General features: G+C 43.6%; 1 protein-coding gene across 1 annotated transcript; it reads left to right on the top strand.

Moving 5' to 3' along the window:
- Positions 1 to 6,655: 6,655 nt before the first annotated feature.
- Positions 6,656 to 90,739, top strand: PDK3 (pyruvate dehydrogenase kinase 3). Its single transcript, XM_039518846.1, has 11 exons — positions 6,656 to 6,925; positions 37,750 to 37,891; positions 54,114 to 54,185; positions 59,677 to 59,861; positions 62,083 to 62,172; positions 70,139 to 70,216; positions 70,788 to 70,864; positions 72,890 to 72,991; positions 73,246 to 73,356; positions 80,483 to 80,596; positions 89,145 to 90,739. The coding sequence occupies exons 1-11, from the start codon at positions 6,820 to 6,822 to the stop codon at positions 89,286 to 89,288; spliced, it is 1,221 nt and encodes a 406-aa protein (XP_039374780.1). The 5' UTR covers positions 6,656 to 6,819; the 3' UTR covers positions 89,289 to 90,739.
- The last annotated feature ends 26,223 nt before the right edge of the window (positions 90,740 to 116,962 follow it).

The following is a 116,962-nucleotide window of genomic DNA, read 5'->3' on the forward strand; positions in this document are numbered from 1 at the left end:
CAGAGCTAGAGGCACGAATTTCTAGTTTAGAGGCAAACTGTAAAACCTAGTAGAGCCAAGAAAGATACAGCAAGAATGTATAGAATAAATAATAATGAATATTTGACTAAAAAAACCAACAGGTTGATATTTACATTGTTGTAATCCTTCCTGAAGGAGGCAGCATGGTCTGGAGGACAGAGCATGTAACTGCATCAAACTGCCTTAGTTCTAATCATATCTATGACACTGAATCATTGTTGGCCCATGGCAACTCACAAATTCTCTGAGTGGATTCTGCTGTGGGGTGGATAGTTCATTATCTCAGCCATTTATACATGTGCAAAGGGGATGTAAAAACGACCAAATTAGAACAGTACCATTTTATAACTACTATGACTACATGTGACGAAAGACTGGAGAGAATGAGGCTCTCTGTTTCCAATGAATAAAATGGGGTAATACTATTTCCCTTATTATAAGCATTAATGAATAATGATTTGAAGATGTAAACTATGTATTGGTGTAAATAATAAAGTATTAAGAAACACTGGAAGAAAATTATATCAACCCCTGGGCCTCGCAACACACAAAGTTAACTTTTCTTTCTGTTCTAAATATATAAATAAACATGTTATAAAATACTAAATGCAGGTGTGATTTTCTCCAAGGGTAAGACAACTGAGGGTTATATTATAAAATAAAGAAAAAAGTTTATGGAATTCTTCAGAAAAATCTGTGCTATTTATGTTAGTGAGACACAGTCTGCCTAAAGAACACGTTTAGAATCATAGAATCATAGAATCTCAGGGTTGGAAGGGACCTCAGGAGGTCATCTAGTCCAACCCCCTGCTCAAAGCAGGACCAAACCCAACTAAATCATCCCAGCCAGGGCTTTGTCAAGCCTGACCTTAAAAACCTCTAAGGAAGGAGATTCCACCACCTCCCTAGGTAACCCATTCCAGTGCTTCACCACCCTACTAGTGAAAAAGTTTTTCCTAATGTCCAACCTAAACCTCCCCCTCTGCAACTTGAGACCATTACTCCTTGTTCTGTCATCTTCTACCACTGAGAACAGTCTAGATCCATCCTCTTTGGAACCCCCTTTCAGGTAGTTGAAAGCAGCTATCAAATCCCCCCTCATTCTTCTCTTCTGCAGGCTAAACAGTCTCAGTTCCCTCAGCCTCTCCTCGTAAGTCATGTGCTCCAGCCCCCTAATCATTTTTGTTTCCCTCCGCTGGACTCTCTCCAATTTATCCACATCCTTCTTGTAGTGTGGGGCCCAAAACTGGACACAGTACTCCAAATGAGGCCTCACCAGTGCTGAATAGAGGGGAATGATCACATCCCTCGATCTGCTGGAAATGCCCCTACTTATACAACCCAAAATGCCATTAGCCTTCTTGGCAACAAGGGCACACTATTGACTCATATTCAGCTTTTCGTCCACTGTAACCCCTAGGTCCCTTTCTGCAGAACTGCTGCCCAGCCATTCGGTCCCTAGTCTATAGCAGTGCATGGGATTCTTCCGTCCTAAGTGCAGGACTCTGCACTTGTCGTTGTTGAACCTCATCATATTTCTTTTGGCCCAATCCTCTAATTTGTCTAGGTCCCTCTGTATCCTATCCCTACCCTCCAGCGTATCAACCACTCCTCCCAGTTTAGTTTAATCACTTAGAGTTGGAAAAATAATACTTTTTATGACTTCCAGAGTGAGGTTCAAAACTGCTAGTTTAGTACTGCAGAATCTTTAGAAAATGATTGCAGAATTCTGACTTAAACCACTGCAGAATTCTGGCCCCCGATTCAGGAAGGCCTCTCCGCTCAGAAAAACACATGCATTTGTGTTTAAGGCTGATTGAAGTCAATAGGATTTAAGTATATACTTAAGTGCTTTCCTGAATTGGAACTTTGAATTCCTGACCTTTTAAGTTCTTAAAGTGAAACAAAAAGCAAACACGTTCTTGGACTATACATGGACTTGTATTTTCCCTGTGAGGTAGACAGAGAAGGTAACATTTTAGAAATTTGAAGACCCACTAACATGCAATTAATTTGTTTTTGAGTAGTGGCAAAATTATAATTACCTCATCTGGAGCAGTATCAAGACCCCTTTTTCTGCAAGACTATTTATCTGGTATACCCAGGTGTGCAATATGGCCTTGATTCTGCAAACATGCATATGCGTATAGTCAATCATGTGTGTTTACAGAATTGGAGTCCAAGTTCAGCGCACAAGACATACCTGGTCTGAGCAGAAGCTTGTCCCTTTCTTACATCTGTTATTATGACATCTCCCCATCACTAACTATATGGATTGCCATTTAGGATGCTTAGTGACACCCGCCAATTTTCCTTGCCTTTTTGTTCTCCTGTCAGTCCCACAATCTAAGTCTCTCTCAATATTGCTCTCAGACACGAAAATTCAAATACCTCCAAGAAAAGAGACATAAATATCTTTCTTGGAATTAAAATTATTTCATTATTTTATTATAGTATATTAAGGAAATAACCAACCACTGGCAAAGGCTAGAAAAAGAATGAGCAATTCTGAAGTCTAGGCAGAAATAACACAAAATGCAAAGTAGTGAAATGGTTAAAGAAGAAAATTACCTTTGAAACAAACATTTCTTAGAAAATTATTGTAGGCACAGTAGGGGGTAAATTTTGAGTCTGTTGAAGTCAATCAAAGCTTTGGGATTTGGCTTTTCAAAAAGAAAAAGAAAAAAATACAAAAACTTTAAAAAATATTTGGATGGCCTCAGGCATTACTACACAGGCAACTTAGTTCAGTGGATGTTACACTACCCAGGACACCTGGGTTCTATCTCAACTCTGCCATTGATGTGCTTTGTGACCATGGACAAATCATTTCGCCTTTCTTTCCCTTCCCATCCTCTGCCTGTCTTACCTATTTAGATGGAGGGTTTTTGCAGCTGGAATTTTCTCTTATGATGTGTTTGTACAGTGCCTAGCATGATGGGCCCCTGGTTACTGGTGAAGCATCCAAGTGCTACTGTGACATAATGACATAGATACAGGCAAGTCTTATCTTACGCGGGGGTTCCATTCCGTGGTTAGCGCGTAAAGCGAAAACCGTGTATACTCAAAATTACATCCCCAAGCCCTTTAAATGCCGCCCTGGCCCAGCCGCCGGAGCTGCGGGCAGGATTTAAAGGGCTCCACCGCAATTTAAAGTTGCGACAGACCTGTAATGCTTCATTTGTGTTAGCATACACTGACAATAGTCTACATATGAGGGCTCTAAAGAGTGTAAAGATTACATCTGATACACTAGCTATGGAGCAGCCCTCTCCCTGCATATCAATAAATTATGCTTTATTGTGAAGGACCAGATTGCACCATAATTCCAGGTACAGGTTCCAACATTTCATTTAATAAATGAGTACTGTATGCTGGTGTGTTCAACTTCCTCTCTCTGTATAGCATCAGCTGGCCCAAATCCTTTCTTTCTCTCTCACTCTCTTTTGCACTACATCTGGCTGTTCCCTTTCCTCCCCATAACATTGCCTCAAACTTTTTGCTCCCTCACTTCCCGCCCTGAAGTTAATGCTTACTTTGATACTAAATTTAGCCCCTAATTGCTCTGTCCAGACTAATATACCCACCTACATTAATAATTTCCCACCCCTACAAAAGAGCAGTGCTCCTTCCTGCCCAACTCATTGCTACTACCCACTGAGATAAAATGACCTCCAACTATCTAACACCTAATTCATCAGCTCCCACTCTTACCTATGCAGTTGCTATTAATAGTGTCACTCTAGGCTAGGTCACCTGCCAGTACTCAGAAGTCTTTTTGCTATGTATGGCTAATAAAGACAGTAACATTTGTCACCTTTCTACACTTGATAATCCTAACCTTTTATGCATGTGGAGAGATTGCCTTACCATGGACAAATGTTAGAGCTGCATGTGTGCTCCTCACTTTGTCCCTCAGATTAGAAGATTTTGCTGTATATTCTCTCAGGTGGATATTGTAGTAAGAGGAGGCCCTAAGATATAAACCTTGGTATCAGAGGCCCAGTATGAGGCCTGAGGCCTGAACTAAAGTAATGGTCAAGACTTTGCTAACATAAAGCAAAGTTAAGCTGTGAGCCAGAGGCAGGCCCTGCTCACAGAAGCTGGCAAGGAAAGGGCTGCTGCTGCAAGAAGATACGTACCTAAAAGGTACTGAACACCAGATATCAGAACATTCACATACTTGCACATTCCACACAGATAATAAAGAACAGGCTGGCCCATCTCAATGACAGAGGCAAAAGGGTAGTATGATGGATAGAGTTGTTTTGTTCAAACCAACATGTACAAGGTGAGAGGTGGCACCTTACTACGTAGAGGGGTTGTACCTTGCTACATAGAGGGGTTGGACCTCATACGTCAGGAGTGATGTGTAACTTGTTTGTACCTGTGTATAAGAATGCATCCCTGGGGCGGTGTCTTTGTCCAGCCGAGGGGGCAGTGGAAAGTCCCGCCACTGACTGAGCTGAGTCCATTGCCAAGAGGCACGTTCTCATAGTATGCCCTAAATTAGGCTAAGAAACCTACAGGGAACTGCAATTGTGTCCAAGGTCACAATAAACCTAGTCGACGTGACTTTGCATCTTACTAGACTCTGTGGTTATTGGGGGTTCTCGTCGGGTCTGCTGTGTCAGCTATCTTCGAAGAGCTGGGACAGCACACAGAGGGAACACATGCACGCAGCTGAGTGATATCAACATTGGAGAAAGCAGAGCACCACACCAGTAGCACTCTGACACACTCTGTACAAGGTGAGAGGTGGCACCTTACTACGTAGAGGGGTTGTACCTTGCTACGTAGAGGGGTTGCACCGCATACGTCAGGAGTGATGTGTAACTTGTTTGTACCTGTGTATAAGAATGCATCCCTGGGGCGGTGTCTTTGTCCAGCCGAGGGGGCAGTGGAAAGTCCAGCCACTGACTGAGCTGAGTCCATTGCCAAGAGGCACGTTCTCGTAGTATGCCCTAAATTAGGCTAAGAAACCTACAGGGAACTGCAATTGTGTCCAAGGTCGCAATAAACCTAGTCGACGTGACTTTGCATCTTACTAGACTCTGTGGTTATTGGGGGTTCTCGTTGGGTCTGCTGTGTCAGCTATCTTCGAAGAGCTGGGGCAGCACACAGAGGGAACATACGCACGCAGCTGAGTGATATCAACATTGGAGAAAGCAGAGCACCACACCGGTAGCACTCTGACAACACTTCTGACAACAGATATTACTGTATGTGTTAGTGTCCCCACCTATGTGGAGATGGGCAATATTACTGGGTGAGTTAGGCTGTGACTTCACTAGGAAAAAAGGTATTTAAGCCATGTTAAAATCCTAATGAAGCAGTTATAGTTTTAACCTATCTACGCTGGTCCAGGGGGGCATGCCTAGTGGGGGGATGTGAAGGTTTTCTTTGACCAGGTAATATGGGTTGAAACTACAACTTGCCTTATCTATATTAGAATTCTAACAGGAGTTACCTTAACATGGGTTAAAAATACACCATTACTCCGAGATCACAAGATCTTACAGTCTCTGGTTTTTTCACTGCAAAAGAGGTTCATTTTACATTGAGATACCTAACTCTAGAAACAAGATCAATGGAGATAAATCACAAGTAGTTTTTAACCTAGATGTAGCTAGTTGAGGTCAACCTACACTGACACCAGGTTACATTAGGTGAAACTATCAATGCTTTGTCTCCACTGGGATTTTACACCATTAAACATCTTTATGTAAAAACACGTTTTTTTTTGGCAGTGAACATGGTTACTTAGTTCCTTGTGTGGAGGTGAAGGGTGTGCTACAGGCTGTTCTCCTGTGTGGTGGAGGGAGGGAGAGAAGAGAGTTTTGCTGGGTGTATTTTCATTCAGTGGTTCCCCTGCTGTGGATGTGAGAGTGGTTGCTGGGCCTGTAACAGTGTTTTCTCTTCTGTGGGGGAGGCAAGGAAGGGGGTGTCTGACAGTCTCTCCCCCTGTGAAACTCGAGGAGAGATATGCAGGGTGTTGCTGTGAGTGTGTGACAGTCTCTCCCTGTGACAGGAGGGGCATGCAGGGTGTTGCTCTGTGTGTGTGACAGTCTCTCCCTGTGCCAGGAGGGACATGCAGGGTGTTGCTGTGTGTGTGACAGTCTCTCCCCTGTGACAGGAGGGGCATGCAGGGTGTTGCTGTGAGTGTGTGACAGTCTCTCCCTGTGACAGGAGGGGCATGCAGGGTGTTGCTGTGAGTGTGTGACAGTCTCTCCCTGTGACAGGAGGGACATGCAGGGTGTTGCTGTGAGTGTGACAGTCTCTCCCTGTGACAGGAGGGGCATGCAGGGTGTTGCTGTGTGTGTGACAGTCTCTCCCCTGTGCCAGGAGGGGCATGCAGGGTGTTGCTGTGTGTGTGTGACAGTCTCTCCCCTGTGCCAGGAGGGACATGCAGGGTGTTGCTGTGTGTGGTGTGACAGTCCCGCCCCCTGTCTGAGGCCGGCGGTCCCACTTACACCGCTCTCCTCTGAACCTCAACCCCCGCCCTCCGAATCCCCACCAGCCCGGGCCCGCTGCCGGGCAGTTAGCGCATGCGCCCGGGTGATGGGGGGCGGGGCCCGGCGGTTGCCGGCTGCGCAGTGCCCAGGCCGCGGGCGGGGGAGGAGTGCGCGTGCGCGCCAGGTGCTGTCGCCGGGCTCCGTCCCAGCAGTCGGCCCCGTTGGCTGCCGGTGACAGGCGGAGCCGGCCCCGCTGCTGCCCGGCATGAGGGGGGGCGGCTGCGCCGCGGCCCCCGCTCACTAGCCCGGCCGAGCCGCGCAGGCGGGCCCGGGGAGCGGCACCATGCGGCTGTGCGGGGCGCTGCTGAAGAGCCCCATCCCCAAGCAGCTCGAGCACTACTCGCGCTTCTCCCCCTCGCCGCTCTCCATCAAGCAGTTCCTGGACTTCGGTGAGTGGCGCCGCCCCCCGGCGGGGGTGTCGGCCCCGGCTGCCCTCGCAGCAGCAGCAGCCCCCCCCCCGGCTGCTGTCTCTGGTGGGGAGGGGAAATGCGCAGTTGGGGGCACCGGCACCCCGGCGGGGTGGCGGGGGAGGGGGATACTTGTCAGGCACATGCCGCACCGCGGGGTGGTGACGCGCCCGGCCCCGCCGTCGCTCAGGAGGCCGCTCCGCCTCTCCCCTTCGCTGGGCCGGGGGCTCAGCCCGCCCAGGTTGGAGGGGCCGCCGCCGCCGCCGTGGGAGGCCGAGCAGGCTCCCGCGTCTCCTGTGGCTACGGCAGCGTTCATGTGTCTCCTCCCGCTGGAAAACTTCTGCTCCCGGGAAGCTGCCCAGAGAGCTGCACGCCCTGGCTTGCCCTCTGCGCGGCGCCTCTTGGGGTAACCCTGCTGGCGGCGAACAGGCTGGAGCTAGGAGTAGCCGAAGGACTCAGTGAAGGGCTGCAGAGGCCTGGCTCAGGATTATTGCTGTTACTACAGCTGAGGAACCTTGGGAGCTGGAGGGGGCCAGGCTGAGACACCGGCTGTGAGGAGATGGCATGCATGAGACAGGGAAGAGAGGGAGGCTACTTTTTCTGTGACTGTATATGGGCTGTCCTCACTGCAGTGCTCTCTGGAGTTAGCTACGCTCCAGTTCACTTCTGTAGAGTTAGCCTAGTTCAAGTGAGAGCAATCACACTGCAAGCTGTACAGAGTGACTGCATTATCTGCACAGAGTGCTGCATCCTCATTACATTACTAACTCAAGCATCAGCAGCACTCCCTGGGTGGCCAGCTAGCTTGGATTTAAAGCAACACTTAATTTGAGCTAGAGATTTTTGTGTGTGAGGCCTTATGTCAATGCAGGTGGTTGGTAGCAAATACCCTCTTCTCTTCAGTCCCTTCAGACCTGTGAGTGGAGTTGTGCTTTTGACTCCTCTAACTCAGGGTGTAGGCTAAGGGGATTTCATTCCTCTTGGTTCTCTTTTTAAAAAGATATGTGTGTGTATGATTAATTTAAAAATAATCTGCAAAGAATTTTTTAAAATTGGTCTTGTGCTCTCAAACTTCTTCATTTTGTACAATAAAGATCATGTGAAAGGATTTTTTTCTGTTTGCTTTTTGTATTAGAAGTATGAGGAATGTTGAGTTTGGTCTTCCTTGCTTTTGGTGGTGGACTTCTAGGGCCTTCAGTACGTTCAGTGAAGGTATTTGAATCCTTAGCAAAGCCTTCCTTTTTCCAAAATATTTATTCATGATTGAAGTTACATACAAAAAGACAGTTTTAAATAGTCTAATTTAAAATTCCTTCCCCTCTTAGACAACTTTCACTCCCTTGGCTCTTCTGATGTTCTCCAGGTAATTAATCTTTCAGATATTTTATAGGCTTGATTTCCAATATTAAAAAATAAGGGGAGGATGAGGAAGAACGTTTTAGTCCTTCTTTATACACAATAAAGAAGTAAAATAAAGCACACAATTTTTCTTTTGCTAATTATCTTTAAAATAGCCCTTGCTGTATCTCTATTAGCAGTTGAAATTTCCTGTGACAGAAATATTAATTATTTGAAAGGAAACTGTCAGATATCCATATTAACCCCAGAATTAGATCTGTGTAAAGGGGGTTTGTTTCATTCTGTTCCCATCTAAAATCAATAATGTTTTGTTGGGACTTAAATATTTCTATGTTGTGTGTTTGCAACCCAAACAATCAGGTATTGTTCCAATACAATGGTTCTTTAGCTACTACTTTTAGACCTTTCTCTGATTCCCCTCTGCAGACAACCCAGAAAGTCAACCTGACCAGTCAGTTTTCATTGTTAGCATGTGTGAGTGAAAAAATAATGAAAGAAGGTGGGTGAGATAATATCTTTTATTGGACCAGCTTCTGTTTGGTGAGAGAAAAAAGCTTTCCAGCTTATGCAGAGCTCTTCTTCAGGTCTGGGAAACTAACTCAGGCTATGTCTACACTACAAATTACTTTGGTATAACATGTGTTGCTCAGGGTGGGGTTTGAATAATCCACACCCCTGACTGACATAAGTTATATTGACCTAAGCGCCAGTGTGGACAGCACTATGTCGGTGGGAGAACTTCTCCTGCCAACATAACTCCTACTTCCACAAGATGCACTAGCTATTAAGCCGAAGGGAGAGCTCTTTTCCATCAGCTTTGGCCATGTCTACAGTAGTGATCTTACAGCAACACAGCTGTACCGATGCAGCTGTGCTGCTATAAGATCGCTTGTGTAGCTGCTCTATGCCAGTGGGAGAGTCCTTCTGTTGAGCGGTGGTAGCTATATAGGCAGGAGAGCATCTGCTGTCAACATAGTGCTGTCCACACCGGCGCTTCTGTGGGTGTAACTTATGTCGCTCAGAGGGGTGTTTTTTCACACCCCTGAGTGACATAAAGTTATGCTGACAAAAGGGCTAATGTAGACATAGCCGTAGGGCGTCTTCACCAGAAGTGCTACAGTGGTGCAGCTGCTGTTGTGTAGACATAGGGTATGGCTACGCTTGCAACTTCAAAGCGCTGCCGTGGGAGTGCTCCCGCGGCAGCACTTTGAAGTGCGAGTGTGGTCGCAGCGCCAGCACTGGGAGAGAGCTCTCCCAGCACTGCACGTACTCCACCTCCCCCTGGGGATTAGCTTACAGCGCTGGGAGCAATGCTCACACTGGCGCTTTACAGAGCTGTAACTTGCTGCGCTCAGGGGTGTGTTTTTTCACACCCCTGAGCGAGAAAGTTGCAGCGCTGTAAAGCACCAGTGTAGCCAAGGCCATAGTCTGAGTGTTGCTGCTAAATAAAAGGTGACCTGAAGAAGAGCTCTGTGTAAGGGCTTGGCTACACTTGCAAGTTAGAGCACATTAAAGCAGCCCCGGGCGCACTAACTCCTGATGTGTCCACACTGGCAAGGCACATAGAGTGCCTGGATTCTGCAGCTGGAGTGCTCCTGGTAATCCACCTCCATGAAAAGCATAAAGCTTGCTGTGCCCTGGCTGAAATGCCCGGGCATCAGTGTGAATGAGCTGTTGCATTACTGCACTTTGATTGGCCTCTGGAAACATCCCATAATCCCCTCAAGTCAAGTGGCCACTCTTCTCATTGTTTTGAAATCGGCTACAGGAATGTGGGTATGCCCTTTTAAAGCTCCGTTTCTGACAGCCGGCATGCTTATCAGCGCCCGGACAAAGCAACCATTACCGTTGAATGCTGCTTGCTTGTGTGTGAGAGAGAGGCTGCGGGGAGGGGGGGTCTGCAGCTATCTGAACTTACAAGACAGCATACTGACACACATTCAGCCCCTGAAAACACCTACACACAACACACTCCCTGTTACACTCTGCCGCCCCCCCATTTGAAAAGCACATTGCAGCCACTTGCACACTGGGATAGCTACAACAATGCACTGCTCTTTGTGGCATTGCAAGAGCTGATAATGTGTCCACGCCAGTGTGCTTGTAGCTGACAGGGCAGCGTTTTCCCTGCTGTGGTCTCCAAAGGCTGGTTTAACTCACAGCGCTGTACATCTGCAAGTGTAGCCATGCCCTAAGGGCTTGGCTACACTTACAAGTTGCAGCGCTGGGAGTTACAGCGCTGGTCATGCAGCTGTGTAGGGCCAGCGCTGGAGTGTGGCCACACTTGCAGCACTTTCCAGCGCTGTATTGAGAGGTGCATTGTGGGCAGCTATCCCACAGAGCACCTCGTCCCATTTTGGCGCTGAGTATTGTGGGAAGGGGAAGGAAGTGTGCGGGTCATTCCGCTTCCTGTTTGCCAGCGCCCCGTGGTGCATCGCTTCACATCCCAGCATTCACTCTTTCCGGCAGCGTTTGGCGCCATTGTGAGTGTCTTTCTGTTTTACTCTCTGTGTGAATCGCGATTTCTGTGGCAAATGGAGCCCGAGCTGCTGAGGACTGTGCTGATGAGTGTCGCCAGCACAACATGTTTGGCAGTCGAGCTATTCCTTCAGCTCCAAAGTGACAGTGAGGAGTCTGACGATGATATCGATATCGATTCTCCTGCCGCGTGTGACACCAAAGTGCTTGTGGCATTCACAGAAATGCTCAGCACCGTTGAACTCCGCTTTTGGGCTCGGGAAACAAGCACTGAGTGGTGGGATCACATCGTCATGGAAGTCTGGGATGACGAGCAGTGGCTGCAGAACTTTCGTATGAGAAAAGCCACTTTCATGGGACTGTGTGCTGAGCTCGCCCCCACTCTGCGGCGCAAGGACACAAGATTGAGAGCTGCCCTGACGGTGGAAAAGTGGGTGGCTATTGCAATCTGGAAGCTGGCAACTCCAGACAGCTACCGGTCGGTCGGGAACCAGTTTGGTGTGGGAAAGTCGACCGTGGGAATCGTTTTGATGCAAGTTTGCAAGGCAATTAATCGCATCCTGCTAAGAAAGACCGTGACTCTGGGGAGCGTGCAGGACATTGTGGATGGCTTTGCACAAATGGGTTTCCCTAACTGTGGAGGGGCGATAGATGGGACGCATATTCCTATTCTGGCCCCCCCCCACCTGGCATCAGAGTACGTTAATCGTAAGGGGTATTTCTCTATGGTTCTCCAGGCGCTTGTGGATCAATGTTTCATTGACATTTACACAGGCTGGCCTGGAAAGGTGCATGATGCACGCATCTTTCGGAACAGTGGCCTGTTCAGGAAGATGCAGGCAGGGACTTTTTTCCCAGACAGGAAGATCACAGTAGGGGATGTCGAAATGCCCACTTTGATCCTTGGAGACCACGCGTACCCGTTACTGCCTTGGCTCATGTAACCCTATACAGGAAGCTTGACAGGAGCAAGGACCGGTTCAACTACAGGCTGAGCCGGTGCAGAATGACTGTGGAGTGTGCTTTTGGGCGTTTAAAAGCCCGCTGGAGATGTCTGTATGGGAAGCTAGACTTGGGGGAAAGCAGCATCCCCGCGGTTATATGCGCTTGCTGTACCCTCCATAATATTTGTGAAGGGAAGGGTGAAACATTCAGTGAGGCATGGACCACCGAGGTTCAAGTCCTGGAGGCTGAATATGCACAGCCAGAGAGCAGGGCTAATAGAGAGGCCCAGCACAGGGCTACAAGGATTAGGGATGCCTTGAGGGAAGAATTTGAGGCTGAAAGCCAACAGTAATGTTTGCTGCCTTGCATAGGAGTGAATTGCACTGCTTACGCTGTTATTCTATTATCCATAATAATAATATGATTTGCAGTGCCTCTTTCTTTACTGGGCTAAGGTATCTTTCACTATCTGCTATAATAAAGACTGTTTTCAAAGCCAAGAATTGTTTTATTGAAAAGAAAAAAACTTCCTTGACAGACAGACAGACACACAACATTTCATGAACACGAGGGCAGGGGTGTGGGTTGGTGAACTGTACAGTCACAAGTTTGCATATGTCCTGTCTGGATTGCTGTTTAATGAATCCTGCACTTCAGGGTGCATGGGGGTTGAATGCAGAGGGTAAGGGTGGTAGGTATCAGGGCTGGTTGGTGAACGTACAGGTGTTGGAGGCAGCTGGTGGTGGTAAGAACCTGGATGCTGGGGAAAGGTGGTTTGAGCTGACATTGGGGCACAAGGCAAAAAGCTTTGGGACGGGGGGGGGGGGCTGTGGGGCAGCACGGGACTGCTCTGCCTGCATGGCTACGATAGCCTGGAGAGAGTCCGCTTGGCGCGACAGGATCTCTAGCAGCTGGTTTGTGCTTTTCCTCTTTGCCACAGCGTTTCTACGCCAATGTCTCTGGCGGATCATGCTTTCCTTCTCTCTCCACTCTTTCAATTCTTTTCTCTCTGTAGCAGAGTGATGAAGAACAGTTTTCAGCATGTCCTCTTTGCTCTTTCGGGGATTTTTTCTCAAATTTTGAAGCCTCTGTGATGTTGAACATCTGGGCAGTCCAGTAGTCAAGGTCACTGTAGAAACACAGAAATGACAACATTTAACACGGGCAGCATTGTATCCACTATCTCCAGACATGAATTGTTACACTGAGGGAGTTCTCACTTTAGCATTCTTTTCCCTACACGCATAACACAACAGAAGCCACGAAATGGTGAGTGAGGGGTGCTTATATAGGGAGAAGTGGGGCTTGAGTGATAGAGGGGAGCTGGTTGCTTCGGGTAATCTGGAGTGCTAGAGGGGTTGAGTGAAGATGCAGCTGCAGGGGTGATCTTATCTCCCTATCTCTTCACTAAAGAGTCTCCCAACATTTTTCACAGGAGTTAATCCTGGAAGATGTCTCCCTGCTGCGAGTCACTAGGGAACAGCTCTTTTAGAGCAATGTGGATTCTGCCCGGGACCCTATGCGGCTTGCCTGTGTTCAGAAATGGTCCCCCCACCACTGGCAGCAGAGTGGCGCGGACGCGTCACCGTCACTGGGACAAGGGACACAGTGGCTCTGCCTATAAACCTGCGCAGGCATATTGCCCACGCTCTGGATGAAACTTTTGCTGAGATAACTGAAGCAGATTACCGCGACGTGATAGACCACATCAACGGGCTATTCCACATCTAGAGGCTGGCATGCATGCAGCCATAACCCCCCTTCCTCTCCAGAAACATTTCCACCCAGAAAATAAAAGCCGCTTACCGGTAACCCGCTCCTCTGCTTGTCCTTCTGCAACTGCTGGCTGCTGCGATTGGGTACTTTCCTCCTGGCTTGAGAAGAGCTCCTGGCTGCATGCCTCCAGGGACTCTGGGGTGTCTTCCCCCATCCCAGGAGCTTCACTCGCGGTTTCCTCTCCCCCCCCCCCCGCCGCCTCCTCCGCCTCCTCCTCCTGTCCCCCAGCCTGCTCAGAAGTGTCCATCGTTATCCTGGGATTGGCAGTGGGGTCACCCCCAAGTATCTCGTCCATCTCCCTGTAAAAACGGCAGGTCGTGGGGGCGGATCGTCGATTCCCCTCTCGGGCTTTGTAATAGGCACTCCGCAGCTCTTTAACTTTCACCCTGCATTGTAGTGCGTCCCGATCATGGCCCCTATCCAGCATGGCCCTTGATATCTGCTCAAAGATATCGTAATTCCTACGGCCGGAGCGCAGCTGTGCCTGCACAGATTCCTCACCCCAAACACTGATGAGGTCCATCAGCTCGCCATTGCTCCATGCTGGGGCTCGTTTGCCACGTGGAGGCATGGTCACCTGGAAAGATTAACTGATTGCACTCCACACCTGGCTGCAGCAAACAGGAAGGAGATTTTTAAAATTCCCAGGGCATTTAAAGGGCGGGTCACCTGAGGCAAGAGCAGTAGAGTGCAAACTGATGAGCAGAGTGGCTGAACAGGAATTCTGGGATACCTCCTTATTCCCTGGAGGACAATTAAAGCGCTGGTGAGTGTCCACACCTGCTGAGCAGCGCTGGATCACCAGCGCTGCACTCCTTATACCCCTGCCGGGATGGGTTTTCAGCCAGCGCTGCAACCAGGGAGTTGCAGCGCTGGTTGTGCCCTGCAAGTGTGGACGGGGTGTAATTGCAGCGCTGGAAAGCCTCCACCAGCGCTGCAACTTGTAAGTGTAGCCAAGCCCTTAGATTGGAAAGCTTGTCTCTCTCACCAACAGTAGTTGGTCCTATAAAAAGATATTACCTTACCCACAGGGGTGAAAACATTATCTAAGTAAAAGCATTGTGGCATAAAGTACAGCACAAAAGTTGTGCAGCAGCCTTTCGCACGTGAATACTCACTTTTCAGATGCACTTACAGAGCACTTCTACTTGCTCTGAAGAAGTGTATTCACCATGGTCTTCTCATGCTGCAGAACGTCTGTTAGTCTATAAGGTGCCACAGGATTCTTTGTTGCTTTTACAGATCCAGACTAACACGGCTACCCCTCTGATATTATCTAAGTAGTTCACCTTGAATGGTCCTTTGAAAGGTGTGGTAAGTGGCCCATTAACACCTATCCAGTCACAGGGAGGAAAGGGTGGGGGAAAGGTTGTGAGTGGGTTACAGATTGTAATAAGCCATAAATCCACTGTTTCACCAGTCCATAATTTTTAGTATCTAGCAAAGTGTATGAATTTAAGCTCCCAGTCATGTCTTTTGAAAGTGTTGTGCAGATTTCCTTTGAGGATGAGGCCTTATAGGTCAGATGCAGAGTCATTGCTTTGTGAAAAGTGTTTACACACCACTGATGTGGTGTTTTTATCTTTTATCTTTTTCCTGTGAGAGTTCACTTGTACTCACCCACCTTGTCTCTCTAAGGCCCTGTCTACACTGCCACTTTACAGAACTGCAACTTTCTTGCTCAGGGGTGTGAAAAAACACCCCCCTGAGTGCTGCAAGTTTCAGCACTGTGAAGTGGCAGTGTGTAGACAGTGCTACAGTGCTGGGAGCTACTCCCCTTGTGGGGGTGATTTTTTTTTTTTTTTTTTTTTACAGCATTGGGAGAGCTCTCTCCCAGCACTGGTGCTGTGACTACACAGCCACATTAAAGCTAAAATCCTGGGACCAACACAGCTACAACACTGCATGCAAAAATAGTGAAAGTTAGACTTTGAAAGTACTACCCTTTCTAATGTATAACATTAACTTTTTGGTTAAAATAACAGTTTTTAACCTGATGGTGTCCTGTGTCCCTTTGTGAATTTTGTGTTAAATGTATTTTCACCTATGGTTTTTTAAAATGTTGTTCTTCGAGTGTTTGTCTTTGCCCAGATCTACTCTATAAACTTATGTTGGTATAACTGTGTTATACCAACGCAGTTATATCAACCTAACTCCTGGCGTAGACAACTACGTCGATGGGAGGGCTTCTCTTGTTGACTTAGCTACTGCCTCTGAGGGAGGCGGAGTATCTACGATGAAGCTTAAGGATAGAAGCTGTTGTCAGTGTAGGTAGCATCCTCACTAAGTGCCACTGCAGCTCTGTAAGTGTAGACAAGTCAGTTATGTGTTTCACTTCTGGTGTGCATGAACCTAGTGTGCTGGAGATCAGAACACTTTAGCCAGCAGTATCTACCTGTTCTCTTCATGCCCTTGAGGGGGGCCCCTCAACTGAAGGTTTAAAGGGGACTGAGCAACCGACCGACCAACCCTCAGTTTCTCCTTGTCTCCTGTGGAGCCAGCTAGCTGTCACTTGCACTTGTGCTCCTCTTTACTCTTTTAGTAACTTTTATTGTAAATAGTTAATAGCGTGGTGTGCAGCTATTAGTATTCAAGAGTATACCGTGTTCTCTCACCCTTCAGTGATGAAGTTTTTTAAAGGATTTAGTAGGGCATTCCTTCTAGCATTGTAAATCTCCCCTCACCCAGCATGGGGCCTTAGTGTGATACTTACTTGGATGGGTCCTCCATTTAAACCAGTGTTTCCCAAACTTGGGATGCTGCTTGTGTAGGGAAAGCCCCTGGTGGGCTGGGCCAGTTTCTTTACCTGCCGCATCCGCAGGTCTGGCCGATTGCGGCTCCCAGTGGCTACGGTTTGCTGCTCCAGGCCAATGGGAGCTGCTGGAAGTGCGGCCAATACAATCATGGCTATTATAGAGCTCAGTCAAGAAAAATAAGTTGAGTTATCAAAAACCCATAATTAAGTAATTTGGAGCTATTAGGCTAGAACTTGGCTTGGCCAGTTACCCTAATATTTCCTTGGTTAGGGCTATAGTTCAGCATTAACACATTTGTGAGATGGATTCTGCAGCTATAAGATTAAATTTAAATGTAGCTTAAAAAGTAGGGATCAGACTTTCCACTCCTATTTAAAATGACAATATATAAAAATTCAAATATCAAATAGCCACTACTTGGCTGGCAGGGGAGGGGTGGGGAACGAACTCATCCAAATAATTAATGTCTTGTGGCTAAAGGCTATGGCTACACTGCAGCTTAAGTTGACATAAGTTATGTCACTCAGGGGTATGAATTAGCCACCCCCCAAGAGACATAATTTATGGTGACTTAAGCGCTGGTGTGGACTGTGCTATGTCGGTGGAAGAGCTACCGCCACTCACGGGGGCGGGAGTAATTAAGCTCACGGGAGAGCTCTCTCCTCTGGTGGCTACACTAGAGAGCTTACAGTGGCCCAGCTGCAGCGATGCTCAATTATTTTATTTTGGTGTTAGCAATATGTGCAGTATTGGGGTTCCAGGTGCATGGCATCCGTGAATCAGGACTTATGTTTGTAATGTGCAAAAGACCTAGCAATGAATGGGAAATCAGACTGTAGATTTGTATCAGTCCGTTAAGATATAACACCTTGTGGGTTGGATTCTCAGACTTCTTCAAATGTCTTAATAGATGAGATTTCTATGTCTTAATATGGGAGGGTCTCATGGCCCTCCTTCCCTTTCCATTTCTGTGGCAATTACAGCAGTTGTCACAGAAAAGTAATATTCATAAGAAGGGATCATTGTGATCATCTAGCCCAGTGGTTCTCAGACTTTAACAACTTGTAAACACCTTTAACTAAAATGTCAAGTCTTGCAACCCCCCCCCCCCCCGAAAATGAATATTTCCAGGGATTTTCTCCTTTACTTGATTATAAATTATAAAAAGCAGTGATCTTGGAAATATAAAATTTGTTTTTATGACATGCTTATTACACACTATTATTATTTGTCATTATAATACTTTTATTACATTATGTAAACAGCAAGACTCTTCCAAGATCTCACTTTTGTAGCTTGTATCACTTTGAATAAGTCTGTTATAAGGCAAGGCTCTTACGTTTCATCAAGGAGTATCAGATGTGAAACTGCATGAAGGTATTTAAGAAGCCAACTCAAATTGTTCCTCCTACATAAGCTTTCAGGTCTTGAGCAGTGCAGGCAAACAACACACATTACAACAAAGCTTAAACTTGTTCTTCATAATAATTTAAAAAACAACAAAAAATATCCACCTCCCTTCCCATTTCTTATAACGAGTCATGAAGTTTAAATCTCCTCAGTGTGATAGATATGCTTGCTTTGATCTGCTTAGCTCTTGGAAGTCCAAGGGGTCCGGCCTGCTGGCCCCATGTTGCCCAGGGTTCCTAGGGACAGCTCTGTCCACCATTAGGGAATTTTTTCCCAAGAATCCCCTGTAACATTTCACGAACCCCAGTTTGGGAACCACTGATCTACTCTGCCCTCCTATATAACACAAGCCACAGAACCTCCCCAAAACAATACAGAGAACATCTTTTAGAAAAACATCCATTCTTTATTTAAAAATGGTCAATTATAGATAAGGCTACTTTTTAGTCACGGGTATTTTTAGTAAAAGTCAGTCATGGCCCTGTGACCTGTTCATTACTTTTACTAAAAATACCTGTGATTAAATCTTACCTACCGGGAGGGGACTGCTCCTGAGGGCTGCTGCTCCTGGAAGGGAAGGGGGGGAAGGAGGGGCAGAGCAGGGCCCCCTGGCACTGCTGGAGGGCCAGCCCAGGGCCCAGGATGCTGCTGTTGGTCCTGGATCGCTGCTCCAGGGCAGTGCTGGGGACCAGTTGCCTGGGACTACCAGAGCAGCGGCCGGTGCGGTTGGCTCCGGGGCCTCCCCACTGCTGGGATGGCCCTGGGGTCAGCCGCAACTGCGACTGCAAAATTCATGGAGGTCATGGAAAGTCACAGAAGCTGTGACTTCTGTGATCTCCGTGAATGACTCGCGGCCTTAGTTATAGAGAATCCACCACTACCCTTGGTAAATTGTTCCAGTGGTTAATTACTCTGTTAAAAATGTATGCCTTATTTCCTGTTTGAATTTGTTTAGCTTCAACTTCCAGCCATTGGATCATGTTATACCTTTGTCTGCTAGATTGAAGAGCCCATTATTAAATATGTGTTCCCCATATAGGTACTTAGAGTATAATTAAACCCCTTCACTCTCTGTAGTACATTCAATAGACTGAGCTCCCTGAGTCTGTTACTACAAGGTAGGTTTTCCTCTCTGAACCCTGTCCAATTTTTCAACATATTTCTTGAATTGTGGATACTGGAACTGGACACAGTGTTCCAGCTGTGGTCGCAGAAATGCCAAATATAGAGGTACGGTACCCTCTCCACTCCTACTTGAGATTTGTACATCCAAGGATTGCATTAGCCCTTTTGGCTACAGCATTATACTGGGAGCTCATGTTCAGCTGCTTATCCACTACAACCCCCAAATCTTTTTAGAATCACCGCTTCAAAGTATAGAGTCCCTCATACTGTAAGTATAGCCTATGTTCTTTGTTCCTAGATGTATATACATTTACATTTATTCATATCAAAACATGAATTGTTTGCTTGTGCCCAGTTTACAAAATGATCCAGATTGCTCTATATCAATACCTCTTCCTTTCATTATTTATCACTCCTCCCAATTTTTGTGTCATCTGCAGACTTTATCAGTGATTCCAGGTCATAGATAAAAATGCTAAATAGCTTAGGGCAAAGAACTAATCCCTGTGGGACCCTACTAGAAATACACCAGTTTCATGATGATTCTTGTTTACAGTTACATTTTGAGACCTATCAATTAGCCAGTTCTTAAGCCATTTAATGTGTGCCCTGTTAACTTTATATTCTAGTTTTTTAATCAGTGTCATGCTGTACTAAGTCAAATGCCCTACAGAAGTTTAAGTATATTACATCAACACTATTACCTTTATCAACCAAATTTATAATCTCATAAAAAAGTTTGGCAGGATCTGTTTTCCATAAACCCATGTTGATCGGCATTAATTTTATTATTAATCAAGTCCTGTATTAGCCGTTCCATTATCTTGCCTGAGATTGATATCAGACTGACACGCCTATAATTACCTGGGTCATCCCATTTACCCTTTTTTTTTAAATATTGTAACAACATAGCTTTCTTCTAGTCTGTTGGAACTTCCCCAGTGTGCCGAGACTTACTGAAAATCGTCATTAATGGTCTTCATTAGCCAGCTCTTTTAGAACTCTTGGGTGCAAGTTATCTGGACCTGCTTATTTAAAAATGTCTAACCTTAATAGCTGATATTTAACATCCTCCTGAGATACCAGTGGAATGGGAAGAGTGTTATATGATATGATTACATCTACTTTTTTCCAAAATATAGAACATAAATGTTTATTGAACACTTTTGCCTTTTCTGCATTACTATTGATAATTCTTCCATTTCATTCTAGTAGTGGACCAATACCATTGTTAAGATTCTTTTTTATATCTAATATACATTTAAAAACTCCTTCATATTGTCCTTAACTCTGCTGGCCATAGTCTTTCCCTTTTGTCCCTTTGCTTCTGTTATCAATTTTCCACATTTCCTAGCTTCTGACTTATCTTTATTACTGTCAGCTTCCCCTCTTTTCCATTTGTTAATTTTTTTTATGTTTTATAGCTGCCTTCACTTCCCCTCTAAACCAGATCTGTTTTTTTGTTTGTTTGTTTGTTTTTTGACCAATAAAGCCGCTGCCTTCAGTTGTGGCTTTTTGGGTATCTAATAAAGTATTCTTAAACATTCCTAATTATCTTTCACATTTCTCTAACTAAATTCTTCCTTCCAGCTGAAAGGTCATAATTGTTTTCAGCTATATGAAATTGGCCCTTTGAAAGCACCAAGTATGTTGGAACTAATTTTCCTAATAAGTTTTTAAGGTATATCATGACTCAGTTTCCACACAAGCATTCCTTTATTAGTCCAAATGCCACTTGTTGCTTACAGTCAAACCACAGATCTAAGCATATACATGCCTATATTCCATATCCTAGCAACATTACAGTTATAAGCATTGGCCAAAATATTTACAACAGGATCAGGTGTGGGAGGTAGGTTCCTATTGTAGTCTGACTCAAGGAGGGAGGGGAAGTTGAGGAAAGTTCTGACAAAAAAACATAGGAAACCTTGGCTTTTTTTCTTCACTGTAACAAACAACTGATGTCATTGCTGGTAATTGAACCTTAGCTAAGGCCAGATGAAATCCTGTTCTTTGCCCTGATCAAGACAAGATTAATGACTGGGCCTCTTTCTCCAAGGCTTTCTTATCTTATTTTACCATATTTCTTCCTAACTAGAGAACTAAGCATTTCTTTATAATAAACTAAACAAACCAAATATTTACTGCACCTGTTACCTAATAAACCAGGGATTGGCAACCTTTGGCACGCGGCCCATCAGGGAAATCCACTGGCAGGCCGGGCTGGCTTGTTTACCTGCAGCGTCCGCAGGTTTGGCCAATTGCTGCTCCCACTGGCTGTGGTTCGCTGTTCCAGGCCAATAGGGGCTGCCTAAAATGGCGCAGGCCGAGGGATGTGCTGGCCATCACTTCCTGCATCTCTCAGTGGCCTGGATTGGAGAACCGCGACCAGTGGGAGCTGCAATCAGCCGAACCTGCGAGCACTACAGGTAAACAAACCGTCCTGGCTCACCAGCGGATTTCCTTGATGGGCCGCATGCAAAAGGCTGCTGATCCCTGTAATAAACCATATTTCCTGTAGTTCTATGACTTCATCCCTAACCTTAAATAATATAATACTGGTATTTCAAGAGTCTCTACAAGTTTAACACAAACAATCCTCCAAAAAGAAGGAAATAGTAAGAAAGGTCACATGCTTTTTGGCCTATTACTCATGCTAATATCTAAACTCAATTTAAAACCATCGTCTACTCAGGAGCAGCAGATGAGAAACTTCTGTGTTTGTGATGAGAGGAGAAAAATTGTAAGAGGGAAAGGGAAGAGGGATCATGTTGTATTTTGTCAATTTTCTCTTGGAGGAAACTGCCAAGAGACCCTGTGTAGAGAGAAAGGAAGAGGGCAGGGGTTGAGGAGTGAGCTAAAGCTGGCAAAAAGGCAGCTGGGATTGTGGACATGGGATTCAATAAATTGGAAACGCAGAATTGGTTAGCTAGAAAGATGGCAAAAGTGGAGAAGAGGAGAATAAATTCATTGTGGAGGAAGTCAAGTTGGTCGTGGGATTTCTGCTAGAGATGTTCCACAACACAAGCGGAGGATGAGAGGAGGCAAATGTTGGGAGTAAGACCCAATCTTTCCTACTCCCAGAGCACCATCTTTGATTCTTAAAATCTTATAGAGCAAGGGTCGGCAACCTATGGCATGTGTGCCAAAGACGGCACATGAACCGATTTTTAATGGCACGCTGCTGCCTGCCGGAGTCCCGCGAACACACAGCCAGTGAGGGGCAGAGCCCGTGCTCCCTGAGAGAGGAGCCGCCTCAGCGGCCTGCCCATGGGCTCCCGCATCCCCTCACCCGGCGAGGAGCCCTGCCTGGGGGCGCGGAGGGGCCCACTCACCTTGGCTGCCTTGGTATAGCTGGCCATCGTGGATTGGCGGTGTGCCAGGGGAGCAGGTTCGCTGCCGGACCTGGTCCCGACTCCCGGTGGCAGGAAGTGGGAGCGGTGGAGGTGGGAGAGGCCGGCGGTGGCAGCAGCGCCGGCTGCTGAGCGTCCCCAGGAGGAGGTGCCTGGCCGCGGCCATGAATCGGTACCTGCTGTTTGTGAGCTAGGAGGAGCGGAGAGCCCCGCGGCCTGGCACCGCTGAGCACATAGCAGGTGCAGGCGAGCGGGAATCAGTGGTGGCCAGAGAGCCCTGGGGCGAGGCGCTCGCATATTGCGGGATCATGCGCCGCCCGCATGACACAGCCAGAGGGGACTCTCTCGCTGGGGGATGATAGTTGCGCTCGTGCGGTGCAGGGCCCTGAGTGGGTGAGCTGGCTGGGGGCCGCAGGAATGGGGGAGCCCTCTGCTCTGACCCCCCCTCACACACATCCAGCCCTCTGCCCTGAGCCCTGCAGCCCTGCACACCCCCCAGGCCCGTGCGCAGAGCCCTGTACCCCCCTCATACACACCCAGCCCTCTGCTTGGCTCCTTCACCCACCCCCCCCACAATCCCAGCCCTGACTCTGGCACCCCCACACATACCCCACCCCACCCTAGCACCAAACAGGAGCTCCTGCACCCCCCCCCCCATTCCTACCTGCACCCCTCGCACCAAATGGGAGCTGCCCAGGTAAGTGCCCCACACCCAAACCTCCTGCCCCAACCCTGAGCCCCCTCCCTTATTCTAGCTCCTGGCCAGACCCTTCACCCCCAGCCCTGTGCTCAATGCACTCCCACCCTCAGCTCAGTGCAGAGAGAGGAAGAGAATGGGCCAGAACCAGGGAGAAGGTAGGTACCCACTCTCTGTGGGCAGGGCCGGGATCCCAGACCGGCAGCTGGCTGGCCGGAGCCGGCGGATGGAGCCCCTGAGCAGCAGCGGGCTGAGCCGCTCAGCCCACTGCCGGTCTGGGGTCCCAGCTGCTGGCCCCGCACAGCCTGCTGCTGGTCTGGGGTTCTGGCTGCCGGACCCTTGCCAGCTGGGGTCCCGGCTGCAGGCCTCGCTCAGCCCACTGCCGGCCTAGGTGAACAGAACCCCAGACCAGCAGCGGGCTGAGCGGGCCGGTGGCATAAGATCAACATTTTAATTTAATTTTAAATGAAGCTTCTTAAACATTTTGAAAACCTTATTTATTTTACAATACAACACTAGTTTAGTTATATAATATATAGACTTATAGAGAGACCTTCTAAAAAACATTAAAATGTATTACCGGCACACGAAACCTTAAATTAAAGTGAATAAATGAAGACTCAGCACAGCACTGCTGAAAGGTTGCCGATCCCTGTTATAGAGCAAGGCTAAGCTTCAGTCCAGGTTTCATTCTGCTTTCTTATGGCTGTTTTATTCCACTCAGAAAGAGTGCCCCATCACAGGATAATACTTCATTAGTTATGGGTAAGGCTATGCCGAGACCTCTGCCTATCCTGCTGACTGGTATTACCTCACTGTTTCCTTGTACTCCCCTGTCAATCTGTCTGTATCCATCTATTGTCTCATTTTATACTTAGATTGTAATCTCTCTTGGGCAGAGACCATCCTTTTGGTCTATATTTGTACAGTGCCTAGCTCATTGGGGTCCAGGTCTAAGACTGGGGATTCTAGGTGCTAGGGCAATACAAATAATTAACAATGATAATATATTAATCCCCAACTCCTAGATAGGAAGTGTGTTCTTAATTCACACTGATGTTTTCTCTATAATCAAACTGTAACACTTTCACTGAACTTGGTTTAAAAGGTAGCTTTTTGCTTGGTGGCTGGATAATATACGTGCAGAAGAAATAAATATTTGTGCACACAAATAGCTAGCGTGAATAAGGCATTCCCTGTTGCATTTTTTTTATCATCCTTGGCATATGTGGCACTGGAAAATAAAAAGGCAAGCCTCTTTGTCCTGAAGATTGGATATTCTAATCCTATTATGGGGTCTGACTTTTCTCTTTACCCTCCCACCTTCTTCATCCATTTGGGGAGATTCATACATCCTTTTATTGGATACAATACAATCTCCAATTTTTTTGTGTGAACTAAGACACTCTTGAAACCTGGTATTTTTCCCTTTGTGATGTTGTCTGCAATGGAGATAGTAACTAATTTTAAGCTAATTTCATTGTGATCTAAATAAAGTGATGTATTTTGAATGCCTGTAGTGTCTAGTGGAATTAGTAGTATGAGAGGAGGGATAGCTCAGTGGTTTGAGCATTGGCCTGCTAAACCGAGGGTTGTGAGTTCAATCCTTGAGGGGGCCATCTAGGGATTTGGAGATTGGTCCTGCTTTGAGCAGGGGGTTGGACTAGATGATCTCCTGAGGTCCCTTCCAATCCTGATATTCTATGAGCAGGGCTCAAAAACCTGCCAAGCCAGCTGAGTTATTTTGGGATGAGGAGCCGCTGCATTTCTCAGGGTAAAGGGCGAGCTGGCAATCAATGGAACTGGTGCTATGACCAGCCAAAACCACTTCTCTTTTTACTGGAGGAGTAGGGCAGTGAGGATCAGAACCAGGTGCAGTAGAATAGCTAGAGAGTAGGTAGAGAGTCCCTTAATGTTTTGGAGCTTGCAGTAGTAACTGTCACACACCTCCTTCCTCTCTCCCTGCCTCAAAGCAGGCTGGGAAGAGGAATGAGATTGAAGGGAGGGGTGTGTAAGCATAGGCGCCGACTGCATGGGTGCTCTGGATAAAGTACTATTTGGTCTTATTGTTCTTTCTTTCAAATGGAATTAAACAAAACTTTGTTGCTTCATGAAGAGCACTTGGAAGTAATCAGAGAAGATGAATGTATATAATTAGGACATCAGCACATTCGATTTACCTGCAACTCCAACTAACACTTGAATTTTGTTATGGCGCCATAGATTTGCTCAGGAAATAATACTCTTGGAGGGTAAAATGTTTCTGTAAACATTGTATGTAGGTGGTACCTTGACCACTTGAGAAAACTTAATCATTAGCTAGTGAAGGGCTAAGAAGATCTGCCATTTGGAAGTAAATTATGCAGGTTCCAGTGAAACTGGTATACACCCAAGTTCTCAGGTTTCCAATTCAGAAAAAAGTTAGAAAACACAACCAGAAAGTGTTTTTAAATAATTTTTAATTACTATTGTAAATGTCATTTTAGCTAGAAGTGAGCAGGCTGAAGGCAGTTCTATGACATAGATGCCAGTGGATTTCACACGGATGCCAGTGGAGTTGTACCTTTTTACACTAGAACTGAATTTGTTACAGAAAGTTTATAGCTATTACATTTTGTAGCTAGCTAGTATTAATCTTTGTTTTGCTTTCAGTTGTTCCCCACACATCTAATAAAGTGTATAATCTTGTATAAAAATCCAGACTCTTTTGGGGAACCGCAGCCAGTGGGAGCCGCAATCGGCCAAACCTGGGCACATGGCAGGTAAACAAACTGGCCCAGACCGCTAGGGGCTTTCCCTGAACAAGCGGCGGCCCTAGTTTGAGAACCACTGTTCTAAAAGAAATGCATTGTGTTTTGTTGCCAAGTCTGATGAAGAGAATCCAGAACGTAGCCAAAACAAGCTGCCCTGCTTATCTTGTGCATGTATAAAATCTAGATTTCCCCCCCCCCCCCAATCTCTCTTTCAAATCCCCTCTGTGCAGCAAATGTGTTTATCAAGTTGCTCAGTAGGAATTTTGATTGAGACACTATAAGTACCTGGAATGAGGGGACATTTTAAGAACGGAAGTGCTGAATTAACAACACTGTTATCTCACCACTCTACATTCTCCTACAGGAGCTGCAACAGTCATGCAAACCATTTACTAATTCCTCATTAAGGATCTCTGCACAGTGTTTTACGCAGGGATCTGTAAAAACACATTTAATATGTTTCAGAGTAGCAGCCGTGTAGTCTTGAAACTTTTTTTTCTAAAGCAGATTCTTGAATATGTTAGGTTGACTACATCTGCAATGGTATTTAAAATCTTTATAAAACTGACACTTCTGGACTAAAAAGCTGCTGAAAGAATGTTCTCCCTCCAAAAAAAATTCGTTTTTTTTAGTGGGCTCTTAAAATTTTTGTCTGGTATACATAAAATCTGGCCTTTTATTAAGAGTGTTGAGGATAACTCACTTGTATTCACTTGCATACCAACTAGTTACGCCCTTATAAAATAGACATAGATGGAAAAAGGTTAAAGCTAAAAATAATTTAAAAAAAATAGTTGAAATGTCTAACTGAATAATGTCCTGGCCTCTGACTGGGTCAGAAGACTTAGGACTTCCATACTGAGTTATAGCTGGTGAAGTGAGGCACAGATGCTGACTGGGGAGCAAATGTGGTTTAATACCACTTACCTGAGCTTCAGATTTTGGGCGGCTTAATGGGCCAAAATGTGCCCGGTGTAAGTTAAAGTAGCCAACGGGGTTCAGTGTTTTTAAAGAGTGAGTAACTTTAAAAGAGAAGTCTTGAACCAACAACTTTAGATGTTACAGTTCCATTGTGCTTAATCAGTAGGCATGTGACTAAAACTTGAGGGGTTCTCAGTACTTAACTATTTGTCACCAAAAAAACCCACCACCAAGATGGAAGAGTGTTATCACCATGGGGAACCAGAATCAGTCAGTATGAGAAAGGTGTATGCTTCCTCAGCAGACTGCATTCTACTGAAGAGGAGGAGATTGATTAATACAAATACATTATTCAGTACATTGGAATCTATTTGTTGTTCTGTGGAAAAACGTCAGGTTTCACTTTACTTGTGCTTGTTAAGTTAGAAATATGTATATATGTAAATATAACGTAACTCAGCTTATGACTAAAAATCTTGCTCATTAAGGAACACGTTTAATAATATTTCAAAGAAGGTACATCCATCACTTAGAGAAAATAAAATCCGATTAAGAGTTTGAGGTTAACTCACTTGTATTCACTTGAATACAAACTAGTTAAGCTTCTAAGAGATGAAAAGGTGAAAGCTAAAAATAAATTTTAAAATACAGACAAGTATTAAAAATAAAAAGGGAAGAGTTTAAATTTATAAATCAAAAAAATAAAGTAAAAATAAAATATCTAAAGAATGAAAAAGCCAGGGTTAAAATACCAAACAAGAAATGTGAGGCTAGGATTAATAACCTACAGTTGAGGTAATGGTGGCTAGGTATGGATTTAATACCAAAGTAAGAATTTGGTACAGATCATGGTATTACTTCTTTAACTTATTTTGGTAAAAAGCATTAACAAGCCATGTACCAGCTGTCATAACTCCCTACTTGAATATTTTTGTACTCTTTTCCTCCCTTAGTATCAGATTCAGCACTTGTCTGTGCACAAGCACAAGACTGTATGGATCCCATAGCTTTTGAGCTCCTAAATCTGAGGCTTTTTTCCTTTTAGGTCCCATTTCTGCAAACAGTTAAGCTCTTTACTCATCTGAGTTAGAGCTCGATGGGAAACGGTTCTTCTGTCCTGCAAAACTTGGAGATTTCAAAAATCTTTCCCATTCTGCATTGGGAGATTGGGGTGAGGGGGAGAGAGAGAGAATCTACCCATCCAATAGGCTTGTGGTCAGGATACTCACCGGGGATGTGGGAATCCCAGGTTCAAGTCCATGCTCTCACATCCCAGGTATGTGCCCTAACCACCAGGCTATAGAGTCATTCTCTCTTTTGCCCAGTGAATGACCCCATTCCAGATAGCCAGTAACCTGGTAGTTCAGGTATTCATCTGGGATAAGGTAGAATGGCAGAGCTGGGACTTGAACCTGGGCCTGTTGGCTATTCTAGAGACTCTCTCACCACAATTTCCCTCTTCGACCTCAGAAACTTTCTGCAAAAGGTTTGTGTTGATGAATTGGTATTGTCCAATGCAAAAACTGGTTTGAAAAATTCCCAACCACTCTGTCAGTAGTTCTACTTACGTTGTGGGAACTACTCAAGTGAATAAAGTTACTCACTAATTTTTTTTAGGATGCAGCCCTTCTTTTATCCGTAATAGTGACTTTCAGATTCTGTTCTTTTTTTTCTTCAAACCGATTTCTACTTATCACACTTCAGCAAAATTTGATATCTTGTAATTTAGCATATTTGGGGCAGGAATTCATGACTCCTCATTGCTATACATGCTTTTTAATTTCATATAATTTAACAAGACAACATAAAGCTGTATTTGTGATGTATTACTTGAAGTAGAAAAACAGCAGGCTGTTGAGTAGTAATTTTTATAACAAGAGCTATGTTTATGGTACCATGTGGCTTACCTTTCTATACCATTGTAATTTGTTACCGCTTGAAATCTGCCAAGTCTTCAACTCTTTTACAAAATTTAATTAAAAAATGTTAAAAAAAACCCCACATTTTGGGAAAATATAAAGTATGATCACTGTTGTCCCTCATGTTTAAAATATTTCCTCCCAATGCCTGGCTTTTTCTTTGTTGGACATCCCTTTCCTCTGCTATTTATTCCTTTCATGCAGAATCTTAAGAGCATGGTAGTATGTCTTTATTATATTTTATACATCTATATTATAGTGTAGTGCCTTGGAAGAGGCTGCTTTATAAATGCTTTATAAATTTAGGGTCAGATTCCAATCTCAACCACACCAATGTAATTTCAAAGTTAGTTTGTTGGTGCTCATAGAGTTAATCCATATTTACACCAGAATAACTGGTACTAAAATCTAACCTGAAGTATGTGTATTGACTAAACTGTAGTGATAAAAATAAAACCATAAAAACACTTCAGACTTGTAGGAGACAGGACATATGATACTTTTTTATAAGAAAAAATTGATCAGTATAACAAAAAGTTTGAAGACACTACAATAAGTTCAGAAATTTCATTTTCAAAGGTTGGTTTTAGTTTGAACATGTTAAAAAGGTTGTGAAATTTAATAAATGATGGTTCCTGGGAAGCACCTTGGGCAATCTTAGTTGTGAAAAGTGTTTAATATCTGTATGAAGAAGTAATTCCCTAAAATAATGGACCATATCCTACCCTCTCCTTCACAGAATTGAAGGTAACAAAATATGCTCTAAATTAGGAGCTAGATCCATGGTGAGGAAAGATTAATGGCTCAGCTGTGTTCTTCCATTGCCCCCAGACTTAGGGCAGGTCTATACTACAGCCGGAATTGACACTCTGGGATTGATCCACCGGCGGTTGGTTTAGTGGGTCTAGTGAAGACCTGCCAGATTGACAGCAGATCGCTCTCCAGTCAACCCTTGTACTCTACCCCCGACGAAAACAGTAAGGTAAGTTGACGGGAGATTTTCTCCTGTTGACCCCCCCCTCAGTAACTCGACCTAAAGTACATCGACTCCAGCTACGTTATTCATGTAGCTGGAGTTGCATAATGTAGATCGACTTACTGCAGTAGTGTAGACATAGCCCAAGTGGGATGTCCTTTTGCAGCTCCTGATGGGAAAAGGAACTGCTAAGGAGCAACCCCTGGACATGGCATGCTTCCTGCATGTGTGTGTGGATTTCAGTCTGGAAAAACACCCACAGTTGGTGCTGGTCAGATGAGCAGTAATTCCTCTTTTCTCTTTCCCTACCTTCCCATTCCTTTTTGAGGATGGGTTTTGATGTATGGCAGCCCAACTGCTGAGACTGTAGGTGGGAGTCAAGGAAACTCTGCAGAGGTCCTGGGACTACATGAAAATCATTCTGTCCCTTGAGGATGACCAGAAATCTATGGGTTGAGGGCCAAATCTGCCACTTCATTGACAAATAAGACTCCTGTCCCTTACCTGAGTTTCCTTCCAATTTTCTTCAGGAATTTTTCGAAGTAGCTACACAAAGAAAACCATTACCAGGTGGTTACATGGGGGTCCAAAATGCTAAGATTTTTTAAATCTAATGAAGTACATGACAAAATAGGACTCCTATTGTATATCCTCATAAGGCTATGGTTTAATCATGGGTATTTTTCATAAAAGTCATGGACAGATCACTGGGCCATGACTTTTTGGTTATTGCCCGTGACCTGTCCATGACTTTGACTAAAAATACCCCTAGCTAAATCTCAGGTGCTGCGGGGGAGGGGCGTTCCACGCATGCGCTCTGGGACCCCAGGGATGCTGCTGCTCGGAGGCGGGTGTGCTCCGGGGCTCCACCACTGCCAAGGAGCGGGGGGTCGGCCCGGGATGCCACTGCTGATACTGGGAGGCGCTCTGCGCCCCCCCCCCCCCCGCTGCCGCCGCCCCTGCTGGGGACGGGGGAGTGGCAGCGCCGACTGCTGCTACTCCAGGTGAGAGGGTGGTTCGGGGTGCCACTGCTGCTCCCAAACTACTGTTCCGGGGCAACGCCCGGGACCAGCTGCTCTGGGGCAATGGCCAAGCAGCAGCCAGTGTGGCTGGCCGCAGAGCTGCCCCAGGGTCAGCTGCACCGGTCACTGAAGAAGTCGCACAGGTACCAGAAAGTCATGGAACCTGTGACTTCCATGACCGACATGCAGCCTTTATTATCAGTGTATTTTATTGAAAGCAACTATACAGTTTTATAATTAGTTCCTTTAGTGGCTAGCACTTGCTGACTAATACAACATTTTCAGAATTTACTTATGTGTAACTGAAGGGGTACATCCTGTAAAAACACATGTGAGTAAAATTAATATTAAGTATTTGCAGGATTGGGCCTTAAAACAATAATTACTGATGTCCATAGAACATAACAGTCCATTGATTGACATGCCTTAAATGAGCACACAAAAAAAGCTTCAAATGCTTGTTTTAAACCTGATTGGGCACTGTCTTACCAATGTATGTTATCTGTGAACAGATGTTGAATGCTGTGCTGTTCAACTGATTATAATGGGACTGCCTTAAAGTGTGACCTTGATTGTGCCAGTTGCAATGTGCTTGAGGGGTTTTCAAATTGCAAATCTTAGTTATTATATGCATAGCAATGCTTTTAACCTTTCTTGGGCTGCCTGAACATATCTTAATCAGTACCTTGTATTTTTTGTTCATTTTTTAAGCAGTTGTGTTGGTCATAGTCACAAAAGACACTTTCAATTTCTCTTTTGCCTATAGTGAAATACTTATAGCCCATGACAAGTAAAACACAGGTCTCTGAGCCTACCTAGTTTGTTTGGATATTGCCATAGAATTTTCTACTCCTGGGTAAAGGACTAATCACTCAGTTAAGCTCTGCAGTGAAGGATAGTGTCCGTAAGCATCACTAATGCTTTCAAATACCTGTGTATATATTTTGACACAGATGTCTCCAATGAATACTTTTGTTTATTCACACACTGGGAATCCAGTAAAATGATACATTTTAAGATTAAAGTGGAAACTCAAAGGAATTTTTGATAAAGGAAATTTCAATTTTCTTAGGCCATGTTTACACTAGAAAGCTTACAGTGGTACAGCTGTACTGATGCAGCTGGGCTGCTGTAAGATCGCTCGTGTTGCCATTCTATGCTGACAGGAGAGAACTCTCCTGTCGGCATAATAAAACTGCCTCCATGAGTGGTAGCTCTCCCGCTGACATAGCACCGTCCACATCAGCATTTCTGTTGGTGTAACTTATGTCACTCAAGGGTGTGGGTTTTTTTTCTCACACCCCTGAGAGACATAAGTCATACCGACAAAAGCATAGGCGCTGACTTCCACTGTTCCTGGTGGATGCTTGACTCCGCCCCACCTCTTCTCTGCCTCCTCCCCTGTGGGCCACATGCAAGACGGTTTGTTTACATTGACCGTCCACAGGCACGGTCGCCCGCAGCTCCCACTGGCCGTGATTTGCTGTTCCCGGCCAATGGAAGCTGCGGGAAGCAGAGCGGGCTGCAGGGACATGCTGGCCGCCACTTCCCGCAGCTCCCTTTGGCTGGGAACGGCGAACCACGGCCACTGGGAGCTATGAGTGGCCATGCCTGTGGACGATCAATGTAAACAAATTGTTTCGCAGCCCGCCAGCGGATTACCCTGATAGGCCGCATGTGGACCGTGGACCGCAGGTTGCCCACCACTGCCTTAGAGAATACAGCTGACAAAGCACAAGCTGAATTTTAGTGAAAGATAAATAGTAAAGTGGGATGACATTTTTTGATAAATTTTTGCAGCAAAAAATGTAGATTAATTTGACCAAAATATTTTGTGAAGGTGTGTCACTTTCACCAAATGGTTTAAAAAAACTAACCCCCACCAAAACTGCAGAAAAATTATAAAAACGTTATATCCCAGTGCTCGGAGCTAATCCCCTCGTGGAGGTGGATTACCAGGAGTGCTGGGAGAGCTCTCTCCCAGTGCTCGTGTGCGACCACACTCGCACTTCAAAGCGCTGCCGCGGGAGCATTCCCACAGCAGCGCTTGAAGTTGCCCGTGTAGACATACCCGCAGCATTGTCCTCTTCATAGCTTAGCCCTTGGGCCAAGTCCCATTTAAATTCTTCCCCCTTCCAGGGTATCACAGGCCCTTAGAGGCAAACTGTCCCAGGCTGTTGTCTCCCCACTACCTGGTCTGTGCTGCTCCCCCAGTGGCTAGTAGGGGAACCAGAGCCCACCCTTTACACCAGGTTCCTGTCCAGGGACCCTTAATCCAGCAGCTCTGGACTTTTACTCTCCTAGCCCTTACTGCTCCTTCCCTGGACTGCTTCCTACTCTGTCCTTGCAGCTTCTTGCTCTTCCCCCTTGTATCAGGGAGTGCAGCTGCAGGGTTCCTCCTGCAGCCTGCCAACTTCCTCTCTTTATAGACCCTGCCCAGCTCCTCTCTCCAGTTGGATTTCATCTGCAATTAGGCCGTAGCACTCCCTAGGTTTCCTCCAGGTGCAGCCTAAGATTAACTGGCATAATTTACACCTTTAGGCCTCAAGTGAGGTGGACACCCCATCACACCCTATTCCAGGGGTGGGCAAACTTTTTGGCCCAAGGGCCACATTGGGGTTGCAAAACAGTATGGAGGGCCAGGTAGGGAAGACTGTGCCCCCTCCCAAACAGCCTGCCCCCCACCCCTTATCCACCCCCTCCCACTTCCTGCCCCCTTACTGCCCCCCTAAGAACCTCCAAACCCATCCAACCCCTCTGCTCCTTGTCCCCAACCGACCCCCCTCCATCCACCCCCCCCCAACCACCCCCTTCCAGGACCCCCTGCCCCTGACCGCCCCCTTCCAGAACCCTACCCCTTATCCATCTTCCCCCAGCCCCTTTCGGAATGTGGCCCCGCAAACATGGGCGGAGGACTCAACAGGAGCAGGAGCAGCCGCACAGCCAGAGAGAAGCGGCGGTTTCCCCTTCAAAGGGCCGCTTCTCTCTGGCCGGCTGCGTGGCCTCCCAGTGCTCCCCCTGAGTCCTCCGCCTGCGTTCCCTGCGCTCCCACCATCTGCACCGCCCGCCTGCATATGATTTCAGTGCAGCCAGTGTTGAGTTGCCCGAGTGCCCGGCCCTGGGTCCCCCTGTTGTTGGGGGGCCTTTGCCAGGGCACCCTGTGTTCACTTGTAAATCTGCCCCTGCACCGCGCCGCCCAGCCCCGGAGCCAGCCAGGATGCCGCGCTGCCAGCACAGCAAGCTGAGGCTGCGGGGGAGGAAGGACAGCCGGGGAGGGGCCGGGGCCAGCTGGGAGCTCAGGGGCTGGGCAGGATGGCCCCGCAGGCCAGATGTGGCTCGCGGTCCGTAATTTGCCCACCTCTGCCCTATCCACACCCCCGCCCTCTGACCACCACCCCGAACTCCTCTGCCCTCTATCCAATCTCCCCTGCCCCCTTACCACACTGCCTGGAGCACCGCTGGCTGGCGGCGCTACAGCCACACAGCCGCCGCCACCGTGCAGCACAGAGTCTGGGTCAGGCCAGGCTCCGCAGCTCGCTGCCCCAGGAGCTCGCAGCCCCGCCGCCCAGAGCATTGCGCCAGCGGCGGAGCGAGCGAGCTGAGGCTGCGGGGGATGGGGGATAGCAAGGGAGGGGCCAAGGGTGAGCCTCCTGGATCAGGAGCTCGGGGGCCGGGCAGGACAGTCCCGCGGGCCGGTTGTGGCCCGCGGGCCGTAGTTTGCCCACCCCTACCCTATTCTTACTTTTAATCACTAATGAAGTGGTAAATCAACTTTAGTTAACTCTAGCAAAATGGCAGAATAACATTGTCCAATTCTTGGAAAATGTCTTGTCCTGAAATGAATTAGCTGTGCCAGTCACTCTTTTTCAGTCAATCCTCTTCACAATTGCCTGCTCCCCATGCTCAACAAAATCTATTCAGAGGGGCGGGGATTGAAAGCTTCTTGACAAGACTTGTTGGTTTCATCTGACTACTGGAGAATTTTTTTTTCTTCTCCTCCCCTTAAATACTTGAGCCCTGTTGTCCTTTGCTTGCTCTTTTATAGTTAACTAGATGAACAGAAATGACAGCTAGAAAGAACATGTTAGCTCACTCCCCTTTCCAACTTCTTTACAAGTTAACAAGCTATGTTGACTATGCCTCCTCTTTGGATGGCTGCTGAATATTCTTGGAAAAGCCCTCTCTGAAGCCAAGTTGCCATATACTGTTATGACAGTCTGGCTGTTCACAACTGCCATTGTAGGTATGGGGGAAAGCATGCACAGAATGCTGCCATTCACAAATAATGTGCTCATAGGTTTCTCCAGTTATGGCACAAAGATTTGGTAGACCAGTAGCTACAGAGTCAACTTTTTTGGTGGACGAGGGCCTAATTTTATTTTGCTTTCCCTATTTAGTAATGCTATTAGAATGCAAAAGGCAGTTTTTATAGCAATGTTAACTAAACTTTGACTTTGGAAGCACAGAATATAAATAGTTTGCAAAGCAATGTTTTGAAGAATGACAGTTTTAAAAATTCACCTTAGAAATGAAGAGAGATTAGGGTGACCAGATGTCCCGATTTTATAGGGACAGTCCTGATGTTTGCTTCTTTTTCTTATATAGGTTCCTATTACCCCCCACCTCTGTCCCGATTTTTCACATTTGCTGTCTGGTCACCCTAAGAGAGATTCAAAGGAATATTTTTAAGCTATGGAGCTAAACCAGGAAACTTGTTGCCACAGATTCACTGCTGTGAAATTAGTTTTCCTTCTGCATCTTTTACCCTGGGTATTGCAAATATTAACAGTCATAAAGTTGCTGTATTTACAGTACTATTCCAACTGAGCTTGCCAGAATTTTTCAATATTTCTGCTAATACTAAATATAATTGACTTTACAGGACTGTAGAGGTTCAAGAATTTAACTGGACAAAGGCAGACTCAGTCTCATAATGTACAGTTTAAAGAGTGCTTATAGTCTAAAAAGGATTATAAAAATGGCATTGTGCGATTCTACTCAATGAAATTTGCTAGATGATGATACAATTTAAGATTTTTTTTTTCTAACCACCTCTCTGGAAACACCCTGTATATGTGAATTCACAAAATTAGGGTTGGTAAAAAGGAGCCCAGTTCTGCTTTCATGACTGCAACTGATATTGACCTTCACTTGTGTAGCTGAGGGAAGAAGGGGGCCTCATGTTTGTATTGATTGTATATATGTGTTCGTTTTAGGTTTTGAAATGTTTAATTGGACTCTGATTATGGGCAACATTTTTATGTATAATGGCAACCAAAACTTTCCAGCTTGCATAAAATATGAGAAGTGTAAAAGTAAAGCTAGCATATAAATTGGTTAGGTTACTGGAGCCACTAGTTAGCTATAGAACTTATATTTTATGTTAGAGAAAATATAGGAGATGGTATGCAGGTAGATAAAGGTATTAGTTGAGAATTAAAAAAAGGTTTTGTTTTAAGAGGTTCTGTTATGTACTGACAAAATGTCAAGCAGTGGAACAAACCTACACAGAAGATAGCCCTGGATCTGCCAAGTCATCAGTGTGAGACTTGGCAAAGGAAACTTATGGAATATATATACAAAAATTATGTTGTACGTCTCAACTTTGATACATAAGAAAATAAGAACGGCCATGCTGGGTCAGACCAAAGATCCATCTAGCCCAGTATCCTGTCTTCTGACAGTGGCCAATGCCAGGTGCCCCAGAGGGAATGAAGAGAACGGGTGATCACCAAGTGATCCCTTCCCTGTAGCTCATTCCCAGCTTCTAGCAAACAGAGGCTGGGGACACCATCTCTGCCCATCCTGGCTAATAGCCATTGATGGACCTGTCCTCCATGCATTTATCGAGTTCTTTTTTGAACCCTGTTACAGTTTTGGGTTTCACAACATCCTCTGGGAAAGAGTGCCACAGGTTGACTGTGCATCATGTGAAGAAATACTTCCTTTTTGTTTGTTTTTTAAACCTGCTGCTTACTAATTTCATTTGGTGATCCCTAGTTCTTGTGTTATGAGGAGTAAATAGCACTTCCTTATTTACTTTCTCCAGAACAGTCATGATTTTATAGACCTCAATCATATCCCCCCTTAGTCGTCTCTTTTCCAAGCTGAAAAGTCCAATCTTATTAATCTCTCTTCATACGGAAGCCGTTCCATATCTCTAATAATTTTTGTTTCCCTTTTCTGAACTTTTTCCAATTCCAATACATCTTTTTTGAGATGCGGTGACCACATCTACACGCAGTATTCAAGGTGTACCATGGATTTATATAGAGACAATATGATATTTTCTGTCTTATTATCTATCCCTTTCTTAATGATTCCCAGCATTCTGTTTGCTTTTTTGACTGGTGCTGCACATTGAGTGGGTGTTTTCAGAGAACTATCCACAATGACTCCAAAATCTCTTTCTTGAGTGGTAACAGCTAATTTAGACCCCATCATTTTATATGTATAGCTGGGATTATGTTTTCCAATGTGCATTACTTTGAATTTATCAGCACTGAGTTTCTTCTGCCATTTTGTTGCCCAGTCACCCAGTTTTGAGAGATCCTTTTGTAGTTCTTCGCAGTCTGCCTGGGACTTAACTATCTTGAGTAGTTTTGTATACAGAGTCTCCACAATCCCAAATGTGGGATTATAACTCTTGATAAAGTAGTAATAGTGCTGAAAAGAGTTAGTAGGTATTTTATCCTGCATAGGCAAGTTTATTTAATACTGATTTTAAAAGGGAATCTAAGTAATCCTTGTATCAAAAATGATTCTACAACATTAGTAGCTTTTCTAGAACAGAAGTGCTAGCATTGTAGACAAGAGCATTGTAGAAGTACAATTATTATGGAATTGCTTCTACAACAAAAGCAATAGGGGAAAAAAAAGCCTCCTGGTATTGGAGAAAATGACTGTAAATTATTTTTCTTTTGTAGTAAGTTTTTTTTTCTCTCCTGTCGCGTGCGTGTGTGTGTGTGTGGCTGGGGTAGAGGTTTTGAGCACTAGAGACAAACTGCGATTGGGTAGAGCTTGGAGGAATGAATTGGGGGCAGGACCTTTTAAGGCAGGTGCAACCTGAAGATATGAAATGAAGGAAAGGGGTTTGAAAGGGGTACTGACAGATGGACATGGGGAAGGAGCTAGAGAGGTAAAGATAAATGTAGTGTCCTGAAGAGTGAGAAGGGAACTGGAGGGATCAAAGGGGGACCAGACTTAGGGGTACTTTAATTGGTCTTTGTTTTCTAACAGCAACATTTATTTCATTCTAGAGCTGCAAATTCTAAACCATAATCTATTTCAATAGAATTTTTTATTTTTTCTAACAGGACGTGATAATGCATGTGAGAAAACATCATATATGTTCCTACGGAAAGAACTTCCTGTGCGGCTAGCTAATACCATGAGAGAAGTCAATTTGCTGCCTGATAACTTGCTAAACAGGCCTTCAGTTGCGCTAGTTCAGAGTTGGTAAGTATGGAGAATGGATTAAGAAATCAGTATATTTCTGCCACTGTAAATGTATTTAAAAGTTTTACATGTGAAAATGAATATTATCCAGTTCTCTAATTTGAATAATTTATTTTTATAACATTTTTTCCCGTTGAACTATTATACATATACAAATGAGGCCTCATTTTCTGCTGTCTGATACTAAACAAATACTCTGATACAATTTTCAGAGATAGAATGGGGACTCCATCAGTTGTTTTTTTGAGTAGGAGCCCAGAAATTCTGTGCATGAGTGATTTCAGTTGAAGATTTTAGAGTTCTAAATCAGTAGCTGCTAGAAGGCCTGCTTCTTTTTAAAGGGAAGACTAAACATCAACCTGATTTAATTGTAGCTATCATGGATTCTCTCATCAGAATAGGTCCCTGCACATTTAAAATGTTTCTTCTTTCTCCAGCTATCCCCTCATCAAAAAATTTGAAAACTGATTTAAGCTTTTCCTGTTCTCATAGCTTGTGTTTTTAAAGCTTTAATTCAGTTGGTCTCTTGGAACTCCAAAACTCTGTAGTTTGTCCAGTTGGCCTGAGACAAACTATTCATCCTATCTTCTCAGCTGATTTGAATTAGTGTTAATACCAAATTCTGGCATCTACTCAATGCCATTTATCTCTACTTTACTTGTAAGTTGAGCAAAGGTCTGTAAACTTCTTCCTTGGTTACATTCATTGGGCTCTGAACAAGTTCTGCCACGAGGCACAGCTCTTCATGCTGTTCATGTTTGAGAAGAATAAATCCACAAAATTTATGTAAAAATACCTTTGTATACTCTGTAGAATTTCTTGAGTGAATTTGGCCACAATTTTTGTATTCATAAGTTGCATCTTAACTTGATGGGAATTCAATAACATTAATCTTTTCAGGTGGCAAAGTAATAGGTTAATTATTTAATGTTTGGTCGTATCTCAAACTTCAGACCTAAAAAATATAAATTAGTGTTAGATTTTGTGCAATATCTGGTTTAAACTTGTCTTATTCATGTAAAGACATCATGCAATCCCAGCTGTTTTCTTACAGACCATTTCAAACTTCATTACCTACAAATCAGTAAGTCTATATGCCAAATACATGAAATGTGCAAGTGAATTCATGTGTGAAAAATACAGTAGAGCTATGGAAGTTAGGAATATTTGCATCTCAAGTTAAGATCTTGCTTTAAACTGAGCTATCAGTGCCTCTCTATATTGTGAGCTGCAAATGTGTATAAAGAACAGGAATACTTGTGGCACCTTGGAGACTAACAAAGTACTCCTGTTCTTTTTGCAGATAGACTAACACGGCTGTTACTCTGAAATGTGTATAGTTAGTTCTTCTTGGAGTGCTTGGGGATTAAGCATTGCAGCGCTGGTTCTGCAGCACTGGTCGTAAAGTGTGGCCACACCAGCGCTGTTGTTGGCCTCCAGGGTATTAGGAGATATCCCAGAATGCTTTTAACTAAATTATTCCCTTTGTTTTGTTATGCAGCCTCTCTTTGTTTTGTTGTGAACGCGGCTCCGGGCTCCGGGAGCTGCTTATCTAAAAAAACAAACACAGTTCCTGTTTGCTGTGATCAGTCTGTGAATAGTCAAATGAGATATCCCCCTCCCTGCGTGATTCACAGGGGTTGAGTGTTTGCTTTTTGCTTGACCAGCGGGGAGAAAGGGAGTCGGCAGCTGCTTATCTGGTCTGCAGGCTTTTGCAGTTAAAGAATAAGGGGTCGGAAAAAGTTTCTGATTTTGCAAGTCAGGGAGCCGATATACAGTGTTGGCTCCAAAAATCCTCTCTCTCTCTCTCTCCCCCCCGCTCCCTGTCACACTACACTCCATCCCACCCCCATCTTTTGAAAAGCACGGGTTGCTGCCACTTGAACGCTGGGATAGCTGCCCATAATGCATCACTCCCAACAGCGCTGCAAATGCCGCAAATGTGGCCACACTGCAGCGCTGGTAGCTGTGAGTGTGGCCACACACCAGCGCTGTCCCTGCACAGCTGGACGACCAGCGCTGCAACTACCAGCGCTGCAGATTTGTAAGTGTAGCCATACCCTGAGTTACAGATTGATCACAGCAAACAGGAGCTGTGTTTGTTTTTTAGATAAGCAGCTCCTGGAGCCACGGCCCCGCGTTCACAACAAAACAAAGAGAGGCTGCATAACAAAACAAAGAGAGTAATTAGTTAAAAGCATTCTGGGATATCTCCTAATACCCTGGAGGCCAACAACAGCGCTGGTGTGTGGCCACACTTTACGACCAGCGCTGCAGAACCAGCGCTGCAATGCTTATTCCCCAAGCAGACCCAGGTGTACGGCCAGCGCTGCAGCCAGGGAGTTGCAGCGCTGGATGTGCCCTGCAGGTGTGGACAGTTACTAATTGCAGCGCTGGAAAGCCTCCACCAGCGCTGCAACTCTCAAGTGTAGCCAAGCCCTTAGTGTTACCCATAGGATCGGCTGTAGTGCCTTCTTGAGTGCTGTGCTCATGTGCTAGTATATTAGGCGCTGCTGACCCTACAGCCTTTCAGTTCCTTCTTACTGCATTGCAGGAGCGTTAGCTGTTCTTACAGTCCATTGTTCTGTCTCCTTTGTTGTTGGTTGTTAACTTAAAGATCTAACTAAGTACCTAAGTGTTAGAGTCCAGGCTGGGATTTCGCCTTGGAGCTGGGCATGCCCTGTTCTCCAGGCTTTAAGCCATGTTCATCGTGCAGCTGGCCATTTGCCATTAGTGATCCCCATGAGAGCTGTTTAAAGTGTTTGGGGAGTCCCACAGAAAGGATAAATGCAGGATCTGGAAAGACTTTGGCCCTTGAACTCAGAAGGAGCAGGATATCCGCTTGAGTGCTCTCCTCATGGAGGCTGCGCTTCGTCATACCTTGGAGCCCTCTTGATTGGACTCCACACCCGGAACCTTGGCATCGGTGCGCAGTGCATCACCGGCAATGGAACCCTCCCGGCACCGTTCCCCCTCCCTGGTGCCTAAGAAGCAGTCAAAGTCGATGGACCCTCCAGCACCAGAGGAAAAGGGGGCTTTGGACAAAGGACCTGTGTCAGGCCATGTGCCCGCCCCAGAGCTGCTCGGGAGTACCGCTGCGGTCAGACCCCCATGTCCAGCCAGGGACTCACCTCTGACTCCTGGGAGCGGTAGTGGGTCCTGGCCCCTACTAGGGTCATCTGTGCCTGAAGTGGGCCCAGTGGCCAAAGAGCAAGCAGGCTGACCGGCACAGCAGACCCCAAGCCAGGGGATGGACCCAGCCAAGGCCCCCAGCATCTACGAGCAAGACGGTTATGGGACTGCCCCCTAAAGCAGCGGCGCATCCCTGATCCCAATGCCGCAGGTGACGGTCCCCATTGCCATGGCCTTGGACCCCAGCGTTAGAAGACATAGGTCCCTGACACAAAGGTCTCCACCTCCAAGGCACGGGACATCTGAGTTGCGATGCCGATCCCCATACCCATTGTACCGTCAGGCCTCCTGCCAGAGTTCGCAGTGGCGCAGATCCCCATTGCCTAGGCAGTCTCCCAGGCATCGATCGCTCCCGGTGCGGGATCGTTCCTGGTTGCGGCACCGGTCTCCGGCTCCCCGGTACCACTCCTCGGACAGGCACCGGTCCTGACCCTCTCCTTACTCATCACCGAGGCGGGTCAGTCAGCAAATTTACTAACTCATTAACGTTAGAAGAATAAATTTTTTTTTTCTTCTGAAATTCAAGCATCTTAACAGGTCACTTAAATTTATTGATGAAGAATCTTGGACAAAATTTATTATACCTGAAATTAATCACCTCCTAAATGTCATATTTTAAATATTGTCTAATACTTTCAAATCGTCATAAATCCATCAACTTGTGAATTTTTCACAAGTGTAATCATGCCTTTGTGGGACACAACTGAGAATACCAAATTCAGGACAAACTGCTGAGAAATAGGGCAGATAACCTCCAGTTTTGGGGTATATCTCCCATAAGATATACCAAACGCGCAGCAAAAGTAAACTTATGTTTGACCACACTGGCTAACAGGAAGTCATAAAAGCAGTTTCCTGAGATATCCCAGTCCTTATATCACCGCCAAAAACACTAGATTTGAAGATGAGTGGTTCTTTAAAACCAGTTTAATCAAACAACAGGTTCTTCTGATCCCAAAGGACCAGCCACACACCCAGGTCAATATACAGCTCAGATCTCCCCCAAAATCACACTGTTGCCAATCCTTTAGTATCTAGAATCGAAAGGTTTATTTATAAAAAGGAAGAACGAAAGGTGAGAGTTAAAATTGGTTAAAGGAATCAAATACATACAATAAATGCAAAGTTCTTGATTCAGGCTTGTAGCAGTGATGGAATAAACTGCTGGCGTAAGTGAAGTCTCTGGCTGCTTCCAAATCATTGGAAGGTCCTCAGTCCATTGGTTAGTCCATAGTCTAGAGGTTTGAGCAGGAAAGAGGCAAAATGGAGGGGTTTCTGGGGCCTTTTATATCTTCTGCCATGTAGAGGGAAACCCATTGTTTCAAACAAAGCCCTCAGCACAGCTAATGGAAAATTACGGATGGCAAGATGTAGTTCCCCATCAGACTTTTTTGGAGTCACATGGGCAAGTCACCTGTGCAAGCCTGATTTCGCGTAGGCCTTGTCTACACTGCCACTTTACAGTGCTGCAACTTTCTCACTTAGGGGTGTGAAAAAACACTCCCCCGAGCGCTGCAAGTTTCAGTGCTGTAAAGTGGCAGTGTAGACAGTGCACCAGCGCTGGGAGCTACTGCTCTGGTGGGGTGTTTTTTTGTTGTTGTTTTTTACAGCTCTGGGAGAGAGCTCTCCCAGCGCTGATGCTGCAACTACACAGCCACGTTAAAGTGCTGCTGCGGCAGCACTTGAACGTTGCTAGGGAAGACATACCCTAGTCATTGCAGGAAGCCATTACCTATGCTCCAGACAGTATGTTTGCAGGACAGTCCATTCAGTGTAGATGGGCGTCTCCCATGGTCCAATGTCAGTTAAGTGTTTCCTGATGAGACACTTAATTTGAATAGTTCCTTTAAAATGTGCTGGCTAAACATCTTGTTGGTGTTTACCAGAAGCAAATACGTTAGAAATACAGGTATAGAGCAAATACTCATAACTTTAAATATAAAAATGATACATGCATACAAATAGCATAATCATATTCAGAAAATTCTAACCTTTCCATAGACATCGTACATGCCACATTTTGCACAAGATTTGTTGCAGATATATAACAGTGGTTGCAACAATGATCTGTGTGGTCATATTTTAATCAGATAACGTCATAAGAAGTACTAGACTTTTGTGTATACTGAATTAATATAAATGAGAAACATCACATTTCATTTGCTTTTAAAAGTAAGGCATTCCCAAAGGGCAAGGATGTATGAATTTTGCTGGCTGCCGATAGGAGAACTGCATGTAAAATTACAGCGGTGGTGGTTGCAGCTTCAAGCATGCTTGTCAACATCTTTAATGATTTGGTATTTTAAGCCAAGTTTCTTCAAGTGAATGCATATGTCTGTTCCACCGTAAGTGTGTGTGTGTGTGTGTGTCTCATGCATCAGTACTGGGGCAGCCACACCTGAGCCTTGGCTTCCCTCGTGCTTTAAGCTGAGGGTATAAAGCAGGGATGGCTAAACTGCGGCATTTTTACTGTTAAAGTGCAGCTTGTGGAGCCCCCCCCAAACCTCCTGCCCCCATTCTCCGTCTACTAGGGGAATGTGGGGAGCCCAGGGTTTCTGCCCTGTGGTGGGGTGGTGGAGCTAGGGGCTTCTGCTAGAGACAACTGGTGCCTGCTGGGGGGGGGGCACAATTTAAAGATTATCTCCCCCCCACCCCCAACAGCTTGAGTCATGCCCCCTCAAGATACCCCCGGTCTTATCCTCAGTGACTCCTCCCTGCAGCTCCCAGATGTTAGCTCCGTGTGGAGAGCCAGTGCTTTAGCTCCATAAGGAGAGGTAGCAGCAAAAGCCACAGCTCTCCCTGCAGCTCCCATCTGTTTGCCACTCTCTCCCCCCCTTGGCCACAGCTCCAAGCTTGCCGGCTTCAGCAGCTGCCATGCAGGAAGGAGGGGACCCAGCAGCACCTTGTGACAGAGTGGGGCCATCAAACCCTGGCAAAACGCTCAGATGGCACGTTATCCCCCCATGCCTCTCCCCCCCCCCCCGTCGCCTCTGTCTTCTGCCCAGCAGAGAGGGAGGGCTCAGGGCTTCAGCACTGTAGCGCATGCCTTCTGGGGCTCAGTGCTTCATCAGGAACAGGGCTGAAGCCCTGAGCCCAGGCAGGCACTTCTCACAGGGCTGAAGCCTGAAGCCGTGGCAGGTACATCCTGTGAGCCTGAAAACCCAAAACCCCATCCATGCAGGGCTGAAACCCTGAGTCCTGGCAGGCGCCTCCCACGGAGCTGAAGTCCCGAGATCCCTTTCCACGCAGGGCTGAAGCCCAGAGCCCTGTGCCTCCTCTGGGCCTGAAACCCCAAGCCCCGTCAGGCCTGCCCCAGCTCTCAAACTTCTGAAGATTGTCATATGCGATTCGGAGGGTCAGTAAGTTTGGCCACCCCGGTATAAAGAGTGGAGCCACCCTGCCTATCCCTCAGTTCTTTCTTACCATCCATGATCAGTGGCCAGAGAATTTCAGTACTTTACAGTCAAAAAACATTCCTCTGTGAACAATATTTTTTATAAAAAGCAACAAAGAGTCCTGTGGCACCTTATTGACTAACAGATGTATTGGAGCATAAGCTTTCGTGGGAGAATACCAATTTCAAATATTTTTTATAGTTAACTTTTACTAGGGATACTTGCTATTGCCTCTCTTGGTGGTTTTCTTTCTTTATTCCTTTTATTCTTGTTTTTAAACCTTTATTTTACTTTCTTTATGCGAGTCTTTCTGGGCCTCATCAGGTACTCGAAGAGCTTGTGCCAAGGTGTTCTAGTAAAAAGCCCTGCTCTCCCTGTCATAAGGCGATGCCCATTAGTGACCTGAACCCTCATTGCTCTAAGTACTTGGGTGAGGTTACTTGAGTACTACAGGTGTCTGATCTGCCACTGCTTCAAATACAGAACAAAGAAGCAGAGAGAGATCTAATCTTTTAGATACAGCCTCATAGAGGGTGCTCTTTGCCCAGCATCAGAACCCACTCATTTGAGTCATGGGAGCTCTTTAACCACTCCATCTAGTCATGCCCCCCCAGCCCTGCCAACAGACAGAAATCATAGGAGATCCCCTCCGCTGGGGCTGTCCTCTAGAAAGCATAAGAGCGTGGACCACTCCTGTCTGAAGCTTAAGAAGAAGATGGTATCAGCTTCTTCAAAGTCCTCAGTGCTGGGACTCCTTGGCAGTGGAAGGCCACTCCATTATTGAAGGTAGAGCATGTCCCTAGACTCACTGCTCTCCAGTACTGGCCCACTGTGGCTCTCACAAGACTGACTTGTTGACACCAGTGCCTGCCCCAGGAATGTCAAGACTGGCTGTTTCATTGGTAATGACAGTAGATTGTCCCAATATAAGCAGCAATGACTACTATCCATTTCAGTGCTGACAATACCAGATATCTGTGTGGCCGTGAAGGATTTGCTGTGCCTTTTGGTACCACTCTCACTGCTAATTCAAGGCAAAGGTCCTCTGCCAGAACTGTCACAATTTGCGCAGTCTTCGGTACTGATGCTGGAGTCTGTTACAGCCTCACCAGTCTCAAGACTGGTACCATCCTCAATGATTTTTTCATTGACAGTGTCTACGCTCCTAGTACCTGCTTCACCTCAACATGTAGTACCAATAGCCAGGAAGCCTTTGATGCTACCCCTGATATTACAGTCTTAACATAGATTCTAATCCCAGTATCAGAGGATGTCTCCTGATACCGCACCATCTTGGCCTTAGGAGTACTGTTGCTCCCTGTTGGAGTCCAAAGTAGGTCCATGTCTCCTACTTCAGAGAGTCCAGGGTTTCCTCCAGAACCCATTCCCACTTTCACAGAAGGTATTCTGACATGAGCAGACTGAAGGATTGGTAAACCTGGTCTAGGCACAACTGGTCTCTGATGCCGTATCAGCTCCCTCATTGGCCATATTGGGTGCCTGTGGGGATGCCTCTAGCATTGAGATGGATATCTCCTCTTTCTCATAGAAGCAGACCATGAGAAGGGAGGCTTCCTTACCCAGTATTGAGCGACTGCTAGTACTGAGTACCAAACAGCTTCTGGATATCAAATTTCTGGACCCTTCCTTGGACCAGCTGTCTGCCTCAGTGGTGCAAGATCAGCCTCATGAGAATTCTGCCTTGTCTCCTCTGATTACATTATCCTTGTCACTGGATGAGATTATGGTACTGGAAGTTTCCTCCATCATACCAGATGACTTATAAAGCTACCAAGAGATCCTGAAAAGAGTGGCTGTAGATCTTGGTATTTAGATGGAGATGATGGAGGAAGATCTGCATAAGCTTACAGACATATTGCACCCGGCTATTGCAGGGAAAGTAGCCCTTCCTATGAATGAGGTGATAATGCAGTTAACCAGGTCACTCTGGCAAACCCACTCATCTATTCCACCAATGGCTAAGATCATAGAGCGCAAATACCAGGTTCCATCCCAGTGGTTGGAACAGATTTTTATTCACACTATCCCAGGTTCACTGGTTGTGGCTGCAGTGAATGAAGGACATTGTCGAGGTAGACCTAAGGCTACCCCAAAAGAAAAGTATGTAAAAAAAGCTTGAGCTTTTGGGGAGAGAGATTTATTCAACTGCAGGGTTACAACTTCACATTGCCAACTGCCAGCCCCTCTTGGCTCGGTATGACTATTCAAATTTGGAGGCAGTGTCTAGATTTGTAAATAAATTGCCTGATGACTCCAAAGAAGAGTTTTAGTGCCTCTTGGTGGAAAGGTGTTTGGTTTCTTGATGTACTTTGCAGCCTTCCTTAGATACCGCAGATTCTGCAGCGAAGGTCATGGTGACATCAGTAACTGCACAGTTCCTTGTGGTTGTGGTCTTCGGGGATTCCTGCAGAAGTACCAGAGGGTCCCAGAGCCTGGGCTCCAGCACAAGCCCAAATGTCTGAACCACAGTTTTACTGCCCTGCAGTCTGAGTCTTAGTCAGCTGACACAGGCCAGCCACAAGTGTTTAATTGCTATGTAGACATACCCTTAAAGTCCCTAGGCCTATGCACACTGGCCACAAAGAGGACAATTTTTTTTTAATATTTAATATATGGAGATGCACCTATCTCATAGAACTGGAAGGGACCTTGAAAGGTCATCGAGTTCAGCCCCCTGCCTTCATTTGCAGGACCAAGTACTGATTTTGCCCCAGATCCCTAGTGGCCCCCTCAAGGATTGAACTCACAATCCTGGGTTTAGCAGGCCAATGCTCACCATCCTCATTTCCAGCTCAGGCTATCCCTACAGACAACCTGACCATTCTAGATGAAAACAAAGATCACAGAGAAGAAGGCCTCCACCTTCTGCCTCTTCAGTCACTTTTCCAGTCAGCCACAGGCTGCGGGAAGCGGTGGTCAGTACGTCCCTCGGCCCGCGCCGTTTTCAGCAGCTCCCATTGGCCTGTAGTGGCAAACCGCAGCCAGTGGGAGCCGTGATCGGCCGGACCTGTGGACGTGGCAGGTAAACAAACCGGCCCGGCCCTCCAGGGGCTTTTCCTAAACAAGCGGCATCCCAAGTTTGGGAAACGCTGCTCTATACCTTTGTCTTGGATCATGAGGGAAGCCAAAGCATAGGCATGGCTGCCCCTACGTGTACTGCTAGGGAAAACGTAGACACTGGTGCACAAGACGCACAGACACCTATGGTGGAATGGATGTATGCAGCATATCTCAAAGAACAACAGTTATGAGAAGGTGAGTAACTGTTTGTTTATAAGCATTATTCAAAGATATATTCAGCATTATTCAAAGATGTTCCTGAATTTTATACAGCAGAGTTTTACTAATCAGATTTAGCTAAATGGTGCACTTTATAAAATGCCAACTCCCCTCCCCAAACCATAGTCTTTTTTCTTACTTCAGCAAAATTTGTCAGCAGATGTTGTAATTCTAAAATCTTACTATTTTTATGAAAGATACGATACTGTATTTATTTGTATGCTGCCAGGTTTTATCAAACAAGTAAAACTAAACAACATTTGACAAAATAAATGAACAGTCAGTCATGTGATGCGTTATTCATTTTTTGATTAATCCGTTCACTTGCTAATTTGCAACTATTCTGCCAATCAGTACTGCAATAGTTAATGGTAATTTAAATTATTTATTTGTATTACAGTAGTGCCCCGGAGCCCCACTGTCATGAGGGTAGCCCAAACAAGAGACACTAACTCCATACCAAAGAGTATATAATCTAAGTAAAGATAAGGCATAAGTCTGTGTTAAAGCAATTGGAGTGGAAGGAAAAAGAGGATCAGAGTTATGGTAATAAGATTATAGAGTTACATAGACCTGTTTACATTTTGATGGTTCCAAATTATTTTTATTTTTTTAAATATGACTAATTACCAGTAATCCTCACTGGCCCCTAATACAGCCAATATAGGTGGGCAGTTTCCTAGCTTCCTGGGAGAAGTGGGTCTTTATAGGCAAATTTTCAGAGGGCATATAAAGCGTAAGGTGCAGTATGGAAGCAAGCGTGAAGGTGTGAAAAATGGACAATGGATAGTAGAGTCTAGCATCGTTGGTGGAACGGAGTGGTAGGGAAAGCAAACAGATGGAGCCAGTGCTGTTAGGAGTCTTGAAGGTGACAAATTTATAAAAATTTGCAGAAAGCCCTACACAGTCATTTTCAAAATGCCTATTTTAACTGAGTGGTTTAAATAGGTAACACATTTTGAGAATAAGTACTCGTCTTCTATATAGTAACATATGCTAATTTTAATTCATTTTTTTCCTCTGTGGAAAAACAATCCTTGATCCTTGACCCAAGTGGAGAAGCCATGGCCATTTAGGGGATGGCTGTGAAGAAGTCTTTCACAGCACACACTGAGACTATATTAACAGGACTTGCTGTGAAGATGTAATATATTTGTTCAGTGCTTGAGTACAACAGAGATGGTCTCTAAAGGAAAACCTTAGCAGGGGCATTGGCCTACCATTTTCTATTTCTACATACTCCTAGCACCAGTAAAGAAAATGTAGAGTAAACAATAAAGAGAGAATTTAAGAGCCGATAGCGTGGCCACTTCTTACAGTGCTTTCACCTGAAAGTGTACCATATTGAATTTATTTTTATTAACAAACAAACAAACCCCTAACACTGCAGATGTTTAATATTCCTGTGCTGCCATTTTTTTTAAGACAGTTGGAAAACACAAACACTTCAATGCCAAGGGGAAGACAAATTTTAAGATTGTACAGGCTGTGATCAGTGATTTCAGTGACACATCCAGAACTGTAAACTGTAATTGACTTTGTGTTTATAAATTATGCCAATAGGCTAGTTATTTTTTGGAAGTTCAAATCCTATAATGTATGTGTCTATTTTATAGTGGTACAGCACACCACTACTGGATAGTGCTTTCCTTCCTCCTGCTGAGTAACCGTCACTATACGTAATGTTTTGCTAAAATGTTGCCAGACATTGTCCAGGCGTAAATCCCTTCTTGTTCCCACATTCAGCTACTCAAATCTGTCTTTCCATGTTCATGATCAAAGGAAAGTGCAACGTGGAATGAAATAACTTGTATATCAACAGATTATACTATAGAAATGAATTGCTTTTCTGCCCATTTTTCTGTTTGCCTAGGCAGTTTCTGCTATAGCATATTGGGAAGAATATAACTTGGATAATGAAACATACTTAATTTATCAGAATTGTGCATCTCCATTTCAAGTAAATTTGTTCAGTTTTATACCTTTCTATTTTGTTGACGTTTAATAGTTTTTCAAACTGCTCTTAGGTAAGCAAAAAGACGTTTAATAAATGTGCCTGAAAGCAGATTGAAAAACTAACTTCAAATAAAATAAAAGAAAAATATGGAACGGCATCAATTCAAGGACTTGAGCTGATGTTCAAAGTTTCAGTACAACCCCAAATCCACTCTGACTAGGTTTGCATTCTTAATCTTTATTTTTCACTCTGTGCATTAAGGTGCTACAAGCTGCTAGGGAAACAGCTGCAGATGACTTGGATATATGTTTCAGTTAGGGTTACTTTTTTCCCTCCACTTGCTAGTTAGATGGGGCTTTGAACCGTCTGACAAGGTTAGTGTAGAAAGTTTGAAGAACTCAGGGTAGGTCTACACTTACCTGCCGGGTCGACGGGCAGCGTTCGACTTCTCGGAGTTCGAGTTCGAACTCCGGATGCGCTCCCGTCGACTGCGGAACTCCACCACCGCAAACGGCGGTGGCGGAGTCGACGGGGGAGCCACAGACTTCGTTCCCGCGGCGTCTGGACGGGTGAGTAGCCCGAACTAAGGTACTTCGACTTCAGCTACGCTATTCGCGTAGCTGAAGTCACGTACCTTAGTTCGACACCCCCCCCCCCTTAGTGTAGACCAGGCCTTAGATTTGAGGTTAAGAAAAATAACTTTGGAGGTCTCTGATTCCAACTTCTCGGATACAGCGCCCCTGCCATTGAGCTGCAGAATTATTTGAAGATTAGTGTTTTCTGGGGAGGGCATGAGTTTTTGCACTAGTGTGGTGATGTTGTCTTACTCTGTGTTGAAGGTGGTGTATACCTCAGTTTCTTTGCCACAACTGCAGAGAGCACAAGGAACACACCTTTTCTTCTGGAATACCCTTTCCTTTAGTCTAGCTAAATAGTCTAACTATTTTTTGTAAACAGTTTAGACATGTATAAGATGGCACAAGAGAAGGCTATGAACCTTCAGCTCTCACTGGGACTATGTAAGGGCTTCAAGAGGTGCTCTTCTTGTCCAGTGATCGTACTTGAGACAAGCACCCATGTCCAGTCCTTTCTATGTCTGGGTGAGACCCACTGGGTAACCTAGTGTGTGATTTTCTATGTCTTCACTTCCTCTGCTAGATGGGGAAGAGGCTTGAGGCTCATCAGTGATTTCTCAGTCTCCACAGTGTGATACTGTGACAGGCCCATCAATGGTTCTGAGAGCCCAGCCTCTTTTCCAAAGTCTTCTGACACAGGATTCGAAACACATTTTTGGCACTCTAGTCTCAGGGCCATATTTTCTACTGTTTTCTAATCACGAAGAAAAGGGGCACTCTGAGACTGATCCTGGATCTCAAAAACCTCAACAGGTACATTCATGTTAAGGATGGTCATTTGTTATCCCTTCATTATCTCCAGGAGATTAGTATGACTCTCTTGGTTTAAAAGTTATCCACTGTCATTTGGAAATCACTCACATCAAATACTTGAGATTCTTTGTGTGAGGACGAGACGCTACCAAGTGAGTCCTTCCTTTTGGCTTGTGGTGGTTGCTGCTCACTTCAGACACTCAGGAATATTTGCCGACATATCTGGATGACTGACTCCGAAGGGTCAACTCTTAACAGGAGGTCTCCTCAGATCCTATACATTTACATATTCTTCCAGTCTTGAGAAAGTCCTCACTTCAACCTGTGCAAAAGATTACCTTCATCGGAGCTGTCCTGGACTCCATTTGGGCCAGAGACTTTCTTCCAGAAGAGAGATGGGTTTTTTTTGAAAATTCAAGACTCCTTGGCAAATCTTGGAACAACTACACAACTTTTCCTAAGACTGCTGGGCCTGATAGTCTCCTCATGACCTTTGCTCATCTGAATATGAGATCTTTGCAGCACTCTGTGGTGCATTACTGCACACCAGTGGAAACAGTCTTCAAAGGAGACTTGAGTGTTCCAACAGCTTCATTGGTAGGAGAGCTTTTATCTTCCTTACTATCACAGTTGCCACGGATACCTGCAATCTGGGCTCTGATGCATATTGCCAAGACCTCCTATTTCAGGTGCTTTAGCCAGTGACTTCAACCATTTTAATGGTTTGACTTTCTTTAAAACTTGGCAGCCAACACGTGTACTGCTTAATATTATTTTTGGTATTTAAATTATTTTTAGGGCTTATAATAAGTTTGCCTTAACATAGGTTGTCAATTTCAAATTGAATATTGAATAGGTTTATTTTTAAAAAATGAACCTGTATTTAATTTAAAGAAATTGATTATTTAAATTAGATTTTTTAATTTAAAAGTGTGGATTTCTGTTTTTTGGTTTAAATTATAGATTTTTTTATGCATGCTAATTCTGACTGTCCTTTTTTTTCTTTTCTTGGAATTGTCCCACTTTGTAGCAGCCTTTGTAGGGAACTCTTTTTGTGTACTGTATATGTCAGGGATCGGCAACCTCTAGCACACGGCTCGCCAGGCTAAGCACCCTGGTGGGCCGGACCAGGCCAGTTTGTTTACCTGCCTTGTCGGCAGGTTCGGCCGATCGCAGTTCCCGCCACCCCCATTGCCCTGGGACGGCTTTTGAGCTTTCAGAGCTCTTCTTTGGGTTTATAAACCTACTCAGGGTGTCACAGCTAAATACAAGTTGTAACAGATTGTTTAACATAAGTAGTTAACACATTCTAAGATACTATTCAGGGTGATGTAGCCTGTTAACACGGCTGCAGTCATAGAACAAAAAAGGGAGATTATTGGGCTACAGATTGTTGAACAAGCCATAAATCCAGTGTCTTTATTAAGACCCTGATTTTTAGTGTAGAGCAAAGTTATGAATTTAAGCTTTCAGGTTTGTCTGTTGAAGGTGTTGTGTAGGTTTCCTTTGAGGATGAGGACTTGAGAGGTCAGTTGTCATTTTGTGAAAAGTGTTTGCCCACAGGTGATATGGTGTCTTGTCTTTTATCATTTTTCTCTGTGAATTCATTCAAAAGTGTAGTGTTTGTCTGGTTTCACCCAAATAGTTATTGGGGTATTTAGTGCACTGGATGAGGTACGCAACATATTGTGATAGGCATGTGTATGACCTATGGATCTTGAAAAGTGTGTTGAAGGGTATTGACCATTGTATATGTCTGCAAGTTTTTCATCAGTTATGGTAGGGTCTGGTGCTGCATTGAGTTGGTGGGTCCTGGTCTGTGTGGGACTTGCTTCTGATAATGAGCTTGGTGAGATTGTGGGGCAGGGGTGTCTGTTGTTTGAAGACCAGAAGAGGGGGTTTGGGAAAGATTTCTTTCAAGATGTGTTCCTCAACAAGTATAGGTTGTAACTATTAAATGATACCCTGTATGGATTCCAGTATGGGGTGGTAGGTGACAACTAGGTGTCTGCGGTCAGAGGGTTTTTTCCTGTTTTGAAGGCGTTTCTCTTGGAGTATTTGGGTGGCCTGTTCCATGACACGATCTACTTCTCTGGGGGAGTGGTCTTGTTTGGTGAAGGCAGTTTTAAGTGTGTTAAGGTGTATCCTGGACTTTCTCCACTGAGTATATTCTGTGATATCTGAGTGCCTGGCTGCAGATAACAGGTTTCTTAGTGTATTTGGGGTGGTTACTTGATCTGTGTATGTAAGTGTGATGAGCCATGGGTTTCTTGTATACAGTGGTCAGTAGGGTTCCATTGCTGAAGCTGATCAGGGTGTCCGGGAAGTTGATGTTGGTGCCGGGAGTGTTCTAGAGAGAGTTTAATGGAATTGTAGTGATCATTGAAGTTGTGGTGGAAATCAGTGAGGGAATTTAGGTTGTTTGTCCAGAGGATGAAAGTATCATCAATATATCTAAGGTATATAGTTGGTTTCATGGTGCATTTGTCCAGAAATTCTTCTTCAAGGTATCCCATGAAGAGGTTGTCATATATTGGAGAACCATCCTAGTACCCGTGGCTGTTCCTAGGGTTTGGATAAAGCGTTGTTGAATGTAAAAATGTTATGGGTGAGGATGAAATGGATGAGTTTGACAGTATGCTTGGGCAATAGTGAGTGGTGTCCATTGCCTTGTACATATGTGAGGCAGGTGGTCATGCCATCATTGTGAAGGATGTGGGTTATAGGGAGGTGACATCTGCAATGGCAAGGATGGTGTTCTGAGGGAGGTTGTTAATGCTGTGGAGTTTCTAGAGGAAGTTGGTTATGTCTTGAAGGAAGCTGGCCCTTTGTGTGGTGAGTGGCTTGAGGATGGTTTTTGTAAGTCCTGATATTTCTTCAGTAAGAGTGCCATGGCCAGATATGATCTGTCTGAGTGGGCTTCTGTGTCACTTAGGTGTCTTTGAACATTTTACCCCTAGTTCTTAATGTCACCTCTCTTTATATTTCAGGTACATGCAAAGTTTCCTTGAGTTTTTAGAATATGAAAATAAAAGCCCTGAGGATCCTCATATTCTGGATAAGTAAGTAACGATTTATTTTAAACTAAAATGATCTGTTACAAGCCAGGATTTCTGTTTATTGTAACAGCACAGAAGTAATCAAATTTGAAACGTAGAATTCAGGTAAAGACTGAGTTTGTACTAACTCAAACATAAAATCTAAGTTTGTTTGAACAACCTATGCTGTATCCTGCTAGTTCCTAACTTGCAATACTGTATAATGTGTTAAATTAAAGATATGTAAAAGAAAAAATTATATATAAATAAAGGTATACTAAAGGTACTACTAAAAAACCTACTTAAGTACTCTGTTTTCCTCGAGCTCAGGTACTCTGTTATAATATTTTAATATATTATGTTAATGTATTAATATTTCACACAGATCTATAACTTGGAACAGAACACTTACCAGGCAATAAAAACTACTTCGGGTGAAATCCTGTCACTATTGGACACACAATGGGAGTGTTGCCATTGATTACAATGGGGACAGGATTTAACCCTTCATTGCTATCTATCAGAGCTGAATTCAGGCTAGTGACTTCGAAGTGAAAGATTTCATGAGCCAAATTCAGACCAGAGAAGAGCAAGCCACAACTTCCACTGAAGATCAATCTTATTCTGATTTTCTTACTGTCAGTAACAAACACTCTACCTCAGATGAGAAAATCATACTAGCTCCTTTCTTGCTCATGCATCAGTACCATTAAAGGAAAGATTCTGTAGATTCTGTGTTTTTATTTACCTTAGATGTTTAATAAACTGCAATTTAGAGAGTCCATCCAATACTGTAGGCACCCTTGACACTCTCTTAAAAATATACTAATATGTAGGCTGACCCATCAGTTACCCAAAATCATATCAAATAACCCAGCAACAGCATAAATATAACAAAAACTAATCAACAGACTCCAACACCACTGCTATTCAGCCCTGTCCTACATTCATATCTTCATAGTCAAGGGAGAGAAGGTGGGGACTCTGAAGGCTAATGGACTTGGACTGTTACAGAGTTGAGGAGAAAGCAAGTTCCAAAAGTTCTCCATTACATCTGCATAACCATATGATTCCTTTGAGTTTACACAGGTATGACTGAACACAGAATTTGGCCCTTCATTTGAAACTTGGTAGACAATTTTGTGGATGATGCATGAGAAGGAATAAACTCTGCCGATGCTCCCTCAGTTATATTGGTTCTGCAGTGCTAACAGAATTGAAGTAATAAATTCTTTTAGTCATTAAAGTAAACGGATTAGACTTGTTGCTGATCTGTTGAGTAAGATGTTGTGTTTAGTTTTTTCCTGTGTAGACCAGAACTGCACTTTAAACTGACATTTCTAATAGCTATTTTCTATTCTAAAAAGCTAAATAAGATATGTCCTCATGTTTCATTCTTGGTTTTTAAGTGATTCTCAAACTTCATCACAAATTTCTCACTCAGCTTATATACAAATTCCATTTAAAATGAGTCCCTCTGCCTGTCTCTCATTCTAAATCCTTCAAGTGGAAGACTTTCTCCATATGCTGGATATCAAAAATGCCTTCCACTTTTAGGTGGAGAGATGAAAGTTTTTGCATAACTCTTTTCTTGTGTTTATGAGGATAGGTCAAAAAGGGTTAACATATCCAATCAGTAGTAATCTAAATGGATAGTCACTTGAATTGTGACTTATTCAGAAATTGCTATTACAGAAGGTTACCACGCTTACTCTGCTAAAGCTGTGGTGACACTCTTATGCTTATACAAAAGCCAGGTCAGAAGTTAGATCTGATGCACATTTTGGTAAAACTGCTCCTTTGGTCTGTTTACAAATTATGGAGCTCTTCAGCCTTGCTCCAAAGGGGTTAATGCTAGGTAATCTCTGTGAGCGGGGGCATCAGTGAAAGATTTTTCATGAAAAATACAAGGTTATTTGCCAATAGAGTTCTCCAAATGTATTGACTACTAAGATCTACTATGGATCTTGTTACATAATCTCAGCTTGTCTTCATGTAGCTATTGTTTCTGGGTAGGAAGTTATAAAATGAAGGAGTAAAGAACTCCCCTTTTTCTTATTGATGCTGCCTTCATGCACATCTGCCAAAGCACATGAAGTTGACTAGGTTTAATCAGCTTTCTAAGAATTCCTGCTCTGTGCAACTCACTGTTACTTACTCTGGTCTTGGTGAAATGGTATGCAGTATTTTGAAAACTTGGTTACTAGTGACTAACTCAGAATATTAATAAATTTCTCCATTCTGGTGTTATGTGAGCTTTGTTTGAAATAATTGGTGCTCTTCTACTGTCTAAAGTGAAAAGATCAGGGGCCAACTTGACAGACATGGGACATAGCAAGATTAAGAAAAAGTGATAAACTCAAATAAACATAAATATATTCAGTTTGTTAGCCTTTTTAAAAAACATTTAGAACTATCTTAGTTCATAGACAGAAATATATTCAAGAGTGAAGCAAAGCATCTTTGAAGATAGGAGGAGGAGCAGTTGCATCCTAGAAATAACTAAGGATTCCTTTATAATATATGTTGTCCTCTGTACTGCTGAAGGATTCTGGTCTCTAGGCAGGCATGCTTTCTGATATGAAACATAGAGAAATTCAGGTTTGTTTCCTTGTAGCACTATGTCTCTATTTGCAGAAGAGAAAATAAGATTTTATGTTACTGTACTTCTTTGCAACCAAAAAAATGATTTTGCTATTCACAGCAAGGAAGCAGAGGACTGAAACCTCTCTTTTCTTGGCATTTAACTCTGAGATTTCAGTGGTTACAGATCACACATAATCAGAAAGGCCTAATCTATTTAAAAGAATCTCTGAAGCCTTAAGCATTAAAGTAGTTTTGAAGAGGGGATGCTTGTCCAATCATCAAGGGAGGTGAGTATGTAAGAACAGCCCTTCTTTATTTTAAAATTCTTTAGATTTGGGATTAGGCAGTGGTCTGTTAAGACTTCCACATTACTGCTTATTTTGCGAAGTAAGATGTCATTTTGAAAGACTAGATGAGCCATTTGTGGAGGCACTTAAGAATTGCTGATTAGATGGGAGATGGTGAATATGTTATTTTAAAAGAGGAACATTCCTTCACAATCAGCAATGTAGGCTGAAGGGGAAAGCATCTTTAGGGGAAATGGATACATTATTACTCATTAAGAGAGGTACATGTGACATTACCCAGGGTACAATCTGGACTGTTGAACAGCAGTGTCCACTCACTTCTCCAGCCTGGGGTGCCTTTTATACTGTTTACTGTGAGAGCAACCTCTCTTGCTTAGCTCACACGCAGCCTTCAGCATGTGAATTACTCCCAGATATTACTTTGATTGCTATAGCCAGCCACCAATGAATTACGCTGCAGGGCAACACCAGCAAACTCCAAGTCCCAGACTTTCCCCTAGACATGTGCATCTTGTAGTGCCCAGCTCTCTCCTTCTGGACAATACAAGCTCATATAAAGTCCATCATTTCATTAATAGAAAATTATGTGCACAAATCCTGTTACCTGGAATGGAGTTTCCCAAACACTTCAAACCAAACATACTGGTTTAGATAAAACAAGTTCGTTGACTACAGAGTTCAAGGGCGAAAGTCTCATTTTGGTGTCCTTGCCCTGCAATGCTGGGGCGAGCTCTTCACCCAGTCCCTGGAAGGTGGCTTTCCGCATCCGAAAGTTCTGCAGCCACTGCTCGTCATCCCAGACCTGCATCACAATACGATCCGACCATTCAATGCTTGTTTCCAAAGCTCAAAATCAATGGTCCACCTTGTGCAGCTGCTCCATGAATGCCAGAAGTAATCTGGTGTTGCTTGTTTCCATGGCACACAGCAGGTCAGGCACTTCTGATTCCTGTTCAGATTGGGAGCTTGTGATATACTACATGACCATGTGCAATATGTTCAGACCAGTGACCACAACAGTAGACGACAGTGCAGGATCCATCCTTTTAGACTGAGATGGCAGGTGCACAGTAAACAGGGGCCGTTGGAAATGCTGCAGAATGCAGTCAGAAGCCTATGGAATGATGAGATGGAAAAAACTGCATCATAGGACATTGTCTGCACCCATGATGCATTGCAATCCACTCCGCCTTCTCACAATTGCTAGCTGCAGAAAATGGCGAGTAGCACAGTGGGATAGCAACCTACAGTGCATTGCTCTCACTGTCGATGCTAGAGCACCAACCGTGGACATGCTTTGCCAACGGAAAGGGTGTTATGTGAATGTGCACAAGCAATGTGATTATAGTGGTTTTTGATCGCATAACTTTCGTTGACAAAACTCTGTAGTGTAAACAAGGCCTTAGAAGAAGTAAATTCAAGTGACTAATCAGGCTTCCATTTTCTATAACTTCATACAATCTAATGTATTATTATTATTATTTCCTTCCAGAGGTGGTGCTTAGGTTCTAATTTAATGAATTATTCACTCAGTTTGTCAAATACTGTTCTTGTGTGCTCATTATAAACCCATTGAGTTAGCATATAAAAAGACTCCTTAGTTTTGCAGACACAGCTACAACTTAATAAAAGCATCACCATCTTTGCTTCCTTTTGGAAAGTATGTTGCATTTGTTTCTATTTGATCCTGAAGGAAGGAAGAAAGCATTGTCAATGTAGTATATGATCGTCATTAATGTCAATGAGAAAAGTGTCAGAGGTGAAGATTGCTAACTTTTCATGTTTTGAGATTAATAAAAAGATATTCAAGTCATCCTTTTTAAAAGTGTGAATGGTTCTTTTCAATATTTTGTACCTCAAAAGAATTGTATGTAAAAGGAAAGGGTAATTCTTTAAGTATCACAGGCTCTGGTCTGCTTTGACAAGAAAGTAACATTTTCCATCTATTTTAGAACATATGCCTACTGTTGTCTTGCATCAATACCATTAAAAAGAATAACTGAAAGTAAGCTCCTAAAACTTCTTGATCTCAAATGGGAAGATACCACAGGAAAAAGGAGAAAGCACCATTGTGTGTTTTCTGCCCTCTAGAGGCATAAAAAGAAACTGAAGAGAATTGTCTGTGCACGTGGCGATACTGCTCATTACCTAAACATAACCATCCTCATAAATTCCTTCAATCTGGTATCTATTCTAAAAACAAACTGTGGGGACACCTTTCTGGTAATTCTGTTAAACAGCCAACTGGTCTCTTCTGAGAGAGCTCCCCACCAATCCACTGTCTCCTGCAGAATTTGCGAACCAAGCAGAATATGTGACATCTGTTCTGGATTGACAGATAAGAAAGGTCTGGCAAAAACACAATTTTAAATAAATTTTTATGGGACATAACTAGTTATCAAGAGGCCTTGAATGTTTACACTAGTTTGAACATACAGTTGCACGCTAATATATTTCCCTTTAGCATGATGTGTGGTAGGTAGTAATGTAGTTGGACTTTTGTTTCTTTGATAAACTTTTGGAGACTCTGGGGGATAAACAATAAGAAATTCTTATATGTGGTGTGAGATGCAGAGATTCCTGTTACTCTAACATTCTCTTTCTAATTTTGTTTCTTTCAGCTTTTTAGAAGTTTTAATTAAAGTAAGAAACAGACACAATGATGTGGTTCCTACCATGGCTCAAGGGGTGATTGAGTACAAGGAAAAGTATGGCTTTGATCCATTTGTTAGCAGTAACATCCAGTATTTTCTAGATAGGTTCTATACCAACCGCATCTCTTTCCGCATGCTTATTAACCAGCACAGTAAGTAATTGCTTTGTTTTTCAACTTGGAGGAATAATTGGTTGTTGCTTATAAACCTAAAATGACAGCATTGATTTGGCATTCCTCGCACCAATGACTAATTTTAATATTCTGAGGTGAAGATGGTATATGATATATTGTGACAATTGGTTTTTTAAGTAGTGCAGTATTTTTGAGGTGTCTAGAAATTAATCTGAACCACTAAGCAGAATAATAGCCCTGTATTCCAAAGTGATAGGCTTGCAGTGAAACTCCACAGTTCTATTTTGTCAATGTGACTGTACATTTTTTTCACTCTGTTAGCAGATACAGTGTGCAAGGTGATGTATAAGGTATTTTTAGGTACTAGTAAAATAACTGCATCTTCTCTGCCTACCAGTCCGCTCTGTAGATTTGACACGTTTCATCATCAGACACAAAAAAGTCTTCCTCCTTTTCAGTTTTTTTGTGTGTTTGTTCACTGTGCATATTTTAAGAGCTAAATAGTTTCCAGCAAGTTATGCTGTCTCCTGTTGTTAATTCACCAACCTCTTCTTTTTTTTCTTTTCTAAAAAAACTGTATTTCTCACCTGAGAGTTAAATTTTTATTCTTCCCTTTATTAATCAACACAGTTGTTCTGATTTTCACACTTTCCCTCAAATTAGATTCTCAGGTTTGTACTGTTTAAGTATCCATTGTTGGTATTCATCTTGTAGTGTGAAAGGAATTACTTACATAGCTCTCAGTACGAATATTTGTTGCATTTCAAAGTTAAGGTCAATCTTGTGATCTCTTGAAGTGTACATTTGTATCATGGCTCTAGGGTTTCATTCCCTGTCCAGTATTTTTCTGTTTGTGACATCTTAGAAACATGGGCACACTACATATGGTAGGATTATATAGTAGGAAAAAGGTTAAATTCCAGGGTATTTTACTAACAATTACATATGTATCCAGTAACTTTTATTTATAATATGACCAGTGAAAGGTGTTAAATGCACTAGTAGAACAAGGCTAAAAAGATTAGAATAGTATATCCACTTAGCAATAAATCTGGCCAGACATAGAAACAAAGACAACAAAGCTAGATAAATAAAAAGGCCCCTCTTAGAAAATAAATGTTAGGATGAAAACTTTATTTATTATTATCAGAGTTTGTAGGTCTAGTCTAAGGAAACCAGTTGCACCCGTTTAACTAACTGTGATGTTAACTGGTTTAGTTAGCTGGTGCAACATTGAGTCTGGACACTCATACCAATTTAAACCTGGCTTATATCATTAGTTTGTACAGAGTTGCAGCAGTTTAACTAAACCAGTTTAATATTACACCTTTAATCAAACTGGGGGAATTTCTTTGTGTAGACAAACTCTAGTGGTCCAGCCTTGATTAGTTAAGGGCAAATGGCTCTTTTAAGTGTTGAAAGAGAGAGAGATGTCTAGGACAAGTTTTGAAAACAGAGGCTTCATGTAATTTGGCCTTGACCCCTACAGAATTTTGTTTAATTTATTGTTGACGAATGGGTGCTAAGTATTAGAAACCTTTTATACTTACAGTTCCTACCTACTGGGACCTTCTTATTGTAACATCCTCATTATTGTAATAGCTGTGTACTGAGATAATTATATGAATTCAGTTGTATCTGTACTGACTCTAGTCCAGGGGTTGGCAACCTTTCAGAAGTGCTGTGCCGAGTCTTCATTTAGTCACGCTAATTTAAGGTTTTGCGTGCCAGTAATACATTTTAATGTTTTTAGAAGGTCTCTTTCTATAAATCTATAATATATAACTAAACTATTGTTGTATGTAAAGTAAATAAGATTTTTAAAATGTTTAAGAAGCTTCATTTAAAATTAAATAAATTAAAATGCAAGCCCACCGGACCGGTGGCCAGGATCCCAGGCAGTGTGAGTCCCACTGAACACGCATGCCATAGGTTGCCTACCCCTGCTCTAATCTATCCCCAGAACTATGAGACTTTCTCTTTCTTCTGGATAGACATAAATGGACTCCAATGCATTCATTTCTCACATCATATCAGATATTGCAAGCTATAATTACTAAACAAAGTGTTTTTTTTCTAGCAAGAGGGCAATAGTCTTGATCAGGGACTGACATTATGGAGGAGTATCTTTTTGCAGCGTGACACTGAATCTTGTCAACACATTGTCTGATTTAACTTTTTTTATGTTAGTTAAGTGAATGGCTATTACATTTAAAACATCAGCTTTTTTTCCTCTTAGCACTCCTTTTTGGTGGAGATACTAATCCTGCTCATCCCAAGCATATTGGAAGTATTGATCCTACCTGTAACGTGGCTGAGGTAGTGAAAGGTAAGTAGATAAATTTAATATTTGTATTGTTTCAAACCCCAATTTACAGTTGTACATACATAACTAGTTAAGGTGTCCAAGGCAGAAAATTTATTTCCATTTAATTAAAATTTTAAAAAACCTCTAAGGAATTATACACATTCAGTTGCTTATAGCGAGTCCATAAAAATATCAAAGTTTCTAATAATATTATTAATATCTAGCTCTTACAGCACTTTTCATCTGTGGATCTCAATGTACTTGACTAGGAAGGTGGGTACAGTTATCGCCTTTTTACATATTGGGAAACTGAGACAGAGGTGAAGTACAGTCTTGTCCAAGGACACCCAGCAGGCCAGGGGCAGAACTAGAACTGGAACTAGAACTCATGTCTCTGTGTCTTAGCCTGGTGCTTTATCTACTAGATCACACTTTCTAGTAGCCTCAAAATCCAAAAATCTGAAACTAGTGGAATGTTAATATAGCTACAAAAAATAGAATTATAACTTTATTTTGTACTACAAGGACAGATTAAAGTTTTTTATCCTTTTCTTATGTTTGATGTGGTTATTAAATTATTTTCCAGAAAGTATTTAAGAATACATATTCTACTTTCTAAAGGAAATCAAGGGTATAGGTAATCATCTGTTCTTGTACAATTATTCAAGTAAGGCTCTACAATAAAGAAACAAACACCATAAGAAAGTGACATTATAATTACTCCTGGGGGAACTCTGTCGCACTGCGTGCACACATAGTTAATGAGCCAGACATAATTTTAATTTTTTTGTGCAGAAAAAAGCTTCTGCTGGAAAGTTGCTGCAGTTACACCTTTTGCTCATCAGAGAGCGCTTTGGTGCTAGAACAGAGCAGCCTCTCCCATCAGTCCCATCAGAAAATACTGTAACTTCACTGGAAAGTTGCTGCAGTTCTGCCTTTTGCCCACCAGAGGGCACTGTGGAGATAGAACAAAGCAGCAGCTTCCAGCCATCTGGGGAAGAGAGAACCTGCCTTTTTGGGGTGCCTGTCGGGCGAGGTCAGGGGACAGGAGCTATGAGGAGACAGACAGCATGATGCTGCTGGGGGATTGGACAGGGGCTCATAAGGGCTAGTGAGGGAGGACAGACTGGGGCAGGGGCTGAATGGGAGTGCAGGCATAGGGCCACCGAGGGGAGGGAGGTGCAAGGCCAGATAGGGAGATGGGGGTGTCTAAGTGGGGGCACAGAGACACATGGGAATGGTGGAGGGGGTGCAGGGCCACATAGGGACAGGGTTTGACTGAGTGCGGATACCGAGATGTGTGGAGATGGAGGACAGGGATAGCTCAGTGGTTTGAGCATTGGCCTGCTAAACCCAGGGTTGTGAGTTTAGTCCTTGAGGGGGCCATATAGGGATCTGGGGCAAAAATCTGGGGATCGGTCCTGCTTTGAGCTAGACTAGATGACCTCCTAAGGTCCCTTCCAACCCTGATATTGTATGACAGGGAGAAGGGGTGCAGGGACACCTGGGTATGGGGGAGGAGGTGCAGAGCTGGATGGGGAGAATAAATGTGGGAGTGGAGGGATACATGTGGACAGGAAGTTCAAGGACACATGAGGGACAGGGGCAGATGTGCCTGACTGAATGGAAGAGACTAGGGGTCAGCCAGGGTCTGCATGGGGGAAGCTCCCTAACAGTCCCTCCCCACCCCTGCAAAAAACCTGTTTCATACCTGTTTCAACCACCCATACCCAACAACCCTCGAAGTTCACACGCAGGCTCCTTTCCCAGCAATTACTTCCTTCTCCCTCAAGTCCGCTGTTACCCCAACTCCCCCTAAGCCTTTGCACTGCTTCTGAGGGGTGCAAGAAATATATTTCTGTATTGCACTTTAAATGAATTATTACTCAAAGTACTGTATTAATAACCCTGAATCTTTTTTGTTGTCTGTAACAGTACAGACATACAAACATTGGGTATCTATAAGTGTTATCTGTGTATGGAATGTGTGTATCTGAATTCTCAGTTGATATATTCCCATGTGAAGACATATTTTGTCCAACTATGCCAGGATGTAATCTAGTGCAAGAATATTGGGATGCCATATGAGAACTGGTGTTGGGCATCAAATCTTGATCTTCAGTTCTTGGGTTGACAAGGGCTATGAACATAGTGGAAGCATAACCATTTTACACTCATGAGAGGAGATATCTCTTCATGCTGTTCTCCATTGATCTGATTTCCTCCATATTAACTCAAAGAGCAAAACTGATCGCCTCTAAGGGAGTGTGACCACAATGCTTTAAAAGAGGGAAGAAAAATGAAGAAAGTAGTTGGCGGGAATCCTTAGTGCTAGGAGAGGGTATTATGATCCTTATGAAGGAAGGAGAGACACCACATGAGAAACTAGTGGAACACAAAGCACCTTTTTAAAACTACAGAATCTATCCATGCTCGTACTTGAAATTTTTATTTTGATATATGCTATAAAATACATAATTTATGTAAGCAACAGTATAGAAGTTCAAGTATATTAAAAAGGAAGAAAAAAGACATGCTAAACCCTACAGAACAAGTTTGTTCAGCAAGCCTCTAATACAGCAGAATTGCAAAGCTTTTTTCAATATTTAAGTAGCAGCTGCCTAATATATATACTAATTCCATAGTACTGATTGCAAGTGAAACTGTATTCAAGCAATGTGGTACTTTATTTCACCCTTTGTTATACATTTGTGTATCAGTTGATGTGTCTGTAATGTTTCACTTACAGTCTTGCTGCTTTATAAGCATTTGAAATTAATGTTAACCTTATCCGAGTTTTGCTTTTGGAGTAAGTGACTATCTCAAAGTGACCTCATTTTTACTGAGCTTTTTTAAAAGGAGTTTTTGAATGTTTGGTGAAACCATGTGAAATGTAGTGTATGAATTATAAATAACTATAAATTACAAAACTTGAGAATAAATTATAAGAGTTTGTGTTATTTTGATATCAAAGAATTCTAACCCTATAGATTCAGATTTTCTTTCTTTTTTTATGAAGTCATTGCATTTGCAAATTCTTCATAAATTAGTGTTTTCCAGTATAGATTGTAATTGGTGAAACAGTTTATTTTTATCAGTTAACAATGGCTGCCTTATAAGAAGTGCTGTTTTGTGCAGTGTGTTTCCAAGATAGCTTGTGTGCATTGTGTTGCAATTTTTTGTCAGCAGGTGGAGATATGGCATAGATTGCCAAAGCAGGAAATATAATCAAAATGGATTCTTGATGTTCCTTTGATTTTGTTTTCCTGTTCTAAACCATAGTAATTATTGATGCCATATTGATGAGTCTTGAAATTTAAGCTACTGTATTACAACATTCAAATCTAACAAGTATTGATCACTTGGGCATGGCTATATAATCCTTGAGTTGTTTTGTTATAGTGAGACAGTAGCACCACTAGTTAAAGATGAGACTAGAGTTGATGAATAATTGTTTTTTGATTCAGTGGCTGAGCTGAAAAATTAGAAGGGGGGGAATAAAACAGTTTCAAACTGAAACTTGAATTTATTCATTTTTTCTTGATAAAACAAAAAACTTAAATTCTTTTTATTAAGGTAAAATGAAATATTTTTAATATCAATTTGAAATGATATATTGAAACAAAATGTTGATATGAAATGACATTTTTTAAATTTTCATTTTGGGTTTTTTTTCCAGCTAAAACTATTTGCTGAATTTGACCCAAATTCTCATAGTTTCAGTACCCCTCAAAATGCATTTTCTTGGGAAATTTACTGCGTATTTGCCAGTCACCCACCTCTAGTTGAGACTAGCTTACTGATTTTTCTAAGTGTGCTAAAATCCACATGTTTATTTGTTGAAAGTTGCTGTGTCTTGAGGAGGCCTGGGGCCAGGGTTGGTGTTCAAATGACCTCATATTTTGACTAGGGGACACCCCAAATAGTCCACCAAACCAAAAAACTAACATACTGTAGCCAGTGAACCTGAGAAGTACCCAGATACGGTGAGTTTGAGCTCTGCCCTAAGTAGATTTCAAAGAATGTATATTTTGTGCAAAGAGTCATAGCAGTGTAGGACTGGAAGGGACCTCAACAGGTCTTCTAGTCCAGTCCCCTGCATCCAAGGCAGCACTAAGTAATAACTGGACCATTCCTGACAGGTGTTTGTCTAACCTGTTCTTAAAAATCTTCAATGATGGAGATTCCACAGACTGCTTAGGCAATTTGTTCCAGTTCTTAGCTCCCCTGACAGTTAGGAAGTTTTTCCTAATGTCCAACCTAAACCTCCCTTTCTGCAATTTAAGTTAATTGCTTCTTGTCCTATCCTCTGAGGTTAACTAGAATATTTTTTCTCCCTCCTTCTTGTAACAACCTTTTATGTACTTGAAAACTGTTATCATGTCTCTCCCCCTGCCTCCCCCACCCAGTCTTCTCTTCTCCAGACTAAACAAACCTAGGTTTGTTTTTTTCCAATCTTTTCTCATAGGTCATGTTTTCTAGACCTTTAATCATTAGTTGCTTTCAGCCTGTACTCTGCATGGTCTTCTTCTGGAAGTTGGGCCCTGAGGATACAGTTTCTGGTTTAAGAGCCATGTTCTGAAATGCACATGCGTAATCAGATTTATGTTAGAAGTATTGGCAAGGAAAATTTAATTAATTAATTAGAGGGAAGATGAAAGACTGTAGTAAGCAGCAGCATTCCGTTAATGTAATCGCGATGCGTGCTTCTCATCCTATTCCTGACCAATGGGACTCTGTGATTTAAAAAAAAAAAAAAAAAAGGCAAGTAGCTGTGACTCTCTCAGCAGTGTCTGTGTGATCAAAGGGATTGCTGAGGATCAAGATATGCACCCAGGATAGAGAGCCCTGTTCTAAGGACTGGTGTAAGGTTGACATTGTTACGCAGCACTAAGATACTGCCATTAGACAAAATACACCTCTACCCCAATAGAACGTGTCACGATATAACACGAATTCGGATATAACGCGGTAAAGCAGCGGGGAGCCCCGAGCCCTTTAAAGTGCCACCCGAGCCCTGCTGCTTTACCGCGTTATATCCGAATTTGTGTGGAGCCCCGGGCCCTTTAAATCCCCGCCCGAGCCCCGCTGCCAGAGCTCTGGTGGTGATTTAAAGGGCCTGGGGCTCCCCGCAGCAGCTGGAGCACCAGGCCCTTTAAATCACCACCGGGGAAGCCGGTCCAGTCTGGCACGGCGTACCCGATATAAAGCAGTCTCACCTATAAGGCAGTGAGATTTTTTTGGCTCCCGAGGACCGCATTATATCAGTGTAGAGGTGTAGTAACTTATATTAATCATGAAAAATAAACACGGAAAACACATTTCAAGTTTCTACAATAATTAATTTAAGCTACACACACCATGGATCCACACCTATCAGTTTCACCCTTCTAAGTGAGTTCTTCAAGTGCTTTTCGATATGTGTTCCACTCTTGGTGCCCATGTGTTCCTAGTGCTCTTGAGATTGGAATCTTTTGGCCAGCAGTATCCTTTGGCTCAGGCCTGTATTGTAAGTGCCCTCAAGCCTACCTCCTGAAAGCATAAAATGGCAGGGTGGGACCAACAGTCTTTGAGTTCCTTCTTAATGCCCACGGGTAAGATACAGACTTGCAAGCAATATGTTTTATTTTTGCATATTTGCATAATTAATTTTTAAATTTGTGTAGATAGTTACTGTCGTCAGTAGCTACCGGTGTGGTGCTCTGCTCTGTTCAGTGTTGATATCAATCGTCTGTGTGCATGTGTTCCCTCTGTGTGCTGTCCCAGCTTTGCGCAAATAGCTGACACAGCAGACCCCGAGAGAACCCCCAGTGACCACAGACTCTAGTAAGGTACGAAGGCACATCGGCCAGGTTTATTGTCAAACGAAGCACAGTAATAGTTCCCTCTAGACTTTACTCTACAGGACATACTACGAATATGTGCCCCCTGGCAATGGACTCAGCTCAGTCAGTGGCGTGACTTTCCACTGCCCCTTAGGCTGGACAAAGACATCCACTCAGAGGTGTATTCTTATACAGAGGTACAAACAAGTTACACATCACTCCTGACGTATTGAGGTGCAACCCCTCTATGTAGCAAGGTACAACCCCTTTACGTAGTAAGGTGCCGCCTCTCATCTTGTACATGCTGGTTCGAACAAAACAACTCTATCCATCATATTACCCTTTTGGCCCTGTCATTGGGATGGGTCAGCTTGTTCCTTATTATCTGTGTGGAGTGTACAAGTATGCGAATGTTCTGATATCTGGTGTCCAGTACCTTTTAGGTATGTCTCTTTTTGCCGCATCAGCCCTTTCATTGCCAGCTTCTGTGAGCAGGGCCTGTCTCTGGCTCACAGCTTAACTTTGCTTTATGTTAGCAAAGTCTTGACCATTACTTTAGTTCAGGCCTTAGGCCTCATACTGGGCCTCTAATATCAAGGTTTATATCTCAGGACCTCCTCTTACTACAGTTACTTTTAGAATAGCTGTAGTATAGTTTTGTTAGTTAAGTGTATGTTGTTAGGTTTCTTTTCAGGTAATGCTTTTAAACACTTTTTTCTGTTATCTGGCACTGGGTCTTCAATCCTCGTGGCTGAACAAACATCTCCAAGCAGTTTTAAGTATTGCTAACTATTGTAAGCAAGACAGCTATACCGCTTAATTGTGGCCATTTAAAATGTTTATTTTTATATTCACTGAGCGGCATATCATGAGCAAATGTTCTGTTGGTTGTTCATTTTCATAACAAACTCAGAAAACAAGAGAAGCTCACTGAAACCTTTTTTCTCTTGGATAAATCTGAGACCAGCCTCTGACCTGGGTAAACATGATCCATCCAAATCTGAGCAATCTTCTTCCAAGAGTTCCTTAGTAAGCACTGGGTCTGCTACCAGTTTCTGGGATCCTGCCTCTTTGATGCATGCTACAGCAATTTCTGCTTCCCAAGTCATCATCCCACATCGGTACCAAGCTGCACTAGAAGCTTGGCACAGAGTGCACATATGGTGTCTGTAAGGGTTGTCCCCAAAGAAATTACTGTGTTTCCTGTTCCACCATTAGAGGAGTATTCCTTTTCTTTATCAGCCTCAGACCAGAGTATGGAGGCTTCTCCTAATGACTCCTGAGTCTACTATACCTCGGTCAGAATTCAGTGTACCTGTGTATAACATAAACACAGGGATTATAGGGAGGGATGTTCTATCTGGTACTCCCCAATCCCCTTTTCGGCTTCATACACAGTTCACCTATGGACCTCACCCCTGCCTTGACTGGGCTTTATGCAGTCTGTTTCCAAAACTCGATTTCTGTAAAATTGGAATAATCCCGTAGCGTAGACATATCCTTAGTGAACGGCAGCTGGCCTATACTCAACTACTTTCACCTACTCTGCTTAAACCAGGGTTTCTCAAACAGGGGTCGCCACTTGTGTAGGGAAAACCCCTGGCGGGCCGGGCCGGTGTGTTTACCTGCCTCGTCCACAGGTCCGGACGATCGCAGCTCCCACTGGCTGGACCTGCAGATGAGGCAGGTAAACACACCGGCCCGGCCCACCAGGGGCTTTCCCTACACAAGCGGCGACCCCTGTTTGAGAAACCCTGGCTTAAACCATCCCAGAGTTGCCAGATCTTGTAACCCACCCCTTGGCTCTTGTCCTAAGGATGCCTTTTGCCTGGTTGTGTGCTGTTAAAAATGCTCTCATACTACTATATATTTCCAAGGCAAGATGACTGTTGTTTGCCTCTACTTGCACAACCCATATAACTCAGTACTTCCAATAGTAAATCCTTTTTTAAGATAATGTGCCCTTTCTTGGGGGATGGGAACATAGATATACAGTAAAAGTAACATGAAAATGCACACTGATTTCAGACTTGTAAATCAGTGCCTAAAAAGTCAGATATCTGCTTGCAGCCTTGTTATTCTGAGATGTTGAATGAACATTGCTAGCCTTTTTGTATAAATGCAGAATTCGGGATAAAGTATGCTGCTTTATTCTTTCACAGATGCTTATGAAACAGCTAAGATGTTGTGTGAGCAGTACTATCTGGTTGCACCAGAGTTGGACATTGAAGAATTCAATGGTAATAGGAAGTTCATTTTATTTTAAGGGCTGTAAGGGGGTATATAAGTTTAATAGAACAAGTATAATTGCTAGCTGTTGTTTACTCAATAGATAAGTTTTTAAACTGAGTTACAAAGATCATATACAGAGATGTCTCTTTCCTTGCCCTCCTAATTACTCTCCCTTCTGGGGCAGCAAAGTTAATTAGTTAAATAAAGTGACTCCAGTGGTAGGAGTACCCTAACATAGAGGAGCATTTGTTTAATTCTTGATGCTGAGGAGAAAGTGCTGCATGGTGAATCAAATATCACTTCCGGCAGCTGCATTTGCTTTCTTCCGAGTTACCTTGTGTAGGTAATTACCAGGCCTGATTCTACTTACCATCTGATATGACTGCATTCTGTGTTTAATCGTGAAGTATGTTTTCAAGTTCTACTATTACATGTTTGGAAAGTGAGAGAGAACATAGTTATACAGTTGTCTTTATTTGTTACAAATTCAGCTTACTACAGTAGATGGAGTGAATTGTGATACCATAAAGGGAATATTGAAAAAACTTTTTAGCTAACTGAAATTTTATTTATTTCTAGCTAAAGCTCCAGACAAGCCTATTCAAGTAGTCTATGTACCCTCACATCTGTTTCATATGCTATTTGAGTTGTTCAAGGTAGGTAAGATTTATTAATGCTCTGATTGTAATTGCATGTTGTAGTTAAGATTCTTCTCAGCCATTATGTTTGGAAAAAAAATTCTTCCTCGCGTTCTCATATTTTTTTGTTTTTGAAAGTTTGGAGTGATGTGATGACAGTTAGCTCTTGAGCCCTTCCCTAGTGCACACACTTCAAACGCTCATTTATTCTCCAGTGATGGTTGTACCCTTTTCTGCATTTGGTTAACTCAAAACAGCTTGTGGTAAAATTTCTAACACTAACCTTCATGGTACAGTACAAGACCTTATTATTTTGCTTAGGATTTGTGCCTTATTGGATGCTTTAAAGCAGGGGTCAGCAACCTCTGGCACGCGGCTCGCTAGGGTAAGCACCCTGGTGGGCCAGGCCAGTTTGTTTACCTGCTGCGTCGGCGGACTGCAGCTCCCACTGGCCACGGTTCGCCGTCCCAGGCCAATGCGGGTGGCGGGAAGCCGCGGCCAGCACATCCCTCACCCGCGCCGCTTCCCGCCATCCCCATTGGCCTGGGACGGCGAACCGTGGCCAGTGGGAGCCGCGGTCCCCCGAACCTGCCGACGCGGCAGGTAAGCAAACTGGTCTGGCCCCCCAGAGTACTTACCCTGGCGAGCCGCTTGCCAGAGGTTGCTGGCCCCTGGTTTAAAGGCTGGGATATTTGGGTGGCTGCTAGTGTTCCTCTTGAGGGATGTCAGTTTTCTTTTTGAATGGTTTAACTTTTAAAAAATTGTTTACTAATTTTCAGAATAACTGACAAGTTAAACTGTAAAGCAGAGAGAATAGGAGAGACATTAAACTGCAAAAATTGTATGTTTTGTGAAATAATGTGCAAGTTCCCTGAAAGACATAATTGCACACATTTTATAAATTAAAGAAAACAAATAAATTCAGTAGAAAGCAATGTGGAGTTTTTCCAAAGAATATATTTTTCTTTTTGTGTTCTCCATTAATGTGCATGTACTTGACTGCTATCTTTCCCCTGTCCTGTCATGAGTTATATCATATGTGACTTTCTCTAGGACAGAGTTGGTGCGAATTTGTGGAGTGATGCTGTAGATGTGTTTGTAAAACTATAAAATATCATTTGTGCACTAATATAGAAGTCAAACACACAGTAGTAGCTTTAAGTGGTGTTACATTTGTGATGTACTGTGAGTGCAAATTGCATAGATTAAATGACTGCAACATAACAGTTTTGATGTGGATCAGGCACATTAAGGCTTTACTATACTTCTGTTGCACTTATTTTCAAAGTATAGTGATTTATTTCATCTATATGACTAATACAAGTGTTAATGTCTGTACTGTCGAGGTGAGCAGTGTTGGTATGTATGAGTAATTTAATGTAGAAATACGTTTCTTTACAGTAGAACCTTAGAGTTACGAACATCTCGGAAATGGAGGTTGTTTGTAACTCTGAAATGCTGGTAACTCTTAACAAAACTTTATGGTTGTTCTTTCAAAAGTTTACAACTGAACATTGAGTTAATACAGCTTTGAAATTTTACTGTGCAAAAGAAAAATGCTGCTTTCGCTTTATCTTTTTAGTAATTTACATTTAACACACTACTGTACTGTATTTGCTTCTCTTTTTTTTTTTGTTTTTAATTTGGCTCTGCTGCTGCCTGATTGTGTACTTCCAGTTCCAAATGAGATTTGTGGTTGACTGGTCAGTTCGTAACTCTGATGTTCATAACCTCAAGGTTCTACTGTATTGTTTTGTGCTTTCTGGTATTGTGTCCAATAGAAATATTAAGTTACTTACAGTAAACTATTACAATATAAAAATGTAATATATTGATAGTTGACTTGCTGTCAATTACATTTTGAATTCACTCACCTATACCCTCTTCTGTATCCATGTATACATGTAGGGCAGTTTTATTCACAAGTTTTTCAGAATAACACAGTGAAAATGTATCCAGTTTGTACATTGTTACTAACAGTATTTATGGTAGAGTTGAGGTGGAGAATATATCAGAATCTAAAACATATGGTTTTAACTTTAGAACTCAATGAGAGCTACAGTGGAATTACATGAAGGTAGGAAAGAAGGCTATCCATCAATTAAAACATTAGTCACTTTGGGGAAAGAAGATCTATCCATAAAGGTAAACTAATAATATTTTTAAACTGCTGAACTGACTTTCAAAGAAATGCTCACATTAGTAATGTTTTTGATAAATTTATCTTTAATTTTACAAGGACTAAATTATGTTCTCTGTATAGGTTCTGGCACTCATTCCATTTGCATTAATGTTTATGCAAGTAATTTAAATAATGCTTTGTCTGGGTTTGATGCTTAAACTTTCTGTTCCCGAGCAGATATTGAGTGTTCAAGTAAAACCTTGACTTTTTTCTGTAGATAAGTGATCAAGGAGGTGGTGTCCCTCTGAGAAAAATAGATCGACTGTTTAACTACATGTACTCAACAGCACCTAGGCCTAGTTTGGAGCCAACAAGAGCTGCACCTTTGGTAAGCATCTGAGGGTCAGGGTAAAATACTTTTTTCAGAACGTAAGTGCAGTTACACTCTAGTCTCTCTCCTAGAGTAATCTGTTTTCCTACATTAAAACTTGTTGAAGTTTTTCTATCACAAAAATTGGATATCATCAAGAAATCTGTGTTGGCAGAACTTACCAGGAGAAAACGCTGCTGATTCTTCACTATTATTCATTTTTAGCAACTTAACTGTGGAGCAGGAAATTACTTTCCTTTGAGTGTCCTGAACACCATATTATTGGAAATAACTATATCTATCTACAGCGCAGCATTTTAAAACAGACTAGTGTGAAAGGTGTTTAGTATCTAAATTAACTAGCCTATAGTGCAGGGATTGGCAACCTTTCAGAAGTGCTGTGCCGAGTCTTCATTTATTCACTCTAATTTAAGGTTTCGTGTGCCAGTAATACATTTTAATGTTTTTAGAAGGTCTCTTTCTATGTCTATAATATATAAGTAAACTATTTTTGTGTGTAAAGTAAATAAGGTTTTTAAAATGTTTAAGAAGCTTTATTTAAAACTAAATTAAAATGCAGAGCCCCCCCCAGACCGGTGGCCAGGACAGTGTGACCGCCACTGAAAATCAGCTCATGTGCCGACTTTGGCACGCGTGCCATAGGTTGCCTACCCCTGCTATAGTGTTTTGCATGTACACCAAATAGTAGCCAATTAGCTGAGCCACATTTTTCAGTATTATAGCACTTACAGAGTAAGTAGAAGTGAGTTTGTATCAGATTTTTAAAAAATGACTTTTATACAGGTTTAAGTCTTTGTCCTCTTAAAAAAAAAAATCAAAATTTGTTTGTAATATGTGGTGTCACCAGCTAACTCATTTTAGTCTTTGCTCTTTAATAGTGGCATCTGTCATTCTATTCCTCTTCAGTAGTATCTTCTGTGCCAGATGTACAAAAATGTTCAGCACCCAGTAGCTCCCATTAAGAACAATGGGAGCTGCTGGGTGCGGAATACTTTTCAGATTTGGCCCTTCTGTTATATATGATTCCTTATTACAGGATTTATACATTTTGTATGTATTGGATCATTGAAAAATTAGTCTCACTAGTGTACCACTTGGCTGGCATTACTTAATTAGAGGATTGGTTAAAGACCTACAGTACACTTGCCTCTAATCATAGATACCCCTTTTCTCATCTTGTTTGTTCTGTACAGTTTCTTATGCAGTTTTTATCCTTGAGTATGTCAAGTAAAAATGGTATCTTTGGCACTTTCCTCTTCATCTTTTTAAATACTCTCCTACCAAGCGTGTTCTTGTTGGTATTTGGCAGTGGTGGTGAACTCCATTAGTTTGCTTTGCTGTTTGTAAGCAAATAAGAAGGTATTATGCCTGCCCTAGAGAGCTTACAATCTAGTTCATACACGTAATGTGTTTGGCATGGAACAATCTCATTGGTACAGAGAAAATTACTGTTTTCCTTCAGGTTATTTGAGTGGAGAGCTTCAAGTCTGCACCTCAACCATCTGCTTCTCTTTTTGGGTGTCTCATTGTTTGCTTCAGCCTCAGATGCTCCTTCAGTGCAAATGAACCCCAATCTACATCTCTATTGACTTGCACTCTCATCTTTCTATTGCTGCTTTTGACTCTTTCATATTCTAGATTAATACCAAATGCTTCAAAAACAGAAGTGCTCTTTTTCTAGTAAATCCTCTTGGATAGTCAGCAACATGGAATGGGCTCTTTAATTTAAACCTGAAGTTTGTTCCCAGTATCAGGAATTGTTTAGTCCTCCTTGACTCTAGTCTCTCTTCTTACTGCACCACCTTTGTCTAGAACTCATCCATACCATGAATCCGATAAAATCTCTTAATCACATTTTGTCATCACTACTTTAATTTCTCCTTTTATAGTTTTCCGAAACTCCTGCCCTTTTAAACTTTGTAAGATCTAGACTATTATGAGCAAATTATTTCCTGTGTCATTTTCAGTCACTTCTTTTCCATCTGTGAAGCCAGTTAAAAACCGCCTTCCTGTCTTTCCTAATTCTGTATAGAATAGTTCCATTTAATATCTAATCTCTCATCCACTTAATCCATACCTTCTCACTTGGGACCCAATCCTGCAACAACTGACAAGCATGCTTATTTCTAAGCATGTGCATCAGTGCTTGCAGGATTGGGGCTTTTGCTTATCCAGTTGTGCCATCTTCTATTTCCCCTGAGATTATATGATACTCTTATTTTAGTTTATGTAACATATATCAGACCTTGTCATATAATGTAAAATGATTACTTTTATTTTTCTGTTTTAACTTTGTCCCATTTTTTAAATGAGCCCATACACAATGTATGAAACGTTGCATTGATTTTGGTTTTTGTTCATTGATGAATGTTCCTTCTATTTCAATAACTTCTGCTACAAAATTAGGTCAGTGGAGAAACCTTGTTACCATGGCAGCCAGTCCTCGTGGTAGGCATCAGCAAACTAAGCAATTGCTTAGGGCCCCAAGCAGCTCACGCCCCTCCCCCCATTAATTAGTCGTATGTGTTGTGTGGGGGAGGCACCAAAAATATTCCTGCTTAGGGCCCCCACTGATCCTGACAAGGTCTTGGGATCGCCCATACTATGTATTTATAATTGACAACAGTTGAGTCCATTAACACTTATGTTTAATGACAGTTAAATCTTTAAGAGAATGGTTTCAGTCACACATTTAAAATCTGTCTGATATATACAAGGTAACTATTTATAGTGGGGAAAATGTGCTTTAATTTAGATCTAATAGATAATGTTAACAGAGCATATTTAATACAGTGTGGAATACATTTCCCGTGTATCTGCTGCACAGTCTAATGCGTGATGAAAGATTGATGTTAGAAAGCTTGTCTTCTCAAAGACCAGAGTTTTGCCCCCATTGCCTGTATTCTGTGTCCTAGAGCAAGGACAGCCCTGACACAGCAATTAATGTGTGTTAGTTGGCGTACTTTTACTTGAGAGAACAGGGTCATGTTAAAACAAGATCCCTGGAATCTGAACCTTATGGCCTTCAGGGTGTCCACCAAAACACTGCATGAAAAATAGGAAATCTGCTTTCCAAAGAGTGAGCTGGAGAATATGGGGAGGGGAAGGTAGAATAAAGGAATGAATTGGTGTGGGATGGCACAAACAAAAGGGACAGGAAACAAGAAAGAGACTGCATGCCCAACATTTAGGGGCAGTGGGTTCTGTTTAGTCTTGATCCACTCTTGAGGGTGAATCATGTCAACTGTTAGCTCTCCCAATTCACATGCTTTTTAACTTTAGCAAAATAACTAGTGTCCTATGTCCAGCAAAGATTTGAGTGTTGTTTTTTAAAACATTTCTTTGGAAATTGATTATTTTGCTGTCCTAGGAAGAATTCTTCCCTTGTTAACGATTCACAAGAAATAAATGTGCTCTTAAAATGAGATGTCTCCAAGTGATGCATGTGTCTGTATGTCCTGTGTTAATGGCAGTCTTTGAGAAGTGAGTTTATGGCATGCTGTTTTTTAATTTAAAAGAAAGAGCAAGTAAACAAACAGCTATTTTCACAGTGGAAGCACAGATACTAATAACTATATAACAAGCAGCATGACAAGTGTTTCCAGGAATTATCTTCACCATTTCTCGCCTCCATTTCCCTCCAACTTACTGTTATAGCCATCAACTTAAAAGTTGAGCAGTGCTGTAAACCAATCCAGGTCTCTGCATTTAGCTTCTGTAAAAATCAGGCAACTTCCCTGGAAGAGTGTGTATGTGTAGTATGTGTGTCTGTAAAGATAGAAATGATAAAGTTGCATAACATGAGAGAATATGTCATGGGAGCTGGGGTATAAAGGTTTTATCAATATGAGTTTGGAATAGCTGTATTACTCATGAGTGTTGAAGCCATGCATTAATTGTGTAGGGCACCCCAAACTCATGCTAGTAAAACCTTTATAACATAGCATCCCATTGTGTATTTTAAAATCCAGGCCTGATCCTCAGCTGATGTAAATCCAGTGTTGCATTGTTGACTTCAGTGTCATTTTACATCAGCTAAGAATCTGACACCACATATCTTGCAGTCTACCAAGGCTAGAAACATTGTATTGGAATGGGGGTTTCCTGGCTTTCCAAAATATAAAATGCCCAGGTCTTGCCCTAAAGAATCACAAGGTACACTTCTCACAAGATACTCTTCCACTCTGTGTACACATTTTTGTTTGTAACGCAATATGCATACTGATAATTTTAATGTATGTACATATATATCATTTGTGTGTTCATTGCATGTATTACTCTATTTCCCTGAGGACCTTACATGATGTTTACCTTCTTTTCTGGGAGGCAGATTTTGGGTCTGAACTGATTGAAAGTTTGTGCTTTCAAGATGGTGGCCATAGCAATAAGTATAGTGCCCCCAGTGGATATATGTTTGTGTAGTGAGTGACTCATTGCAATTTGATGCTACTTTTCCATACAGCTTAAAGTGCATCACTCAAGAGGAAGACAGTGTGATGTACTTTACTTTTATAATTAAGGTCCTAAATTAAGGAGATGGAGAAGACAGAGCAAGATTATAATAATGCAGTTTGTACGCAATGTGATGCTTGGACCATTGTTGATTTTCTGAAAAAGGTCAGGGCTGAGGTTCTTTGGCAGAGCTATGTGGGGAAGTTAGCACAGCAACTCACGTACATAATGCCTGGCTCAAGCCAGGGTTATTAACACTAACCTCATTAGTAACTTTTCTCTGAAGTCTGTCAAGATGACACATTAACAGCCTTATTATGCAACTTGTTACTGGATATTGGTGGTACTAGAATTCCCATACAGGGTTTCGTACAACAGCTCTGTTCGTCATTACTGCCCTCCAAACAGTGGATGGGCTTGCTAGGGAGCCACAGAGGTGAGTGATTCCTCTAGTCAGTGAGTTAGTTAGCCAAGAAGCTGGAGCAGCCATTTGCTTGCCCACGTTTGTGGGATGTGATTCTTCACAAGGACTAGATTATATAAATGACTGAATGTTAAATGAGCATTTCAGTCCTTTTCCTGTGATTCTGGTTTGCCTTTCTTGTTGTTTTGCTGTAGTTTGCTGTAGTTCAGACTTTCTTGGCAGCATTTTGTTGGTTATTGCTTTGTAAGAGCATAGTTTTCAAGCACTTTGTTTATTTTGCAGCCTATCTTTCTTACTTTGGAAAGTCCTTGCCAATATAGGGGGATGCAAACAAATAACACACACTACACTACTAGTGTGGGCCCCACACTACAAGAAGGATGTGGATAAATTGGAGAGAGTCCAACGGAGGGCAACAAAAATGATTAGGGGGCTGGAGCACATGACTTATGAGGAGAGGCTGAGGGAACTGGGATTGTTTAGTCTGCAGAAGAGAAGAATGAGGGGGGATTTGATAGCTGCTTTCAACTACCTGAAAGGGGGTTCCAAAGAGGATGGATCTAGACTGTTCTCAGTGGTAGAAGATGACAGAACAAGGAGTAATGGTCTCAAGTTGCAGGGGGGGAAGGTTTAGGTTGGACATTAGGAAAAACTTTTTCATTAGTAGGGTGGTGAAGAACTGGAATGGGTTACCTAGGGAGGTGGTGGAATCTCCTTCCTTAGAGGTTTTTAAGGCCCAGCTTGACAAAGCCCTGGCTGGGATGATTTAGTTGGGTTTGGTCCTGCTTTGAGCAGGGGGTTGGACTAGATGACTTCCTGAGGTCCCTTCCAACCCTGAGATTCTATGATTCTATGAACAAGTATGGTGATTCTCTGCCTCAGCTGGGCACACTGAAACAGGGCATGCTCCGCTCCTGTCTTTTTGCATCACAGAAACCTGCTTAGACTCCCTTAGTTGTTTATCCAGCTGTGCCATTAATTTACAGTCTCTTTCAGCAGTACTATTTGCAGTGTACCTTGTGCTTTTGGCCCTTCCCCCGGGGCCTGAGAGGAGCTGCGGTTTTTTTTAGTCTGAGATCTCCATGAGACTGGGCTCAGCTAGCCCTGATCCTCTCTCCCCCTCGCTGCTTTCCTGTGTCCTTCTTATCAGTCTTGAGCTGATGGGCCAGTTGGCTCTTCAGCTCGTCCAGCCTCCCCCCCCTCACACTCCTGAGTGCAGTAATTTAAGTTAATTATCTAATCATCCTTTTCTGAGGGAACTGAGTGATCAGAGTGCAAGCTCACCTGGTAACTCTCTGCACTCTGTCACAGGGGCTGAAAGTTTGGATCTGCAGGTAAAAACTTGTTCCACTATCTGCAGTGAAAGAGAAGACTGCCAGTATGATAACCCTCATTTCCATAGGCTAGGGTCATGAAAGAGGAAGACTTTGTCTCCTATGTAATTGGGGATACAGGTCTTAGTGTGTAACCACTTCAAGCCTATGAATGAGGAGTCTGTGCCTAGGCAAGTAGAGTGTGGCTTATAATGGGGCCTTAATATTTAACAGAAGGGCTACTATGCTGCAGCATGATTTTTTTGATGATGAGTAACCATAGCAAGGGCTATCTGCTTATTACTATTTTGTATATTATTGGTAAAGTTGGAGTCCTTACTTTCCCTACACCTCCCTTCTGTCCTCCATTGCAACATGTTGCAACATGCCATCAACAGTCATTGGTCTACATTGTTAGATCAGCTGAAGTATGCAGGGCTGTGTCTTGCTTTTTCCACATTCTATTCCAAGATAATAAACTGCTGTCAGCTACTCAGTACCACCAGCAATGAATGAAATGTTGCAGCACAAGCTATCTCATGAGAGAACTGTACAGAGCATCATCCTCTTTTGTTTGGTAGGGACTGCTTACTGTTTGTGCTGCTAAATTAACTGTATTCTTGGGAAAGTAACAACATGCACGAGCTAGTCTACTAAAGCCTCTAATCAGATTTGGTCCTTATTTTTGTATGTTGCCAAAATGTATACTGCTATTGGAGATTTTTCTCTTTAATATTTAAGCGAGTAAATCTTGTATAGGCAGAAAGAAGGCTGCAATATATTATATAGGCTGAGGAACAAAAGAAAGTCTGAAGGGCAAATTGGTGCAAATAATTAGCTTTCTTTAACCTTGTTTTCATATAATTATAGCTCATACAGTGTATTGATTTTTAACTTCCTCACCACACATTTTTGTTTTGTTTTTGTTTTGTAGGCTGGATTTGGGTATGGTTTGCCAATCTCTCGTCTTTATGCTAGATACTTTCAAGGAGATCTCAAACTCTATTCAATGGAAGGCGTGGGTACTGATGCTGTAATTTATTTGAAGGTAACAACTTGATTCCATCTTAAGATAGTAAAGCTCTCAATATAATTCTCTTGTCAGGCAGAACAGTCAACTGTTCCTCATTTCACACTTAAGTTCGTTTCCAGTGTATATGTACAGTTTTTTAACTTGTATTATTGTACTTAATTTAAATCAGACATGCAGAATCTAAAAACTGAAGTTATAAATGTGGCATTTTTGACGACAGGCTTTGATATTGAATTAGCTTGTTTCCGGTATGTTTTTTATCCCTTAATGTTGGGTCTTTGTTCCAGATTTTGATTTTGATCCATATTAAAGTGATGAGATACCCAAGACTCTGGTTTGATGGCAGGCAACTTTTGTTAATACTTTTGTTCTTTTGGCTTCTGACTCTTGTGACCACAATTAAATTGGGAGAGCAGGAAGAAGTGCACATTGGAGTGTAGAATAATGATACATGTTAAAATGTTCCATATCTATTTTTTTTTCTCCTCCTCTGTCTTCACTTTTACTTCTCCCATCTTTGGGGCTCACCCCTTAGTACGAACCTTGCCCCAACCAATGAAGGTTAGATAATTATTGTTTGGAATTTACCAAGGATTGATTCTCCATCAATGGCAAGTTTTAAATCAGGATTGGATGTTTTTCTAAAAGATACGCTGTAGGAATTATTGTGGGGAAGTTTCATGGCCTGTGTTATACAGGAGGTCAGACTAGATCATCACAAAATAGAGAAACTCTCATGGCGAACGTTCTGCCAGGCGCTCCCCCTCTCTTATATTAAGGGAGTTCCATCTCGAGTGTGTCTGCTGAGCTCAACTGTAGCAGTATATCCTGCAGGGAGAGGCATCACTCAGGTAACCAGGTCGCAAATAAATCAGGATATTTAAAGCCAACTGCTTGAATCTGACCCAGAAGCTTATTTCAAGCCAGTGCATGTCACATAGTGCTAGTCCGTGCAGCTGCACTGAGTAAGCACTTAATAAGTAATTCTCCACTAGCTTCATCTTCTGAATGGTACCGAAGTGTACATAGAGTGCATTACAATAATCTAATCTTGATTTGACGAAGGTGTGGATAAGTGTGGCAAGGTCCTAACTGGAGAGAGAAGTTGAATGTTGGTGGGCTTACTCACCAGCCTAGGAAAATGCAATAAATAGAAAAAACTGCTACCTGTACATCCAGGAGCAGCCCAGGATCTAACAGAAACCCCAAGTTGTGCACTCATGTTACAACTCACAGTTGCAGTCCCTCTTTGAATTCTACCACCTCTTCCAGCTGCTTCTCCATGACCCACCAACACTATCTCAGTCTTGCCTGGATTGTGTCAAGCCAGCTGGCTTCAGTTCTAGATTCAAAGTAATCATGTTAGATCTAGGGCAGTGGTTCTCAACCAGGAGTACATGTACCCATTGGGCTATGCAGAGTTTTTCCAGGGGGTACATCAAGTCATCTCGATATTTGCCTAGTTTTACAACAGGCAGCATAAGAAGCACTAGTGAAGTAGGTACAAACTAAAATTTCATACAGACAATTACTTGTTTATACTGCTCTGTATAGTACTATAAACTGAAATGTAAGTACAGTATTTATATTCTAAATGATTTATTTTATGATATATGGTAAAAATGAGAAAATAAGCAGTAATAGTGTGCTGTGACATTTTTGTATTTTTATGTCTGATTTTGTAAGCAGGTAGTTCTTGGAGTGATTGCTCATGTGTATTCCACAGTAGGTGTGTGTGCTCACCACGTGCACCGATGCCGAAAGATTTTCCCCTAGCCGAAACCGTAGGGGGGGAGTGTCCCCCATGACTCCTGGAGTGGCACCTGCCTGGCGCAGTATAAGGGGAGCCCCGCGCTCCACCCACCCTCAGTTCCTTCTTGCTGCCAGTGAAGGTGCGTCAGAACTGCTCTGCTCCAGCTTCGCTGTAGTTCGTCCCCAGAACTGTTCGTTCGTTTAGTACCTGTAGTTAGTTAGCTGAGTAGTTAGTTTTAGTCAGTGAGTCCGGGCAGGGGCATGCCCCAAGCCCTGGCATTTAAGTCGTGTGGTTCTTGTCGGCATTCTATGCCAAGAAGCGACCCGCACACAGACTGTTTGAGCTGTTTGGGAGAAACCTACAGCAGTGAAAGGTGCAAAATTTGCAAATCATTTAAGCCCTGGATTAAAAGGGAAAGAGACATTAGGCAACGGGCAATTCTGATTGAGTCGGCGCTGACCCCGACCCACCGCTCCCGGGGGCAGGGAGGGGGCAGAGTTGGGGTGGGGATTTTGGGGAAGGGGTTGGAATGGGGGCAGGGAAGAGGCAGTGCAGGGGTGCCCATGCCGGTGCCCAGAGCTCCACTGATGTCGGCCCCCCGCTCCAGAGGCAAGCCACCATTTGGGATCTCCACAGTCACCCTTGGCTCAGTACCGGTCTCGATCAAGGGAACGTTCCCGACGTGGATCACCGCCCAGCGTCTGCTCGGGGCAAAGTCCACGTGGATCGCCCCTGATGCCGACTAGACTGTAGGGCTTGGTTCTGTCTGACCAGGACTCGCGGCACTGGTCCTCCTCAGACAGCAGATATCCATGGGACCGCGGCAGACGTTGTCGTCGGTCCTCGTCCTGGAGAGGGTACTGCAGTCCGTCAAGGCACGGTCCTCGACACTGTTCCCGTTCAGACTCTGCTCCGAGTCTCCGCCAAGACATCGCAGCCCTGGGCGTCGATCGCTGGCGTCTCACTGTCACAGGTCCACCTGTCAAGGCTGTTTGCGGAGCAGCAATTACCATCGCTATTGGTCCTCTATGTCGAGATCATCGTCCTGTGACCATCACAGATCCCGGCACCGCTGCTCCTCTCGGTCGAGAGACAGCAATGGATCCTACGCCAGCTGGGTCTCCGTTCGTAGCTGCGCTTCAACGAGCCAGACCGGCCAACTCGGACAGCCGGCTCCACCAGTGCCACAGCAAGTGCAGTCGCACTGAGCGTTGTGGCTGGCCCAGTGCTACCAGTGGGCACCATGGCCTCCAGCGGGAGCTCGCTCGGTGGCCAGAGCTTCGGAGGCTCCGTCAGCTTCCATCTCCAGACCCCCAACAAAAGAGTCGGTGGAACACACGTCCTTGGCACTGTGCCCGGAGTCCGACCAGGTGGTGGATCCTCCAGTGCCGGATGATGCCCTGAGCACCGCGCTAGCCTCTTCACCCCACCCGGATGAGGCAATTGCGGCCCTGCCCCCCTGAATCCCACAGGCGGGCTTCAGGGCCCACCAAGACCTCTTAAAGAGGGTAGCAGCAAGCCTACACCCTCCAGGCAGACAAGATGGAAGAGCCTGCGGACTCCCTGTTCAACGTGCAGTCCCAATCAGCACTGGGTAGGGTGGCCTTGCCACTCCATGAAGGGGTGGCTAAGATTTCGAATGCCCTGTGGCAAACACCGGCCTCGTTGTCCCCTATATCAAAGAAGGCGGAGCGAAAGTACTTCATACCCGCTAAGGGGCAGGAGTATCTATATACTCCCTGGTGGTCGAGTCGGTCAACCACAGGGAATGACAAGGTCAGCCAGCCATGACCCCAAAGAACAAAGACTCTCGGAGACTGGACTCTTTCGGTAGGAAAATTTATTAATCTTCGAGCTTTCAGTTACGGGTGGCGAACCATCAGGTTCTCCTGGGCCGGTACGAATTCAATCTGTGGGGCTCTGTAACGGGTCGGACTCACCCCTGTGGCGCCTCCTGCTGGTGACTCTGGGAATTAGCTCTGTCCAGTGTTGGAGCGCCCTCTGCAGGCTGGCCCCCGCGCCCTCTTCTCCTGGCCCCCGCTGTCCCTCCCTGGACCTGGTGCCCTTTCACATGGGGTGCTGCCCCTGGCAGTAACCCCTTTCTCTCTGGGTCTCCTCTTCTTGGGGAACCCTCACCCTCTATCCCCACCTTGCCTCAGTATTGGCTACTGCCAGTCATTGTCTAGCCTCACACTCTGGGGCAGACTGCAGTATCAGCCTACTCATCACAGGCAAAGGGGTTTGGACCTGCTGCCTTGGCCTACCCCTGGGCTGCCCTCTGCAACCCCTAGTACCTGTTGGCCCACTGCTAGGCCGCAGCCTGGGGCTTTCCAGGCTGGAGCTCCCTAGCTCCTCAGCCTTTCCCCAGCCCTGCTTCACTCAGGTATCCAGTCTCTAGCTCCCTACAGCCAGGCCCTTCTCTCTCTGAAGGCAGAGAGAGACTGTCTGGGCTTCTGGCCTCCAGCCTTTTATAGGGGCCAGCTGTGGCCTGATTGGGGTGTGGCCCAGCTGCAGCCACTTCCCCAATCAGCCCAGCTTTTAGAGCCACAGCTCTCAAGCCCTGCCAGGCCGCTTTTAAACCCCTCAGGGCAGAAGCAGGGTCCACCCTGCTACAGGCTCCCTGTCCAAGTTTGAGGACTCCCTCCAGGAGCATGATAAGGAGGAGTTCAGGGTGCTCGTGGAGGAAGGGACATCGGCAGCTTGAGCTTCCCTGCAGGCTGCCTCGGATACTGTGGAGACAGCCGCGTGATCTATGGCCTCAGCGGTGTCCATGAGACGGCTGCTCTTGCTCTCTGGGCTGTCCAGCAAGATGCAGTCTTCTATGCAGGACCTCCCGGTTGATGGGAAAGCTCTGTTTGCAGAGGAAACAGATACAAGTCTGCATGGCATGAATGACTCCCGCATGACCCTCCAGACACTGGGTCTATATGTCCCGGCTCCGGCAAAACCTAAATTTAAGCTGCAGCAGAGTTCTACCCTGGCTTCCCTCCTGAAGTATGAGGCCGCCCATAAGAAGCAGCGGGACTATAAGAGATGCCCTCATAGACAGTTTCGACCTGCCCTCCAGCCTGGTCCCTCTAAGGGCAAGCAGGCGGGGAAAAGGCATTTTTGACAGGATGCTCAGGGGCAACCCGCCAGTCCTTGTTAGGGATCCAACCCCAATAAAGCGTCCCTTCTCCAACCGGTTGTGTGCTTTCCTCCCAGAATGGTCGTGGATCACCTCGGACCGATGGGTCCTCAGCACCATCTCCTGGGGTTACACCCTCCAGTTTAACTCCTCCCCGCCCAACCACCCCCCGCCCCTGTCCTTCCCGAGGGACCCCTCACACGAAGCCCTGCTCGAGCAGGAGGTGGGGCGGCTCCTGGAACAAGGAGCGATAGAGGCAGTGTCTGAGCAATTCACGGGCATGGGGTACTACTCCCGTTACTTCCTTATCATGAAGGCCAAAGGGGGGCTCAGACCCATACTGAACCTATGGGGCCTAAACCAGCACATGGTGAAGCTCAAGTTCCACATGGTCTCCCTGGCTTCCATCATTCCCACCTTGGATCCTGGGGACTGGTACATCACCCTCAATCTGCAGGACGCGTACTTCCACATCCGACGCGGCTGCGGTTCCCCATTCCCGGTGGGACACAATCATTACCAATTTATGGTCCTCCTGTTTGGACTGTCCATTGCCCCCAGGGTGTCTACAAAATGCATGTCAGTGGTAGCGCCCTACTTCAGATGGCAGGGGGTCCAGATCTTTCCATATCTGGACAATTGGCTAGTCAAGGGCACGTCCCGGTCGCAGGTGAGGAATCACATGGCGCTCCTCCTGTCCACGTGCACCGCCTTGGGCCTTCTGGTAAACAACACCAAGTCCACGTTAGTCCTGGTCCAATGCATAGAGTTTATCGGGTAGCTCTTGGATGCAGTGTCGGCCAAGGCCTCCCTCCTGCCAGACAGGTTCAAGACCCTGAAGGGTCTCATTGACTCGGTCATGAGGTTCCCAGTTACAATAGCCAGGGTTTGCCTGCAGCTCTTGGGTCATATGTTAGCGTGCACATACGTGGTTCGACACTCCAGACTCAGGATGAGACCCCTCCAGCTCTGGCTGGCCTCAAATTTCTCCCACGCCACAGACAGGATGTACAAGGTCCTCACAGTGCCACACTAGGTGATCACCTCCCTGAGGTGGTAGTCCACCTCAATCAACGTGATCCAAGGGGTCCCATTCAGGGATGAGGCCCCATCATTGGAGCTGGTGTTCGATGCGTCTGACCTGGGTTGGGGTGCCCACGTGGGGAGCGTTCAGACCCAAGGCCTGTGGTCGGCTCAAGACCTGACCCTACACATAAGTGTCAAAGAACTCAGGGCAGTGCGGCTGGCGTGTATGGCCTTCCACTCCCATCTGGAGACCAAGGTAGTCAAGGTCCTCATGGACAACACGGCCTCCATATTCTATATCAATAGGTAAGGCGGGGCCCGATCCTCTGCCAAGAAGCCCTTGGGCTATGAGACTTCTGTATAGCCCACAATATCCACCTGAAGGCCTTCCACTTACCGGGCTTCCAGAACGAGAAGGTGAATCACCTAAGCAGGGACTTCTTGCAACACGAGTGGTCCCTCCACCAGGAAGTGGCCCACTGGCTCTTCCGAAGGTGGGGAACTCCTCAGGTGGACCTGTTCGCGACTGCTCTGGGACAGGTCTGGGGAGGGGCGTTATCTCCGATGCCTTTCTCCTGTCCTGGTCAGGCAGGCTTCTCTATGCCTTTCCCTGGTTCCCTCTAATCAGCAGGGTCTTGGAAAAGATAAAATCGGACAAGGCCCGGGTCCTCCTGATCGCCCCGACATGGCCGAGGCAGTACTGGTACGGGAGCCTCATGAGCCTGGCGGTACCTCCGCCGTGGCTGTTACAGCTCCGCTCGGACCTGCTGTCACAGGGCCACCTCCTCCATCCCAAACCAGCGGCTCTCCATCTCACGGAGTGGCTGCTCAATGGTTAGGAGGAGAGAGGAGGGTGTGCTTGGAACAGGTTCAGCGCGTCCTCCTTGAAACTGGGCGGCGGACCAGGGTGTCTCCCCGGTGTCCGCCTCTATCCAGCTTATCCTTGATTACCTCCTCCACCTGAGGGCCCAGGGCCTGGCGCCCTCGTTGGTCAAGGTGCACCTGGCGGCCATATCGGCCTTCCATCTGCCAGTGCAAGGACACACGGTGTTCTCCCGCGCTATGAGTGGCCAGTTCCTTAAAGGTCTGGAACTCCTCTTCCCGTAATGTAGACCCCCAGTTCCACAGTGGGACTTAAACCTGGTCCTAGCTCGTCTCACAGGACCCCCGTTTGAACCGTTGACCACGTGCTCCTAGTATCACCTCTTGTGGAAGGTGGCCTTCCTGGTTGCTATCACGTCGGCTAGACAAGTCTCAGAGCTCAGGGCCCTGACCGCTGAACCCCCCCATACACAGCCTTTCACAAGGACAAGGTCCAGCTCCACCCACACCCCGCGTTCCTCTCTAAGGTGGTCTCCGCATACGACATGGGTCAGGACACTTTTCTGCTGGTCCTCTACCCCAAGCCTCAGGCATCCAGTGAGGAACACCGCCTTCACACGCTTGATGTGCAGTGGGCCTTGGCTCTCTACCTCGAGCGAACTATGCCGTTCAGGAAGTCCTCGCAACTGTTTATCGCCTTGGCTGAGCACACAAGGGGCTTTCCACCCAGAGGCTTTCCAACTGGGTCACTTCGTGCATCCAGTGCTGTTATGAACTGGCGGGCATTTCCCCACTGCCCATTATGAGAGCACACTTGTCCCAGGCACAGGCCTCGTCAGCTGCCTTCATGGCCCACATCCCCATCCAGGACATTTGTAGGGCTGCCACGTGGTCTTCGGTTCACGCGTTCACCTCGCACTATGCGATCGTCTCCCAAACCAGGGATGACGCCAGGTTCGGCAGGGCCCTCGTCCATCCTGGGAACTTGTGAACTCCTACCCACCTCCAACAGATATAGCTTGGAATCACCTACTGTGGAATACACATGAGCAATCACTCGAAGAAGAAAAGACAGTTACCTTTTCTGTAACTGGTATTCTTCAAGATGTGTTGCTCATGTCTATTCCACATCCCACCCTCCTTCCCCTCTGTCGGAGTTGCCTGGCAAGAAGAAACTGAGGGTGAGTGTGCAGCTCCCCTTATACCGTGCCAGGCAGGCACCACTCCACGGGTTGCGGGGGGTGCTCCCCCCCTAGGGGTACTGCTAGGGGGAAAACTTTCAGCATCGGTGCATGTGGTGAGCACACACACCTACTGTGGAGTAGACATGAGCAACACATCTCGAAGAACACCAGTTACGGAAAAGGTAACTGTCTTTTTTTAAGTGGTGAAACTTAGGGGTGTGCAAGACGCATCAGATTCCTGAAAGGGGTACAGTAGTCTGGAAAGGATGAGAGCCACTGCTCTAGGGGAATGGGCCTGCCAAAATAGTTTAAAAAAAAAAAAAACAACTAAAGGGCCCCCTAAAACTTTTTTCTTTTAACCACTTTCTTTTTATTCTCTTTTTAGCCACCATTCCCATGGAGACGGGGGGAGCATTTCAAAATGGATTTTTTTTCATGGATTTTTATTGCAATATGGTCAACCCATTTTGAACTGGGTCACCATAAGCATAGTCAAAGTGGCTTCTAAAATATCATGTGTGGGGGACATGTAAATAGTTGAAACTTTTGTTGAATGCAGAAGTTAGGGTTCATAGAGAGTCAGTTATCTTGTCTACCACTTTGTTGCTGAGATACGTACAACAATCTCTTACCATTGCTTTCATTTTATAGGCTCTTTCAAGTGAATCATTTGAAAGACTTCCAGTTTTTAATAAGTCAGCATGGCGGCACTACAAGACTACACCTGAAGCTGATGACTGGAGCAATCCTAGCAGTGAACCCAGGGATGCGTCTAAATACAAAGCTAATCGATAATTTACCACCTTTGTGTCTCCCGAAGACGACTTCTGCATTCAGTTTAAAGTCTATGCTTTGTTCCAAAATCCTCTGAACCATAGTAGCCAATTACTTCCATACAAAGTCCTATCAGGGCACTGAAATTGCAAAAACAAAGTGATGTATGAAACTTAAGAAAAGCACTAAGCATTTTTGATGTGGGTGGTGTTATAACAACTTTACCAAAATATGCTTGGTTAGTTTGGTTTTATATTGACAAATGGGATTGCACTGTGATTGCACTTAAGTACACAACTGTATAGCAAAAGGGTATTACTTCTTAAAGGCCAGTTTTTAGGCACAAATAAAAATCAGCAAGATCTGTAGAATCCCTTTAATAGTCAATAGCATCTTACACAACAATATGATGTAACAGACAAGTTCTAACATAGCTGAATGTGTGCTTAGAAAATCCACTCTTTGCTGCAGTTTCATATTGCACATTCAGTGTCATCTGTTATGTAAAATCCTTTTGGGCTCTTCAGATCTTATAGCTAATGACAACAGAGATGCATAGTTCTTAGAGCGTTTCTGTAGCTTTAAACTGATGCTTTCCCCATATTCCCAAATCCATTTGTCAAGTGCATCCAAAAATATATATTCTTGTAAGGCATTGCAACTTTCACCTCTTAATATGCACCTTAATGTTTTACTGAATTTGCACAAAATGCCAAATGATAAATCACATTAATTATTTTAAGAAAAGATTATAAGGGGTCAGTGCTTCTCTCCATTCTTGCAAGTAACTCCCATTGATATAGAGGTGAAAGAATAAATTTTATGTGATGTTCTTTGCCTGTCAGATACTTTTTTTGCTTTTGCTTTTGGGAAAGCATACTGAGGAACCAGACAGCCAGTCACGTAAATGAATTTGCCTTAAGAATGTTGGTCACCTGGAACCTGATTAGTTGTAAAACGGTAAATAATTTGCCAAGTTATTTATCTATGTAGCAAAAGACAATAGTCTGGTCATTTGAATTTGTACTGTATATAGAGAGTTGTTGCACACTGGCTTTTGGAAAGCATTACTGGTCTAAATATGTAACTGGGAGCATAATAGAAACAATGAAGGATAATTAAAAATAGGAGATGGCTGATAAGAAGTTGATGACTTCTTCCAAGGAGAGAGAGAGAGAGATTCATTTAACAGCATTCTCTAAAATTGGTTGAGAGTTACTTATGAATGTCAAGAAGCTGTACTATACCAAGTTTCCACCAAATGTTGCCTCTGATATTGTGGGTCCATAGAGTGTACTATAGAGGCTAGGCGTTCTGGTAATATCCTAACTGCAAGAGTAAAGGTAGAATGGGTTCTAATAACAATTGTACTTGAAGATGCACCCTCAATATCTCTGGTGTTTTGATATTGTTTGAAAGATATTGCAAGATTTTAACTAGACAAAGCTTGTTTACTAAAACTCAGCAAAATATCCCTTTGTCCTCCTGAATATTTATTTTGTAAGAATTAGTCTGTTAGATAAATAAGGAAAGGGTGAGAACTTCCTGGATATTTTTTTTTAAAAAACTTTGTTTGAGTTAGAGTAATGATGTTACTTTGCACTTACATAACACACTTCATCCAAGGATCTCAAAGCACCTTGTAAGCAATTCAGTCTCTCAGCACTCCATTTTTTTGATGCACAAACTGAGAAAAGATAAAGTCCTGATCCTGCAGACACTTCCATGTACTTGTATGGAAGTTAACCACCTGTAAAATTGTGTGCAGGATTGAGGGCCGATGTTAAACAATAATCCCGCATGGTTGAAGAGAGAGAAAACTGCCATTCACATGCTACAGCCAAGTGGTCCATCTGTCACTGTGGAAAAATCAATGTAGTCACTGAAGAATACTTTAAATGGCTAGAGTCTTAATTTTAAAGGACACATTAGACCAGAAATCTAGTCAGTTTGAAAAAAAAAAAATGTTACTGCCATCTTTTGTACTTTTACAATCTCCTTCTTTTTAAGTTGTATCCTTGTTGCTGTTTGAAAGATTCCCCAAAAAAGTAGATGAAAACTGGTCATACGGGGAGACTGTGAAACTGATTATGCAAGAAGTGGCAAAATGTAAAATTTGCTTGAAAATATAATTAACTACGAACTTCAAAGAACAGAGTACATGTATGAGAAGTGTAAAATTTTTGCAGTTATTAGGAAAAAGTCATGTTACGACGCATTGAGTGATTTTTAGGTCTAGACTGCTTCTGTTTGGGGAAATCTTGGCTTACTGGTTTATAAATGAAAATGAATAAAATAGTCCATGCACAGGAATGTTAAGCAGAAATTCCCTTTTGTGTAGCAGAAGTACATTAAGAAAATAAATACAGAAGCCAGTGAATGAGAAGTGAAGATATGAAGGGCAGGTATTACCATAATGGCTGAGTCACTACTTTAACTAAAACAATTTGTTTGCCATTCAGGGCTAATCTGACTACTGAATTAGGATGAATGCTTTGGTCCTCCTTAAGCAAAGAAAGTTTCTGTCACTTGCAGATTGGCCACCAGATGCTCCTTACTGCTCTAGGGAAGAGGAGTTGGTGCCATATACATTTTCTTCACATCCTATTACGTACTTGAAAACTCATGTCCTCTGAAATGGCTGCAATTAGCAATTTATTCGTTGAATCCTCTGCATGTCCTGATAGTTCAGAGAAGAGAGATGAGAGCAGATTCTACTCTCTTCTCTTTCCACCAGGCACTCCTACTTCCTCTGTTTTCCTGTCATTCTCTAGTCACTCTTGCTGAGTGCAGGCAGACCCCACTCCCAGTGGTTGGTCTCCCTTTCCCTACTCCTGAGGGAATTCTGTGCCAAAAAATTAAATATTCTGCGCACAATATTTTAAAATTCTGCATCTTTTATTTGTCAAAATAACACAGTATAATCACACCATTTTCAATTATTTGCTGACAAGTATTTTGAAATAAATTACCAAAATAATTGAAAATGGTATGATTATATTGTTGTTGTGTTTGTGTTATTTTGACAATTAAATGCAGAACTTTGCAGAATTTTTATTTTTTTATTTTTTTGGTGCAGAATTTCCTCAAGAGTGCCAAGGTTCTGTGTGGTGCAGCCTGCGTGTGAGCAGCTCGGTGGAGGTCTGGGGGGAATCTGGGTGCACGGGGGCTCGGTGCGAGGTTCTGGTGCAGGGGGAATGGGACTCTGCAAGGGAGTATGAGGTGAAGGTGGTTAGGGCTTGGTCAGGGTGCAGCTGGTTGGAGCTCAGTGGGGTGGGGGTCTAGCTAGGGGTGGCTCCTGATGCAGGGGGGAGGCAGGGTGGGGTTTGGGGGGCTCGGTGGGGGGGTTCTGAGTGTGGGGGGCTCCTGATACAAAGAGGACTCAGTGGGTAGGATTCCAGTTACACGGGTTGGGGGGAGGGGTCACTGTACATGAAGCTGCCCCCCCTGTCTGCCCAATACCTGTGAATCCGGACCCCCCCTCTGCACCAACACCCCTCCCCCACTGAGCCTCACCTCCCTGCACTTGGAACCCCCCGAGCCTCACCGCCCCCCTGCACCCAGACACACACACACACCCCTCCCATGGTGCAGAGCTTCCTGTAGCCAGGAGAAGTTTCTGGGGCTTGATCTGACCCAGCCCTGGCTGCTTCGGGAAGGGAAGGGGGAGAGGGAACTCCATCTCCAGCCTCCTCCAAACCCCTCCTAACATGCCCGGGTGGCCAGGGCATCCCCAGACTCCTCTTCCCCTGGCTGCCTGAACAGCTGCGTCTGAGCTGTCAGGAGGGGTGAGTGAGCACTGGTGAAGCTTCTCTTTGCTTCCTCACAGAAACCATTTTCTGCAAGGAAGCAAAGGGATTCTGTGGGGAGGGCATTTTTCTGCTGTGCTGCAGTTGTGCAGGATTTCCCTAGGAGTACCTCTTTTTTTCTGCCTTACCTAAGCCACCAGCCTACCTACCTGCACAGAGCTCACTTCTGCCCCAGGTTTGATCTCCCTAACTCAAGTAATCTCCCTCTGCAGCATGTTGGCCTGTGGGAGTGGAGAGGAATTGTCAGCAGGGGAAGTTTGATAGGGAGAAGAGTTTCATGCAGTTTGTGTTATCTTTTGGATAATATTTAAAATGGAGATTTTGTCCTCCTATGGTTTTGTAGTTCCCTTCCCACTTTTTGAAGGAGTATGGATGTCCTCTCATGGATCAGTAACTGGTTAAAAGATAGGATACAAAGAGTAGGAATAAATGGTCAGTTTTCGCAATGGAGTGGTCAATAGCTGGGTACCCTCCAAAGATTTGTACTGGGACCTGTGCTGCTTAACATACTCAGATGATCTTGGAAAAAGGGGTAAACAGTGAGGTAGCAAAATTTGCAGATGACACACAATTATGCAAGATAGTTGAGTCCAAAGCTGACTGTGAAGAGCTACAATGGGATCTCACAAAACTCGGTGACTGGGCAACAAAATGGCAAATGAAATTGAATGTTGATAAATGCAAAGTTATGCACATTGGAGAGCATGATCCCAACTATACATACAAAATGATGGGGTCTAAATTAGCTGTTACCACCCAAGAAAGAGATTATGGGGTCATTGTGGATAGTTCTCTGAGAACATTTGCTCAATGTGCAGCACAGTCAAAAAAGCTGACAATATTAGGTACCATTAGGAAAGGGATAGATAATAAGACAAAAAATATAATGCCACCATATAAATCCATTGTATGCCCACAGCTTGAATACTGCAGTTCTGGTTACCCCATCTCAAAACAGATATATTAGAATTGGAAAAGTACAGAGAAAGGCAACACAAATGACTAAGTGTCTAGAACAGATTCCACATGAGGAAAAATTAAGAAGACTGGGACTGTTCAGCTTAGAAAAGAGACAAGCGAGGAGGGATATGATAGAGATCAATGAAATCATGAATGGTATGGAGAGAGTGCATAAGGAGGTATTATTTACCCATTCACAGAACACAAGAACCAGGTGTCACCCAATGAAATCAATAATCAGCAGGTTTAAAGAAGTACTTCACATAAAACACAGTCAACCTGTGGAACTCCTTGCCAGAGGATGTTGTGAAAGCCAAAAGTATAACTGAGTTTAAAAAAGAATTGGATACGTTCATGGAGGATAGATCTGTCAATGCCAAGATGGTCAGGGATGCAGTCTTATGCACTGGTGTTCCTAAACCTCTGACTGCCAGAAGCTGGGACTGAACAACGGGATGGATTACTCAATAAATTGCCTTGTTCATTCCCTCTGAAGCATGTCATGCAGATCACTGTTGGAAGACAGGATACTGGGCTAGATGGACCATTGGTCTGACCCAGTATGCCCATTCTTGTTTTTATGATGTACATCTTGGTGTTCTTGCCAATTTTATTTCCAGTTATAAATCCTGCCTATAGCTCCAGTTGGATATATATGTTTAATAGCCTTAAATGTTGTGCAGAATTCATGTTACTATGAAACAGTTTTTGCTTCCAGCCTAAAGGTGACTGCATTTCAGTGGGGTGGGGTGTGATCTCACAAGCTAGACAAAGCATTTGGGTGAAATCTTGGCCATGTTGAAGTCAGTGGCAAAACTCCCATTGATTTCACCCTTAATTTTTTTATAAAGTGCTTTTAGATGCGTACATCTAAGGTGCTATAAATTGCAAAGTGAGCTTGACTGATTTAAATAATTTTGTATAAAAACACCTGAATTTTAGGGTCAAGTATATTTATCTCTCGACACTATCCATGCCAAGTTGGCAATTGTTAGTCATTTAATTAGTATGCGTGTTTCCTTGGTTGTAGCAAAGATGTTGTGGTTTTGTAACGGCTCATCATCTCCTCTTTCTGCATATTCACTTACTCATGAATGAAAATATTCTAATGTGGTTCAGCGATAAAAGAATCCTCTGATGCAGTTTACACTAAAGATGATTTATTTTAGTATTTAATAATAAGAGGAGTTTAACAAAAGATTATTAAAGAAACACAACTACTAAGGATATAGCAACCTCAGGGCTCAGTCCTGCAGACACTTATAGATGTGTTAACTACTCATGAGAGTAATCCTATTCAAGTCAATCAGTTTGCAGGATCAGGACCTAAACTATCAACAGTCCTTAAAATAATCTCCATCTGTGGTGCTTTGTAAAATGCTTTTTCTGTTGACTTAATTTTTATTATCTTTTATTTCATTTGTTTTAATTTCATTACTAAAGATGCCTTAAAGTAGTTCAGATTGGCATAATTAAATTTGCTCCTTTCTTCTACAATTCAAAACACTTGGGTAATATTGGTAGGACTGTATATGTTTTACATGATACTTTGATGTGCGCCACTTAGTACTGTAGCATGCCTTTTTTATTTCTTTTATTTATTTGTTTGAAAATTTCCTTTGATTTGAATACCCCTGAAAGATGCCAGTTTGACAGTCCTGGAAATCAAAGTCCTCCATCTACAAACTATGGGCAATGGTTGTGCAAGTTTCCCCACTCTGCTCTGCCAATGTGCTTCAAACCTGTTCAGCAGGGACTGCCTTCAGGTGTGAGACCCCATGTCCATTCCTTCCTTTCTCTCTCTCTCTCTCTCTCTCTCTCTCTCTCTCTGCTGAAACTGCTAACATAGCATGAAATTGTTGTCAGATGGTTTATGGTGCAGATACCTGTCTGGTAGAATCACTTGGCATAATAGGTCACTGAAAAGTATTCATAATGGTACCTGCTTTGGGTCACTAGGCATGCTCGAGATCAAAAGCACTTTTATCATATTGTTAATCCCTTGAGGGGGCATGGGTTATAATGTTGGTAAATAACAGTTTGAATTAGTTTGGCTATTTAGGTGTGTGTGGAGAGGGGTAGTCAACTTTTTTCAAGACATTCCATGGAGATGAGTTTTTGTTTGTGTTGGAATTGTTTCTAATCTGGGAACCATCTGTTTGTTGTATATGCTCAAGCTTCCTTCCTTTTTTCTTTTCATTGTCAAATTTTTAAGAAAAAGATTATATGGTGGTGAGGTCTTTAAGGGAACTGACCAACTGTGTAGATGTATATTAGTCAGAAGGGGCTTATTCAGGAACATGCTTAAGTACATATTTAGCTTAAGCACATGCTTAAATTTCTCTGACTTTGTTAAAGTTAAGCAGGTGGTTAAGTGAATTGCTGAATGGGGGTATTAGGCAGTTTTAGCAAGGAAACTGTAAACATACCATTAGTTTCTTCAAATTTGATGTGGATTTTACTTTTGATGTCAGAAGTACTTCCGTATAGAGCCATGGGTAACTGTGTGTCACAAAATCAGTACTTAAATAGTTGAGTTTTTGTTAGTCTGCTCTGTTTTTATTATCAGCCATTTTGAAGTTTTCCCGGGTTATCTTGGACACAGAGGTTTGGGAGTTTCAAATGGTTTTCCCCCCAAAGGTTTATTTAGTAATGCCAAATCTTAGTTTCTGTTTGTTTTATGTTCAATTATATCTATGATCTGCATGTAATCGATATAACTGCTTCCTTAAAAAGAGCGTCTCTAGTACCATGACTTGTCAGTAGGTTTCATTCAGGTGTATTTATTTCATAGTTACAAAGTAATCTGAGTTTTCTGGATTGATTTTTAAGGTTGAAAGTTTTAATCTGTTTAATAAATATAGATGTGTATATATGTTGTTGCGTTCCTGTCAGATATGATCTAGGTTCTTGCTTTTTAAGGAACTTCTGAACACAACTTCCAAAGAGTCTCATAACCTTGTCATAAACAATTTACTTTGACAATAAGGCCTTCTCATTTTCAATCTAAAGGAAATGAAAATTAAATTTCTTTTTTTAGTTAACTTATCTTCTAGTGGCTCTTGTGACACTCGGAATAATTACGACTTATTTTAAGGAAACTAGAGCCTCATGCTAGCAAGGTCTATATTACACAATTCTTTAATGAAGGCACCATACCAAAAACCTACAACACTGCAATACTTTTGTAAAAAAAAAATTTAGTAAACAAAATTGAATAAAATAGTTGCTTTGAGAAGGATTTTGAAACACAAGTAGGTAGAGTTGTGAATCAAGTCAAAAGATGGCTGCTTACCAAACAGTATGACAACTCAGAAAGCATATGTGTGATTTTGGCATTTTTGTAGAATTTAATAGATGCTTTACTCATGACTGCACAAACCATACTGAGTCCAGCCTTTTGAAAAACTTTGTCACACATTCATCTGATATCTTCGTAAATCTGCTTTCCCAGACGATCCTAGAATAAAACTTGCTTTCCTCTTTTCATTTATAATCTAAACTCAACAGCTTATGACTATGACTTTTATCACAGCTGTTTTTCATTCTGTGTATATCTGATGGACTTGTATTTCCTGAATCAAATTAGTTGCTGTTCCCTCAGCATATTCATAGGAGAGTGAGAGCCCCAGGTCTCTTGGCTAGGAATTGGGAAATTACTGCCTAGAATGTGATAGTACTAACAGGTGCTCCTAACAATCCCTATCCTCGTCTCAATGTCAGTGGATTCAACTGCAGGGGTTGTTTTATCTTAAAGGGTCCTGTGGTAAATTTAAATAAAGTAAGTTGCCACCTACCAGTCAATTGGTCAGTGTGACAGTTTGTAAATATGAAGTGCTCTTTTGAAATACCCAGAGACCACAGCAAAACTCTGATGTTGGGTTCCGGAAAAAGCTGTCCTATTAGAGGGACATATACACAGTAGCATGTATATAGAAAAAAACATTAGCAAAGTTTATATTGAAGAACATGAAGAATTAAGGAGCTTCAGTACTTGTACATGTAATACACACTCTAAACTTGATGTCCAGCATTTTTTGGTGCAAGGATTGCTGTAGGTTGTTTGACTTTTATCTCACTATCCGTTTGTTACATGATTTTGGGTGCCCTACTGGAGACAACTTGGAGTCTGTAAGCTGGTGGGCCGTTTCACCAGCAAGGGAATGGAAATAAACCACCAAACCTTTTAAGGGCCTTTCCACACAATCTTCACAAAACAAAACAAAAACCCAAATCAGCTGAGAGACACTGGGCAAATAATCTCCAGAGGCTTTGCCTGCCTCAGACAGCCAGCAGGGGAGAGGACACACTCTTCCCTTTATTTCCCCTTTTGACCCAGCTTCCCCTTCCTTTTCTATTCCACCCTGAGCAACCATGTGCTCAGCGGGGCCTGTCACTCTCTTAAAGAGTGAGATCCCTTACCGGGTTACCAGCCTGATTGCCAGTGATGCCCACTCCGTGAAAATCAGGCTTATTTTATGGTGGCTCAAGTCACTAGTTGCGAAAATCTTGACCATTTTTATTTGATATTTATTGCCCAGAAGCCCAGTGAGAATGAGGGTCTCAGTGTTGGGCATTGTACAAATGCATATGAAGACTGTTGCCCCTGAGAAGCTTGAAATTTAAGTGATTAATTCCTTTCTGTACAATTTCATTTTTCTGGTATGTCTTTAAGACTTCCAAACTTTCTGCTAAAGTCTCAGGGAACTTGTTGGTAGACAGGACATAGTCCTTTGATCAGGGAAAGATTGATCTCACCATTCATATAAGCAAAAGATAAGTGAAGCAAAAAGGGGAAAGATACCATTCTAATATCTTTCTATTGTCTTCACTCCTGTACATCACAAGCTGGTTCACACTGCATAAAAAACTTGAGATCTGAATTTACTGGGATCTGGCATGCCAGTTGCTGACTGAAGGAAGGCAAAAGGCAACTGGTGGATATTGCTGTTGCTTAAAACCATGGGTGTCCTGGGCAAACTGTGGTGTTCTTATGGGTCCCATGAGCATGTTGGACAGACCAGCTGTCATTTTGCGTTTGAGAAGAATCTATACAGCCACTTCTGACAATTAACTTGATTAGGTTTTGCTCAAGGATCTTTTATTCCCAAGCAATAATTAAGCAATTCAAAAGCAGCTTTGGGAATTTGCTAATGTACCGGGACATTTGCTGGTGGGGCAGAGAACTTACCTTTCTAGGTGTTGTGTGCATTGCCATTGTATCAGAGCACCTTCAAGGCTTTCTCAATTCAAGGCGCTACAAAAATTGCAGATCCTGCAGCCATTTTAAAGAGATGATAGCACTGTGTTTCATGTGGTCATAGTGACTCACCTATCTGTCAATATTAGTGTTCTCTCTTAGTTGAATGGATACAGTGCCAGCAGTCAGTGTAGGCTACTTCCCATGTACTTCATTGGGATATAGTGATTCCTCGCCAGCTTAAGTTCCTGCACTTGAGCTGTCCAGAAGCTCGTGTTTGCCTTGTGAAATCTTAGGCTTCGTGACCTATAAACTGTAGAAGCTCTGTTGAAAGTTCTGCAGCTGAGAAGGACAAGTATCTGAACTCGTGTGTCTAAATTGAGCCAGTAGCTAGCAAAATGCTTAGAACTCTAGTGCATCCTCTTCTCTGTTAAGTGTGATGGAAACCTATAATGGCAACGAGTGATTTGAGTCTGCAAACTGGTTCTGTTACACGTGTATCTTATTTTTAAATTGTATGCATTTTTTAAATAAAATGCTTAATGTACCAGATGAGGAATTACTGACTTTGGATTTTTGATACTGTCAAAGCTTAAGAATTAAACAATGAAATGGGACTGGATCGGCAAAGCGCTTTTTCCCCTATGCTATAAATCCTTTTCAGAGACATGCTAATCCAGTTTAATTAGATGTAGCTAGACTTTTTTGTTGGATACTGTAATTCAGAATAATTTTCAACTATAGATGGTAATATTTTCTACTAGAATTTTTATTAAGCACTCCTGTTCAGTAATAATAAGGATGACAAAATCAACCGCAGGAAGGTTAATTATTATGAGTATATAGTGGATTATTTTTCATACCTAAATTATTTTAATTTTGAAGATTGGATTCGCATGGAAAAGCATTATTTGTTGTCTTGGAATATGTTACTTATATTTGAGAAAAATAGATTTGCAAAATATTTAAAATTCCAGTGTGCCGTATTTATATGTATGTCTGGATAGTTTGTCTTGTCACCACATTTTTCCATAATTAAATGCTATTTCTTTTTTTCTGAGTTGTAATGTTTGTTTTTGTGCATCTTTGTGGCTTTGTGGCTTTAAATGTTCTTAGATAACATTGGACATTTGAACTGTCAAAATAACACCAGGCAACTTTCATCCTGAAATTCTCAAACCTCTTTGTGAAGTTAGGCAAGTACAGTATAATTTTCCTCATTTTATAGAAGGAAAAATAGGGGCACAGAGGAGTTTAAGTTACTTACCTAACACTTCTGGGGCAGATAAAGGGATTGAAACCCAGGTTCCCTGATTCCCAGTCTCTTTCTCTAACCACTCAACTAAATTAAAGAATAAATATATTGCTAGGTCTGAGGTCACTTTCTTTTCCCTGAAGAAATACTTTTATTATCTGTAAGGAATCTGCATTGCATTTCCTCACTGCCTGCCCGTTGGCATCTCAGAGGTAGGAAGCGGTTAATTACATAACATTGAAATAGCAAAATCTGTCAGTATGTATTATCTAATGTCTGACAGTAGCTGTCCTAGAATAGAGAGCTACCAGTTGCAGCAGCAATATAATTAACGTGTAGCTCCAGGACACAGGATCACATCAAAGACCCAATTTATGACACTAGTACTCATCTCCCATTACACTATTCATACATTTTTATTTTGCAGACTTCTTTAATGCAGTTCAGTCTGGTTATTCAGTATGTGGATTTTTTTCTGCCAGTGTAACCAGAAGTCTTAAATAGTAATCAGTTTTAAAATATTTTCTACGCTGTATTTTTTTTGTCTGAAGAATTTTCTTAATAGAAAAATTGAACTTGTAAGCTGTTTGAGTCAAATTTGTCTGTATTCATAGTGTCTCTTGCCGGGGCTGTTCATTTTTGTTGGGGTTGTACTGATTTTTTCAAACCGTATTATAAAATTATATTAATTAGTAAATTAAATCTATTACATATTCTGATCAAAAGCATCAGTTGGGCCGGTGACTCATTCCAAGCAATTCATTAGAAGACTGTTCCGTATCCGCCTTTGAGACAACCTACTCCTGGATATCTCATTCAAACATATTCCTTTTTGTGTGTCTTCTGTTCTGAGGACAGTATGCACCTCGTTTGCTTCTGCTGGAGTGAAGGTTAGCAAGGCAAAACACTTAAATTGGTAGCTGCCAACACTTTCTTTTACTTTGCTCTTAATCTAAGTAATTTGAAATTGTTTATGATTGGGAAAAAAAGTAATGCAGTGAAATAAACACTTAATCAAGTTAAATTGGCATTGCTCTTTATAATTAAACAAGTAAATTATGTTTGCAGTATGTTTTCATATAGACAATCCCTTATTATTGTAACTTTCAATCCCACCCTTTAACATTGATCAGGTGTTGCTACTTTTTGTATTACACTGGACTACTTCTTTCAATGGATAGGGTCACTAGTATTTTTTGTGTTTTTTAAAAAGTGACACAGGGTTTTCCCATGTATGTAAAGTGTGTGGGCACCTAAAATGCGAAACCCATTTTAGCATGCTGCACATTGTATTGGGGTATAGACTTTGCACTGGTATTCTTTCCCTATGCAACATTTTCTATTTTTCCTGTTTTGTTTCACCTTAATCATGTGTTTGTTTTATGTTAATAGACCCACTGTTCTGTAGAAGCATGTTTAATATGTGACTTTGGTCCATGAATGATTCTTTTACATATCTAAGCTTAAGACAACTCTGTCACTATAAAAGAGTGAATCATGTTGTTGCAAATTAACTGAATACAAGGTTAAATAGTTTGAGGAACCTATTTTATTCTTTTCTCTCTTCATTTTGTTTGTTCATGTACCATTCTGTATGCTGCATGACGGGTGGTTTCTGGACTTCAGGATGTTGGTGAACTAAAGGTTTAGTTTTTCCAGCAGGAGATCGGTGACCTTCATTTATCTTTAAAAGAGGGTGGCATCAACAACTCCTAACCACCTACAAGATAGTGCCCAAAATTTTGCAAAGTACATCAGTGTTTGAGAACTACTGTGTATGCTGCATCGTGTGTCAAGCCAAAAAGGTTTATTCTGTATTGTAGCACACTAGTTTAACTGTTATTGCACAAACATGATATCATGCACTCGGGATCTTCAAATATGTTTCAGTTAGAGTCTGATCTTCTGATATATTTAAAAGCATTAGATCTTAATATTGCACTGTATGCTTTATTATGGCGTTATTTTCTGAAAGTTTTTGTTTTACAGTACACAAACTGAACATCATCTTCATTTTAATGGGGCATGAAAATAACTTATACCTAAGCAATGTTTGTGGCACTGGACAATGTTACAAGTCTCCTGCTTTGAGATAAAGATTCAAACATCTATAAAAACCCCAAATACTGAAACAAGATGATCCTGTTGCATTGTCCTGGAGCTCCGTTATTTCAAGCGACTGATATACATGGAGTCACTTTGTCTGGTGGTGCAGTAATGATAGCACTTGTTCTCTGGGCCATCATTGATTGGCTGCATTCTAATTAAAGAATAAACTTGTTTTGTGCACCTACGTTTGAGGTCATTTTATCCATGTGATTTTAACAATGAATTGATTTCTGTTTTCTCTCTAATTGGGGGACCTAGTGTTTCAAAATAAAATTCCAGGCAGCCGGCCATTGGAGTAGCTGGCACCAATCTTATTGATGATTGGTATAACTAGATACAAATACTGGACCTGATCCAGCAATCTTTTCTCATGTTAGTGGTCTCACTGTGGGCTATTTCATGAGGGAGAGAAATTACAAAACTTGGCCTCTTATTTGGATCACTTTTTGACTTAAAATGAGTTTGTCTCTGATGAAAACTAATGTTAATTCTTATGCAGGAAGTCTTCTGTCACTTTTTACTTACGTACACATACAGTATGAATATTAAAAAGATCCTCCTTGTTTTCTTTATTTGGAATAGCATGCATACCTGAGACCCTTCAGACAGCCAAATCAGAAAAATCAACTCAGCATAAATCACTTTGATAATGAGGAATAGTTTTATGTGGTAAAATAAGTGTCAGATCTTGTTTGCTGCAGATTTGCATAAATGCAGTGTGTTGACATTTGACTCTCTTAATTATAAACTGCTGTTATCCAGTAAAAAAGGAATTACTGCACTTGTAAATTGAGGACAGCAAATATTCATAAAAGTATGGTAAGTATTTTTCTGGGTTACCTTCAAGGTGAAAAGAAAATACAAGTTAATACATATGTACAGTACATATGTTAGGACCACCTTGCCTTATGGTCACTCCAACCAGCTAGCTGTTCAGTGATGGGAAGCAGATTATAAATAATCTACATTTCATAAATGGATGATGGCTTTATAGTTCAGTTAATTTTCTATATTTTTAATGGAAAAAAAAGATTTTGTTTGTTGGGAAACCTGATTAGAAAAAATATATGGAGCAGGTAAAAATGTTTCCATAAATTGAGCAACAGACCATAAACTTATTGTAACACATCTTTTTCTTGATTACATTGAAAGAGGCACATCTCTGCTAGGAAGAAAATGTGTTCTAATTCACTGTGCAACTTGGGGAATTTTCCTCTCTGCATTTTACCTTCTTTATATGCTTAAAAACATGAGGATCATTATTTTGAGGTATTAGACCATTTGATTTCTTTATCTGCTTTCTTGAACTGCCGAAGGGTTAGTTTAAAGCTAGTTTTTTTGTGAACCAAAAGATTGTATTGTATAATGTATACATTCTTGGTCTGTGCCATTAACCATGGGCACCTCCAAAGGAAAACAAAGTGTTTCTGGATCTGATCTCTTCTCCAGCGATTTAGGTTGCATCTCACCCCCAAATGCTGAAAGCTGTTCATGCTTGTTCATGGGGTTCTGGGACTTGATGGCCCCTTCCATAGTCTCTTCCTCCATCTATTCAAATGGAGCAGCTGTTCAGTATCCCTGATTTATCCATTGCAGTCCATCTTGTAAGCCTTATTTTGGGGCAAGAGCAAGCAACATTTTTCCTTACTTTCTTTTACCTTAAAATTTCCAGGACTCTGCCCACCTGCTACTTGTCCCTCCATCCAGAGGGACATAGAGGAGGCCAAGAAGCACTATCTGTGTGGAGGCCCTCTCAGAAGCCACAAAACGGGCACTCTGCCACAACTACTCCCAGCCCATGAACTCTTGTTTTGCAATGAGATGGGACTTGGAGTGAGGACCTACACCAGCTAGGACATTTTCACAAGGGCAGGTCAGTCTTTGTGAGCACCTGGGATTTACCATGCCACTGCAGCCTCACTGATGAAGGAATCTTCAGGGGAAAGTCCATAAAATCCTTGCCAGTTCAGTCACCTGGGAAAGCTCCATCATCCTCTTCCACATAGTTAGCTGGGTGATAATCACTTTGCAAGGAGTCTGGCATACTTCCTGATTCCCTGTCTTCTGAGGATGGGAATCTGAACTCTTAAAGGGATCTACTCTTACCTTGTCTCTAATCATATATTGCAATATGTTAAGCACGGGGGCTCAAACCCACACCAAAAGGATCCCTAAAGAGACCAGTTTTTCTTACAAACTACAAATGCAAAGTTAAAGCCACAAAGCCCAGAACACGCAACAAAAAAGGCAAATACCCAAATCCTGATCAACTCATATGAGCTCCAGCTCCTTCCTCAAAGGTTTTTAAGACAAAAGGGGACTAATACAATCTAGTCTTATCTCCTGGATAACATAGGCCATAGAATATTACTAAATATTCCTACATTTAGCCCAGTAACCTATGGCTGAACTAAGGAATATTTTAAACTGACCAAAGATTCCCAGTGGAGAATTGTCCCTAAGTAGGATAAAAATCCCCTGGTGTAGAGTTGGTAGAGGTGACATTAAGATTGTTGCTTCCCTGCTAAATTTATTTTACCTGTTTCTCCTGAATTTGTGGTCTTAGGGTCTCTAGCATGTGGAATTGGCTCCCTCCCTAGTTTAGCGGCTAATACCTGTGAAAATTACAAAGCGCTTTATTTTCACTAGGGTTTTCCCTGTGTTAGTTACCATGTGGTAACTAAGAAATTGCTGTTTTTCCTCGTGTGGATGCACCTGAAGAGACCTACAACTCAAGTTTTGGCTTCCTGTGATGTCCTCTTCCCATTTCTCCAAATATTGCTGAAGTCCTCCTGGAAAGAGTCAGGACCTGATCTTTTTAGCATACAGAATAAATAAGAATATTTTAAAACAAATAAACAGGCCACTATTCTATATCTCAAAGGAGCAGTAAGGGGAGCACAATCGTATTATGGGTTGAAGATCAATTTTCCTTCCAGGCTTAGGCCTTATGTTTGCTAAGCAAAAGGTGCGAGCTTATGATATGTGACCAAACACTTGGTAAAATCTTTATGTGGACATGGCAGTTGAATTAGCAGGTCGAGGTGAACACTAGGGGAGAGCCTGCCAACATTTGAGAGAATTTACAGCTGCCTTGTCCACACTAGAATTTTACCATGTGTTAGTTGCCACATGCTAGTTATCATGGTGCAACACCTTCTTTACTGCTGGGGAAGCCCTGGTGTGTTTGGTAATGGAGAGACTGACCTAACCACTTGCAAATCTATTAACTTTGACTGGAAGATGCTACAGTTTGTGGCAGACCCATGACACAAAATTGCAATTGAAACTGTAGACTTTATTCACCAGAGTTAGTCTCTGTTGGGAGGACGCCTCCAAAGAGCTTCTTGCCACCAAATAATTGTATTTTAGAAAAAAAAACTTTAAAATCTTTATGTAATGTGTGTGTTGAATTAGGATTTTATTTGAGCACAAATTCTATATTTTAAATTGTTACGTATTGCAACAGGATGCTTGTAGAATAGCTACTATGATTTCTTTTTAAAGCAAAATGGGAGGAAAATAAAGGGTACACAAAGCATTTACTTGAAGTACATTATGCAGGCACTAGATGTCTCTATGCTGTGAGTTCCAGACTGGGTGTGGTCTCTGGTTAACAGCAAAGGAAAAGTCTGGAACTTGCGCTCTCTGTCATTGCACCTATTTTCTGTAAGGGTATGTCTCTTCACTGTAGTTAACTTGAGTGATCAGCCCCTGGGTTAGCCTAGCCTGAGTGTTAGCCAGGCACCGCAAAGCCCTACCAAAGTTACTATGTCCTCACTGGTACTGCTCTGTGATGTGTGTGGACTCCTGGGGGTGTATCCATGGTTGTTTGTGCTGTAGAAAGCTCACTTGCTATGATTCTTCCCAGGGAATTGTGGGAGAACTTCTGTCCTCCTGAGCACACCTGGGAAATTGTCAGAAGGGATGAGAAGACTGTTAGACTCAAGTGGTTTAACCTGTGTCCTCACAGCAAAGAGAGCAGGTTACCAGCCCAAGTGAAAGTCTGGCTCATATACCCCCCAAAGGAGCCAGTTAAATCACCATCAAGCTCTGGTGAGAATGTTTTGTGTGTGGATTGTGGCCAGGTTGGGCCAACACCTGAGTCAAAGCCCTGATTAACTCTGCAGTGAGGACATACCCTAAAAGACTTCAGTTTAAGAATAGCTGAAAGGAGATAGTAATTTTGTTCTGCAAGTTTACATGTAGAGGAATCTCTGCCCTGCCTCTGGCTCAGTTGTGAGGCAGCAGCCATTTTGTGTTTCAGTTCACATGCAGGATGTTAATGAGTCATTATGCATGTGCTGTCCTCATAAGGAGGCTTTACTTCATTTTCTTTGGTCTGAAGTAAGGCATGTAGGCAGAAAATAACCCTTTTTGTGTTTGGAAAAAGGATTATTCAGAAAAATTAATTTAAGGATAAAATTATAAAAATTATGAAAGTATCCTTTTGTAGTCTTGGGGGTACTTTTGTTAGCAGCTCACTGGCAAATCTCTTGGTCCACACTGAATTCTGTTTTCATCACTCTCAGAGATCTCAGGAATAAGTAATGGACTCATTTGAGCCCTTTATTTAATTGGAGATTGTGTGATACATAAGACTCACTTCCCTTAATAGTAATCATCACCGGCCTTAATGAATGAGCCTACAGCTGAGTCAAAACCAGTCTCTCTCCTGAGATATAATGACAGGCTGTGAATTGATTGGGCGGGGGGCGGGGCGGGGAAGCAGGTTCTTCAAGTGATGCTGCTTCTTGTATTCCACTGAGAGTTACATGCATGCGCCCGGAGCCAGAGCTTTAAAAAGTAGTAGTGTCTGTTGATTCACAGATGTGCCCTTGTACCATCTCATGGCTTCAACCGAGGCAATAAAGGGTGGGTGGACTGAATGTGCCCTCAGTTTCTTTTCACTGTCACATGGTCTGAGTCAGAGCTTCTGCTGTCTTGTACCTTGTGACACACTTTCCAGTTTTATCTGAAAAGACTGTTTCATTCTTGTACATAGTTAGCATTTTTATTGTTTGTGTAATATATTTTTAGTGTTAGTAGTAGTTTTCAAGGACTTTGCGATGCTGCTTTGGCAGTTTCCCACCTCTCCTCTCCCTCAGCCCCCCGTACCCATGTCTGGGTACTGGACTATGCCAAAGATGCTGGGTTCAAGATCTGCACTTCCTGCCCTTATTCATTTTCAATCAGTGATGAGCACCAGTGCTGCTTGTATTGCTTGGGAGAAGCCCATGTTGCATCCAGATGCAGTATCTGCCTCTCCTTCCCTGCCCATACCCAGGAAGGCTGGACTTTCCAGCTCAAGAAGCACCTCATGGAAGTTGCCATGAGGCCACAGTCAGGTCCAGGCCAGAGAACCCTTCCTGTACAACAGCCTGTGCAGTCAAGGAGTGCACCTCCTACCATGGAGCTCTAGTCCAGTTCCGCTGGTACCAGCACTATAGGCAAGTCAAAGTTCGGTATGGTCACACTCTCATACCTTCATTAGAAAGAGGCACATGGTTTACAGCACTGGATATGCAAGACACTTTCACACAACTATCCACCCAACCCACAGACGATTCCTGAGGTTTACAGTGGGCCGTTGGCACTTCCAATACAGGGTCCTATCGTTCAGATTCACGACGGCTCCCCAGGTCTTCACCAAAGTCTTCTCTGTAGTGGTGGGCTACCTCCAGCAACAAAGGGACCTCATCTTTCCTTATCTTGATGACTGACAGCAAGCAGTGCAATTCAGACACAAGGCTCGAGCATAGACTTTCCTGCTGCTTCTACTGCTCTCCTCTGTGGGAATCAGTGTAAATGTCAGAAAATCGGTTTGCTCCCATACAGTCTCTGGAGTTCATTGGGGCATGCATTGACACAGTCTCTGCACATGCCTAACTACTGCGGGACAGGTTCCTGGTCCTGCTAGAGCTGATTGCTTCGGTAATCTCAGATCCTTCAGTCCCAGCCAGAACTTGTGTTTCCGTGCACATATGTCCCTGCCTTTGCTCATCTCCGCTTCTGCTGTCTGAGAGAGCAGATTCTCTGATGCTCCACTCCAGGTACTCCCTACTGACTGTGCCCCCAACAACCCACGCCAAGGCTCTTTCCTCCCTTTGGTGGTGGACGGACCCAGATTGTGTTTGTAATGGAATGCCTTTCCTTCCGTCCTCCCCAAGCATGAAGATCATTACGGATGCATCGCTCAATAGATGAGGTGCTCACATAGACAAACATAAGGAACTTGGACCTCTCAGGAATCCAGGATGCATATCAACAGCCTGGAACTTCAGGCAGTATAGAGAGCATATTATACATTTCTCCCGTCCATCCGCTTCCACTGATACGGGAAAAATTCCCCAGGCTCAATTCCATAATCCTAACCTCCGTTTTGTCTCTGGCTTCCCTATTGAATAAGCAGGAGTTGCTTCACCAAGTAATAACTGCAGGTCACTTACCATTGTGTGGCATGGGTCACATGACTAGAGCTGAGCAATCTCCAGGCTAAGCATGCCCAGTAGTAAAAATCACAAAAATGAGGTATGACCATGGAAGGGCCCAATCTGGAGCATGAGAAGCAGGGATAGATAAGGGAATCATGGCTCTGAGGTAAACAGCAGTAGCAAGCATGTGCAAGGATATCAGTAGGTAGCTACTGAGCATGTGCAGTACGGGGTGAGAGAAAGGTCAGCTAGCTGACTAGTTGGGTAACCACAGTTCATCCATACTGGTTACAACTTGTTATAAAGGTCAGAGATGTTAATCATAATTCTGAGGTAATGGTTGGTACTGAGCATGTGCAAATGAGGTAAAGCGTATTGTATTGCTCAAGGGTATATAAGAAATGGTATTGTAAAGACTGTATTGTATTGCTTAAGGGTATATAAGAAAGTCCCACTAGGACAGTATAAAAGGTCAGTAGCCAGCAAGAAGAGCTGCTGGAAGAACGGCTAGAGAGAGAGATCGGAGGGCTGACCAAGAGGAGAGAAGAGCTGCTGGACCGAGTTTAGAATCCTGAGGAGGGCAGGTACCTAGAGACAGCAGGTTCGGCCGCTGTAACATCAGCAGCAGCCACCACATCCACAACATGGAAACAAAATAACTAGGGGACAAAAGGACAGCGTGAGCGAAGCTGTGAGGAGTGAGTTACAATTGTGAACAGAGAAAGGAAGATGACTAAGGGCTAGTCTACACTTACGAGCCGGGTCGACGTGGTGAGTTTGACTTCTCGGAGTTCGAACTCCGGAAGCGATAGTTCGAACTCCGGTACTCCACCACTGCAAAAGGTGGTGGCGGAGTCGACCTTGGAGCCGTGGACTTCGATTCCACAGCGTCTGGACGGGTGAGTAGTTCGAACTAGGGTACTTCGAATTCAGCTACACTATTCACGTAGCTGAATTTGCGTACCCTAGTTCGACCCCGCTTCTTAGTGTGGACCAGCCCTAAGAGTGAGCTGACTAAGAAGCTACAGTAGCAGCAGCAACATTTGTAACAATGCTGCAGAATCAGCAGATAGCTGAGCTTGTCAGTCTTTAACTGTAAGTTTAGTATAGATGTGTATGTTTGAAGAAGGTGTGGGTGTGTGTATTTTTTTCCCTGTAAAACTTAAAGTATAAGTTAGGAACTGCTGTCAGTAATTGGTTACAAACTGGCCATTTGTAGCAAAGCACCTCACTTAGAGTCATTTAAACTGGGTGCTATTGTAGTTTAAATTCTCTTTAATTGGCAATAAGGGGTTTGTGTGTGATTTCTATTTTTAGATTACACTGTAGTCGGGATAATTAATTGCATTAATAAAAAGATACTTTGGTTTGGAAAGAATACTGCCTGTGTCAATCGCTTTATCAGAAAGTTATATCGGTATCCTTCAAGTATTTCCTTAGCTATCCTGGAGACCCATACCCCAGGAAGAGAAGATTAAAGGGGCGATAGGCAGGCACCCCCAAGCCTAAACTTCAGGGTAATACCACCATGTTCTCATCATATTGGACAGAATCACTACAGTTTACTACATAAACAAGCAAAGGGGCACAGGGTCAGGAGTGCTTTGTGTGAAGTGGTTTGCACACATGGTATCCTGATGTCAGCGTCTTATCTCCTGGGGACTCAGAAAATGATTGCAGATGGTCTCAGCAGGAATTCCATGGCCGACATGAATGTGAACTCCACAACTCTGTGGCCATGGACATTTTCCACCATTGAAGGACTCGGGTCAGGGATCTCTTTGCCTCTCGCACCAACACCAAATACATCTGGTACTGTTCTGGGGCGGGCTTGGAACCCACTCTCAGAGCGACGCCCTAGTTATCAGTTGGTCTCACTGGATCAATTATGCCTTCACTTCCCTCCCACTCCTGCCCCATGTCCTTCACAAGGTTTGGCAGGAGAGGGGCACCATTCTGGCCTCATTAGTTCTGGTTTCCTCCTCTTCTCCACATGTTGAAGCATTCTCTATTCCCACTACTGATATTCCCAAAACTGCTCTCACAACACAATGGCAGGATCAGACCTTCCGATCCGCAGACACTTCACCTGAGAGCCCGGTTTTTGGATGGGCATCTTCGCTAGTATGGGAAAGCTCGTTAGCAGTGTGAGATGTTCTCTTGAGTAGCAGGAAGGAGTCCATAAAGTGATCCTACCAAGCCAAATGGAAACGTTTCACCTCCTGGGCCCAACAGAAAGGCCTTACACTGGAGGCTGTAGGTATTCCTCTCCTCTTGGACTGTCTCCTCTCCCTGAAGGTATTGGGACTCACTCTCAGCTCCATCAAGGTGCATGTAGCAGCCATCAGTGCTTTTCACCCACCAGTGGAGGGGCACTTGGTTTTCACTCACCCATTGACTGTACAATTCTGCAAGGGCCTCATGCAGACACATCCTCTCGTTCAACCCATCACTCCACAGTGGGACCTCAACCTCATCCTCACAGCATTGATGAAATTGCCCTTCAAATTTCTGGCCTCCTGCTCCCTTTCTCTTCTTTCCATGAAGTTCACTTTCCTGATAGCTGTTACTTCTGTGAGAAGGGTGGGCAAATCAGGGGCCATGACCCCACCTTTTCACCACATTCCATAAGGACAAAGTTTCCCTGCATTTGCATTCCAAGTTTCTGCCAAAAGTGGTTTCCTGCTTTCACCTCAACCAACCTATACACTTGCCTGCCTTCCTTCCTCAGCAGAGGAAGGGTGCCTTCATTCCCTCCATGTCTGTAGGGCCCTGGTTTTTACTTGCTGAGGACAAAGCTGTTCAGGAAGTCTCCTAGACTATTTGTCACTATTGCAGAAAGTATTAAGGGGCAGGACCTCGCCACTCAGACCCCAAGGGGTGGAGGCAGTCCCTATACTTGATAACAGAGCATAATGTACCCCAAAACCCAATTCAAAATGAGAGTGAGAGTGCACGCATTCCATGAGAGTGCACGCATCAACTCCAGCCACACTTCACAACGTGACACTTGCAGACATATGTAGGGTAGCCAGGTGGAGTTTGGTGCTTGGTACACACCTTCTCTTCCCATTATGCCCTGGTGGAAAACTCTGCAACAGATGCCTCGTTCAGTGCGGCTGTCCTCTGTTCAATGGTTCCATCATCTTCCTTGCATCCTCCTCCTAGCTAGGTACTGCCTGTATTCAGTTGAGGGTGATTGACAATAGGGACCATCACTTGAAGAAGAGGAGGTTACTTACCTGTATCTGGAGGCTCTTCAAGATGTGTGGTCCCTATCAATATACCACCACCTGCCCGCCCTCCCTCCCCTCTGCTGTGGATGTCTAGTGGATTTGCAGTGGAGAAGGAACTGAGGGTTCATATGGTCCACCTTACCCTTTATCACGTTGGGCAAAACCACAAAGTGGTACAAGTGCACATGCACTGACCGACGGACACTACTACTTTTAAAAGCTCTGGCTCCCAGCACATGGTGCATGCACATTACCCTCAGTGGAATACAGATAGGGACCACACATCTAGAAGAACCTCCAGTCACAGGTAAGTAACCTCCTCTTTGTTAGAGGGCATTCCCCTCACCCCTCCCCGGTTCTTGTCACGCAGAAAGAAAGCAGAAGACCAGAAGTCCAAAGTGAAGGCAATGCAATGTTTATTGGGGTTAGTTCCAAGCAAATATATCCATAGCTCTACACGCCAGCAGAGTCTGTTTCCCAGTGTTCTGTTCCCAGCTCTGATGCCTCAGACAGGGGTGGCTCTAGGCACCAGCAAAGCAAGCAGGTGCTTGGGGCAGCCCATTTGCAGGGGCGGCAGCCAGCAGGGATCCAGCCTGGGAGCTGAGAACCAACAGGGGGCCCTGGGAGCTGTAGTTCTTTGATTAGCTCCCTGCCTATAGAGCCAGCCCTGGAGCAGGGAAAGAACTATATTTCCCAGCATTCCCTTGGCTGCTATCAACAGGAAAGGGAGGGGGAGAGAGTATGATAGTTGAAACCTCATGCTGCAGCTTGCTGTGAATGGAGAGCTCACTGCTAGAGCGGGGTGGCACTGTGAATGGGGAACAAGTGTGCCCAAGGAGTAGAAGTCTTTGGCCCAGATGTCCCCTTCCGAAGACATCCCCAGACTGGATTAGGGATACTGGTGTGACCTCACCTTGCAGCCCCCAAAGAAGGAATTGGGTGGACTAAATGGACAGTGCCCCTCTCTATCTGAAGCCTAGCAAGGGAGGTATGTGGATCCCACTAGAATTTAAAATGAAAAGTAAGGGAGGGGAGGCTCTACTGGACCTGGGCAGCTTTAGATACAATACCAGGCACGTAGGAGGATTTCCACCTCTGAGCCATGGAAGCAGAAATTGACTTTTTTCTTTCCAGATTTAGCTAATATTCAGAAAGGGAATCTAGCACCTGCTTTCCAGATTTGAACACCTCAAAATTCAGGAGTGCTCAAGCTCAATTTGGGCAGCTGTTACTTCACTTCTCCCAAATCAAATATACTGATCTACTGTAACTTGCTGTAGAAAAAGTAGGATAAAATTGAGCAAGAAATGCTTCCCAGTGGTTTTTAGGATGGGAATTGCTATTTTCAACAGCCATTGCCTTTTTTTTAAATTTGTTTAAAAGGAAGACAGTGATATTGCATTGGCAAATTCCCCATAGAAACAGAGAGGAACAAAAGAATAATAAAGGCACCTCAACTTTTCCTCATTTATGGAGGACAGTCTTATAATATGCATCCAGATATCCTCCAATCACACAAGCTGAAAATTGTTCCACTTTACTGCAGTTCTGTAACCATATGGGAACCAATCCTGTCTGTGTTCTGTGCACATCCAAAATTCCTGCTGAATGACCCGCCCTGGGAGCAAGTTACCAGTAACCCAGGGCTGGGGCGGAAGGAGGGTGTGTGGGTGAGGGGGCACTGGTGCGGGGGAAAGGGGGAGCCTAGAGCTGGGGCAGCACGGGGTGCAGGGGGGAGATCCCAGGGCTGGGATGGCAGGGTGGGTGTGGGTCGGGGGGGCAGAGCCCAGGGCTGGGGTGGCAAGAGGGGTGGGTGCGTGTGTGTGTGGCACTGGTGGGGGGAAGGGGAGAGCCCAGAGCTGGGGCAGCAGGGGGGTGCGGTGAGGAACCCAAGGCTGGGGTGGGGGCAGCCAAAAATTTTTTTGCTTGGGGCGACAAAAAACCTAGAGCCAGCCCTGGCCTGAGAGCCTTGTCTGTGTTCCCCTTTCCAGCTCTGACCCCGCAGAGCCTTTGCCCCATATCCCCCTTCCCAGCTCTAATGCCACAGAGCCTTGCCTTTGTCCCCGTTCCCTAGTCCCCATGCTCATGTCCCATTCCCTATTCCATTTTCCCTATTCCCACCACCTCCTTCTTAGCAGGCCCAAATATACCTTCAATGCACGTCCACAGTCCCACCCCTTACAACTTAGGGTCATGTTCTATTTTGGGCCTAGGGTCTTCATCCCACCCCTCTTGTACCCTATGGGAGGGGTGAGGAGTGAGGTTGTGCTCTGTCAGGGACGGGCATTTCTTTGGTCTTTTAGTATTTTATACCTTCCCCTCCTCCCCCCACAAGCCCTTTTGCCCCTCCTGACTGGTTGCTTGACTTTGCCTTGAGATAGGGGTTGAGGCAATCTTAAAATGTGCTCTCAAGTAACAGGTCAACTGCTCTTATCTGTTCCCATTGTACTAACAAATCCAGCTGACTAGGCAGAAGCAACATCACGTCTCTGTCCCTTGGTTACACATTTTAGTGTAAGAGCATCAAAAAGTCAAACCCAAAATTCAATCTCAGGCTAACAAACAGACCTATATACTAACACTCTTCCCTGCCCTAGGGAAACTGTATGCGGGAGTTAGTTTGTAATGCACTTGAAGCTAGAACTTAGGTCTGTGCTGAATAAGTGAGAGCTGCTTTTCAACTTGTCTCTGCTTGGTGGTGGTCTTCCACTTGACTGTATTTCCAGACTAGGTGGCAAGCTGGCTGTGTTGAAACCCCTCTCTGTATTAATGCACGTGCTCACATGCCCTGCCAAAAAGAGTGACATTTGCCTGAAATACATTACCAACCCACTCAACAGTCACAGTAGAAAACTGTATTATGTATCAAAAATCAGTTCCCAAGCAGTTTGTTCATTGAAGCAATGGTTCCTGGAGCTGTTTAAACTCTGCTCTGTTTTACAGGTGTCATTCTACTGAAGTAACGGGTGGATGAGCATATCAAGGTGTATAGCTGAAAGAAGGTCAAGCCCAGGAGTACATGGTAACAAGGGGAGTTTAATCTTGGCCACACCATTTTTGGAAGGGGAGTAGGGAGACTCTGCTTCACTTGAGCTGACAGAGGAGATTTGTCTGTGGGCCACCCTGAAGAGTGGTTCTACCCTAGAAAGTGCCTCTTAGAGATATCTCGGTTGGTTTAAAATCCTCTTGCTGTAGTTGCTCTTGCAATGACTCATGGCTGTGTGCTCTCTTGCTTCTAGTTCAGCACCGCCAGCCGCACTATCTCCCCCAGGTTAATGACTGGCGGGAAGAATTACCTCTTCCTGGGCTTCACAACAAAGAGGACAGAACTTTGTGGTGGCAGAGCCACTAGGATGATTTTTAAACTAACTTAGAGCATTTCAATATAAAATGAGGAGGACAGAAAGGAAGGGGATAACTGGAAGCAACACAGCTAAAGACAATTTGAGCAAGAGAAAGGAAGGGAAATGGGGTTGTGAATAAGAAAGAGGTGACTCTATTACCCAATAGGCAAAACTGCAACTTAGCGTAAGGAAATCTTGCTTGAGTGAAGACAGCAGGATTGGGCCCATATTAACATGAAAGATGGAATGAAAAGGTGCAGAAGGAGAATATAACAAGATGAAAAAGAAAGAGCAGACAGAGCAACAAGGGGAGATCAGGCTGGCTGGATGCCTACAATTAATTAAAATTAAGCTAGATAAGTTTATGGAGGGGATGGTATGATAGGATAACGGGCTTAGTCAATAGGTCAATTATGTGCCTGGTATGTATATAATTTTTTTTTTCCAGAGGGTTTGGAGTCTTGTTGCCCGCATGCTCGCTGGCTTTCAGCTGATGATATGGGGGGGGGGAAGGAATTTTCTCCAGGGGAGATTGGGCATGGCCCCTTTTTTTTCCTTCCTCGAAAGCATGGGGCAGGGTTCACTTGCTAAGGAGTGGGTGGATCGGCTTATGTGGCCTGCATCTTGCAGGAGGTCAGACTAGATGATCATAATGGTCCCTTCTGATCTTGAATTCTATGATTCTATGATTCTATGAAAATAATCATATACTTTGGAGATGGCAAAAAGCCCTGTTAGATCATTGAGCCTGTACCCCGGCCAATTCAGGATTACTCCCTGCAGTATGCTATCTCATGTTTGACTACTTTCGTTTTAAATGTCTGTATTCTGATATTCAGCTAAAATTTTCTTTGTATGACTTTCTGCCTATCAGTGCCCTCTTGCATTACGCTAAATATTTCCTCTCTTTCATTGGTACTCAGCCCCTGAAATATTTGTAAATGGTCATTAATGTCCCCACATAATTGTCACCTACACATGTTATATGTGTTTAGCTCATCTTTAAAATGTTTCCTGATAAGTTAAAGCAACCAATGTGTGTCTGTGTATATTAGATTAGGGGTGTGTGTATAGACAGACAGTGTATGTATTTAAATGTCTATTACACAACTATACAGAACTCAACACTGTATTCTAAATGTTTTCACGTCAGAGCTATGTGGAAAAGAGCTCTCTCCTTGTTGCTTTGTGATATGATCTCTGCCTGTTCAGACAAATTATCATTAACCTTACATACCACACTGAGAATATCTATAAATCTGCTCATCCCTTCAATACATGCTTCTTCCCATTACTGCTTTCCAGGTTTCTACCTTCTATGGGAGTATGTTTCATTTTTTCCACCCAA

This window comes from Mauremys reevesii, linkage group 1 (assembly GCF_016161935.1).
Source record: "Mauremys reevesii isolate NIE-2019 linkage group 1, ASM1616193v1, whole genome shotgun sequence".
Taxonomy (NCBI): Eukaryota; Metazoa; Chordata; order Testudines; family Geoemydidae; genus Mauremys; species Mauremys reevesii.

Excerpts from the sequence above, each read along its gene's own strand:
- PDK3 (XM_039518846.1), top strand. The coding sequence starts at position 6,820 with ATGCGGCTGTGCGGGGCGCTGCTGAAGAGCCCCATCCCCAAGCAGCTC. Across the intron at positions 37,892-54,113 it reads GTTGCGCTAGTTCAGAGTTG|GTACATGCAAAGTTTCCTTG; the intron begins GTAAGTATGGAG and ends TTTATATTTCAG. Across the intron at positions 72,992-73,245 it reads AAGAAGATCTATCCATAAAG|ATAAGTGATCAAGGAGGTGG; the intron begins GTAAACTAATAA and ends TTTTTTCTGTAG.